General features: G+C 48.1%; 3 protein-coding genes, 1 long non-coding RNA gene and 1 pseudogene across 4 annotated transcripts; all 5 read right to left on the reverse strand.

Moving 5' to 3' along the window:
• Nucleotides 1-4,380: 4,380 nt before the first annotated feature.
• BPIFA1 (BPI fold containing family A member 1) lies at nt 4,381-11,078 on the reverse strand. The gene is made up of 9 exons (XM_032350960.1): nt 10,973-11,078; nt 9,271-9,484; nt 8,960-9,119; nt 7,442-7,549; nt 7,118-7,267; nt 6,147-6,231; nt 5,481-5,544; nt 5,034-5,108; nt 4,381-4,580 (listed from the first exon to the last, which is right to left on the reverse strand). Exons 2-8 carry the CDS (start codon nt 9,470-9,472, stop codon nt 5,068-5,070), a joined length of 810 nt encoding a protein of 269 aa, XP_032206851.1. The 5' UTR covers nt 9,473-9,484; nt 10,973-11,078; the 3' UTR covers nt 4,381-4,580; nt 5,034-5,067.
• A 7,030-nt stretch (nt 11,079-18,108) lies between these two features.
• BPIFA3 (BPI fold containing family A member 3) lies at nt 18,109-28,079 on the reverse strand. Its single transcript, XM_032353746.1, has 7 exons — nt 27,738-28,079; nt 23,361-23,511; nt 21,389-21,496; nt 20,620-20,769; nt 19,296-19,380; nt 18,810-18,873; nt 18,109-18,303 (listed from the first exon to the last, which is right to left on the reverse strand). The coding sequence occupies exons 1-7, from the start codon at nt 27,856-27,858 to the stop codon at nt 18,269-18,271; spliced, it is 714 nt and encodes a 237-aa protein (XP_032209637.1). The 5' UTR covers nt 27,859-28,079; the 3' UTR covers nt 18,109-18,268.
• A 15,398-nt stretch (nt 28,080-43,477) lies between these two features.
• On the reverse strand, nt 43,478-52,400 carry LOC116595886 (annotated as a pseudogene).
• Nucleotides 52,401-68,949: 16,549 nt separating this feature from the next.
• BPIFA2 (BPI fold containing family A member 2) lies at nt 68,950-79,269 on the reverse strand. The gene is made up of 9 exons (XM_032353739.1): nt 79,209-79,269; nt 78,042-78,211; nt 76,201-76,345; nt 75,453-75,560; nt 74,138-74,287; nt 71,571-71,652; nt 70,486-70,549; nt 69,640-69,721; nt 68,950-69,125 (listed from the first exon to the last, which is right to left on the reverse strand). Exons 2-8 carry the CDS (start codon nt 78,196-78,198, stop codon nt 69,681-69,683), a joined length of 747 nt encoding a protein of 248 aa, XP_032209630.1. The 5' UTR covers nt 78,199-78,211; nt 79,209-79,269; the 3' UTR covers nt 68,950-69,125; nt 69,640-69,680.
• Nucleotides 79,270-88,613: 9,344 nt separating this feature from the next.
• LOC116596550 lies at nt 88,614-93,674 on the reverse strand. The gene is made up of 4 exons (XR_004288171.1): nt 93,458-93,674; nt 93,261-93,303; nt 91,374-91,435; nt 88,614-88,939 (listed from the first exon to the last, which is right to left on the reverse strand). It is a non-coding gene; the product is annotated as an uncharacterized LOC116596550 (long non-coding RNA).
• Between the last annotated feature and the right edge of the window lie 16,393 nt (nt 93,675-110,067).

Consider the following 110,067-nt stretch of genomic DNA (forward strand, 5'->3'; position numbering starts at 1 on the left):
ACTTCTTCTCCCCAAGAGCTGTAGGCGAATTTATCTAGAGACGAGACAGAGCCTCAGAACTAGACAGCCTGATTTTGAATCCTGGCTCCATGCTTACCAGCTGTGTGTCCTTGGGCAGGTGACTTCATCTCTGTGTCTCAGGCTTTGCATCTGTGAAGTTTGGCAATAACAACACAGCCCTCTAGGGCTATTGGATTAATGAAATTAATCTACAACGAATGCTTAGAGCTGAGCCTGGCGCAGAGTTGGGACTCAACAACTGTTGAGCTGTTGCTCTTTCCGTCTCTCCTTGCAATGCCTGTGGGGGCCGTGGGATCGTGCTGGGGAGCGGAGTGCGGTGTGGGAGGAGGAGGTAGATGGGGACCAAGTGATGGCTCCACTGATCTCCCTTCTGTGGGTCTGGCTGCCTTACTCCTGCCCTAGCCCCACCTGACCTAGCTGGTGACTTCAGGGATTTTATTCAGCTTCTCTGTGCCTCTGCCAGTGGAAGCCAGTCATGACCGTACCTCCCTCAAAGGGCTGTGTGGAGGGTTAAAGAAGTGACTTCAAGTAAAGCTGCAGTTGCAGAGAATAGGAGCCTGGGCTTCACCCTGAGCCTTCCTGAGTTTCTGACCCACGGAAACCACAGAACATCATGAAATGAGTACTGCTATTTAAGCCACTTAATCTTGGGGTGTAACCAACACAGATATAGTAGCAAGAACATGAACGTGAGAGGACCCCTTCAGACTATATTTTGTGACAGAGAGCAGGGGCAAGGCTGATTGTATTCCATCGTCCATCCCAAGTGAGCTCACATTGCCTCCTAAGTGGTTATCTGATGAGGGCTGAGAAGAACACATTTTCCAGATAAATAACTACATACTGAGCACCAGAGGCTGCATTCCACTGTTCTAGTAAAGCTGCTGTGACCAGGAGGGCACTTGGTCAAGTTACTGATAGCCCACCTCATCTGCCATAAGCCATCGTGTTTGGCAGATTGGAGAGTTGAGGCAGAGGGAGGAAGCTTCCTCTACTTGTCTTTCCTGTGGAATGAAACTAAAAGCCTGGACACAGTGAATGGGGGAGGGGGCCTCTCTGAGGAGTCTGAACAATGGATGGTGGCAGGTGGACAGTGGAAGGAAGTCATCACTGAAAGAATGAGTGATCCACAGGTGTGTCCCCTGGGTTTTTTTTCCTCCCATATCTTTCATCCTAGACTCAAAGGCAGTGTGAAGCATGGAACTATGCTCAGGTGTGAATACAAAAAGCTCCAAGAGAAGTCCTCTCTTTCTGATCCAAGAAGCAGGAACTGGGGCCCCTAAGAGTAAAGACAGTAGCAGAAATCCCGTTTAAAAACATAGCCTGCAGAAGGCAGGTTAGAACTTGAACTTAACTGGCTTAGCCTGAATCTAACTGGGTCATTTGCACGCTAAACAACCCACGCCCCCCACCGCCGCCACATTCTCTGTAGGATTTAAGCAAGATCCAGAGTCTCATAACAACGTTAAAAGTGTCTGGTGCAACAACACGTTGGAGATGGATCCAGTCTGAGTAAGGGGAAGAAGAACAGCTGAAAGAAGTGAGCAGGAACCAGTGGGTCTATAATGAGAAATCTACATCCATGCTGTGAGTCTCAGAATGAGAGGAGAATTACGTGGGAAATAAATTTGAAGGAATAGTGGTTGACAACTTTCAACCAAGTCCCACTTTCCAGATGGCGCTCTGGGGGCTCATCCTCCAGGGAAACAAATATAACTGGTGAAAACTATAAAAAAAACCCAGACTTCCCATTTCAGCACCAACATGTAAAGAGCTTGGAGGTTGTCACTCCCATCCTCATAACAAGAAAAGAGCTTGACAGGGACAATCAGCAACTCTCTTAGGCCTATTCGAGAACTGAGGTCGTAGGGCAAACTGCCATCTGCAGGTCTGGAGAGATAGGTGAACACATAGAATTACAGCCACGCTCAGCTTACCGGAAGCAGGGGCTGCTGGGTAGGAACACCTAAAGTGTAATTATGACAAATTGCCGAAGCGTGAGTGTAGACTGGCTGGAGAGTTAGAAACTCCCAGTCTTAAGATCTATCATTTTGACAAATGTCCTTGGGGAAGAGGCTGTTTCTGCTGGGTGAACTCTGAGTCCAAAGTCAGGACAGCCTGGAGAGTAAGATTTTCCAGGAAACTAACAAGCAGATCAAATCACGACAGTATTCTGGGAATGAGGCTCTGAAGTTGTTCCAGTACTCTTCTGCCTGTCTCCAGAGGCTTCCAGGCTACTGATTTTCACTAAGACTGTGGGCTTTGGGTTTTCAAGTCTTCTGTGGAGAGTGGGAGATGGGACTAAGGTAAACTAAAACACCACAAAGCTCACTGTCCTTACCAAGATTCAGCAGTTTTTACTGAATAAGCACTCCCCAGATTGTTGCAAGCCTTTGGTGAATTTCGAGAGTTCTGGAAAAGCTGTTTCTAACAGTTTTGACGGGGGGGTGGGGTGGGGTGGGGTGTTGTAGTTTTCTCATTGCTTTCCTGTAGGAGAGAATTTTCAGAGGTCTTTCATGTGCTGTTATCACTGACATCCTTCTAGAAAGTTTTTAAAACATGAAAATGTTGTCACTAGTTAAAAGCCATGAATGTGTTCTGATTGACCTGTCTTCCTGTCAGACTATTTTGTATTTAGGTTAGTTAGTTAGAAATTGAAGTTGTTGGCAGAGGGGAAAGACCGCTCTTAGGCTCTAGGAAGAAGTCGAGGGGAGCAGTGGGAAAATAGTTTTCAGAGACGGGCAGCGGATGTGTGTCCCAACAGGAAGGCAGTTTGGTGCAGCGGTCAGAGGGCAGCAGGACCTGGGCTGACGGTATGAGGCATGTGTGCCCTGTCCCTATTCACTTGATTCTTGGACCTCAGCCAAGGGGGGTGCTCAGTATTGACTTAATGCCTGGCCTAAGTCCCAAGAAAGGACTTGAGAGTAAATCATGCCTAGACTCTGTTCAAACCCAGTCATGTCCTAATTGTTAGTTTCCAGTCTGGAAGGCCCTTCTGTGCTTCAGGTCACCGACTAGGTAGACAGACATTCACAATGACCATTCAGCTGCTTATGAAATATAACTATTCATCCTGAGCCCAAAGATATTCCACTTCTGTGAACGTGGAAGATGCTTCCTTCCCTCCCTCTCACCAGAGCACAGGTGCTGGTTTCCTTCAATAAACCTCCCAGTTCTGAATTGTAGGACTGTCTTCCCACAATGCCAGGTTGGCCAGTGACCACAGGAGGTGGGGACAGTGGTCAGTCTGGACATGATGAGAGATGTTTGATGGGGGTTGAGAAACACCAGCCTGAATCTGCTCATTCTCACAAGGTCAGTGGGTACTCCCAGAGCACAAGGGACAAGGTTTTCTGTGATGTCGGGGATGTTTCAGTCCTTGATTTGTGCAAATCATTCACATATATATGTAACTTGTGCAAATCATTCACAAATATATGCCAAGGCCTCAGTGCTCTCATCTGTGGAGTGAAATGGTGGGGCTAGTCTTTTAAGGGCCTCAAACAATGAGAGCATATGATAGTTTTTTATTTGAGGGGACAAGCTCTCCCAGTTTGGGTAGCTCTGTTCCTTATTCTTGTCTCCAATTTTTCATAAATCTCATTTGCATTCAGTCTCAACTTCCTTTCATCCCTTTGTCTCCCCCCAAAATCAGGCATCTTCCTCCAAAAATAGGACTCTCACCCCTGGCACCAATAACCTTATTATATGCTTCTCCAGCGACCCTTCTCTATGTCTACTCTTATGTCTTGGACCCATTTGTCCTTCCTCCTACACTTCCTGTTTGTCATCTTTCTCATCCTCTTGCTGAGAAAACAGAAAAGAAGTCAGTATGGCTGGATGCCAGTGAGCCAAAGAGGAGTATCAGATGACCTCTGTATCCATCAGATTCCTGGATGTCTCCCCTGGGGCTCCCAGGCACTTCTACGCAGCATGGCCACAGCTGAAGTCATCATCTTCCTGCCAGGGTTAGCTCATCCTCCCACATCCCCAGTTGCCTTGAGGCTCCCCAACCTGCGACATGGACAGCAACCCACACCTCACCTGCTCCCTCACCCACGCCCAGGCCCACTCCTGAACATCTCTCAGATCTGCCATTTCACTCCTTGTGTGGTGGACTTCATGTCATCATTTCTGCCTGGAAGGTCACATCTACCCCCAACCCCTTGTCCACCCCTCCTAGGCACCCCAGAGCAGTCCAAAATGCCTGCTCATCTGAATATCTCCTCGTCCAGCTTAAGACCATAAGGTTCTACAGTGTAAGGTCCGAACTCGGTTCGCTGGCCCCAGCCACCCAGGCTAGGGCTCTTTCCAAAATATTAGCCCTTGAATGATGGTGAAGAATGACAGGGCCCCCAGTGCAGAGAAAGAGCAACTTTATTTGGTGAGGAACGTGGGCTGCAACACATGCCTGGTGTGAGGGCGGGAGAGTAGTTTCCTTGGAGAGAAGGCTGCTCTGGTCCCCAAATAGTGGCCGTGTCACTGTCCAGGACGTGGGTCTGCCTCCCGTGAGCCCTCTTAGTAGCTGAGGAGAGTGGATTGAGCAGCAGGAAATGGTTCTGTTGGGAGAAGCCCCGATCCGAATGGAGACTTGAGGTCACTGACTCTTGTTGGTATTGGCCCATCATCAAGCCTGCCCTCCAGAGGAAGGGGAGGGGGCTGAGACCTCAGGCTAGGGGAAGGGGCTTGTTTCAGCCCCAAGGGGACCCCAGGCCTGGGCCAGAGAGCTCCTTGTGCATATGTTTGAGTGTGTGTCTTTGTATCCACATGTCCCGTGTGTGTGTATGTGTGTGTGTGTGTGTATGTGTCCACAGTCATGTGTGTTCTCTTTGTAGCTATGTGGGGTGCTGCCTGGGTCTCCACCTCTGTCAGCATGTCCATAGACTTCTCCATGTGTCTCTCTGTGTCTGTCTGTGTGGCTGTTAATCTCTCTCTTCAGATGTCACTGTCCCAAGCCCTCTGCTGCCTCCTGCCAGGAGGAAAGCACCCAAATCCTGGGGAACAGCACTCACCAGTTCAACAGAGGCTGGGGCCCTTCTGGAAGGCTTAGACCTTGATGACGAATTCCAGCCCATGGATCAGTAAGTCTGGAAGGTGCAGACCAGAGTGGTGATCTCAGGGTGCAGGAGTTGAGGGATGTCCCACACTTCTCCTGAGCTGGGGGCTGGGGAATGGGAACTTGGGTGGTCCAACCAAGCTTAGGTGAAGCTTGGCAGGGGCAGGACCTCCTTCCATCAGCCAGGTCTGCTGCTCTCAGTGTCAGGGCTGATGCTGCGAGGGGGAAGACAAGGCCCAGCCCTCAACATTATCTGGATAATTCAAGGCAAAAAAGAGCCCCGAAATGGGGAGAGCTGAGACTCGAAGGATCTCGTTCTCTCCCACAGTGTGCAGGGACAGAGTTCCTTGGGGGAAATCACTGCTTCTGGAAAGGGAGTGAGGCCTCGGGATAGGGGACTTACCAGCAATGGAATGCACCAAGGTGACATCCAGCTGACTGAGAACCTTGTTGACCAGAGGGCACACCTGAGCCAGAGGCAGAGAGAGGCATTGGGCAAAATGGTACCTGGAGGGTGGCTCTAGGAGCGGCAACCCCAGGATAGATTCTTTGGGGGAGAGTTTCTGTCATTCTTCTGTGGCTGAGAGTGTTTGGTCGGAAGCAGTGTCAAAGATGGACGCTTATACATTCACATGGGTGGAAGAAGTGGAAGGCATGTATGTTCAGTGCCCAATCTTACACAGAGCCAGTGTTCGCTGTGGGATGTGACGCTTGTTTCTAAATAGGGTGGGCTGCTCCAGGAGGGGTGTGTTTCTGGGTGTCGGAGGCACCCAAGCCTAGGCTGGAAGAGCGCCTGTCTACAGCCTTTTGGGAACTTCTGGGGGCTAGGGCCAAGCCATTTCAGCTGTAATGTGGCATGCACGGGGCCTGGCCCAGAGCAGGACCCAATGGAGGCATTTTGAAGGTTGGAAAGAAGAAACATGGGTAGGTGAATCAGTGGACAGATGGACTGAGGGATGGAATATACATATCAAGCTGAGGGGTTCAGAAAGGCTAACTTTAGGGGCTTCTTTCAGCCTGAGAAGCTCTAAGACCCAAGGATCAGGAGCTGCCATGTTTACCCACTCACCTCGCCCTGTACTAGCTCAGGAAGGACTTGGTTCAAGATGCTGCTGATACCGTTGACAAGGCCTTGAATAGGGAGGGGAGCAAATCTGAAAGAGAAAATCCAGGGGGCGGTGCAGAGGCCTGGAGTTGATGTGGAGAGGCCTTCAGAGGGGCCGCTGTGCCCACATTGGTCTCAGTGCTAAGTGACTGAAATAGGGCCTTGTCTACCCACACCCTTGTGCAGGCGAACCGGAAGGGGCCTGTCCAAAGGGAGTGGTGCCCTACACAGCAGTGCCCACCATGGGTATACGTAGCATAAACGCTTAGTTCCAGTATACAGTGGGTATTCAGGGAGACTTTGTAGAATCTATAAATGGATGAATAATGCTTGGTATGTAGTCGTCATGAGGACTTGAGATGATATGCGTGAAACACAATATATGTGTTTAGTAAACGTTAACCATGGTGGGAGGACTCTGATGTCTCGTGCGTGACTTGTTCTGCCCTGTGACAGGCTAACTGAAATAAGGAATCCACGGAGGCTGCAGAGCTATTTTCCCTCATACTGGGACAGAGGACTTTCACAACCATTTATCCTAGCGGATTCACTCAAGAACCGCAGCGTAGCTCCATATTACAGGTATCTGAGAGAGCTGAGACTCTCGCTGGGGAAGCCCTGTCCAAGTTCACACAAGAACTGCTCCACCTTTCCACATGCCCCTCTGGTCACTGGGCTTGATCTCAGATTTTTTTATGGCCTACGAGCGCAAAATTGGTCAGCCAGGCTAAGAAGAGATGAGTGGCTATTTACCCTTCCATCCATCCATCCATCCATCCATCCATCCATCCATCCATCTTCCCTCCCTCCTATTCATCTTCCCACCCTTCCGTCCTCCTACTCATGTATACGCCCATCATTCCATCTTCCCAGCAGCCATCCATCCTCCCGCTGATACTGTTTCCGGGCAGGAGAAGCCAGCCCTCTGGTCTCACCCATTAAGCAAGGAGATTTGCAGGCTCCCGGGGGAGTGAGTACAGTCACCAAGAACCAGGTGAATCTTCCCCTCTTCGTTTTTCACAGCTAGCACTTGTGCAGTGATGTTTAGTTTCACAGCCAGCTTTAACAGTTGTATGGCCAGGGGCCTGCAGAGGAGAGTTTGCTGTGTCTGCATCTGAGCTGAAGGCTCATGTCTGTCAGACTCCTGCGCCGCCGCCCCCCCCCCCCCCGCCCCCTTGCCCCCTCGCCCTTGTGGCTACCCACGGTCACCAGGGTCTCCTCTGGTGAGCCACCCCCCATCCCCTTTGGGGCCCACTCACGTGTTCACATTGAGGGTTAGGCCCAGAGGGATGGTGACATAGAGACGATGACCATCCGGGCTCTGCACAAGGCCTAGTTCCAGCAGCTGGGGATTAGTGATCTTCATACTGTCCGCAGAGCAACATTGGAGGGAGGAATAGTAGTTCCTTCAGCCCCAAACCTAGAAACCACCTTTAACCCAAGCGTACTTACTCATCCCAGAGGAGGAGCTACCCATGAGGTGGGGAGGGGGGTACAGGAAGGGCATCTTGCGGCAACAAACAGCAGTGCTTCCCAGCCTCTGCACCAGGTCAGTTCCTGACACACCATGGCCCTCTCCTCATCTCAAGTCCCTGAGGTATTCCAAGATGGAGGCTGTGTCTGGCTTAAATATGCATGCTGCATGCCAGCTCAGAGTCTTACCCAAAAGGGGCCTCCTCCATACTGGTTGACGTTGGGGAGGGATGAGCGGGTAGGCAGATGCATGGGAAAGAACGGATTAGATGGATGGATGGATGGATGGATAAGTGGATACGTGGATGAGGTATGGGCAAGTGGATTAAGACATTTATGGGTAGGAATCCCTTATTCTGCCATAACTTTCGGAGGCCGGTCAGTCAACAATGGTTACCAAGGAGATTGAGGAGGAGGAGGAAGTGGGAGAGCATGGAGAGAAGACAGAAGCAAGCCTCTTCCATGAGCGGACCTCAGTGTGCCAAGTGATTACATTGCTTCCAGTCCTTTCCACAGTTTTTCTTTGTGGGTACCATGATCTCCATTTTACAGATGGAAAAACCAAACCCAGAGAGACCGAGTGCCCTGTGCCCTGTCACCCCACAGGTACATGGTCCATTTGAAAATCAAACTCAAGGCCATCTGTGTGTCATCAAGTCAGGGGCAAGCACCTGGGTGGGTGGGAGCCTTGGAAATGGCTTTGATCCAGCCTATCAAGGACCCAGGCTTTGCCAACTCCCTGGCATCAAGCTTCCCATTATTGCTACTTGTTTAGGAAGCTCTCAGGTGTCTCATGGGAAGCCCCATATCAGACTGTTCACTGGCCATTACACTGAGAATGTCCTTGAAAAAAGTAGCTTACAGGTCTTTGCTTACATCAGAGACCACCTGTGCTCTCCACAGGTGAGAACAGAATTACCACGGTGCAGTGGAAAGGCCTTGGCTTTGGACTTAAGTAAATTAGAGTTTGGTCCCTGGTTCTGTGTTGCTCTATTGTATGAGCACAGGCACCTTTCTGTGCTTCAGCTTGCCATCTGTAAATTGGAGATTATTAATTACACCTTAAAGGGTTGTCATGAAGATTATAGATGATGCTGGGGACCTAAGATAGGCTTCAGGATTGGGGGCAGTCACTGGTTTAGGAGGATTGGTGTTCCTTGCCAGGCTGTCGAAGGGTCTCACACTGAGTCCTAGCCTCTTGTTCAGACTACCCCCCTCCCTCCTCCAGGGCCACTGTGTGGGGCTCCCAGATCTCCATCGGAGGTTCTCTGGTGAGGTGGGGACCAAGGTCTATGACTACTCACTCAATGATTTTGTTCAGGAGGGGGACCACTGAAGTCACTTTCCCAAGCAGGCCCCCAAGCAGGCCACCAGAAGTGCCTCCTCCAGTCTTCAGGACGTTCAAGAGTGGAAGGTTTTCAAGACTGCCCAACAGACCCTCAGAGAGCAGGCCAGTGCTGAGGGCTAAAAATGGGTGTAGGAGTGGATCCTTTGGGGTCAAATCTGATAATTCTGATAAAACCCCTCTCCCCCAGTCATCCCTGCCTCCTTCCCCACATTGAACAGCTGGACAGACACACACCCCTGAAAGAGGTTGTCACAGATTCTCACTTACCATCTGTTAAGCTTCCAGCAAGATCTGTGGGACTTAGGGCCTGGGCTGCAGTCCCCTCCAAAAGCAGGGTCGGGTCCAGGGGCAAGGGCAGGGCTTCCAGGGGCAAGGGCAGGGCTTCCAGAGGCAAGGGCAGGGTGTCCAGCAGGGCTGTGGTCTGGGCCAGCAGCCCACAGAAGACAATGAGGCCCCCAATTTGAAACATCTCTCTTGGTATCTGTGGACAGAATGGTGGGTCCAGCGTAGCACGGCTCTCAGAGAGGAATTCATCCACCATCTGCCCCTGACCTCCAGACTCCAGGGTGTGAATGGCAATAGCTGACGCTGGTCAGCATTTCCCCTGGGCAGGCATCACGGTGAGCACTCCATGCTCAGTAACTGATTTCGCTGTAACCGCCCCCTAAGATGTGGGCACTCATCACCTGCACTGCACAGATGAGAAAGGGCAGTCTAGGGAGTTTAGGGGACTTCCCCCAAGATTGTAAGCACACAGTAGGGATAGCATCTGAAGCTAGATCTGTCTGACCCAGAGGCCTCTGTTTAAATTAAGTCACCATCACATCTATTCTCCATTCATCTGGACTTGCTTGCAATGGCCTGAATCATTGCCGCTAGTTTTCACTCTTCAGACAAAGCAAATGAAAAGGCTGAGGGATGGAACTGGCTGGCCATTTTCCCCATCAAGTCTTTTGGCCTGGGTCTAACCTGTGATGGTTTGTGGAAGCCCTTTTAAATCACAGAATATTAGAGGTCAGATGGCCATAGCCACCAACTCATCCAGACCAATGCTGGAGAAATCCTGGGGCCATTCAAAGTCCTCATTGCATAAGGAGAGTCAGGGAGCCAGAGAGGGGTAGTGACTTTCCCAAGGTCATACAGCAACTTGATGGCAGAGTTGTTGTTGCAGATAAGTCTCCGACCCTTCCAGACATGCACACTGTCTTTTCTATACCTTTCTCTTGTCCCTCAAACTAACCTGAACAAAATTTGGGGGCAACCTCTGACATCTGGCTGCCTTTTGCACTGTTCCCTCCCAGGTGTCACCAGCCCTCTCCTAGGCCTATTTGGCAGCCAGCAAAGGTGCTGAAAGCTTCTTTGGGCAAAATTCCATCAACTGGCTGGTTCAACCAAAGCCCCACTGTCATTGCTGTGGCTGGCTGGAATCAAAAGGGCTTTTTGGTACAAAGAGCCAGTTGTGGCTGGGAGGTAAACGTAGACTGTGTTCTCTGAATCTCCTTTCGGAAACAGATGTTTTGTGAGTGCAGTGGAAGCTAAGGACCCTCTCCCAGAAAAATGCGTCAAAATGTACAAAATGGGGTGGATTTTAGGAGGTTTGTGGATGATCGTCTGAATCCACAATGGCAACCTCAAGTTAAAACTCCCGCCATAGAGACTGGGGTTTAGGGTAAGAAGAGCATGCTCACGAGAAAACCCTAACATGGGATCTTGGCAGTCTGCACCTGCAGCCACATGCTCCCCATCCCCATGAAATCCCCTTTTCTGCATTTCTACATTTAAACCTTATATCCACAGCAATGGTCTTTCAGGGAGGTAGAGTGAATGACCTTTCCCATTCCCCCAAAAATTCGTCTGAAAAAGACCCTCAATGAGCGATCCATGCTGCCAGCCAGTGCCCACCCTGAAGCAAGGAGCTCAGCAGCCCTATCGCCCGGGGCAGTGGAGCAGGCATGTGGAGAGTTCTTACCCAGGCTTCTCAGAGGTCCTGGTAGGTCTCCTGCACACCTCCACCCTCTCCTGATTGCTTCTGCTGAGGAGCTAGCGTCTTTTATAGTGTGCAGATCAGGAAATGTGCGGTCGGGTGATGAGTTTCCAGAGAATTCAGAATTCTGTGATCTGGTGTCTTTCAGAGCTCTCCAAAGTAAATAATTGCCAATCACATTAGTAGGTGGGACAGTAAGCCACTTGATGGACAAGTTAAACAGAGAAAAACTTGAGATGGGGATGTTACTCAAGACTTCATGGTTTCCTGAGCCGGGCTGAGGCAGGGGGCCTATGCTCCGAGGCGGCCTGGCAGATCATGTTTGGCATACGGGGAAAGGCGGCTCTCAGGAGCCTGGGAATGGGGCCTCAGTCTCGTACTGAAGCTCTTTACTATCCCTGGTCCAGTTCTTTTTCTCCATTTGGAGTCTTCTGGCTCCCAAGATTCAGACTGCCACTGACTTTCCTACATCGGGGGTCTCTTGCAGGACAGTCACTCGCAGGGGGCTGCCCATCCTCGTCAGAACCCTGGGCGGGAGGAAATGCTGAGCAGGACCCGGAGGCACAGCAGGATGAATGCCCAAAGTCGCAGGATGGAGCAGAGTCAGAACTTCTCGTGTCGGACAATCACAGCGAAACAATGTCAACGGCCGACACTTACGGAGCTCTTGCTGAATGCCGGCCCGGCTTTGCTTTCCGCAGATGGCATTCTCAGGAATCCTCCCGGGGGTGTGGGCTGGGAACGAGCACCCCTCTTTTACAAGAGGAGAACTGAGGCTTGTGGTGCAAGTAGGCACATCCAGGTGTGCACAGCAGGCCTAGGGCCAAGGCCAAGCCCTTCACACTGCATGTAAATCACTGTGCCGGGACGTGAAGACACCTTCCATACACTCATTGCCAATTTTGCTTTCCTGCATGTCATGATCCCATGAAATTTCACATTTATGCCCTGGAAAAGTCTGTGCAGGTTGCCAGGCCAGAAGGATGCTATGGCATCCTGGTCTCTACCTTTACCCTTCCTTCTTCCCTTCCCTAAGTGAAGTAATTAATGAGCCATTTGTCCCACTCTGGGGCCTTTGAATCCATTTTGCAGATGAAACCATTGAGACACAGAGAGGTCAAGGTCTTAGCCTGGAGAGAGCAGCTAAACCTAACACCTTATGAGTAAAAGCAGGAAGAGGAGCAGGAGGTGTGTATTTATTGAGCGCCTACTGCATGCCAGGTGCTCTTCCTACCTGAACCTCATCCTTGTCAGGAGGGGCTGCTGTTGTGGCCCCTCAAAGATCAGATGAGACGACTGAGGTTCAGAGAGGTGGACATCTTCCCAGGGATGCACAGGAAGTGAACGGTGGAGTCAGGACTCACTTCTGTGTCTTATGCCCGTGTAATCAGTGAGCCAGGCTGCCCTCCCTTGTACCAGGCCCTCCCTGGAACTGCTTTCCTTCCTGGCAGAGCCTGGCTGGTGTCTCCAACAGGCTTGTACCATGGCTCTGAACTCACTTACCCATTGAAACTCTCTCTAGACTCTTTCCACAGCTTGTGTGTCGTCAGCCATCCTCAGGGGGGTCTGATTTTTTGTTCTCTTGGTACAACTCCAGTGCTACTATCTTTGTGGGGAAACTGAGGGACTGATTAAAGTTCATGCAGCTAATTTCTGGACAGCCGACAGCTACTGGTTTGAAGCCAGGAGGCTGCTCATGTATTATGGAACAGAGGGGATGGGTCAGGGGATGGCCAATCTGAATCGCCCTGATTCAGATCCCGTGACCCGGACAAGTAGCTCTAACCCCTTGAACTTCAGTTTCTTCATCTGCACAAGGGGAGGATGCTATCCACAGTCTGGGCTGTGGCGGGATGAGGTCTGGGGAGCAGGTGTGAATCTTGGTTCATAATCTTGTGTCTATGTTTTTCTTTCTCATGTATCTGTAGCTTAGTTACCATTTCAGATGCCAGTTTGCTGGGTAGCAGAAGCTTCCCCGCTTTTCTCTGGGGTTTTAATTCTGTCCCAAGGGCTTCATTGGTATTAAGGCATCTAAAAGGAGGCTGCCCTTTCACTATTTTGGCTGGAAATGGAGAGACTTCCCCATGCCGTCTGGCCCCCTCTTTATTGCCAAGACAGTGTGCTTCCTTCCTGTCCAAAAGGCTCCCTTAGATTTAACATTTACTTCTTACTCCCTGTTTGACACTCAGAATTGTTCTGCTGTTTCTCAATTCCTTTGGGCCTCAGGCAGGACTGTGCGGGTCCACCCCAGCCCATCTCCCTGGACCTACCTAGACCCTCCAGTTAACATTCTCTCCCTGGGGTCTTAACACCTCTCATGGCTCTGGAAGGGGACATGGGCACAGGTGCCCTCCGTTCATGAATCCAGCACACTGACTTGGGGTTTCTGATGTCCCTTCTCTCCTGCCAAGATTTTCCTGGGGAGTAGCAAGGGCACCGGACACTTTTCAGAACCCACTAGAACTATGTTCTCTTCAGTGTCTCTTGGACTTGCACACTCCCCCAGTCTGACATGGAGAATGTTCTAGTCTTGGAAGCAGGAAATCTTGCTTCAATTTATATATATGCTAATTTATGCTCTGAGTTTTGAAATGAAAAAAACCCAGGCTTAAAAAAATAAAAAGATCTAGGAAAATTGGCTCCCCCCACTTTGATGTGTAGTTCTGTGACTCTTAATAAGCATATAGTTTCACATAGCTGCCGTAATGATCAGGATATAGAAGGGCTCCGTCACGCCCCACAGACCCCCACGCTGCCCTTTTATTGTCACACTCTCCCCCCACCCACTGGCAATCACTGATTTGTTCCCTGTCACTACCTGTTCCTTGAAGACCCAGGCCTTGGAAACCCATAAACCTTCTCCTCACTTCTGCCAGACTGGGCTTTCCTCGGAACTGCCTCTCCCACTGCCCTGAGGAGGGCAAGGGGTGTGGAGAATCCGGAGACGTGAAAGGTCATGCTGCTAACATTTCAGGACAATGTTTTCCACCTTGGTGACGTCGGTGCCTTCCCAAAGTGTTTCTCAGAAACTGTAGGTGGTGCCTTTTGCTTCTTACATTTCGGCGGGGTGCTGGGTCTGGGTTCTGTTGCCTAGGAGCAAGATCAGACTGAGGGGGATCTTCAGGAGGCCTTGGAAACCTCAGTGGTGGGGTGCCTGGGTGGCTCAGTTGGTTAGGTGCCTGCCTTCGGCTCAGGTCATGGTCCCAGGGTCCTGAGATTGAGCCCCACATTGGCTGGGGCAGGGGGGCGGGGGTGTCCCTGCTCAGCAGGAGCCTTCTCCCACTCCCCCCGCTTGTGTTCTTCCTTAAACACACAAATAAATAAATAAAAATCTTTAAAAAAAAAAAAAAAAAGGAAACCCCAGTGGTTCTGTTGAGGGGCAGAGGCAAAAAGGGTTCACGGGGAGCTGGGTGCCCCAACTTTGATGAGAAAATATACTTTCTTTTAAATAATAAAAAACTCATAAAGAATTCAGGTAGAATTTGATGATTCATCAGTTGCCCACAACGTCCAGTGCTCATTCCATCACTTGCCCCCCGTTACTGCCCATCATCTGATTACCCCTTCCCCACCCTCCTCCCCTCCAGCAGCCCCCACTTTGTTTCCTAGAGTTCGGCATCTCTTATCATTTGTCTCCCTCTCTGTTTTCATCTTACTATATTTTTCCTTCCCTTCCCCTGTGTTCATCTGTTTTGTTTCTTACATTCACATATGAGTGAAATCATGTGGTATTTGTCTTTCTCTGACTTACTTAATTCACTTAGCCTAGGACCCTCTAGCTCCATTCATGCCATTGCAATTGGCAAGAGAGAAAAAATATATATGTATTTTTTTAAATAAAGATTTTATTTATTTTTCATAAATAAAAATTTTTCATAAAGAAAAAGAAAAATAAATAATTTTTTCATTAAAAAAAAAGAGAGCACAAGCAGAGGGAGCAGCAGGCAGAGAGAGAAGCCTGCTCCCCACTGAGCAGGGAGCCCAATGCGGGACTCGATTCCAGGACCCCGGGATCACGACCAGAGCTGAAGGCAGATGATTAACCAACTGAGCCACCCAGGCATCCCAAGAAAATGTGTTTTCTTAAGGAGAATTTGCTTAAGTCCCATTTACTACTGAGATGGATTTTCTACCTACATTTGTAGCTAATGATAGTAATAGTTTTTTAAAATGAGACCCTAGAGCCCTGTACCATTTCTCTACCATGCAGAACAACCCTGGGGGGGGGGTGCTGAGGCTCAGAGAGGACAGTGACTGTCCCCGGGTCAGACCAACTAGAAAGAGGTGAAGTCAGACTGTCACCCTGGGCTGTCCAACTTCAGTGCTCCTAACTTTGTGAGTTTGTGGCACGTAATCTTCAGAAAGTTCCTGCTCATGTTCTCTGGAGCCTTCCCACCTCTGAGCCGTCAGACTGCCCTGCGTCCCACTCCTGGCTTGGATGAGGCCTCTGGGCAAGGTGCTTTTCCTTCTTGCAGCCTTGTGCCTCCCCTACAATGTGGGGCTGATGGCACCCACCCCCAGGGCTGTGGAGAGGGCTAAGCAGGGGAAACAAAGGCAGCTTGCAGCCCAGTGCCTGGCGCAGAGTCAGTACTCCTTAACAGAAGGGCACAGAAGTTACAAGGCACAGACAGGTGGGGCCTGGAGCCAGCATTTGGGCACTTGGGGCTGAATTTCTCCTTAAATCCCTCATTATGGGATTATACCCCAGCCCCGGTATCATAATAAAAGCCCATTGTGCCACAAGCTCTGCTGGGAGAAAACATGATGAGTCTATGGCTCTATGACCCTCAAAACAAAAATAGAATCTGAGAAACCCAGGGAGGCCCCTTGAGGAAGGAGGCCCCTGAATCTCCCCTGGAAGGGTCAGGAGGAAGGCAGACAAAAGCTGCCTTCAGCAAGGGGCCAGGCAACCTCGCTGGACAATGGGGCCCAGCCCTCCTGTGTTTGATCTTAGAATCATGACCTGGAAATCCTCCCCCCATCAAACTCAAGGGGAATCCTCTGTATGAGAACTTGGGCGTTTAGGGTTGCAAATCCCCAATGAAGCATTCTGGATTAGGCAGTCTGAATTGAAAGGAGGAGACAGGAGGCTTTCTCACTCCATTCTCATCTCTGAGCTGTTGACGCTTCCTTGTTTGCACTTGTCCAGCCAATGGCCTCAGTCATCATTACCCCCACAGTGTATGTGTGTGGTGGGGGCTGCTAGGAGGAAGAGAGGGAGGTCTGCAGGGTGAATCCATGAGGCCAAGCCTGGGCTCTAGAGTCTGGCTGCCTGAGCACAGTCAGCTTGATTGTTTCCTTGCTGTGTGATCTTGGGCTAGGGGCTTTCTCTCTCTCAGCCTTGGGGTCCTCCTGCATGAATTTGCTGTGAGGATGTGATGAGACACTGAATAGAATCTCTGAGCACCAGGCTTGGCACATGCCAACTTCTTAATATGTGTGTGCTGCTATGATTAATATGTGTGTGTTATTTCCCCTTGATTTCTCAGAATGCTTTGCCTCCCCTTGGGAGGAGGGCGAGAATCAATATTTAAGAACTGAGTAGTCCTTAATCAAATAATTAACAGTGATTTAAATGAGTTTTCATAAGCATTTCCCATGGACCTAGTGTGTGCTAAACATATTGCAAATGTTTTTTCATATGCTCCTATAAACATCACATAGTAAATATATTTTTTAAAGATTTTATTTATTTGTCAGAGAGAGAGCACAAGCAAGGGAAACGGCAGAGGGAGAGGAAGAGGCAGGAAGCCAGATGTGGGGCTCCATCCCAGGACCCTGGGATCATGACCTGAGCTGAAGGCAGACTCTTAACCAACTGAGCCACTCAGGCGTCCCATGATAAATATTTTTTATTTCAGAAATGTGTGTTAAAGTCTAATATATTTAAGAAAAATGCACATAAGTGAATAGCTCAGTGAATTTTCTTTCTTTTCTTTTTTTAAAAGATTTTATTTATTTATTTGACAGAGATCACAAGCAGTCAGAGAGGCAGGCAGGGGGCTCAATGAGTAGAGAGCCTGATGTGGGGCTCAATCCCAGGACCCTGAGACCAGGACCCTCGAGCCAAAGGCAGAGGCTTAACCCACCTGAGCCACCCAGGCGCCTTGCTCAGTAAATTTTCAAAAACTAAACACCATCCTCACACCCAGCATCCAGATCAAGAAACAGAAGCAAGCTTCCAGCCCTTCCCGGTCACTAACACCCTCCTCAAGGCTGCCCATGGCCCTCATCTCTGACAGCATGGGTTCCTTTTGCTGTTTTTGAGCTTCATATAAATGGAAGATGCAGTGTGTGCTCTCCCGTGCCAGGCTTTGTTTCGAGCGTCGTGAAAATGAGCCCTGATGGGCATTCATGGTGTTGGCTCAGGGACTGTGAGGACCACTGCTGCCGTGAGCAGTCTTACCCATGTCTTGTGGTGGCCTCAGTCCTGTGTTTCTGTGCGGTGCCTGCAGGGAGTGGCTGCAGGGCCACAGGCCAGGCCTATGGGTTGCTTTTGTAGCCATGCCACCGGGATTCGGAAAGCAATGGTGCACCTTACCTCCCACCAGCGGGGTCCAGGCTCTTGTTGCTCCACATCCTGGAAGATCTCTATCCCCACTATGTGGGTGAGGGAGACCTGAAGGGAAGTTGCCTTGTCCCCAACACAGCCAGTGAGTCCTCAAACCAGAATCACCCACCTTCACAGGCACTTGCTGCACTCCCACTCTGGGCCAGCCCTGTCCTGGGGGCCAGGGATCAGTGGTCATTCTGAGGCACAGGGTTCATACCCACACAGGACTTCTCATTGGGCTGAACTGAATTTGAACTCAGATCTGTTCAGTGCCAACATTTACGTTTTCCACTGTCATCCTTTCCCTACACTCCATTGAAGCCTGGCAAAGCAGTTGGCACATAGTAGGTACTCAACAAATATGGGCTAAAAGGGAATGGGAACTCTCAACAGGGCCCTCCCTGCATTGATGAGCAAACCTAGAGATGGGCTTCTCACTTCCAGTTACAGGAAAACACAGTATTTTCTCTGGCGTTTCTAGACTGATGAGCAAACCCAGGCATAGTTAGTATTAGTATGGATCCTTCATCAAGTCTGACTTCTGGAACACCGAACTCCGGGCCCAGGAAGGGGCATCTCTGTACCCTTTAGAGTTAGAGTTTATTATGGGACAGGACAGGCCGCCACAGGGCCTGCGGTAAAGGTGTTTGGGGGCAGTGGAAGCCCCACTCTGAGGAAGACTTAAAGTCCCAAGGTGTGGAACCTCCTTCCAGGTCAGTGGGCTGGACTCATAGTTGGTTGAATTTGTGAGCAGCAGCCTGTTCTGTAAGGAGAAGAGGCAGCATCAGTCACTAGGGTGACTGTCCGCCCAGGCTCTGCAGGGAACTCTCATCCACCCATGCCGACCTAGGGCCAGTGCCTGAGCTACTGGTTTAACATTCTTTCCAGATGGTAAGTAGTTATGCGCTTATTCCCTCACTAGACTGTGAGCTCCGTGAAGGGGGGAACAGTGTCTCTCTGCAAATGGAGGGTGGTCTCAGGTTCGGGGTGGGGTGCAGTGATCCCTAAAGGACTGAATGGAGATCTTGGGAGGAGCTGCAGTTTCTGGTAATCTGGAGATTTGGATGACTGGCGGGGCACAGCTGGTAGGCATGCCCTCTGCTGTCCTAGCTCTCCCGGGGGACAGGAACAGTCATCATCATATGGTCCCCTCTAAGTGTGCTCAGAGCACAGGAAGACACCCTTCCGCAGGCCTCACTGGGAGCTGCACTGGGACACCTCCTCCCTTTACCAATCCTGAGTCCTCCCTGGACGGACATGGACACTCACCCATGAGGCTCTTCAACAGTTTCACGTCCAGCTGTCTGAGGATTTCACTGATCAGAGGACACACCTGGGCCACCAACACAGAGAGAAGGGTCAGGCCAGGACTTAGGAAAAGAAAGCTAGAGAGCCTGCGGCTGGAAGCTTAGGCCTCATTGGATTTCCACAGGAAATCATAGCAAGAGCAGCTCCCTTGTATTGAGCACCGGCGGGATGCCATGCACAGCACTTCCGCTGCCCCAGTCCTTGTGACGACTCTATGACAGGAACTGCAGGGATTCCCATGCTACAGATGGGCAAATTGAGGTGCGGGGAGGCTGAGTCCCTTGCCAAGGACACCCAAGCCAGTAGATAACAAACTGAAATTTTTAATGGAAAATTTTCAGGTCCTAAAGCCCAAGATTGGAAACTTTTTTTCTGAATTGCCAGTATGTATGTCCTGACCCGCAGATGCAAAGATACGCCAGGGGACAATATTTTTCTCAGACTTACCTGACTTTCCACCAGGTGCGGGATAACTTTTGCCAAGTTCTCCCTGAAGTTGCGGAGAAAATGTTTCATCTTTGGTGAGATATCTCTAGAAAGAAGGTAGATACACAGAACAGATAAATCTGTGCAGTACCAATGCCAGGTGCTAGGCAGTGAGTACACCTTACACAGTCATCCTCAGACAGCCCTATACTAGAGGCATTGCTGTCAGTAGTTGAAGGGGCAACTCAGAGAGGTGATGTGATTTGCTTAAGGTCACACAGCCAGTAAGTGCGGATTAAATTAGAACCAGGTCAGTAGAGCTCCAGAGTTCAGACCTTCCCCTGCACTGTCCTAGCCTTGAATGCCTGGCATGATTTAGGCATTTAGTGAATGTCTGATGAGTAAGTAAATGGACACCCACTGAAGACCTAGTTGCTTTCAGCATTCTGGAATTGCAGGGAGAAATCATACCCAAATCTTGCCCTCAGGAGTCTCACAGTCTGCTGAGTTGATAGACTTAGTCAGCCAGTATATAAACCTATTATACTCTATTAATTAATATGCCCTACAAATAGTTCTCTTTTTTTTTCTATCTTGTTCACAACTGTATTTCTAGCATCAGGCATGCCATGTCTGGCTCATAGTAGGTTCTCAATCAGTATTTGTTGAATGAATGAGTGATGAAGAAGAGTTCTAGAGAAGAAGGGAAGGGCATTCCAACCAAAAGAATCAGCATGTGCAAAGGCACGGTGGTATGAAAATCCATGGTGTGTTGATGGAGGGTTAGGCCCTTCAGCAACACAAGAGGGCAAAGGGCTATAGGATGGGGCAGCTGAGAGGACAAGTGGGGTCCTGACTGACATCCAGGAGTTTGCTCTTCATTCAGAGGGCTTTGGAGAACTGGTGGAGAGTTTGGAGGAGGAGCTAGGAGACATGACCCCGTTTCTGTGCTAGAAAGTTAATTCTGCCCAGTGGAAGAATGGAGTGAAGGAGGTGAGTTCTGAGTCTGGGAAACCCAGCTTGGCTCCTGCAGTGGTCCACAGAGTGGTCTAGGAGCTGGGGTAGTAGCTGTGGGGATGGAGAGAGAGGAGACAAGCGGGGGCTGCCAGTAGGTCATTGATGGGAGCCAGTGAAGGTGGGCAGCTGGGCGTGAGGAGGACAAAGAGTTTGGCTCCTGGGAGGTTGGCTGGGCCATCGCTGGGATGCTGACTCAGGAAGAGAAGTAGGTCCTGGGGAAAGGGTGAGACCTTTGTTGGGCTCATCCAGGAGGTGGTAGAGCCGCATGGCCACAGCTAAGGCTAGGCAGGAAGGGGCCCAGCCCAGTGGAGGGCAGCTGGGATCTTACTCTGTTAGGACTGTCGTGTGGATGCTGCTCGGCTCTACAGAGCAATTGCCTATCACCAGATGCCTCCGGCCGAACTCGTCTTTCTCCAGCCAGAACTCCACAACCAGGTTCATGCTTGCATGTGTCTTTATAATCTTGTTATTGAAGGACCTGGGGACGAGAGAGAGGAGGAGGAGGGAAAGGGCAGGAAACAGAGAGGAGGTGGTGGAAACAGCCCACACAAAGGGAAGAGTGACTCTTTGAATAAACCAGCCCGGCCTGTTGACTCCCGCAACCAGTGACCAAGGAGAAAATGCTGTTAGGCAGAGTGACTTCTGAAAATCCTTTAGACAGACCAGCTAAGGGGCCTTTCGATATTCAGAAGTAGAGTTTATCTTATTTAAAAAGTCTGTACCGTTTAGCTGTCATCTCCCGTTTTCTTGGGGGCAGCTGATGGTAAAGGATAGTCTGAGCAGATGGGGGGAAGGTGATGATATAATTTAAGCGTTTCTCTCTTTTTAAAAAAATCAATGTAATGAACTCACATAGGCTTAAATGAGCAAATGACCAGGGATTGCCACCCACATTTCAGCTGAAGAAACTGGGGCTCGGAGTTGTGAAGTGACCTGCCCAGGGTCACATAGTGAGTGAATTCAGAAACAGAATTTGAACCAGGTTGGAGTCATAAAGATCTAGGTTCCCCAGGTTGCCAAATTCCACATCCCCCCAACTCCCAGATTCCCACTGAGGAGGAACAGCACCCCACCGACCCTGCTGCTGTATGACTCACAGTCTCAAGTCAATGTCAAATTCAAGTAAGATGTTTGCTGAGAACCACTCCTTATGGAAAGACATCCGGATCCCACTGTAGTCTAGCTGAATGTTGGTGATGTTGGCACTACAGAAGGAAAGAGTAGAGGCCCTTCGAGTGGGAGGGAGCTCAGACATCAGGTTCTCAGGCTGACAAGAAAGGCTGGCATGCTGTTTATGAAAAGGGCCTGGTGTGGGGGGTTGGAGTCAGATCCTTTTAAAGATGCTCGGAGGGCAAGAGCCACCTGCAGGAGCCTAGGGCTGCACGTTGTCCCAGAGGGCCCTTCACAGCTCCACACCACGAACGTGTGCAACCCACAGCCAGCTGCAGACCCACACGGGGGCTGTTCTCAGACCCAGCCACTGCCTCCTAGCACAGGGACCACCACCTGCTCAGGTCCCCCGGCCCAAGCCCTGGGAGTCTTCTTGGCTTTCTCCATCCCTCCCCTTCACATTCAACCCAACAGTGAATCGTGCTGGCTCTGCTTACAAAATATACCCAGAGTCTGGCAACTTCCCACTCCTCCTGTCCCTTTCACCTGGACCAGGCTACCATCGCTTCTCACCTGGCGATGTTCTAGTTTCTCTCTGGGCTCCTTACCATGAACTTGGTCTCTCTACAAACTATTCTCCATGCGGCAGCCAAGAGGCAGCCTTATTACTTAACACTCTCCCTGGGTTTCTCACTGCTCTTGGAATAAAATCCGAACTCCACACTGTGACCCCTAAGACCTGCAGGGTTTGGCCCTACCTGCCTCCACTGCCGCACCTTCTACGACCCTCTGCCTTGCTCACCCGGCCACACAGGACTTCTCATTCTCAGACACACCAGTCTCTTTCCTGCCTCGGCCTTTGCACTTACTGCCCTCCTATGTCCTTCTTGTGGTTTGCTCCCTTCTCTTCATTCTTCCTAGGGATTATCTCTTTAGAAAGGTCTTCCTGATCAGCCCCACTCTTACCCTGCTAAAGCTGTCTTCAGAACATTTCCCTGTACCTGAAATTAGTTATTTACTTTTGTGACTTAAATAACTAGGATATAAGATCCAAAAAGGCAGTGACCATATGTCCTGTTCATAGATGTATTCCAAGGACCCAGCCCAGGTCCTGGTACCCAGCAGGTGTACAATGAATACTTGTAACAACTATTATTAACAGAATGGAAGGAGGGAAGTGTTGTGGCTGCAGACATCCAGGGAAACCCTGCCAGCAAGTACGAGGGCTCATTAGAAGGACAAGACTGAGGGGCGGAATGAGAGAGAAGGGAGCCTTAGGGCACAGCAGGCGGGAACCGGGTTGCTGCAGTGGAGGGGCTAGGAGCCTGGGAGGCTGAGGAGGCCCTGCCCTCCAGAGGAAGGAGTGGAAGTAAGGTCGAGCAGCCGGTCCTGCTCTGTTGGGCTAATTGGAGTGCCCAAGGTCTACATATCTACTGTGTGCGACAGAGAAAGCTCCTAAGGCCCTGATCCAGGGACAGTTATTTCACCCTTTTTACTGATGAGGGCTTAAGGCTGAAGCTCAGAGACCTCAAACACCTTATCTAGAGTCACACAGCTATCAAGCCACAGAGTGGGATTCCAATGTCAGACTCTAGTCCTGGGTCTAGTCCTGGGTTCCTTTGGCACCCCAGACGTTGATCCAGGCTGTGCTCTGGGCACCCATGTTGTAGATAAGGCTTGAGTGCTCAGGCCATTTCCCCAAGATTGGTGGCAGACCCATGATTTAAGTGCAGAAACTTTTATTCCTGGCTTTGCTTTGATCACCCTGTTACGCTTCCTCCCCAAATGACCTCTCATATTGGGCCCCCCACTCAGTCTTGCATCGGGCCCTTCATGCCCTTCTTCCAGTTTTCCTGCTTTCCCCTTTCACAGCCGTGTGCCCCCACGTCCTGAGCTTTGCTCTCTGACCCAGAGCTTTATAGAGAGTCCTAGGGCCAGAGATGGGGTTCAGGGGCTCACCTGCTTTCTTGCTGTTGCTGGAGGTTCATGCCATTTATTAGCCGGCCCACCATCCCTGGTGCCATCTGCCCCGAGGCATTCAGACTGTCTATGAGGCGGAGGTTCTGGATTCGACCCTCTGCGTTGTGCTTCATGAGGCCCTGGGCAATAACTGGAAATGGACAAGGGACCAGTGACATTGCACAGTGTTGTGGACAAGGTAGGGGGTTTGGAGTCAAGAAGCCTAGGTTGTGTGTGGGCTGCTGCATCTGCTTCTTGTTGAGTGATGGGTGCTTGTCACTCCTCAACTCCACCCTCTACATGGAAACCCACATGTCTCATCTGGAAAGTGGTGCTTTGCAGGGCTGAGGCGACAGCCCTGCTGAGGTTCTGGCCAAGAAGAGCGGCTCACAGGAAATGTAATGGTGGGAAGCCTGCCCAGTGCGATCTCTGAATCCGGGCCATAGAACCTAGTGTACAGCATGTATATCACAGTAAATGTAGCTTGGAGAGAACAACTAGGAAGAGAATGAATGTAATTTCTCCCACACTGTGCCCGGAATCAGCAGCAGGACTAAGCAGAGGTCCCAGCAGAGAACGAACTCCGAAAAGGAAAGGATTTTCAAGTACCAGGCGCACTGAAATCCTGCCTGTCTTGATGCTAGGTTGGGGTCCAGTTCTGGCAAACCTCCAAGCATACCACAGGACACATGTATTTCACTGACTTCACCCTCCCTGGAATCAGAACCCACACTGCAGAGCAGCAGAAACCATGGTTCTCCCTCATTATCCCCTGTTTCTGTTGCCTCCAAAGAAGAAAGTGTGTTTGGAGTCCCAGATCTGGGTTGAAATGCTGCCACCTTCCTGGGTCTTGATTTCCTCAACTGTATAATGGGGGCAGTAATAATGCATATCTCACAAAATTCTTTTAAGTTGAGATAAGTTGTCCAAACAGAATTGGATAAATATCATTTATCCAAAAAAAGAATATTATTGAACATCTATTGGGTATCAGGCCTTGTGCATACCAAAGACGCAGAACAGTTTCCTGTCTAGTAAGAGAGATATACATTGACTAAATAGTTTCAAAGATAGAGTGATACTATAGGTATGCCTAGAACTCTTGGTAGTTCTTGGCTAATGATAATAGCAACACTTGGAAAATTGTGAGCCGTGGACTGGTAGTTGCCAGCCCAATATCCATCCATCTGTCCGTCTGTCTAATATCCATCCATCTATCCATCCATCCACCTCCTGTCCATCTTCCATCTGTTCAAATATCCACCCATCTATTCTTCTGTCTATCCATACTCCCATTCATCCATCCTGTCATTCCCATCTGAACCCTGTTTTGGTTCAGGCACTCTGTCCAGTTCTTTGTCCAGGTGAGGCCTTTGATTATCTGAGCCATCATTGCCCAGTGACTCTTTCAGGTTTAAAGTGGGCATGTAACCCAAGTTGGCCTTATCAGACTAAACAGATGATCCTATGTTTCACATCTGAGGGGAAGTTTCTTTCTCTGTCTCCTACTGAAATGGAGCAAGGCCGTCTGTCGCTCTGATGGTCACTGGCCACCATTTTCCTACCCTGCTGGGAACTAGCAGCCTAAGGATGACAGTATGATGATAGCAGAGATTTAAAAAAAAAAAAAAATGAGTAAAACCCAGCTCTGGGTGGCACCTTTGAGTCAGACCCGGAGTTTGTCCTACCTGTGACTTTTGGTTATGTAAAATAACGTTTTTGGTTTTTTTTTCAGCCATATTGAATTGGGTTTTCTGTTCTGTGCAGCTAAGTACCCTAACTGATAGGGGACATGGTTATAGTGATAAATATATTCACAGTTGAAAAAGCATTTGGCCCATGCCTTTCTTCATTTAAATCTCCAGGGTGGCCCCATGAAATAGCATTCTAACTATACCCATTGCAACCATGAGGCTGCCTGGACCCCCAAATACACGTGAATGTATTTCATAACCTAAATGGAATGGATACCTTTGTGGCAAACCATAAAATGCCAAGTTGTGATGAGGGAAATGGGAAATAGTGATAATGTAAAAGATTTAAGAAATAGAAATAGTTAATTGAAGATTCCATTCCCCCAAAGTGTTTGATGTTTATGGTTTTGGGGAAGAGTTTTACCAAACTTTATATAGAGGTAATTGTGAAAAAGATTAAAAAAAAGAAAAAGGTGCCAGATTCATTTTATGAGGCCAGTGTAACTTGCCCAGCTTCCAGATCAGTATTAGGGAAAAAAGGTCCACATTGATTTCATGTATGAAAAATTGGCTAAATTCCTATAAGATTCTTAGCTAACAAATTGAGTAGCCAATAGTACATTATAAAAATACAAATAATACATTATATGTTAAAAAAAAACTCTAAAAATACATTATATTATAAAATATATTTTAGTATGTTACATTATAAGTACATTCTAGTACATTATAAAAATAGTACAGTATAAATATATCATTCTAATAAATTATAAAGTATCAAACTTATTCCAGAAATGCTGGGATGGGTTCAACAGACAAAAATCTATTCATACAATTTATCACATTAATGATTTAGAAGAAAAAATGGAGTAATTTTTAGAGATAGGAAAACATTTGTTAAAAGCCAGTATTTATTTATGATTAAGAAAAATTCATAAAAAAAGAAAAATTCAGAAAACCAGAAATATGGGGATTTCTTTAACATGATAAAAAAGATTTCAAAAACCTCTGGAAAATGTCGTACTTAGTGGAGTATTCTACATCTACAACTCTGTGACAGTTTGGGAAAAATGTTAGCACTGGTTAGACCTGAAGAAGGACCAGCGTCAAGAATAAATTAATGCTGGGGCGCCTGGGTGGCTCAGTGGGTTAAAGCCTCTGCCTTCGGTTCAGGTCATGGTCTCAGGGTCCTGGGATCAAGCCCCGCATTGGGCTCTCTGCTCAGCAGGGAGCCTGCTTCCTCCTCTCTCCCTGCCTGCCTCTCTGACTACTTGGTGCTCCCTGTCTATCAAATAAATAAATAAATCTTAAAAAAAAAAAAAGAATAAATTAACGCTCAAATCAGAGAGGATAAAAACAAATCCCTGGGGAAGCAAAGAGAAACATGGACAAGAGATGAGGACAGGGAATTTGAAGAAGTCAAATGGCTAATGAAACTGGGATGAGGGGCTCGAACTTCCCACGGATCAGAGGAAGTCAAGCTGAGACAATTCCATAGCACTCACGTGCACTTCAGACTGGCAGACAGGAGAAAGACTGTGTTACATATGGAATTGTGTAGCTCCTCCTGCCCCCAAATGAACATATTGAGGTTTTAGCGTCCAGTAGGACTGCATTTGGAGACTTTACCTCCTTGAAGGAGGTAAAGAAGCTTAAGCTCTGGTCTTAGGGTTGGGGCCCTAATCCGATAAGACTGGTGTCCTTCTAAGAAAAGAGAGACAGCAGAGTGCACCCTCCGTGCACATGCGGAAGGAAGGCCCATGTGAGGACACAGCGAGAGGGCAGAGACCCGCAAGCCAGAAGGAAGAGAGAAGAAGAGGGGTTTCATCAGAAGCGAACCCTGTGGGCGCCTTCATTTTGAACTGCCAGCCCCCAGACTTGTGAGAAAAGAAATGTCTGTTGTTTGAGCCCCCCAGCCTGTGGTATCTTGCTGTGGCCACTGGAGTAGACTGAGGCAGATGAATCCTCTCCAGTTCTGGGAAACAGGGCTGGGGAGACGGTGCTTGTTAGTCACTGGAGCCCATATAGAGCAGCACAGCCCTTCTAGAAAGCAGTTTGACAGTCACTCGTTAAATTGAGTTTGTATCCACCCTAGGGCCCAGCCACGCATTCTACTTCTGGGTCTCTCCCAGAGACTTTCTTCTACGGCCCCTAACAGAGACATATGCAGGGATGTTGATCTCAGGGTAGCTTATGTTAGTGGGGAGTTAGAGACGACTCAGCAGTCCATCCCTAGGGAAGTGGCCAAGGAGTGATGAGTCCAGTCTCATGGACTTCTCATTACCAGCATGAAGCAACAGATGTCAACAGCACAGTGTCCAATGAAAACAGTAAAAATCAAGATCTATATGGTGATGCCATCTATGCAAATCAAAACACTGTTATGTTGTATCAGGATGTGATTGTACATAAACACCTGTGTTAAACACACCAAAGAGCCGAGGAAGAGGAGTGGGAATGAGAATAAGCAGTAAAGGGGAATAAGCCCAAGAGGGCCTTGCCACGATTCACAGTAATGATGACAATTCCATGAACTGGCATATGATCAATTCAACCTCAGTATTCTACACTTGAGGTCTAAGAGAAAAAGGGAGAGAGGGAGTGACTGACCCAAGGTCACCCAGCAGGATGATGCCCTCCCCACCCACCCTGGGATAGTGGGCAGAGCACGGGGTGAGCTTACTTCTTGCTAGAGCTGGTCTGTCCATGTGGGCCTCGGCCAGGCCATGCCAAGGCTGCTTGTGCAGTGCTGAGGGCACCGAAAGCAAGCTGAGGAGGACCAGGAGCCTCCAGATTGGACACATCTTGGGTTCTGGGACCTGCAGTTGTCAAGAAGAGTCATATGGTACCCAGGTGGGTGGTTGCGGGGTTGGCTGCCTGAATGAGTGGACTCATGGTTTTCTGTGGGAGAATGACACCAGAGTTAGCCCTGAGCATGCTGTGGGGAGGTGTCGTGATAGGCGCTGGCAGCTGCCTCTGGGCTTTGCTCACATGGTGAGGGCGGCAGGTGGAACCCTGTCGGGGGGCCCAGGGATCTAGAGGGAGGCTGTGTTGCTTGGATACGCCCACTAGAGCCCACTGTTGGGTCATCCAGTGAGAGTCCCCTCCCAGATCCTGCTCAGGCTGGGTATTGGGGATCCTGCAGTAAATGAACGAGGATATCTAATTTCAGTCTTTCCAGGTGGACTAGGACTTTCTTAAGGTCAAGATCATTCGCAATGCCTACCATGTTGCTTGCTTGCCAGGAATTAGTGTTAATGAATGTTTGTTGGGTGACTCAATGACTGAACACATGAATGAGTGAGAACAGTTGATCCCTGAACCGCCTAACAAACTTTAAGTTTCTGTAGGGGAGGGTGTGAGGCGAATTAATCCTCCTGTGTCCAGTACTGCCCATGTTTACTGCATGGTAGTTAGCAGTTAAGTGTTTGTTAAATGATACGAATGAATGAATGAACAGTTGGATGGATGGTTTATGGATAAGGTTTACAGGAGGCGGACAGAGAGCCCTGAAGCCAAAGCATTAGGTTTACTTCACTGCCCTGGAGTTGGGGGTCAGAGAAACTTCAGTTCAAATCCCCGTCCTCACCATCTCGGGAAATAGTGCCACAATCTATCCAGTTGCTCTGGCCCCAGCTCTTGGGGTCCTTCTCGACTCTTCTTCCCACTTTGCCCACCACCCATCTGTCAGGCCACCCTGTCAGCACTTCCAGAACCTGACCACATCCAGCGGCCCCTCCTCAGCCCCCCTCACATCGCCCTGGATTACACTGGGCTGCCCCTACCTGGTTTCGTGGCTTTCTCCCTTGCCCACCTACAATCTGTTTTGCACACCACAGCCTGTACAATCATTTTAAAAAAAGATTTATCTATTTTCATTTGAGGTGGGTAAAGGGGCAGAAGGAGAGGGAAGGAAGAGAATCTCCAGTAGAATCTCCACAGAGTCTGACGCAGGGCTCGAGCTCACGACCCTGAGATCGTGACCTGAGCCAAAACCGAGAATCAGATGCTTAACCAACTGAGCTGCCCCAGTGTCCCCTGCATGATCATTTTAAGACGTTAATCAGACCAGGGCCCGCCTCTACTCAAAATTCTCTCAAGTTTCCCACTGCAGCTACACAGGCTTCGGGGGTCCGGGCCCCACAGTTCGGCTGCTGGGAGCTCTGAGACAGAGGCACTCCTCACTCCCTGTGCTCTCCTCCTGGGGCTGTAGGGAATGTGCAGGGTCCTTTGCAGAGCTCACAAAGCCCTGGGGCCATGCTTGGGCACTTCCCATCCAGTTTTGTAAGAGATCAGAACGAAAGCATTCGTTCAGGGTGATGGCTTGCCGGAACTGACGCCCTCGCAGGGTCACACTCCCCTTGGGGATGTTTGTAGAATATCAGTTACCTCGAAATGTACTTTTCCAGTCTTCCTGGTCTTGTGTAACCAGTTGGGATTTTGTTATTTTTTGTCGAGAAAATTGGAGAAGAGTGGGCACTGTTGGGAGGAACAAACCTGTTGTCCTTGCTCTTTGAAGGTCTGACCTTGGGAGTAGGGCGGGCTCTTAGTCCTGCCCCATCACAGGATGTGACTCTCAGGGCCACCAAATCTACAGAGATGACGGGGTAGAGGCTGTGGACTTTCCAAGCCCAGTGCAGGACAGGGGAGTGGGAGGCTACTGCTCAGTGGTGAGCCCTGCAGTTGCTTGTCCTGGTGGTGCCCCTGTTCCTGTGGGGAGGCTGACAGTCTCCAGCCATCCCAGCTGGGAGCACGTGGTGGTGACGTGTGGCTGTGAAGGGGAGGTAGAGGGGCTCTGTGAGGGCCCAGCGAGGGAAAACCTGAGCAGTGGGGGGGGGGGGGGGGGGGGGGACTGTCAGAGAAACAACCTCCCTGAGGAGGACATTGAAAGGAAAGGTTAGCTGGTGTGGCTTCTCCCCTGAGCCTGTCGCCCCCCCATCCTCCATCCCTGGCAGCTACCTCCAAGGCAGTGGGCTGACATTTATTTGGTGGACCTCGTTCACTGTGCGAAGCCGGCTCTGCAGGTGATCTCACTGCACCTTCCTAACGCATGTGAGGGGACAGGGACCGAGAGGAAAGCAGCAGCCTGTGGAGCTCCCAGCCTGGAGAAGAGGAGCTGCCCCCTCCAGCAGGCTCTCGGGCCCTTCCCGCAGTAGTGAGATGTTGCTTCCTTTGGAAGGTGGAGCTGCTGGGGCCCCCAAACCTCATCTGTTACCATCACCTTTACTGTTTCAAAGAACTTCCTTTCAAACAAACTTCACCTTTTTGCGGGGGGGGGGGGTTTCTGAAAATGTGACAAAAACTTTGGTTTGTTCAGAAAAACAAAATGCACCTTGTTAAAAAATGTTGCTCGCAGTAGTAGGATTTCCATCCTCCTCCTAAGATGTACCCATCGACGCCAGTTAAAGCCCTGGCTCTCCTGGGTAGCTGACTTTCAAGGAGTTTGACTTGGATAAAAATGTATTTATCTGTCAACCATTACTCCCTGTGGGCCTGTGATGGGCCCGGCATTGTGCTTGGCTCTAGGCAGTAACAGACACCCTGCTCCTCCAGCAACTTCTGGTCTGGTGAGAGAATCAGAAGCATTACACGGCAGAAGCAGTACATGAAACAAGTACAGATCATATCAAAGGGAAAAAGTTGGGTAAGACTGAGAATAGGAGGGAGGCCACTTTGGGCAATGGGGAGAGAAGGTCTCTCAAGAAGGTGACATTTGAGCTGAGTCCACGAGGAGATGGAATCTGCACTGAATATGGATGGTGGAGGGTGTGTCTGGTAGACAGGATGGCAGGGGCAAAGACCCTGAGGTGGGAAAAGGCTCAGCAGATTGGAGGAACAAGGGATGATGGGTGTGGCTGGGCTGCACCTATGGGGTCAGATCTTGGAGCCCACATGCCCAGGCTCCTGGTCATAGCTCAGGGGTGGGGGTGTCCAGACAGGGGGTGTCCTGTCCAGGGAGCAGGAGTCTCCCCTGGCCAAACCAAAGGTCAGGCAGGCTTTTGTACATGAGCACCCTCCTATATAGTTGGGCAGAGGTGCCCACCTCCACCAACCCTGCAACCCCACCCCTACCCCACTGAAACTCCCTGGGCGCTAAGGCAGCTCCATGTTCTCAGCCAAAGGGAGAGGTCCTGAAACTCCAGGGGGAAGCAGAATGGATGAAAGCAGAATGGCGCAAGATTCCTGCACCTGATTCAGTGGGGTGGGCTGGTTTCGTTCACTGAGAATCACGCTCCTATGGAATGGAATTCTTTATTCACACAGGCATTCATTTAGTCCATTTTTTGATAGAAATGTATATGTTAATAATCATAGACGTCTAAAGACTGGAACTTTAACCCAAAGGCAAACTTCCTGGAAAAGGGGGTGAGGGGAGTGGGGTGCCTTCTGAATGGACCATCGGGTTGGACAAAGGATGATGAGGTTCTAGCTCTGGTGTGGCCTGAAGCAGGGAAGGGAACGTGGAAAAGTTGGAGTTTCTGGGTACCTTGCAGTGCTTTTAGGAGGACAAGTGGGGCTTGTAGAAATGCAGATTCCTGGGCCACCCCTGAGGACTTAAGTCTGTCTCTGGAGGTGGGAGCTGGAACTGAGCTTCTGGGTGAGTCTGCTGCACAGGGTGCCTGAGAGCCATGTAGCTGAATTAGGAAGATGATGCCAGACCACATTTGTTTAGAGCTGACTGTGCTCAGAGGGCAGTCTCAGTGCTTTACTTGTAATGGATTCTTTAATCCTCCACACAGCCCTTTGAGGGAGATCCTGTTATAATTGGCCTCCCTTTGCAGAGGCACAGAGAAGTTGAATAAAATCCCTGAAGTCACCAGCAGGACAGGTGAGGCTGGGGCAGGAACAAGGCAGCCAGACTCACAGAAGGGAGATCAGCGGAGCCATCACTTGGTCCCCATCTACCTCCTCCTCCCACACCCCACTCTGCTCCCCAGCACTACTATCCCACGGCCCCCACTGGCATTGCAAGGAGAGGCAGGAAGAGCAACAGTGGACTTGTGTTGAGCCCCAACTCTGTGCCAGGCTCTGCTCTAAGCATTCATTGTAGATTAATTTCATTAATCCAATAGCCCTGGAGGGCTGCGTTGTTATTGCTGAACTTCACAGATGCAAATCCTGAGACAGAAAGATGGAGTCACTTGCCCAAGGACACACAGCTGGTAAGCGTGGATCCAGGATTCAAACTCAGGCTATCTGGCTCTGTGGCCTGTGTATCATCTAGATAAATTCACCCACAGCCCTTACCCTTCACCCTGAGCTCTGTGAGCCTGTCTTGTTCAGTGGCCATTTCCTCTCATATTTCAGAGAGGCCACTAAAGACTCATGGGCATGTATGGCAATTAACATAGATTTTCAGTGAGCTGGCGTTGCTTCACCAGGGGAGTGAAGACGGCAGGTCTCACCATAACCATGAACTCTCTGAACCACTAGGGGGCGGGAACTGGCCCCTGACAAGCCCAGGGTCCCTCCAAGCGGAGATGTTCTCAGGAGAAAATGAGGGAGGCAGGCCATTCACAATAACCACCTATTCAGAGCCACACTTGCCTTGAATGTCAGCCAGTGGGGAAGAGGAAATGTGCTTGAGTCCTTCTCCTTAAAGTGCGCATCAGACCTCAGCATCCATCATAAGAAGCTTGAACAGGAGACGTCAACTGAAAACAAAGCAAGCGGGGCACCTGGGTGGCTCAGTCCTTTGGGCGTCTGACTCTTGGTTTCAGATCAGGTCTTGATATAAGGGTCCTAGAATCGAGTGCCTTGTTGGGCTTTGTGCACAGCACGGAGCCTTCTTGAGGGTCTCTCTCCCTCTTCCTCTGCCCCTCACCCTGCTCGTGTGTGTGGTCTCTCTCTCATAAATAAATATTTAAAAAAATAAAAACAAAACAAGGAAGTAATTAAGATTAGGATAAAAATTAATAAGATAAAAACTGAAAAACATTAAGGAAAACCAATGAAGTCAGAAGCCAGTTCTTTTAGAAGATTAATACAGTTGATAAAACTCTAGTCAGGTAGATTCGGAAAAAGAGGGAGAAGACACAATAACCAGTATCAGGAATGAGGGGTGATAGCATTACAGACTTTACAGGTATTATAAGAATAATAAGGAAATATTATGAATGACTTTATGCCAATTAATTTCTACAACTTAGATAAAAGGAACAAATTCCTTAAAAGACACAAACTACCAAAGCTTCTCCAGAAGAAATAGATAACCTGAAAAGCCCTGTATCTATTAAAGATACTGAATTTGTAGATAAAAACCTCAGTGCACAGAAAACTTTAGACTTAGATTGCTTCATCACCAAACACCATATTATACTCATGCTATTCCAGAAAATTGAAGGGGAGAGAATACTTACCAAGTCCTTCAATGAAGCCAGCCTTACCCTAATACAAAACCCAGATTAGGATCAATACTACAAAGCAATGTATCGTGAACCTAGAGACCAAAATCCTCAATAGCATCTAAGTGACTTCAGTACAGATTTAAATGTCTACAAAGGATAATACATCTTGATTAAGTGGGGGTTTATCGCAAGAAATCAAGTTTAGTTTAGCATTTGAAAATCAGTGTAAGACAGCCTATTAAGAAACTTGATATGTGGGCCATGAAGGACATCTCAGATTGCATGGTTTTTTGACGCCCCATGCTTAGATATTCATCTTTACTAGGACTCAGTAGCAAGACAGGAGCTGTTTCTCAAAATTAAAACGGTTATCTGCAGACCAGGATAGGGCTTTTCTCTAGTGCCCTAGAGATCTGTGCTGTGTTTCTCTTATTAGAGCTTGCCAGAGCATCCATAAACATCCTCATTTGCCACAGGTACTCTGAAAGTATAATGGGTTCTACCTAGGTCATAGAAGGACATAGTGGTAGAGAAACTTGCACTGCTTCCTGGAGAGCCTGTCCACATTCTGATTCCTACTCAAACTGATTCCTTAAGAGTTGCTCAGTAAGTGCGTCAGAATAACACTTTTAATTGTGGTACATATTACCTTAAAAATTAAAATGGACCATGAAGCTTTGTGCCTTTTTGTACTTGCAGAGACTTCATCAAAGTGCTGGGGACCTGGGCTTTTATGAGATTGTATCTCACCTTCTTCCTCATACGTATTTTACAAATGCCTTTAAATGCTTGTTAATTCCTGCTCATTGAGTTTAATCAGCATAATGTCAACAATGTATTGGGCATATGTGATGTTCTGTGATGTCAGTATGATCAAGATTTTTATAGATTATGTTATGGTAGAAAGGACCAGTAGTGCTGGGAAAAACTACTGTGTCCTGATAGCATTGCCAAGTAAAAGCAAGCTGATTCTGATGATCCCTAAATTTTGAAATAGGGGGAAAAACATTTTCAGGGGTAATAGTGAATTCCTGGTGTCAGGGATTGGGTTGACTTTAAGGCCAGTGAACAGTCTTGTTACATGGGGATGGGATAAGTATTGTGGGGTTTTTTTCCCCTAGTGTGTCAGCTTAGGTAGGCTACAATCCTGTTATTTCATCAGATGCTAACCTAGGTGTTGATCTGAAGGGAGTTTTCAGATATAATTAAAGTCCATAATGAGATGACTTAATGTAAGGGAGATTATCCTGGATAACCCAGGTAGGACTAATTTAATTACTTGGGAGGACTTAAAAGCAAGGCTGAGGGGAGAGAGGGAAAAAGCGGTAGAGAGAGACAGAGAAACACAGAGAAGAGGAAGGAAGAGGACAGGGGAGGAGGAAAAAGAAAGAGCAGAAAAAAAAGAAATTTCCTGTGGACAGCTTTGGTGCTTAGTTCTCCCTTCCTCATGGCTTGAGCTAGGAGTTTCGGTCTTGCTTAACCCCCATAATCCTGTAAATCAATTTCTTGTAATCCCTCTCTTTGTCTTTCTCTCGTCTGCATTAATCCTGACTGATACAAGTATCAGCATCCTTTTGTCTCTCAAATTTAAAATGATGGCCTTTGTGGGTGGGGATGATGGCCTTTGTCTCTCCAGTTTCCCCCAGTGATGTAGGATTGCTTTGGTTTATTATTGTGTTGTAAGAGAAAGCTCTGGGAGTTTCCACTTGGCTTTTCCTCTCCCGAAAGCTCTCCCTCCATGGATTGGAGAGCCAAATGGGGATTCTGCCAGTTGCTAATTATGTCTCATCCAATTATACATTAAAGAATTGGAAAAATAATCATAGAACGGGTCCATGTAATTATCAGGTCCATTCTAAATCAAACTCGTGCCAAAACTCCATTTATCATTTGACAACAATAAGCCCAGTTTGGTGGACCATAAAACTATTTTGGGTTCCTGGAAAACAGCATAAATTCAGAGCCAGTATCTCATAGTCCCAAAAGTTCTGGGTATTTTTCTATAGTGCACCATGATTCTAATAAATGTCAACAAGCCAGTTTGGGAAAGACTTGAAGGAAGACTTGGCATATAGGCTGTGGCAGTGTTGCAGGATCCCTTGGCTCCCCTTCAATCAAGGGGTTCCTGATCCTGAACTGGCTTTTAACTGGAAATTGGATGAAAAGCTCTGATTTTCCATTTGGCAACCCAAGTCAAGTTTTTGGATTCCAAATCTGGAGATTCTCATGATCAATTAACATTTAATGGGAGGACCATCTATTTCCTTCCTAGGGAAACTGTGATCAGTTAGCAGTTGCCAAATATTCTGATTACCATTTATCCTTGCCTTCCATTACGATAAGCATGCCCTCTCGTTTCTGCCAGTTTTGCTCCACCACTTGCTCTGTTACTGGTGTATCTCATCCTCCCCCGTTAAAATCACGGAGTCCTTCTCAATGGCAGCATTTCCCAGGTAATAAAAAACAGCTTTTCAAGGATGTGGATACTCTCCTACTGTATTTTTCAACTTTTTAGTTGATTTAGTTGAAGAAATTGTTGTTTGGACCCCCTCAGGAAATGTAACGGTTGGGGCACATGTGTTTACAAAAGATAAATCCTCGCCAACAGTCCAATCTCCTCAAGCCTTTGGATTCCTTACTTGTATTGAACTTGGAAAGTTCTCAATCTCATTGAATGAAGGCCATTTTGAGTTTATTTTCTAGTAACCAACACAATAAGCTATCGAAGTCGTTTTCAGCTGTGTGATCTAATATTAAGTCCAGAATCTTTGACGAAGGTTTAAGGACATATTTAGACAGAGCACTTCCATCCGCTAAACAATAACCTTGTTGTTTAACCCTTAATCTGTCCCTGTCCCCTTTCCCCAAGGGGCTTACTTAAAAATAAGTCCCAGAAACCAGTCCCAGGTAACAAAGCCCAAATACAAGGGTGGGTCAGGCCAGGTGGAGATATCTCTCCGATTGGTAGGGGGGCGTATACTGTCTCCCTAGTTACCAAGGAGTGTGGGCCCCGCCCCTTAGGGGCACCTTTTGGGCACCAATTCTGACCAAGGTGATAGGCTAACTCAAATATCTACTAGGGTAAATTGTAATTCAATTGGTCACTTATGTGTAACCTAACATGACTGTGCATCTTTCTCCGTGTGTTACAATTTTATTGGCCACCTGTGCGTGGCCAGGCCCAACCACATGGCCTTTGCCCTTAAAAGCTAGTCTGTGAAGCAGAGAGGTCGCCCTCTCTGTAAGAGGCGTGGCCCCGAACTTTCGGTTTGATTCTTTTTTTTTTTAAAAAAGATTATTTATTTATTTATTTGACAGAGATCACAATTAGGCCGAGAGGCAGGCAAAGAAAGAGGAAGGAAAGCAGGCTCCCAGCTGAGCAGAGAGCCCAATGTGGGGCTCGATCCCAGGACTCTGGGATCATGACCTGAGCGGAAGGCAGAGGCTTTAACTCACTGAGCCACCCAGGCACCCTTGGTTTGATTCTTGATGCTTGGCACAAAATAAAGCTTTGCTTGACCTTCGCTTTGTATCAGTCTCGCTCCTTTAATCACGGACCCATAATTGGGGGACCTAACAGAAGGTACCCATCAATTAAAAAGCAACCCAGTTTATAGTCTATCATCTTTGGTCTAACATATTTAGAATCAGTTGCTGATGTGGAGAATGATGTGGTTTTGGAATATAAGTGAGGTTTGTTGGGGTGAGGTGTGTTGCTTAGGGCTGAGAAAGAATTCTTGAGACATCTTTGGTGCAAAATGGTGGTTTTATTCAAGCATGGGGGCAGGACCGGTGGGCAGAAAGAGCTGCAGCACGGGGTTGTGTGGAATGGTGATTACAGACTCCAGAGTTGGGGAAGTTAAGGGAAAGGGAGGTTTCAAAAGGACTTTCAAATGCTAGAGAGGACCTACAAGATACTAGAGGCCTTGCGGTTGTCAAGTTAAGGTTGTTTTCCCCTCTAGCAAGGTATTAACATTAAGATAGTTGGGAGCTTCCTGGAAGAAAGTCACACTTGTCCCACCCAGGAGTGGGGGAGGGGAGGTTGCAGGGGACAGCTTGTGCTTTGTCTTCAGCTAGCCCTCTGCTTCCTCATCAGAGAACAAAGGCAAAGAAAAAGAATTAAACTTCCTTATAACTTACAGCCCATTTGACAAGTACTTGGGACAGGCAGAGGGACCTTCCTCAAGGAGTTTAGCTGCCCTGATGTTCGTACTTTGCTAGAGGCCAAAGGCAACCTTAACATTAGCCTAACCCCCAGGATCTAATAAATCTTCTTTAACATATAAAAATCCCTTTGGAGACTTCCTTTATCTCTAGCGCCCACCGATATATGTTAGCCATCATCCTCCAAGTGATGTAGGAAAGAGGATGTTAAGGTTCTAAGCCCACGGCCAAGAAAGAATTCTTGAGACACCTTTGGTGCAAAAACATGATTTTATTAAAGCACAGGGACAGCACCCATGGGTAGAAAGAGCTGCAATGGGCTCATGAGCAGTGGCGCATTATATACTTTCAAGTTGGGAGGGGGTTAGGGATAGCCTAAGTCTCTAAGGAATTTTGTAAGCAAGGTTTCCAGGACCTTGGGGGGGGGGGGGGGCTGGCTGTTGTTGGGAAAAGGTCATTTATCACCATCTAATAAAACCTTAGTCATGAGCCCCTTCAGATGTATGTGGATGGGCCGTATGCTTGGGGGATAATTGCTAAAACATATCTTGGGGAGTTTAGAGGTAAAGGAAAGTTTCGAAAGGAATTTTTATGTTTAAGTAGACTTACAGGATCTTGGTGGAGGGTGTGTGTGTGGGGGGGGGGGGTCAGGCTAGGATTGCCTTTTGCCCTTAGCAAAGTATTAACATTGAGGTGTTTGAGTCCCTAGAGGAGTTTCACTCTCTGTTTCAAGGACTTGTCAATGGGCTATAGGTAGTAAGGAAATTATTAATTTTTCTTCTGCCTTTGCTTCCCATATCAAAGCCTATGACCCACTGATATACATCTGAAGGGTCTTGTGACTAGGGTTTTACTAGACAGTAGTAAATGACCTCTTCCTAAAAACAGCTAGTCCCTCAATGTCCTGGAAACTTTGCTTTCAAATTCCCTAGAGACTTAACACTATCCCTAACCCCTCTCAACTTGAAAGTATAATCAGTCACTCCTCACAACCCCAGTGTAGCTTTTACTGCTTGTGGGTCCTGTCCCCACGTTTTAATAAAACCACCTCTTTGCACTGAAGACATCAGTGCAATTCTTTCTTGACTGTTCCTGGACCCCAACCTTTTCATATAATTGCTACACATATTCCCCATGTCTGCTGTTATAAATTAGCACCCCCCCAAATAAAAAGTAATTGAGTATGTAAATTATTTTATCTTTATTCTTGTCCCCTTGGAGCATGCGGAGATATGAACCAAGTTATGGATCTAGTGGCAGCGAAGGGTGGTTGGGATAAGTTTTAAGGGTCTTGGAGGAGAAATGCCAGGAACTGGGAAGTAGGCTTCTGAGAAAGGGGCTCCTGCTGGCTGGTGCAGTATTCTGAAGAACATAATAAATTGATTTTGGAGCATTAAAAAAACAAAACCAAAACCAAAAACCAGTAACTTGTAAACTGAAACCAACTTTCCCTGTTTGGGTGAAAAACCATTGCTGGGTGATGCTTAAAGGAAGAGGAATCAAATGAGAGAGAAGAGTTTTGTTTTCTCCTCCTTCAGCCTTGCAATCTCCCTCTAGTAAAGGATCCTAAAAAGGAGCAAGCCAGTAAAGAAGGTGGGTGGTTTTTAGAGCCCCAGACCCAGCACTGCAAAAGAGAGTACAGAAATAGAGATTTGTATGCTGCTGCCCTTCGGAACAATTTGTTACTTAAACTGTAACCCCTGGAGGATTTTACCAGTTGCCAAGCACATTTAGATATGGCCTTAAGAAATACATATACTGGCAACAGGTCTTTGGGGAGAAGGACGATGTACGACCGTGAAGTTGGGCAGCTGGGGATGCCCGGCTTGCTCAGGGCGGAACGCCGCCCCTTCACAGATCTGGGCAGCTAGGGATACCTGGCTCCGTCAGGGCGGAAGGCCACCTGCTTCAGGGAAGCCGAGCACCTGGGAACGCCCGGTCAGCTCAGGGTGCAAGGAAAACCGCCTGCTTCCGCCTGCTTCCCTTTTCCGTTATCGCTCCTTTCTCTTCCCAGAAGGGCCCGTTGTTAGTTAGATGAGTCCTTTGAATGTGCTTGGCTAACTATAAACTTGATCCTCCTCCTTGCTTGCCTGCAAGACGGGACCAATGTTTGACCTTCATCGGTCCTTCTGTTGGCTATTGTTTCTATCTAATAAAAGTGAGACTGTGGAGTTGCTCATGGCAGCAGTCCTTTTCGACTGTTGTCCGCTGCTCCCAGTCTCTTGCAGCTGACTTATGTGTGCCTCATTCTCCCGTCGCCGACTGGAAGCGGAATTTGTAACCGAGAGATTAAAGCTTAATAACCAACACAATTTATTTAAAAAGAGTAAGTGATGTACTGTATGTATGCAAAGAGCAGTGCCAGGCATGAATCGAGGTAGTGATAAGGAAGAAAAAGAGGGGGAGAAGCAGGTGGGGAGTAGGTTGGAGTTGTCATGCAAAGTTGATTGCTAATGACTTGAGCAACATGAACACTGAATAGGGCTCACTGGTATTGGCCATGAAGGAAGTCACTGATGACCTAAAGTGAGTTATTTTGAGTTGGGGATATAAGCCAGACCATCCAAAATTGAGCACTGGGTAAATAAAGTAAAGGTGAGGAAGTAGAAACAATGGATAGCAATATCTCTCTTGAGAAGTTTGGTGATAGAGGGAAGAAAAATGGGATTACCAGGGCCGAGATAAGTTTTCTTCCATAAATCACAACTCTGTAGTTGCCTGAGGGACCTATCGATGAGACCAAAATTCTAACTTCACAGTAGGAGATTGTGGCCCAAGCAGAATCATCTAGAAGCCATCTCACACAAGACAGAAAGACTTGTTATATAGTTTTTGGGATTCTCCAGGCCATAGTGTTGAGGTATTTCTGAGATAAAGGCTAAATTAACCTAGGAATCCTCCCCCACTCTGCGAATTTTTGTCATCCTGATCAGCCACACTGCCATCTCTGACTATCTTTGCCTCTGCCCCACATGGCACTATGGAGGCAGGACAGCCCACAGTTCAGAGCTGCAAAAAAATAAGTTTATTATGAAGAGATTACAGAGAATCAGCACATGGATTCTGGTGAGGAGTAGCGTCCATATCCAAAGAAGCAGGGGATCCTTGGAGTCCAGGGTGGGTAAAGAAATTCCAGGCAGCAGCTGAATAATCAACATGAACATCTATATAGGTGATGATCTGAAGTGTGGAGGACATTCCAAGGAGGAGAGATCAGCAAGCAGGACTTGATTCTGTGTGATATAATAAAGGTATTAGTCAACCTTATACCCCGTTTAAGGAGGTGTCAACCAGAGCTGAAAGCCTCTTCCTCTCCCTAGCTCTTTTCCTTGGACTGCTGTCCACTATCCATGGTGCTGAACCATAATCCAGTCTGGACATCCATGATTGCCTATCCCTGGATAAAAAATTCTGTTCCCTGTACTGTCTCTCATCAACTGAGATAGATCTTCCTTCTCACCCTGACTTAGTTTATGACACAAGGATTTAAAATACTTCCAGTTGTCCTGCTTGATCAAAAGACATATTTCTTATTTTTAATATTGGCAACAGAGTCAAATTTACAAAATACTTTCTAGGGACGCTTGGGTGGCTCAGTCAGTTAAGTGGCTACCTTTGGCTCAGTTCATGATCCCAGGGTCCTGGGATTGAGTCCCACATCAGGCTCCTTGCTTGGCTGGGAGCCTGCTTCTCTCTCTCCCTCTGCCTGCCACCCTGCCTGCTTGTGCTCTCTGTCAAATAAATAAAAATTTTTTTAAATTAATAAAATCTTAAAAAAAAAACCCAAATACTTTCTAGGCTGAACCAATTATACTTGTAGACTGAATATGGCATGGTTTGGAGCTGCTGTGACAGGTGGCAGCCTAGATGTATTGGTGGATATAAAATGAGATGCTCTAGGGTTTTCAGAGTGCTGCAGCTGGTTAGAACTGCATTGTCCAGTATGGCAGCCACTAGCCATATCTGGATGTTGAGCACTTAAATTGCAGCTGGTCCAAATTGAAATGTTCTGTAAGTATGAAATACACATTAGATATTGAGACTTAGCACAAAAAAAAGAAGATAAAGAAGATATTTCATTAATAATTTTATATTGATTAAATGTTGACATGATAATATTTTGAATATACTTGAAAAATGAAATAAATTGCTAAATACAATCTGTTTCCTTTTCCTTTTAAAAATTTCATCACTAGAAGATTCTAAGTTACGTGTGTATTTTGTGTTATATTTCTATTGGACAACATTAGTTTAGAATCTTATGTAACTAAGCTATCAACCTGAAGATATAGATTCAATTATAGTATTGGCCATTCAATTTCTTAACTTCCCTTTATGGACTGCACCTTCTTCTTGGTGACTCGACCCATCACATGAACCCTTGTTCTCAGAAAGCATGTGTATAGTTCACTACAAACTTATCCTTACCACTCATGCCTCCATCTTCCATGACTCCTACGACCAGTCACTTAGAGCTTCTGCCCCATTGTTCAGAGCATCAGGTCCTTTCCTGCTCTTGTATATTTGCACATCATGTATCCTCTGCTTTTTTTTTTTAAGATTTTATTTATTTATTTGACACAGAGAGAGAGAGAGATCACAAAATCACAGAGATTTTATAATCAATATAAAATAGCTGAAGGCAGAGGCTTAACCCTCTGAACCACCCAGGTGCGCCGTATCCTCTGATTTTAAATTTTTTTCCTATAAAGAAACTCTTAACCATTCTTCAACATTCAGTTTAAATCCTGCATCCTCTTGAAGTCCTTGTGGAAGACCCCAGGCAGTATTGCTGGATCTTGCCTCTCTACCTCCACAAACTCCCAGCCAGAATACTTTACTACATCTGAAATTGCCCATTTATTTGTCTTATCCTTTACTAGGCTGGGGGCTCTTAGGGCTATGTCTAATTCATTTTTGTAATGCTGGCACCTGGGATACAACAGGGAATAAGAAAAAGTCCTTGCTTGCATGAAATAAATATTCCAATACAGGAGACAGAAAAGAAACAGTGTTGTAAAAAGTCAGATAATAATGAATTTTGCGAAGAAAAATAAGGAGGGAAGAGAGTGGCAGTTATGCTTTTTTTTTTTTTTTTAAAGATTTTATTTATTTCTTTGACAGAGAGAGAGAGATCACAAGTAGGCAGAGAGGCAGGCAGAGAGAGAGGGGGAAGCAGTCTCCCTGTTGAGCAGAGAGCCTGGTGCAGGGCTCAATCCTAGGACCCTGAGATCATGATCCGAGCCAAAGGCAGAGGCTTAACCCACTGAGGAACCCAGGTGCCCTGGCTATTTTTGAGAGACCCGAGCAAGTGTGTGTTCAACATAGAATAGTTGCAAATAAATACACGAAGCATGAATAAAACTCTTTTTACAGAAAGATGCCTCCTCTGACTGAGCCCCTTCCACATCCCAGTCACACTGCTCTTCCTTTCTTGCTCCCGAAAGGAAAACTCATTCCTGCTTCGAGGCTTTTGCACATGCTCCTCCTCCTGTCTGTCATGTTCTTCCCCTCAGTCTTGGCACAACTCCTGCCTTATCGTTCATGGCTCAGCTGAAAGATCTCACAGAGCCTTCTGACTGCCTCTACTCTATGCCCCTCCCTTCCCCTGTCACTCTCTCAGACTCTACTTGGTATCCTTTATAGTACCCACGACCCTCTGGAATTTAAATGACTCTGCACTTGTTTCCTAGTTCATTATTAGTACATTCAACTAGGATAGAAATGCCAAGAGAACAGTCTTGTGTTGTTCATGGCCGTATCCCTAGCAGTTAGCACATAGTAGAAGCTTAACTGAAATTTTACGAATGAGTGAATGGCCCATCTATAATGACCCTAAAGGCCAAGTGCCGTCACTAAGGAATGGAAATATGCTCTGATCTCTCACCGGACTGGTGCAACAGTGGCTCCTTTACTTCGAGGGCATTTGGATGGTGGCTTGGAACCTGCCCTGCTGCATCAGCAGACCTAAAAGGCAAAACAGATACTGTGAGACAGTGGAAGTGAAGGAGGATCCGAGAGGTCAAAGGAGTTTTCTCCTGCTCCAGATGGGGGCAGAGCAGGGTCAGGGAATGAACCAAACCCTTGGGGACATGCCGGTGGGGCGGGAGGCTCTACTTAGTCCCCGGCATCTTTGATCACTTCACTGACAGTTCTGGGCCTTGGTTTCCTCAGCTATAAATGGGGGAACAACTGCTCCCTCCCAAGCTAGTAACTTAAGAACTATACACTGAAACGAGACTGTGGAGGAAGTGGGCATTACAGCAGCTGATCCCCATTTGCCTAGCCATGTCTCCAGAATGGTGTCCTAGTATCAGCGGAGTGAGGGTATTGGTCAGGCTGCCCCACTGACATTTACTTTGGGTGAATCTGGGAGCCGCATTTTGAGAGCTTTAGGACTCATTCAGATTAATTGCCTCAAGCTTCCTACTTCATCAGTAGTGAGCTCCGTGTGAGTGGAGGTATGTGAACAGAGGCCAGAAAACTGCTTGCTGGGAGAGATAATTTAAAGGAACTTTAGAAACTCCAGCAGTTAACACTTGGTAGGATGAATGAGTCTTCAGTGAACAGAGGAATAGTCCTTTCAGCCCAGAAATTCTGCTGGTTTTCAGATTCCCATTGGGGGCCTCAGCTGCCTGCTTGGCTTCTGGCAGACCTGGAAACTTTGGGTGCTGGAGGTAGAGTCTACTGGAAGGAGGCAGTCTTTGGGCTAAAACCAGGCCAATTTTCTGCTCATTATGTAACATCCAATCTAGAAGGATAAGTAGAAATCAGGCAGCTTTTTTTCCCCAGAGAAGCTCCCATTTATAGCTCAGCTTCTCTAGGCTTTTGGGGCCAGAATGGAATTGAAACCAGCATGTATTTGGCTAGTGACAGAGGATTTCTTTTTGTTGTTTTTTTTTTTTTTTAAGATTTTATTTATTTATTTGACAGACAGAGATCATAAGTAGGCAGAGAGGCAGGCAGAGAGAGAGGAGGAAGCAGACTCCCTGCCGGGCAGAGAGCCTGATGTGGGGCTCGATCCCAGGACCCTGGGATCATGACCTGAGCTGAAGGCAGAGGCTTTAACCCACTGAGCCACCCAGGCACCCCATGATGGAGGATTTCAATGGTCAGTGCAGGTGGTGTGCTTGACCCTGGGCATGGGACCCCGGACTCCCTCAGTAAGCAGCAGCTGAGTTTATGAGGAGCGAGTTAGCAGGAACCATTCTGCCTTGTTGAGGATGGGATGGTTTGTCTGAGAGAAGTGTTAGGGGAGAGGAGATAAAAGTGAGGGAGAAGTCTAAGCTTTCTCCTGGGGTCTTCCTTGGTCTTCTCACTACCAGCACTTACTAATCAGTTAGTTAGTCACTTATGGATTCAAGTTATAAAGACATGAATTAATGAAGGGACACATCTGAAAGACAAGAAAGTATGCAAGACTCAGGACGAGGGCTCCACCAATGGAGTGTGAATATTCAGGGGGCAGTCAAGGCAAGTTCTCTTTCTAAGACAATCTACCCTAGGGAACAACCAAGCAGGGGGTTGGGGGAACAGACTACCTGGGGTCACATGTCAGCTGAGCTATGTGGCAGCTCTGTGACTTAGGTAAGTCATTGGCCATCTCTGGAACTTTTTCTTAAATGTGAAAAATGGATATCATACTGTTATTTAGAATAAGAGATTGTTTGGAGGATAAGAAAATTCATGAAAGATCTTTAGCACAGTGCCTTTGTGCTTAATGAATATTAGCTGTTCATTTTATGATTACTTATACTTATTTTAGAGATAAGAAATGGAGTCTTGGAGAGTCTTATCAGCTTATCTCATCACCCAGACTCTGATTTTGACTTTAAATATTAAATAATATCTGTAAAGCACTTTACCAGTGCTGGTTGCACAGTGAGAGCTTGATAAACGCCACTTCCGCTCTCCCCAGCTCTCCTTCCTGGAAGATTTCCTTTTTAAAGATTTTATTTAAAATCTTTAAATTTGGGAAGGGGCAGAGGGCGAAGGAGAGGCAGACTCCCCATGAGCAGGGAACCCAATGTGGAGCTGGATCCCAGGACCCATGAGATCATGACCTGAGCCAAAGACAGACGCTTAACTGACTGAGCCACCCGGGCATCCCGATTTCCTTCCAGTTGATTAAGAAGATGTGGTCCACCAAACTCTAGGTCTCAGACTAAAAAACTGAAGTAGTCTGGGTTTGTATACTTACTTTTGCTTCCAAATGATGGATTATCAGGTCTCCCAGGACTCTCTCTACGTTTTCCACAATAATTTTTTTCATTGGGGTGACGCTAAATGAAGAATGAAAGCAGAACAGATTAAATTCTCCCAAACTCTCCTTTATTTACGTCACTTATGTGCTTAGCTGACCCCACATTATTTAAGCCTCCTGTTTCCAGGGCATTCCATGACCCAGCCTTGCCCTTCCACTGCAAACTACCTCTTAGGGCTCCTTAAAATTAATCTTCCAATTGAAATCACCCTGCCTCATCATTGTTCCCCATGACCCCCCTTCTCCTTGCCTATTTTATTCTCTCATCTGGAATCCCTTCTTCAGCTTCTATCATCCTTTTAGGTCCTGATCACTTTCTTTCTGGCACTTTCCTGTTCCCCTTGATGAGGGAACAGAAGGCATGGTTAGGACAAAGCAGAGCTGACACCCCACAATGCACCCCCCCCACACACACACACATGGGATATATGTGACATTCCTCATGCACTCCTGGCTGCCTTAAAGCTAAGGAAAGGAAAAACAAATAGTTGATTTATAGAGATCACAATCCTGTAGGACATGAGTCTCCATTAGTTTACAAATGTCTTAGCAATTTACAGGAACAAACCATTTCTGTCAATAACCTAGCTTCCAGAAGGAAATGTAGATACAATTAAATGTACTTATCATCTGCAGCCCATAGCTAGGTACTTGAAGCAGGCAGAGTGTACTGTTTGTCCAGGAAGATCCCAACTATCTTACTGTTACTGCCTTATTAGAAGGAAAAACAACCTTCACTTGACAACGCAAGTGTTCCAGTATCCTGTGAGTCTTTAACATATGAAAGTACCTCCCTTTTTCCTTACCTCCCCTAATCCCACAGTATCTAATCAGCCACACCAAACAACCTTGGTGCAGCAGCTCTTTCTGCCCACGGGTCCTGTCCCCATGCTTTAATAAACTACCATTTTGCACCAAAGACATCTCAAGAATTCTTTCTTGGTTGTGGGCTCCGGATTCCACCCCACTGAACCTCATCTATATTCCAAAACCACATCACTGTCATTATCTAATACGCCAACAAAACTTTTTTCCTTAGCCCTATGGTCTGCCTTCATGGCAGGAGTATTGTAATGTCATTCTTCTGTTGGGGGAGAGGAGAAGAAGCAGGGAAATAGCAATATAGTATGTCTTCAGATTTTTGACTCAGTCCATGATCCTTATAGGTAAGGGTAAATCTCATTCTCGGGCAAAGTGTTTGCTTTATATATAAATCGGCTAATCTACCACTTTTGGCCTGAGGATTCAGATGTCCCTCAAAGGAAAGACTAGTTTTCTTCAATATCTCAAAGGGCACGGAGCCACATTGACAGAATTTCCCCTGGGGGAAATGGTTGTGAATCAAGGGTTTAGTTATCTGGAACAGGACAGGAGGACATCCCCAGAGGTCTAAGAGCTCAGAAAGGATTTCACACTCAGATCTTTCTTGAGTGAGCAACTGGGAGATGAATCAGAAAGAATTAACAAATGAAAAAGACCCAGTGTATAATAGGTTGGTGATGACTGTTGGGTTCAGTTAATCATGGACATGAGCCTAAATTAAAAAAAAATCTTATAAAAGAAGATTGTAAAAAAGAGATTATAAATTTAGAAGGTAACACTTAGTAAAAGGGCAAACCCCTGAAAACAGTTACTCTGAAGAGAAGGTGTCACAGACCAATAAACAGATGGTGAAATCCTTGTTCTACTGGTAGTCAAGAGAATGGCATCTATGGGATTTTCTGCTGAAAATCCTTACTGAAGAGAGAAGTTGTAAAAATGAGAATAAGTCGTCCAGATTGACTATGGGGTAAAATTTGACCAATGCCAGAGAGAGTTCTATGTCAGTTCTATGGTATTTGATAAGGGATTTGGAATGCCTTAAAACTATGACATACCTTCAAGTTTAAAAGTCATAAAACTGTTTATACTCTTTCAGTAATCTTAGGAATCTATAATTTCCTGCACCAAAATGTTCAGGATTACTTACAGTAGCAAATAATTCAGAAATAACCTAAATGTCAGCCAATAATGGAGTAAGTCTGCTTTGTTTGTCCTTGATACTATTCAGTGAATCTCTTTTCATGTCCGTGAAAATACAATTTTCATATTAAACAGAAATTTAAAATGACATGAAGTTCTTTTTGTGAGAAACGCATCCCCAGATGCACAAAAGGCTCATTGGAGAAGGGATTGTTTTGCTGGTGAAGTCTTTCCGGTGAAGCCTCATTGGGGCTACGTCCCAACCAGTGGGATGCAGAGAGAGAGAGAAACAAGGAGAACTTACAGATTTTCGGACTAGAACCATACAGTGTCAGGTGTAATCCTGCAGTGTCCAAAGGCAAGTCGGTATTTGCTGTCTACACCCTTCTCCAAATAAAGCTGGACTCTCATATCTGTCCGTACATGGAATATGTAGGGATTAAGAGCCAGAAACCTGTGGGAGGGAAGAATGAAGGCTGGTGGGAGAGAGCAACAGAGCTTACTTTCCTCCCATTTGTTTCCAGAATGAGTGTTCTCACATGTTTGCACAGACCCTCGAAATTACCCTGTAAAGATCATTTCCCCATTTCTCAAAAGAGATGATTCAGGTGAATGGGGATGGCTTTCTCCAAGTCGCGCATCCAGCCAGTTGGAGGCCAGGCAGGTCTGTGTTCAGGAGCTATGTCTGGCTCCGGGGACAGTTAGAAAGGAAATGGTGGATTCTAAGTATAGAATCCTATCAAATTTGAGAAACTGTGACTTTGTTGGAAAAGTACTCTTCTTGAGGTCACAAATGCAGTTGCCTCCAGGGCCAGGCTTGAGCTGGAAATGGATAAGGGAGACCATTTGAAATGGATAAGGGAGACCATTGAGAAATGGATAAGGGAGAAGTGGATAAGGGACTGGTTTTACAGAAAGGGGGTGACAGCTGGGATGAATGAAGAAGGCCTGTTCTCTCTGAAGATACACTGTACAGACCAAACAAAACACATCTGTGCACAGTCTCTAGGCAATGGTGCCAAGGGGCATTGGGGTCTAGAGCAGATTCTGTGTCGTTGTCTTAAGTTGTAGTCAGTCAGGGGAGTGGGTTCAGGAAATCCAAATAAATGAGGGTGGGGCTCTCTGTATAAAGCAAAGAGAGGAAACTGGCTTAGCCTGCTCTGTTTTTCCTAGGGAGGCCCCAGCTTGGAGGCATTCAAGTGTTCCCATGCTCTAAACCGACCATAGAGAGTGGCCCAAGCCCAGAGATGGAGGGTGTGTTTGCCCCAACCACACAATGAGATTTCCACTGGACACCCTTTAGTTATGGCTGCTTCCCACACCCACACATCAGTGCGAATGTGGATGGAACTGTACAAAGTGTTCCTTACTTTATTTGTATGGAAAATGCCAACAGTATCCGTAACTCGACCCCTTTGAAGTTAAGGGGGTTCTCAGGGTAGATCTGGAGGAGTCGAAAAGTCTGTGATCTGTACCCTGGGTGAAAAAACAACACAATAGGGAAGGTTATGACTCTAGCCGGAGGTGGACCCCACACTGTGCAAAGGCAGGTCCCCTGCAGAGCAGAAGCTGGACGTATGCAAGGATGGTTACTCATTAATCATGTAACTTATTGCATAACTGTTATGCTCAGGGAATCTGGTCCTGAGCAAAAAGAACCTGTTGCCTTAATGCATCACAGAATGGTCATGTCTAGCAGGCTGGAATAAATGAGTGACTAAATAATGAGTAGAAGACGGAAAGCTATAGACAGCTTGGGCGGAGCATATATGTGTAAAACAATACACGCAGTAAGCGAATGCATACAAAATGTGTCAGGTGATGGGTGCAGTGAAGAAAAGGCCTAGCAGGATCAGGTGAAGAGGATGACACTGGGAGGAGTGATATTTTAGAGCGTCAGGGAAGGCTTCTCACAGCAGGTGACACTGGGGCAGGGTCATGAATGAAGTTAGGGTCATGAGGATAGCCAGGGGAAGAAGAAAGGGCCAGGCAGAAGACAGAGTAAGTGCATAGGCCCTGAAGCTGGAACAGCAATGGGCTCGGTGTGGCAGGTGGGTAGGGGGGAGGGGAGAGGGCCGTCCGGGCTGCGTCGCAGGGGGCCTGTGGGCCTATGGTAAGACCTTTGGGTTTGGTTCTGAGCAACTTGAAGACATTGGGAGGTTTGAGCAAGAGAGTTCCAGTGTCTGGCTGACTTCTTAGAACAAGGCTTCTGAATATGGATGGAACAGAATGGAGTAGGAGGAGGCTTGCAGTGGAAGCAAGGGGACCTGGGACCATTACTCATAGGGAGTTGATGGTGGTTCAGACCAGAGGAGGTGGAGAAAATGGTCAGATGCCTGGCTGACAGGGTGTGTGGAGAGGCTGCCTGGGGGAGTGAGTGAAGAGAGGGGCATTGGATGGTGTCAGGATTTTAGGTCAGAGGGACTGGACGGGTGGAGTTTCATTATCTAAGATCGGCTGGGCTGGGGAGCAGCAGGCTGGGATGGGTGTGGGGGGCGAGTAGGGGGTGGGAATCAGCAGCAGTTCTGAACATTCTAAGAAGAGGGACCTGGGTCTTCTAAGCTCTGGTGGTCAGGTGGCATCAATTTTTGTGATTGCCACATTGTTACAACAGAGGTTGTCCTAACTGGTACTGTTGACTGGGGACTTAGTGAGGGCAGGGAGCTGTGTAAGCACGTTTTATTTCACTTAATATTTATGACAGTCCAATGGGGTCAGATGCTATAGTTCCCCATGTAACAGGGCAGGAGTTGAGTCTCAGAGAGGGGAAGAGACTGGAAGTGAGCAGCCATTCTCTTCCCAGAAAAAATGACTGAAACTGTCTTCAGCATCTCCCTAGCTTCTGTCTCTACCCCCAGTAGGAATTTCTCTCCACCATTGGAGTGGGAAGGGCTGTTAATTGAGGAAAGGCCTTCTGTAGAGTCAAGAAAATGCCAGGAGGGTGCTCATAAACCAACAAACCAGGACAGTCTGGATGTGGGGGGTTCTGATCTGAGACCACTCATATAAAATTAGCATCTCCGTTGGTGAGCAGGCCGCCCAGGATGTGGTTTCCTCTTGCAAGGCTGAAGACATTCTTCAGTGACTCCTGGAAGTCAGTTGTCTGCAGGGCAGAGAGAATGTTCGTACCAGGGAGTCCTTGTGTCAAAGCTGAAAAACATATCCGCCCCCCAAACCCCAACATTAGACATTTAGATGCCAAAGATTCTCAGATGCAGCCTTGACCTCTGAGCATGTCCCATGTGTGGATCTTACTCCTCATTCACCTAGTTTTCCTGGCCTGCTTGGTGTTGGGCCAAGTTCCAGGCACAATCATTCAGCAAATATTTGTAGAGGCCTGCTGTGCGCTAGGGCCATGCCAGGCTGCACCTGTGAGAACAGGCAGCACTCTTTGCCTTCGTGGAGCTGGCATTCTGGTGGGGATGAGAGAAGAGAGATGATAAAGTAGCGAATAAAGGGACGTGTGTGAGTCAAGTGCAGATAAGTGCTATGAAGGGGCTGGTTTCAAAATATTCAAGAACCCGCTGGGCACAGGCACCAACCAATCATAAAAGACATCAACCATTAGCTCTGTAGCCAGGTCCTGTGGCTCCTGGGCTCTGCCAAGTATTGACTCATTAGATTTTTCTTGGTGAGGAGGCTGGAGTCCTGGGGCAGAAGGTGAGATGGTTGGGGTGATGAGGGGCATCACTTGGGGAGTCTCTGAGCAGGGGATACTTGCCAGGGAATTTAGAAAAACATTTCATTATTTAATTTGGCAGACAGAGATCACAAGTAGGCAGAGAGGCAGGCAGAAAGAGCCGGGGGTGGGGGGGTGGGGAAGCAGGCTCCCCACTGAGCAGAGAGCCTGATGTGGGGCTCGATCCCAGGACCTTGAGATCATGACCTGAGCTGAAGGCAGAGGCTTTAACCCATTTCATTATTTTAACCACCACAGCCATACCATGCATCCTGTGAAGCTCTTTCTGTCATGAGGGAAAATAAAAGACAGACTGAGGAATTGATAGTATTGGGTGAGGGCAATAATTCATGCAAGGATGTCAAGGAATGTTTTCTGCAAAGGCAACATTCAAGCAGAGACTTGAAGGAAGGGAGGGAGCCATGTTGATAGTTAGTGGAAGAGTGTTGCAGGCAGAGGGAACAGCAAGTGTTAAGGTCCTGGGGTATGCTCAATGCGTTGAGGAGGCTACTGTGGCAGGAGGGGAGCCAGTGAATGGGGAGTGGTAGGAGAGGGGAGCAGGGGCCAGTCCAGCTGGGGCTGGGCCTTTTGATGGTGGGTTTTAATAAATAGACCAGGGCAAGGAGACAGGAAAGAGGGGAATCTTGGGAGAACAGTATTAAATATAGTAATGTTGTGATGATCAGAGCAGCTAATGATTCATCATGTTAACTCTGTCCCAGACATGATGCTAATTAGAACTTAACCTACAATGGCTCACGGTCTAGACTTTTAGGAGAGGCCTATGGTTCTGACAAGGCCAGGTGTGACCGAAGGCAGGGCAGTCTCACCATTGGTGATCTGGAAAGAAGCTCTGGATAGGGCCTCTTGAGCAGAGGATGAGGCGAGCAACCCACAGAGGAAAATGAAAAAGCCAGAGACCTTTAGCATCTTGGGTCAGGTACCTGTGGGGGAGCAGGCAGAGAGGGTCACCTGTGGGATCATTCTCTGAGAGGGTCTCCCCAGAGCTTGGGTCTATGGTGGCTACAGAACTCATGTAGTCTATTCTATAGATGGGACCAGTAAGTTTCAGAGAGGAGACATGCTTCTCCTCATAGTATAGAGCAAGAAATGAAGAGTCCAAGAAGTGAAGTGGCCATACACAACCTGTATATATGCCCAAGGATGCTGGATGTACAGTTTTTCCTGCCTGGATATAGTCTTCCCCGGTAGAGGTGCTCACTGCCCCCTGTGAGAGGCTGCACGTGTTACAGTTACAAGAATAGTGTCTGAAGCCCTCCACCTCTTACCAGGTGTAGGATTGTGGGATTTAGGGCAAGTTGCTTCACCACATGACATTGGGTGGAGGACATATTATCCTCCTTTTACAGAAGACTTTGGTGGTGATGTGCCCTGGCTTCAGAGACAGAACAGGCCTGGGATGGAATTCCAGCTCTGCCACCTAGTTGCCGGGAAATCTGGGCAATGCAGGGTCTTGGAGGTTCAGTTTCCTCATCTGGAAAATGTGGATGATACATACACATATCTCTCCCTCAGCCTTCTTATGAATACCGAGTGCAGCACTCTACCCGTTGGAAGTGCTCCGCAAATGGTTGCCATTAGGCTGGTGAGCTTTGTGATTATGATGATCCTCATCCGGTGATTCAAAAAACTTACCTTCCTGAGTTGGTGGGAAACATAGGCTCAGTGGCATGGACCTGTACCTCAGGCCAGTGAACTAGGGTTGGTCTGAAGTACGTGGAGACCATGCTCCAGTTTGCAGTGCTTCTGGATTGGAACCCTCTGCTTATACGGCATGCTCTCTGGGCTGGGATAGGTCCTCAGGACCTTGACACTTACCTCATATCCCATCATGAGTTAAAGACATTTATGCACATGGTGGTGGGATTTTCAGAGGCTTTAGCCAAAAGACAGTACAAATGTCCCCTTTTGGGACCTGAGACTAACATGTAAATTTTGGTAGGGCCCAATCTTCTCTTCAGACACATGGCAAATTTAGGGAAGACTCTGAGCCCGGTCCCAGTCACCAATCCCATGTAAATTGACCCATTTGGTTTAATATTTTAATTTTGATGATCTGTTTTCAGACAAGTAGAAAAATTAGGAAAGAAATATACAAAGAAAAAAATAAATAAAAATCAATTCTCAGAGATTAAATTCTGTTGTAAGTCCTTTCAGAAGCTTTTTATACTCACACGTGTGTACACACACACACACACACATACACGTATGCATTCATGTAACATAATGGAAAAAACAAGATTGCCCTGTCATGCTTCTATAGAATCACTTTATCAAATGACAACACATCATGATAGTCTTTCTACTTCCTTATCTGCAGAATGTTCTAATGTATGGATTGACCAATTTTATTTAATCAGTCTCTTCCTTTTGGTCATTTTTGTATTAACATCCCAAACAGCCCTGGGATGTACATACTTGGGTGTTTTTCTTGGCTCACTTGTCATATTATTCCCCATAAAACATTTTCTGGAAATAACCAATCTTGAAGTTATTTTTTTAAGGTTGCAGCATTTCCTGTGTTGCAACTTCTCAACATGAGCCCTAAATGGGTGGTTACAAATTTCAAGCAAGATCTAAGTTCAAATTCATTCATTCATTTATTCATTTGAGAGAGAGAGAGAGAGTAGGGAGAGGGGCAGAGGTAAGGGAGAGGAAGGAGGAAAGATTCTTAAGCAGACTCCCTGCAGAGCCTGTCCTGGGGCTCTATCTCACCACCCTGAGATCATGACTTAACTGAAAACCAAAAGTCCAATGCTTAACCAACTGAACCATTGCAGCACCCCTAAGTTCAAATTCTAGCTGCAGAGTTCTGGTTTTGGTCATGACAGATTTACCAGACCAACCTTCCCATTAAGATCAACTATAAAAGATGAAAATATATCAAACAGTGGTTTAAGGGTATCGATGAGAAACTACACAGGTAGAATTGGAGAGCCTGTGATTCTTAGGAAAGAGTATCTTCTAAGGTGAGCTCCACATTCACCCCAACTTCTAACTAAGGTCGGTCCTATGATGGGGAAATAGAGTCCAAAGAAAGGGATCAGTCTCACTGGGCTAAGAAGTCAGAGTTGTGGCTTTCAGAGTAGTTGGGACTTAAGGAACAGAATCCCACAGAAGGAGGTACCACAGGGAAAGAACTCTGAAATTAGTGTACAGACTTCCCTCAACTCACTGGACTTAAGCTCACCTGTGCAGTGTGAGACTTGTGATATTATGATTCATAATAAGAAATATGTATTTGGTTTTTGCCCCATTTCTGGAACAGAGCTCCTAAAACCCTTGGAATTTCCTAAGTGATGAGAGAAGTGAAGGTATCTTTTATTATGTTAATGAGATAACTTTTGGAAAGCACCTAAGGATGGGGGTTAGTTTTCAGGGGAACCAACCAGGTGATTAGAGGTTTGGACCTTTCAGTCCCACCTCCCAATACCCCCCAGCCTCTGGGGAGAGGAAAGGGACTGAAGATTGAGTTCAGTCACCAGTGGCCAATGGTTGAATGGGTCATGCCGATGTAATGCAGCCCCTATAAAAACCCAAAAGGAAGGGGGTCTAGGTTGGTGGACATGTGGAGATTCAGGGAAGGGATGCACCCAGAGAGCATGTAGAAACTCCACATCTATCCTCATTCCTTGTGCTATGCTTCTCTTTCTCCTGGCTATTCGTGAGTTGTATTCTTTTATAACAAACCAGTCATCTAGGAGGTAACATATTTCTCTGAGTTCCGTGAGCCATTCATGCAAGCTAATTAAATTCAAGTTGGAGGTTATGGGGACCTTTGACTTGTAGCTGGTCAGTCAGAAACACAAGCAAGTCCACCACATGGACTTGATCTTGGCATGTGAAGTGAGGACAATCTCTTGGAACAGAGCCCTTAAGCTGTGGTGCCATCTGATGCCATCTCTGGGTAGAGAGTGTCAGATTTGAGGGGAATTGTAGGACACTCAGCTAGTGTCAGAGAATTGCTTGGTTGTGTGTGGGGAAACACACATTGTATTTGGTGTCAAAAATCATTAGACTCTGAGTTATTGGCAGAAAATAGCAGCTGAGAGTTAAAAAGCTGAGCAGAGATTTCAGCACCTCCCCTGTGTCGTTCTGGGAGAACTGGTTTGAATTCAAGCCTTATTAAGATGGAGGGGCCTTGATAAACATCTTGGACTTTTAGTTAAGATCCAAAAGATGTAGGAGACGCTGTAGGAGAAATGGCACATTCTAGAAATAAAGGCTTCTCCTGAAGAGTAAGAGCAAAATCAAAATAGTTTTACCCTCATAAAACATAAATCTAAGCCTCAGAAGAATCAAAGCAATCCACTTATATTCTAACTTTTGGCTGTCTTCCTTCCCCTTTGGAAAAAGATGGGGCCATTCAGAGCCTGTGATTTTTAACATGTCTAGCATCCAATGAAAAATTACAAGGCACACACACACACACACACACACACACACGCATGACAAATGGACTGAAATCCAAGAAATTAAAATATACAATATAACAGACCCACAGGTGATTCAATTATTCAAATATTGAGCAGACAGTAGGGCAAGCAGCCCAGAGAGGATAAGGAGACCTGAAACTTTCAGCATCTTGGGGCAGTACCTGTGGGGATCCCAGGTAAGAAAAGTCAGTTTCAGGACCACTCTGACACCCTGGGTCTCTGTTAGTTGATTCTGGACGGGCTCTGGAGTGAGGCAGACTTTATAAATGATGAGTGGCCCCCTTGCTGGGGAGATGTGGCACTGGGTGATGGACAGCTGGGAAGCTGATGAGAAACCCTCAATCTTACCACGTCCATCCAAAACCTCCAAAGCAAACATTCCTGCATAGAAGGCCTGGGGGATTAATGGGGTAGGGACTCATTTGTGTCAATCGATGTGTCAGTAACATATTTCAAACTGTATGTCATGAAACTCACCAAATGCGGAGGTGCAGAAAAGGTAGGGAGCATTGAGAGAGTCTGGAGACTGTTCATGACTCTCATCCATGGCCCTGTCCTGCAGGTTTCCTCACCTATGCCATGAGTGAGGTAGACCCAGGGACTGAGAGGGATGAAGCCACCAGTCTGCTCTGAGTGGAGACAGGGGGGAATGCACACTGGCCTCAGTTGAGAGAGCCTTGAGTTTTAGCCTGGCTCTACCTTTCCTTGCTGTTTGACACTGGACAGCTCCCATGTCCTTTCTGGGCCTCAGTTTCTCCATCTATCATAACAGTAGCTGGCATTGACAGACAATTTTAACAGATGCTTGTGGAATCCTCATAGCAGTCTTATGATATAAAGACTATCGCCCTCGCCCCGCAAGGACGACAAGAACCCTGGTTCATATGCATCTTCTCCCTCTTCTATTTCTGCAAGTCTACACACTTATATATGCTTACATGACCAATCAGCGAGCAGGGTACAGGAGGGAGCGAATCAGGCTGTGCACCTAAACGAACAACTTCGCTAGCAACCAATGCTGTTTACTTCCTCTTTGGGCGTTCTGCTTAGTCTCACGAGGCAATCCTAACCTGGCAACTAGCCAGGCGCCATCTTTTAATGGCGGAGGCCGCCCTGGCCAGGGGCCTGCCTCCGACATCTCCCCCTTTTTTCTTTTATGGCAGGGATCGTGCCTGTCTTAGGTTGTCAGTGGTGGGGAATATCCTTACCCGTCATCAGACGGCAGATATCAATGATCTGCGTCCTGTCTTAGGTTGGTATATTTCCCCCACCAATCTTACCCGTCGTTGACTACCGATCCAGCATACTTAGCCATATTTGGGGGGATGTTCCAGCCTCGATGGCTAACAAAGCCTGCACCATGGCTTGCTGTTGCCTATGTTGCTGTCGCCTCCAAATACTAGCAGAATCAAGCCCACTACAAGGATTGTCATCAGACCAATTATGCTATCCCATTGTTTCATAAAGGTTAACACATCTTGCAATGTTTTGATTATCTCTGGGAGGGTTGCAAGCTCAACTCTGGTGTTATTTATCCTTGTTATGCCTAGTAGCAGGTGCTGAGTATAGTTTTGGAATTTTGCGGACTAATTCCCCCGCAAGTATTGGAAGAGCTGTCGGGAGATATTCTGTAAGTCACTCATATTAGTATAGGCTATGGGAGTTACACAAATTGCCGGGAAGGGTGCTATACATCCCAGTCTCAATAGGGCCCCCCATTATGTCCACTTGTTCTTGAACCAAATCCACTCTCTGGTTGACTATCAGGATTCCTGCTTGCAGATGTGCATTGATCTGAGTCTGTGTTTGAAGGACAGCCGCCGTTCCTTCTGCAAGGGTGTTCTCAGCTTCCGCAGTGGGTATAGTTGCAGCAAGCAAGACTGCTGCTGCCGTGGCAGCTGCTGTAGATATAGACAATGCTGTCACAATGGCGGCTGTGATACCAAAATCTCTCTTCTTTCTGGATAGCACCACCGGTAAACTTGTCCTCTGGAATGGAAACTGGGATAGGAACATGGGTAGGGATACGCATAATCACAGCCAGCTTGAAGGCCATGACATTCCAGCACTGGGAAAGATAGCAATTCTTAGTGCAATTCAATGTATCATTCAGCTCGCTAGCATTTGTTATGAGGAAAAGGAACGGTGGCCAGACACATATGGGAGTGGGCTGATGAGTAATATTATTGGGACAAGACACATTAACTGTTGTCTCAAAGGTACTAGAGTCATTTTGTTTATAAGAACAGTTGAGGAATTTGCCACCATTTAACATGGACACTGCTGAGATATCAGTACATGCTCCTAGCAAGTTACAGACCTGCCATGCATCAAAGGGAGAGGAGGGAATATGAGAGAAGAGTTAGTCACTGGTAAAGAATATAGCCATGCTTTAACCACTGCTCACAGCTCTCTGGCTTGAGTCTGCCGCAGGAGGTGTAGCATCCCCCGAGTTATCATCAGCATCTTCAGCATCATGACTGGTGTTCAGAGGCAAGGCTGCACGCACCAGCCGCTCTGGGATCCAAATTGGAGCCTCCTTTTCCTGTGGAAAAACACATACAGACCCCCTACTCCATACTAACACTGGATCTGGTCCATTCCACTTTCCTGTGAGGATGTCCCTCCAAAGTACTAAAGGCTTAGGGGAAGCAGCAACATCACTTGCATGTCTGTCTGCAGCTGATTTACCCGTTTTGTCCAACATTAAAAAATTCAAAATAAAGAGAATGGTGTTGAGCTTATCTTTAGGGGACCTGAAGGTGTCCCCTATTCCCCCTTTTTGTTTATAAAGCGCATTTTTTATTGTAAGATGCGCGTGCTCCACAACACTCTGTCCTTGTGGGTTATAGGGTATTCCATGTATCGAGTCAATGTCAGGTTGTTGTAGGAAGGCTTTAAAGGGTTGTGGGCTATAGGCTGGACCATTATCTGTCTTTAATTGGTGTGGTTTTCCCCATGCCGAGAAAGCCTGTAGGCAATGGGCAATAACATCTCTGGATTCCCCCCCACCCCATGCACTGAGGTGAAAATTATTCCAGAGCAGGTATCTACAGACATGAACATATCTTAACTTTCCAAATTCTGAAACATGTGTGACATCCATATGCCATATATGATTAGGTAACAAACCCTTAGGATTAACCCCCAAGGACAGTGCAGGTAGTAAGATCACGCAATTTCTGCAGGAGCCTACTGTGTCCCGTGCCTGTGCTTTTGTTATGTTAAATTTGAGGCGAAGAGTTAAAGCATCCTGTTTCTTCAAATCCTCCCCTAAGTGGTCCCATTGAGGTATGTTTAGCAAGCCTTCATCTAGGAACCATGGAGCCGCCTTTTCCACTGTATTCAAAAAGGCCTGAGCAGTTTTTGCTTTTAGTGGAGTTCCATTGGCTTTCAGCAGGTCTTCTAAAGACCCTTCCAACCGCACTTTTGATACTTCAGATCCCATTATGAACACACAGACGACAGATGCGGACGTTAAAGACTCACCGCTAAATTCCGGCTCTAAGGCGGCCCCGCTTCTTATTGCGGACTCGATAAATCCCGGCTCTAAGGTCGCCCCGCTTCTTATTGCGGACTCGCTAAATCCCGGCTCTAAGGCCGCCCCGCTTCTTATTGCGGACTTGTACAAGATTCCCACCACTTTGATCGTGGTCCCTTCCCCGCTTACCTGCGGTTTCGATAAGAAAATCCCGGCTCTATAGCCGCCCCGCTTCTTGTTGCGGTCTTGTACAAGTTTCCCACCACCTTTGTCGTGGTTTTACCCCGCTTACCTGCGGACTTCTCCCTTGCAAGGTTTTCTATTTTTACTCCCGCTTTACCGTGGAATTCCCACTTTTGAACGTGGCTAATGTCCCCGCTTACCTGCGGACCTTTACTCCCCACTTTCCTGCGGATTACCTTGCAAGATTCCTTTATTTAGTTCCCGGGTGCCGGCGCCATTTATCGCCCTCGCCCCACAAGGACGAAAAGAACCCTGGTTCAGACGCATCTTCTCCCTCTTCTCTCTCTTTATTTCCGCAAGTCTACACACTTATATACGCTTACATGACCAATCAGCGAGCAGGGTACAGGAGGGAGCGAATCAGGCTGTGCACCTAAACGAACAACTTCGCTAGCAACCAATGCTGTTTACTTCCTCTTTGGGCGTTCCGCTTAGTCTCACGAGGCAATCCTAACCTGGCAACTAGCCAGGCGCCATCTTTTAATGGCGGAGGCCGCCCTGGCCAGGGGCCTGCCTCTGACAAAGACTATTATTAGTCTTTATATCCCTTTAGTCTTTTTATCCCATTTTATAGGTGAGGAAACCAAGCATCAAGAGAAGAAAAAGTTCCCCAAGGTCATAGAGCCAGTCTATAGTAGAGTCAGGATTTGAGCCCAAGCTTGTAACCTTGATACACATGCCAAATTCCTCCTTTTAGAGCAGAGCTGAGGCCTCCTTGTAAGGTGGGAGTCACAGATCTCTGTTGCAACGGGAAAGCTTGTTCCTCAAGGCCCAAAGGACAGATAGGCTCCATCATTTGCTCCCGAAAGTGAGACCCCACTCAAGCTTTAATTCAAAATGTATTTAAACATGTATTTCAGATTATTTGCATGATCTGTGTTTACAAGGGAGCATTTTAAAATACAGAAAGGCATAAAGAAAACAGTATCTATTTAGAGATAACCTCAGCTAGCACTTTGGTTCATTGGTCTCTAGTCTTCATTCTGTGTGCCTGGATATACATACAGAGGTGGAGAATAGTCAACCAGCTAACCTCCTCACAGCAGGCCTTCCTGAAGGAAGAGCTGAACAGGATACTTTCCTGTCTGCCATACTAAGTCACCTAATCATTCTGGCAAAGATCAGACAGTTCCACGGTGTCCAAGCCATGGGGACCTTGGCATGCTGATCTCCCACCAAACATCCCTAAATCCCACCTACTTGTTTTTTCCCTGGTATGCTCTGCCCCTCCTACCACAGGACCTTTGTTCAAGTTGTTCCTATGGCTTGCCTGGAAAGCAGCAAACACTGCCTAAATCTGTGCTAAAAGAATGAATGAAGGAAGGACCCATTCTTTGAGGCCTTGTTCTAATCTCACCCTTACCAAGAAGGTGTTACAGATTTCCCTGGTAGCAATTAGTCTGACTCCAAAGCTGGACATTTGTCCCCCTACTCAACCCCAGGTCTGAGGATATCAGCTTCTGCATCTAATATGTCAGATTTAGGGGCTGTCTCTAAGTTTGTCTGTCTCCCTAGGCCTCATACTACACACTCTGCACACTTCATCTTATTTCATCCTCCCCAAACCCTAGGAGGGGTTGATGCTCTAACACTCACATTACAGGGAAAGAGGCTGTGCTTCCAGCCCCTAGAAGAGCCAAGATCCACACCTAGGAGGTAGACCCCAGAGCCAAGGTCTTAATCACAGTTCAGTTTCATCTGGTATGTTTTCTAGCCATGGACACGTGTTAGAGAGCCTGAAGGCCATTCTCATGCAGGTCATTAGAGAGCAGGGGGTCCCAGCAGATATTTTAGCATGACTACCCGCCGAAACATCACTTCCTGCCTCCTTTTTGTAGAATGTGGGCAAGGAAGCCCAGGAGAGGAGGAAGAAAGGGCAGGCAGAGGTCAGATTCTAGGGGAAACATAATGCCAGGCTTGGAGTCTCCACCCTGAAGGTTTATTTGGTTTTTCGATTTTTTAAAAAAAGATTTTATTTATTTTAGAGAGGGGGGAGGGGCAGAGGGAGAGGGAGAGGGGATCTCAAGCAGACTCCCCGTTGAGTGTGGAGCCCAATATGGGGCTCTGTCTTATCACCCTGAAATCACGACCTGAGCCAAAACCAAGGGTCGGTCGCCTAACTGACTGTGCCACTCAGGTGCCCTTGTTTGCTTTTTTTTAAAAAAGATTTTATTTATTTATTTATTTGACAGGCAGAGATCACAAGTAGGCAGAGAGGCAGGCAGAGAGAGAGGAAGAAGCAGGCTCCCCAATGAGCAGAGAGCCCTATGTGGGGCTTGATCCTAGGACCCTGGGATCATGACCCAAGCTGAAGGCAGAGGCTTTAACCCACTGAGCCACCCAGGTGCCTCTTGTTTGCTTTTTAATAGACTATTTTTCTGAGTAATTTTAGGTTCACAGCAAATTTGAGCAGAAAGTGCAGAGTTCTCATATACTTCCTACCCCTTCCGCACACCCAGCTTCCTGCATTGCCAGCAGTCCCCCCGCCCCCCGAAGTGGGCCTTTGTTATAATGATGAGCCCACACTGACACATCATTATCACCCACCGTCCACAGTTTACATCAGGGTTTGCGCCTGGTGGTGTGTATCCTATGGATCTGGACCAAAGTGCCATACATGCATCTACTATTACAGTATACAGAACAGTTTCATTGCCCTCAAAATACTCTGTGCTCTGACAATTCATCCCTCCCTCCTTCTGAACCCTGACAATACTGATTTTTTTAAAACTGTCTCTATAGTTTTGCCTTTTCCAGAATGTCACATAGTTGAAATCACCCAGTGTGTAGCCTTCTCATAGATGAGGCTGCTTTAACTTAGTAATACGGATGTAAGGCTCCTCCATGTCTTTTCATGAGTTGCTAGCTCATCTTTTTTTTTTTTTATATATAATTTATTATTTTTTAATAAACATATATTTTTTATCCCCAGGGGTACAGGTCTGTGAATCGCCAGGTTTACACACACTAGCTCATCTTTTTAATGTTGCATCACATTCCACTGTCTGGTTGGGCCACAGCTTATTTATCCTACTGAAAGACATCTTGGTTCTTCCAAGTTTTGGCAGTTACGAGTAAAGCTGCTCAAACCTCCATGTGCAGGTCTTTGTGTGGACATACATTTTCAATTCCTTTGGGTAGATACCAAGGAGTGTGATCACTGGATGGTGCAGTGAGACATTCTGGAAGCTTCGATCAGGGTTGTGAAATGCAGGTTCACAGGTGCCATTGTCAGCACACGTGCTCCCCTTGGTCAGTTGAATGGGCAAGCATTTGCAGAACAATAGGGACAAATATGACCTTGCCAGCTGATCTTGGATATGAGCTAAGGCGAATCACTTTGTTCCTTTTTCTGGAACCAAAGGTGAGGTCTTCCCTCTTCCAACAACACTCTCAAGTGGAGGAGGGTGGAATACAGGCTCCTGAGCCATCAGCGCTGGCCCCGGAGCCTAGTCTGGGGACCCAGGATAGCAAAGGCTCAGCATGAGTAAGCTGCAGGAGGGACTGCTCTAGCTGACCTTCTCTCATGGGCACCCCTTCCCTGGGAGCCACACTTTCTCCCTGGCCTCAGCCCAGCTCTCCACCCAACAGCTCTTGTCCTGGGTGGGACCTGGGCCAGCCATGGCCTTTGCTTCCTTTCAATTCACCTGACATATCACTGGCCAGAGGAAGCTTCTGGAAACTGATTACCGAGGCTGTCTCCCTTGTCCAGAAACCTTCCATGGCTTCCTCGTACCTAGCCCAGCAGTTCTTGAAGTGTGGTCTGGGGGCCCCAAAGAAACTTTCAGGGGTTCTGCAAGGTCCCCCAAAATTCTAAATTAATACGAAGATGTTATTTGCCTCTTTGCTCTCATTTATGTCACAAGTGTAGAGAATTTTCTAGACACTCCATGACATGTGATATTACAACCAACTGAAGGCAGAGCAGATGTGAGGATCCAGCTGTCTTCTATTAAGCCAGTCGTTATGGAGAATTTTAAAAAATGTAAAAAGAGCTATTCTTCCCAGTTATGATGTTTTTGGAACATACAGTCTTTTTTCATAAAAATATGTCATTTTGTTAAAATGCAATCCATTTATTATTTTAAAAGAATTCAATGAATCTGTATTTAAAAATATATATATTAGTTCCTTTTGTGGCAAATATCGATGGGTAGAATCCATGTAGACAAAAGCTCTTTGAGGTCTTTGGGTTTTGAAGGCGTGTTAAGGGCAAAGAAATGTAACTCCTGGCTGAGAGGATCACCTCTAAACTGCCTCCAGCTTAGCATTGACACTGCCCTCCATTTGACCTTCACACGTTTATGCTCCAGCAGCATCCAGGTCCTGTGGGTTCCCAGGGGATGCCAGGTTAATTCTCGCCTCCTGGCCTTTGCTCATGTGGTCACTTCTGCCTGCTGGCAATGCCTTTGCCTCCCTTCTCTAATTTCAGCTCAATCAGCACCTGCTGTGGGAGGCCTTCTCTGAGGGCCCCTCACAGCACCCAGCTTCCCCCCGGGAAGGCTGTGTGCCTGAGTCCTGTCCTCTTCCCTCCCCGTGCCCCCGCTCTGGGCAAGGAGTTTTGCATGAGCCCCCTCCATGCTGCTAAGCTGAGGGCAGGGTGGTGGTGGTGTAGTGGTTAGGGGCTGGGAAGGGGGACCCTCTTTGGTCACCCCTGAACAGCCTAGTGCAGGGCCTGGCTTAGCTAGGTGCTCAACAACCTTCCTGCTTTCTGAAAATCCATTTTACTTATTGTACTAACATTAACACAGAAATGAGTCACCCCAACAAATGACATTTGTCAAATTGTCGCATCCTGGTCAGTTCCCCTACCCAGTTTCAGTTTTTTGCATCATTGTCATACCAGCTAAGCAACTCCTAAGATCTGTATTTTCATTCAGCTGTGAAACACAGTATTTCCCCAACTTAAAAAAAAAGTTCAGAAAATAATCTGTTGAAATGATTTATCAACTGATTATCCTAATTTGGGACCTTTGGCTTTTCCAGTGTGATGTTTATTCTACCCCCATTCAAAGAGCAGATATTTAAAATAAAAGTGTCCATCTGCTGGCAAATATATGGTGAAATGTATATACTCTTTCATCATAGTATAAATAGAAAGATCCGGTTTAGTAAATTCTGTGATGTGTTCCTGGGGTCATAAGATATTCCAACGCATAAAGTAAATAATTCTGATCCTGAGATGTTATCCTCAAGAAATCGTGCAAACATTGGAAAGATCCAGCATTTATTTAACTGGATTAAGCCTTCAAAATTGTAGCCTGCACCACAGTTTTGCACTCTAGTTTCTTTCTTTCTTTTTTTTTTAGAGAGAGAAAGAGAGAGGGAGAGAGTGGGGGGGGGCAAAGGGAGAGGAAGAGGGAGAATCTCAAGCAGGCTCCATGCCCAGCGTGGAGCCCCATGTGGGACTTGATCTCATCACCCCAAGATCATGATGGGGCTCAATCTCACGCCCGTGAGTTCATGATCTGGGTCAAAATCAAGAGTCAGCCATTTAACCAGCTGAGCCACCCAGGTGCCCCTGCACTCTAGTTTCTGGATTATTCAGGATCCAGTTAGGTTTTGCCTTTTTCTACCCACGTATTCCCTGATCATAGTTGTTCCCTCACCTCCTCCAAATGTCCTTCTCTTTCCTGAAGCCTCCTTCCTGTGGGTCACCGTCTCCAGGAAGCTCTCATCCCTCTTTGAGGTCTGGGCTGAGTAGGCCAGGAGCCAGAGTTGGTTCCAGGGTGCCGGGCTGCCAGTAGGAGAATGCTGCCTCACTTCTCCACCTTGCCACCTTTCCCCTCCATCGGCCACGTTAGTCACCAGTGGGGCTGTGTGGCCTCGGCCCCCGCCCCCCACCATGTTCTGGCTTCACTCACTTAGGAGCCCCACATTTGGTCCATAGCGTTTATGTCCTCAAGGCCCAGGGATCTGGCCTTGGTCAACAGAAAACAATGACAAGTCTCCCATACTCCCAATCCTGGCTTGCTAGAATTTTCCCGTACACCTACCCACTCAGGTGTCCCAGAGATGGTGTCTGGTTATTGTATAGAGAAAGAAGGGGTTCATTCATTCATTCACTCATTCATTCATTCATTCAACATTTGTTAGTGCTTGTACTGTATCTGTATCTGGTCCTTCTCTGGGCCCTGGAGCTGCTAAGGAGAGGGAGGTACTTGCCCTCAAGGAGCTTGCAGGCTCAAGGGGCAGACTGATGAGTAAGAAAGGTGAAAACCAGACTAGCCAGAGTTGACAATTTCTAAATGCTTTCTCCGTGTTGGACAGTAATGGCAAGGTCGCTTGGGTCGGCCTACATGTTGGGAAGCACAGGGTCTTTTTTGGGAAACAAGGAGGAGTAGCCCTCACTTAGCTGGGTGTTGACTGCTGAGCAAAATTTTAAGGCTGAGCTAGAGAAGAAGGAACTATGTCCTCAGTAGGCTTAACAGCATGGGCAAGGCTTAGCACAGGCTCAAGCTGGCTACTGCCCAAAGAAGCCCTGAATTTTGAGACCTCCTTTGTGTATTTTTTTGTGAGAGGTGGGTTTGTCACAAAATAGTGAGAAGGGAAAACTCACCGTTCTTCCCTGGCTGGAAGGGAAGCCCCAGTCCCAGAGGAGGATGACTTTGGATTAAATCTAGCTTTGCCTCGGACCAGCTGTGTGGCCCTGGGCAAGTCACTTCACACTTCTGAGCCTCAGTTGCTATATCTTCCCCCATACACTGCATCACCCAGAAAAGAACAGAATTCAACGAGACAATGTACATAAAGTTTTAATGCAAGGTTTCTCAACACTATTGACATTTTGGCCTGGATGCTTCTTTATTGTGAGAGGCTGTCCTGTGTATTGACTAGTGACATCTCTGGCCTCTACCCACATCCCTGGCCTCTACCCATGAGATGTCAGTAACATCTCTCGCCCAGTCTGTGACAATTAAAATACCTCCAAACATTGCCAGCGTCCTGTGGGGGCAAAGTCACCTTTAAGAAGGAGGCGTCTAATACAGGGCCTGCTATGGAGTAGGGGCTCCATAAATGTTTCTTTCCCCTTCCAGTCTGGAGGGAGCATTAACTCTTGTCCTGTTGGAGCTGAAAGGGCCACTGTGCAAATAGGGAAATAGGCTCAGAGAAGAGAAGTTAGCAGCCTAATGTCACACAGCATGTTACTAGCAGAATGAGGTAGGGTAGAATAAAAGTAGCCTTGACAAAGAGACCCCAAAACACAATGGTTTAAATAAGCTAGCTCATTGCTTTACTGCCACAGGGGCCGAGATGGGTGGTCAAGGGCTCTTGGAGCAGCTCTGCTGTCTTCAAAGCGGGGCTTCCACCTCTAGATCTCAGATCTCAGGCAGTTTTTCCACTTTTTCTAATTTCTAAGAGAAGGTCAGGAGGGGACGGGAGGGAATGCTCCCTGTCTGTTTTTAAGGAAGCACAGTGCCCAGGGTCGGGATTGAACTCACAATCCTGAGATCATGAGTCACAGGCTTTCTGAGTCACAGGCTCTGTGGACTGAGACAGTGAGGTGCCCCTTTCTTTTAGAGCACAAAGTGGAATTTGCTGCATCACTTCTGCTGATATGCCATTGGCCGGATCTTAGTCACATGGCTACTGCAAGGGAAGCTGGGATATGTAGTTCCTGGCTGGGGGCCATATGCCCAGCTAAAACCTGGGGAGGGAGAGAAAATTGGTCACTGTTGGGGATGCTGGTAGTCTGGCCATAAAGATGGGTGAAAACCCAAGATCTCCCAGGACCATGGTTCTTTCAACCACATCAGGGCTTTCATCAGTCAATCAACAAACACAGGGCAGTTATAACGGCAATTCCAGCATGTAGAGGGGACACTCATCTTGCACTCACTAGCTGTCAGGCCCCAGTTACACACTTCCCAGCCTCACAACAGCTCGGCAAGGGAGGTTTTTTCTGCTAATTCCGTTTGACGGGTAAGAAAACCGAGATTCCCAGAGGCTAAGTAACTTGCCCAAGATTTCAGGGCTAGTAAGTGGCAGGGGCCCTGTGGAGCTCAGATGGGTCTGAAACCCCGGCCCTTGCCTTGTGCCAAGCAGCCCCTCAGCACAACCTGAACTGAGGTCTTCACAGGATTGCTCAGGAGAGCTGGTCTGCGGCCCCTCCAGGTCACCCCAAGGGCTCAAGGGTCCTCTGAGGTGACTTGACCCTGTGAGGCAGCCTTCTTCAGAGGGAAGGCCCTTGTGGAAGGGGTGGCGGGCTCCTCCCTGCAGGGCAAAGGGAGACTGGGGCCTGCGTGTAGGCGGAATAGCCTCAGGAGGTTCTCATCCGTCCTGGGCAGAAGAAAGCAGCACCTGCTGGGGACTGGGGAGGCAGCCGAGTGCCTGGGCGGGGGCATGTAAGCTCTCTGAGCAACGGTTCTCATAGTCATGTGTTCAAATCCTGACTCTGCCACTTGCTCACTGTGTGACCTTGATGAGTCACTTTGCCTCTGTGAGCCTTAGTTTCCTCATCTGTTAAATGGGGACAAGAATAGTGTCTCCTGGCATTCTTAGGAATTGGTGAGGTCACATGTGCCAGCAAAGTCAGCTGTCCATGATGGTGGTGGTATTAGCATCCCAGAGTGATGATCAAGGCCAGGCACAGCCTGGGGTGAGCTGAGTTCTAGGGTGTGGGTGGAGGGGTCTTGCCAGAGAGAGGAGCTGGTCTCCATGGGATGGCTGAGCACCCTCTAGGTGGTTGGCTTTGCCAAGCAAGCAGGGACCTGTGCAGTCTGGCTGGTAGGTGCACAGGCTCTCAGGGCTGGAGGTAGGAGGCAGGTGAGCCATGGCGTTGAGAGACCATGGGTGTTCTCAGGTGCTGCTTGAATTGATCTCCGTTGCGGGGGAAATCCTAGCCCTTCGGAGGGCATGGAGGGGCAGGCTGAGATCTGACTCAGGCCTCTGATCCTGTGTCACTTGTCCCTGTACTCCTGAGCCCACAGACCCAGTATGCCCCATCCTCCATAAGGCCTCTTAGAAGTCTCTGGAGGGGAAGGGAGAAAGACCCTGGGTGGGCTTACCCCAAATGAGACTGTCCCATTCTCACTGCCTGCCTGGCCCAGGGTAGGCCCTCACTAAATGCTTGGCTGAGCTTGTGAATGGATGAAACAAGTCTGCCATTGCCACCAACTGGCTATGTGACCCTGGGTCAGTCTCTTGCCCTCCCCTCTCTGTGCATCAGTGTCCCCATTTATAAAACAAGCTGAATAGTCCCAGAGGTCCCTTCCAGCTCCCACCCAGGTCTCTACCCCTCTAGTTGCCCTCTCCCCCTTAATCCCAAAGGAGGGATAAAATGGGCCACACAGGAGGGTGCAGAAATGGTCTTTTATTGCAGGGGGTGGAGGGTGGTGAGCACAGAGGCTGCTGTCCTGACTGCAAGGAATCATCTCTGGGAGGGTCCCTTCTGGCTGTGCTCAGGCTAGCGGTGGCAGCACCTTCCCAGATGGAGATGCTACCAGGGACACCATCAAGCCACGGGGCACCGATCTGGAACGAGACCACAGCGATCAGACACTGCCAGACAAACTCCTTCCTACAATCCCCTGCAGAGTCGAAGGCCTTGAAGAGGGGGCTGGCATCTGTGGTTGGGGTTTGTCTCTGGCACGTAGCCCTAACCTCTCCTCCCCTTATTGTCCTCTCCTCTCACCTTAGGAATAATGCAGATGTGGAAAGACTGATCATAGGCCAAGACTGGAGCTAGGGTTCAAGGCTTAGTGTAGGATTAGGATCATGGATCAGTCTGAGATCAAGGTCAGGGCTCAGTCTATGACTTGAGGTCATTGCTCAGTAAATCACTGAGGTCAAATCTCAGTCTGTGAGCAGGATCTAGGCTCAGTCTGGATATGTGAATAAGGCTCAGGATGCAGGGTATGACCAGGATCAGGGCTCAGGCTGGGGCCAGGGTCACAGATCAGCCTATGACTAAGATTAGGGTTCAGCCTACTGTTAAAAAAAGAAGAGGAGCCTCATCCTCTATATGAGGCACAGAGCCACCCCTTACCTTCAGGTGGGCATCACCAGCAGTCCTCCCCATCTCCCTCTTCAGACATCGTTTTGTGGGTTGTTTTCCTTTTGTAACTTATCTGAAGGAATAAAATAAATAGCAGGCCTCAGTTTCCAATAGAAACCAGACCCCAAAGGCTGCCACTCTCCAGGGGGTCAGTCTGACAGCCATGGGACCTCAGGCACGTCAGTCCACCACTCTGACCCTCAGTTTGTTCACCTGCAAAATAGGTATAATGACAGTAACCACCCCACAGGTTTGTTGGATCCAGTGGAATGGGGTATGCAAAGCACAGAGTGATTGCCCAAATAACTGGTTTGTGGCTGTTTCCATAGAAGGGCCTCCTCCGGGACCCTGACACCTTCACTTACCCCATTTCTGTTGCTCTAGTGTTCCCAGCAACCCCAGCCTTGCCTAGAAACTCAAAGGCCAAAGACAGCTCCCGCATGGCTGGAGGCGAACCCATAGCTTTTCATAAAGAGCGAAAGGGAAGGGCAGGTGTTTACTAGTATTGCTTACTGGATATTAGACTCTATGTTTTTTCTTTTCATCCACTCATCACCCTCCAGTGTTTCTAATCTTGGGTTCACCCAGCAGAAAACCAAGGCTCAGAGAGGTAGAGCCACTTGAATAAGGCCCCACGGTTGCTAAATAGCAGAGTCGGGATTTGAACCCAGATCTGGCCCATGTCCTGCCACACTCTCCCAGCTCTCTCAGACGCTGGGTCCTCCTGTTTCTACAGGGGTCCCTGACCACACCTGCTCTGGGGTGGGCACAGGGTGCACACCTGCCCTTGGAAGGCTACAGAGAGAAAGCACCCCCGGTCCCCAGGCTGTAACTTACCAATGACGTCCTGAACAAGAGACGCATCCACGGTGGAAAGTAAGGCATGGATCAGTGGGCACACCTGAGGGGGAGGGAGGGAGAGAGAGAGAGAGAGGGAGGAGAACAGATCATTATCAGCTGGGGCCACACTGCCCCCCACCCACCAAGATCTCAGAACCTTTGACCCTTAGGATTCTAGAACAGTAGAAACCTAAAAGTCCCAAACGGGAGAACCATAGGATGCTAGAATTCTAAATCCTTAGAACGTTGGAATCCTAGAACCCTGAGAATCTAGAGTGTTAAACATCCCAGAACCCTACACTCTTAGAAACCTTGAACTTGGGAACCCTGGAATTTTAAGAAATCAGATTGGGTCCTGGGCACCATAGAGCAGAGAGTTTCTCACTCTGTACAGTTCCCTGAAGATTTCATTAAAGTGCACGTTCTGATTCAGCAGGGCTGGGGGCTGAGAGCCTGCGTTTCTAACCAGCTCCCACATGAGGGCCCCCCGGGCTGCTGGGCAGAGGACCGTATTTTGAGTCCTGAGGCTCCAGTCCAATGAGTGATGGAGCCACCTGGAGGGTTTTTCTTTCCTAAACCCAGGTTCCCAGCTGCCTTCCAGAAGGACTGATTCAGACTCTCTGGAACTTTGGGCACGCAGTAAAAATGGTTTTGTGTGATGCATAGATGAAAATACCAATTTTATAGGTCTGTTATATTTTAAATTAATTATCTGAATGATATGCATTTCTAATTATGGTAGATAGTTTTCTTTTTAAAATACATATTTAAATAAGCTTGAGTAAAATTGCGTTGTCTAAAGGAGGACCACGCTAGCTAAAAAGGCATATTGGGAGTAGGTAGGTATGGCAAATGACCCAAACTTGGGATCCAGTGATTTCAGCTAATGTCGGGCCTCCGCTTGTCATTTCTCCCTCTCCCCAGGCTGAGTAGAGGGGCACAGGTTCCAGCTGACAGCCCAATGAGGAGTTTGCCCCCAAGAAGAAAAGGCACCCAGAGAGTACAGTAGCTCCTGTGAATGGCACACCTGACCCCCCCGCCCCCCACGCATGGCTCTGGGCCCCAGGGTGTGGAGGACTCACATCCTTCTCTACCAGGTGGGACACGGTCTTTGTCAGGAAGCTGCTCAGGGTGTTCACGGCCTTCTCAATCATAGCATTTTGGCTGGAAAAGAGTAGCAACTGATAAAACCGAGGGCAGAGTGGCCACACAGTGGGGGTGGGCGTGGGGGAGGGGGAGATGGCTGAGCACCTGGAAATCAGGTAAACCCAGGAGTGCTGCAATGCCTTTCTAACCATAGCCTGAGCCTCTATTCAGGGGTTCCCCACTTCTGACCAGAGGCTCACCTCAACCTGTGAGAGTCTCATCACAGGCTTAAGATCCCACTCTGATCACCACCTGCATGCCAGGTGTTGACTACACTGAGGACGTGGGGATGAGCAAAGCACAAATAGCTCCTCAGCTGGTACCTAGACACCAAACAGGTCTTGCTAAGGCTGGTTACTGCCCACCTTCAGCATTCAGCTTGACCGACACCTCCTTAGGGAAGCCCTCCCTGACTGCTTGCCTAAGGGAGGCCTTTGGGTCAGACAGTCCTGTTACATGTACTGACTGCTCTGCTTAGAGCTCATTGTGATCTGACATTTTCCTTGAGGGCTCTTTACTGATGGACTGGACACTCGTCTGTCTGCTTTTCCCTCAGGACAATAAACTCCGGGAAAGCTGGGTCCTTGTCTGTTGTCACCAATAAATTCTCCAGAGCTCAGAGCCTATCGGGAACATAGCAGATGCTCAAACATTTTTGGCTGAAAGAAGGACTGAAGTAAACATAGAAGTAAATATAGAATGATGGGAGGTCTGGGTGGCTCAGTGGGGTAAGTGTCTGCCTTTGGCTCCGGTCATGATCCTGGGGTCCTGGGATGGAGTCCCCCTCTGGGCTGCCGGCTCAGCGGGGAGTCTGTTTCTCCCTGTCCCTCTGCTCCTCCCACCCCCACTCATTCTCTCTCTCTCTCTCTCTCAAATAAATAAATAAACAAATAAAATCTTTGGAAAAAAGTAGAATGACAGCTTGTGACAATTACTATGGAGGCCAAGAGTAGATGATTTTGAGGGAGAAGAGGAAGAACCCTTTTTAGAACCTGAAGTTTGAGAAGTACGTGGAAGTGAGGGGAAAGGTGTTCTAGAAGGCCAGAAGAGCATGTGCACAGGTCTGGAGGTGGGCAGGAACCTGTCTGAGGCTAGCAAAGGCCAGTGTGTCTGCAGTGGAGTGAGCGAGGACGAGAGGGCAGTGGTAGGAGGGCTGAGCCTGGTTGGCTGTGGGAGTGCTTGGGCTGAGCAGTCTTGGGCCACAGAGTGGAAGACCATTTCACAGATGCGGACACTGAGACCCAGAGCGGTAGGATGAAGTCCCCGGGGCTGCAGACAAGGCAGTATCCAGCAGGGCTCAGGGTTTCCATTGACATCCCAGCCTTCCCCAGTAACATCAGACAGGAGAGCCTTTCTTTGGTACATGGGGTTGAGATCCCTTGATCAGATCCCTTGAGGGGGTACGGTGGAGTGACCTCTGCTCATGGCCCTCCGGGCTGAGAGCTGAGAACCCAGCCTTGTTTTTGCCAAAGCCAACCTGCCCCCGGTTTTGACTTCTAGACCATTCTCCAACAGCTGCCGCCAGGGTCACCCTGCCTCCCCACCACCCTCTTCCTCCACCAAACCTGCCCTTGCATGCACACAGTTTAATAAGTAGATATGGAGGGGTGCCTGGGTGGCTCAGTCAGTTAAGCCTCTGCCTTCGACTCAGTTCATGATCTCAGGGTCCTGGGATAAAGCCCCGCATCTGGCTTTCTGCTCAGCAGGGAGCCTGCTTCCCCCCCAACCCCACTCTCTGCCTGCTCCTCAGCCTACTTGTGATCTCTCTCTCTGTCAAATAAATAAATGAAATCTTAAAAAGAAGTAGATAATGGATTAACAGGGATCCGTAATTTCAATGGAGAGGATTCGGTTTGTTAAGATCTCTGATTTCGGGAATTTTCCAAATGAATGGAGGACTCTGGGAACAATCTGAATTAGAGCCCCTGGTAAAGATTTACTTCTCCTCCCTCTCCCACACAGAGGCAGGAAGGAAAATACAATTTACTATTACTGTTATGGTTGTTGAGGGATATAACATAATGATAAAGGGGTCAAGTTTTCAAGAAGCAGTAACAACCCGCAATGTGCTGCGGGGAACAACAGAGCCTCCGAAAGCAGGAAGTGGGTTTGACAGAGCTGCCAAGGGATCGGTGGCCAACACTCCTGTCTCGGGAATGGCGAAAACAAGAAGACACGGTCAGCATGGATGGCACTATCCCTGAGGGCCGAGCGTGCACCAGGCTCTGGGCTCAACACTTTAGTTTCCCAGATGGTCCGGTCAGCAGCCAGGGAGGAGATGTTATTGTCACCTTCGGATTACAGATGGAAAAACTGAGGCCCGGAGGGGCTAAGCTGTTCACAAAGTTGTAAGTCTATAGCTGATACCTGAACCAAGGTCTGACTCCAGAGCCTGTGTTCTTTTGCCCCGTTGTGCCACCTTATGGGGAATGGGGATAGGGCGGAAGCTAGGGGTCCTCCACTCCTCCGAGTGCCCCACTCCTCTGAGATGGACGGGCCTCACCTGTCCAGCACGGTGAGCGAGATGCTGTCGGGGTCACTGCTGCATTTCCCTATGATCAGTCGGGGGGTGCCGGTCTGGGGATCGATTGCAACTTTGACAGCAGTCAGGAGGTCCAGCGAGGCCTTCAGGTTGACCTTACCAATGACAGGCCTGCAGGAGATAAGATTCCCAGTGAACAGAGGTCTCCAAGGTGCCCTAGGGTTCCTCCACCTGTGTTGATATTTAACCCTCCAGCTTGTCTGTGGGTAATGTCAGCATCATCTGGATTCTTATTGGACATTGACATTAAGGGCTTCTTTGCCCTTCTACATGGATTTGGTCCGTATAACAGTTTTATTTAACACCACCCTAATAATGAAAATAATAATAACAGTTAACATTTACGGAGGGCAAATGATATGGTAGGCATTTCTAAAAAGCATTTTTTCGGGACACCTGGGTGGCTCAGTGGGCTAAGCATCTGACTCTCAATTTTGGCTCAGGTCATGATCTCAGGGTCATGAGATTGAGCCCCATGTGGGGCTCGCCACTCAGCGGGGAGTCTGCTTGAGATTCTCTCTCCCTCTCCTTCTGATCCTCCCCGTCCCCTCTCTCTGTCTCTCTAAAATAAATAAAAAATCTGTGAAAGAAAAAAAATTTTTTTCCTGGATTAATCCATGTCATCATTACAGCAATACCATGAGGTAAAAGTACTGTTATTATCTTTATTTTCAAAATGGGGAAACATTGGTATAGAGAGGTTAAGTAACCATCCCGAGATCTCATAGCTAATGAAGGATGGAATCCCTGGGTCCTCAATTTCTCTCCTTCCACTCATTTTCCTATCTCTCTCTTTTAAAGTAATCAAAATGCTTTTAGATTATCTTCTTCACCCATGCCCTTCATTATATACACTGTACACTATACACTGTACACACTGTATATACACTGTACACTACTATAGATGTTGAGCTATAATGGTCACTGTTACTTAAAGAGAATCTCGAGAGACGAAATAATGCTGGCGGAAATTTTGCCAAAGAGTTATAAGTACTCATGTCTTCTCAGTTTTTCAGATTTTACAATTAGAGAAATGTGATGATTTCAGAAATATTTAATGGAGGATTCTTTTCAAAGAGGCTTGGTTACGGCCAGAGTTCATTAGAACATTTCAAAGCTTCAGATTTTAGAGCAGGGAAAGGCCCCTTCATGTACAGATCAGGAGACTGAGACCCAAGGTCACACGGTAGCATGGGAAAGAGCCCGATTCCAGTGTGGAGATCATTGGCCATGCTGCACAGCCTCTCCCAAATCCCAGATTCTAATGCATACTCACAGGGCCAGGGTGACATTAGCGACGATGGGGACCCTTATGTTAATGCCTTCGCCATCAGGAGTCAGTTCCACTTTGATTTTCAGGATGCGGGAGTTAATGATGTTCAACCTGTGTGAAAGCCACAATTTCTCTTTGGCATTCCTCGGGCCAACCATGGTCCGAATGCTTCTCTATGCCAGCATCAGGCTGAGCATTTGGGCCTCACCACTTTGGCCTTCGCAATCGCCCTATTCAGAGGTTTGACCCTCTCCATGTTATGGCATGGCATACGGATGCTCAGACAGATGTAATTGTCCACAGAGATTCAGGGAGGAATAAGTGCCAGAATCAGAATTCAAACCCAGAACTGCTTGACTCCCAAACTCCACGCATGAAGCCAGCAATGTGGTACGAACTTGTCTTCTCTCTCCTGAAGGGGATTGGTACTTTCATCCTCAGCTATATTTGAAGAACATCTTACTCCTTGGAAAGGGGACCTCAGGCACCACCAAAGAGGTGGAGGTAAGGATTGAGAGGATCTTCACCCTGATCCTGAAATTACATAACACGGAAGCCTGAACCCATGAGATGCCCAGACTGGCCCTGCAGCCCTGCCTCAAATTTGATGAACCTGGCCTCAGACCACCTTGACTCTGAGGGGACAACAAGGTTCATCAATCTTTCTGTCTTTGACCTTAAACTCACCTCCCCAAAGATGCGTGTTCCTTTTTCTTGGAGCAAAGATCTCCACCTTGAAGCATCAACTCACCCCATAGTCTCATCCTTAGCTGGTGTGATCTTAGAAAGAGCATCATTCACCAAGTTCTTCACTTCCTGCACCTTCTCCTGGGCCAGATGCCAAGCCTTGGATTCCTGAAGCTTCTTGAAGTCAGCGGTCAGTTTCTGAACGACAGCTAAAAAAACAATGCCATTTAGTGTCGTGCATCACTTATGGAGCAGTGACTATGTACCAGACACTAAGTAAGACTGTCTATGTTATTTCATTTACTCTTCATAATAACACAGATGAGGCCGATACGGTTATTAGCTGCATTTTCAGATGAGAAAATAAAGGATCAAAAGGTTAAGAAATGTGCCTAAATTCATGCGGCTGGGGAAGCCTTTGTTACTTCCATGCCGCCTTCATACTAATATATATTCATCATTAATAAACAAAGTGATCAATTAACCAGGCAATTCAAATTGCTTGTATACCAGCTTCTATTTGTGACTTGAGACAGGGGAGAATGTCTCTTGCTCTAACTGAGATGTTCATGCAAATCTGAAAAACTAGGTCAAACTAAATGAGAGAATAAGAAATAGAGAATCTAGAATCCAGGAAAAAGTATGGTCCACCTCATAAAAGTGGAAAATGGGAGTCCCAGAATGACAGCTTTGCAGCAAGCCCAGAGAGCAACAATTCATACAGGAGTAAGAAAACAAAGTGTCTTAATGGAAGGGCTCTAGAGAAAAGAGGGATTAGATAGACATGGCAGATGTAGAATAGTGCATATGCAAAGAATTAAGGATATGTGTGTAGCAAATAATTCAAGTGAAAAACAAGGCAATTACTAACTCAAGGAAAAACAAAGGCTGTACAAGAGAAGAAATGTTAACTGTGGTTCTCCAACTTGGCTCTGCAGTGGATGGTATCTACCTAGTTATAATGGTATAACAAATGGAGTTCATTTCAATAAAACTCTTTTTGGTCCTGTAACTCATTAGGTGACCTTGATCCAGACACTTCTGTTTCTGAACTCAGTTTTCCCAACAGTGAAATTGGAGAGTGGTCCCTTCTGTATCTTTGAAGCTCTAAGCCCTAACAAGACCTAAGCCCTGACAGCGTTTGAAAGGTAGACATAGCATTTACTTCCTCCTATAATGTTTATCAGTGTGCTAATGTTGAAAATGAAAAGAAAGCCAAATTCTTTTAAGAAATAAGAATTAAAAAGAGACATGATTAAATGTAAAGCTAGGTGGCTTTAAAGCTACCTAGGCTGAGTTATGGCTAATTTCCTTAATTTCCAATGAATTAATATATGTCAGTAAGAAAACTGAACAGCCTAGCAGAAGAATATGCTATAAATATGAACAAAATATTTATGCTAAAATGTGTAAATAGTGAATAAAATATTAAAAAATGAGTGAATTCTTTCATAATTGGAGAAATGCAAAGTGAAATGAGCTATAATCTTTTATCTATGATATTAGCAAAACTGTTAAGTTGTCCATACCAATGCTGTCAAGGGAGTAGAGAAAAAGGCACTCTTCCAAGACTTTTGGAGAGAATATTAATGTAGAGGATTATTTGTCAACACCTCCTACAATTTAAACTGTGCATACCTTCCGAACTTTTGAAACTCCACTTTAGGAACTTATCCTATGGATATATTAGGAAAAACTTGCCGTGATATAATATATAAGAGGATATTCATTTGAGATTCCCTGTTCTCAGAAAAATAAGGGAATGAACCAAGAACTGAACAGCCCGCTTTCTTGGTAAACCACCCGTAAATAGCATTCCCTGGTGGTAGCCTCTGGTAATGCAGGGATAGCATTTAGGAGGCACGCTCCTAAGTGCCTCTGACCATCACTTGTGTCCTGACTCACAATCAAGTGTATTGTCAACGGTCTGGAGTCCTTTCTCAACAGCAGGTTTCAGCTTGTTCACGGTATTACTCAGATCATCACCAAGATTTTCAAGAAGGGATGCTGAGGTCCCAGCGATCAGGCCACATACGAGAACAAGTTTCCAAAGCTGAAGCATCTTGACTTGACACCTGAACAGTCATAGGAGGGACAGGAGTGAGAATTACCCAGATAAGCACCCTTGATAAGCACCTATTATTTTTAACTTCACATTCCTGTAAGATAGATGTGGTTTGCTTCTGTTTTATAGATGGGCAGTCAGTTCAGAAACCTAGAGCAATTTGTCCAGAGGTACACAGCCAGTGAGTGGAGGAGCTGAAATTTGAAAAGTCACACTTAGCCCTAAGTCTGTGCTCTTTACACAAAAGTCCTTTGTACATAGGGCACCTGGGTGGCTCAGTGGGTTAATCCTCTGCCTTCAGCTCAGGTCATGATCCCAGGGTCCTGGGATGGAGCCCCACATCGGGCTCTCTGCTCAGCAGGGAGCCTGCTTCCCTCTCTCTCTGCCTGCCTCTCTGCCTACTTGTGATCTCTCTCTGTCAAATAAATAAATTAAATTAAATTTTTTAAAAAAGTCCTTTGTACATGCTGGCTCCTCTGCCTGGAACATCTTTCCTCATCTTTGCAATTTTACCTAAGTCATTTCCTACTGACTCTCCAGCTTCAGTAAGACACCACGCCCTCTGCGAAGCCCACTCTAGGCCCCTTCCCTTCCCAGAGTCGAGATTAGGGGGTCCCACCACATCATCCTGCCATTTTTGTTCTCTGATCAGAGTTCTGGTGCCATTTAGTGATGACTTGTTTGCCTTTCCCACAAGGCTGTGACCTCCTGAGGGGAGAGATCACAACCCACTTTACTATTCACTCTCCAGCCCCCAGTAAAAAACCTGGACTTAGTTTGGAATGAGAAATATATATTTACTGAATAAAAGTATGAACAAATAAAGGGACACCATGTCATGACCCTGCATTGCTCATTGGTTTGATGCTTCTAATAAAATTTATCTCTTAATATGCTATATCCAAAATATTAGCTAATCTAAGTGGCCCCATACTTCTGCCTCTTGCCCCCAAAACATTCTGAAGATCACCATGTGGGGTGCCATCGGGGGAAAGCCCACCACTCACAGGTTTGGAGGAGGATGGTTGTAAATCCTTGTATGGTCCCGCTGGGATTCTGCTGAGTGTTGGTGGCCTTTATAGGATGGTGACAGGATGGGAGGCTGCCCACAAAAGCTAGCACCGGTTCCAGGGCCATCCAGAGAGATTCCAAAGTAAATAAACCCAGTCCAGGATGAGCAGAGAGATTTTCAACCGAAAGGTCACCAGGGATGCTTGAACGGAAGTGGATGGACATGTAGAGACCTTTATGCCAAGGCTAAGACAAAATTCACGGAGCCTCCAGCAGCCAGCCAAGACAGCGGCCATTGTGAATGGGGGCTGAGGTAAAGACTGAGAGTGGATGAACAGGAGAACATTCTGGTGAGAGGCCCCATAGTGATCATGCGGCTAATTCTGTCCTCACTTGGCAACTGAGGTATAGAGAGGGGAAGCAACCAGTCTGAGGTCACCCAGTAGGACAGGTTCAGAGGTGGGGCTGTAACTGTGGCCCACGGAGAGTCAGGGTCAGGGACCAGGGAGGTCATTCTGCCTAATGCTCCTGCGGTATCCGAGTACCCTCGCACCAGGCTCAATGGAGCCAGCCTCGGTGTGAATGTTTTTGACGGCGGAGGGCTTCAGGGAAGCCTGCCTGTGGTTCCATTTAGTTGGTAGAGAGTTCCTCCTGAGAGTAAACAAAATTTGCCCCCTCCCCCATTACAGCCACATATGTGGGCAAGAGTGAGGCCCAGAAAAGTTAAGAGCCTTGCCTGAGACTGCACAGCCAGTGTCAGAAGACACGTCCCAACAGCCTTATCTCCGGTCTCCCTCTGCCCACTTGCTCCCATTTCCTCCTCTGTCAACACAGCAGCCAGAGAGGCGTCGCTCAGCCCACCCCCAGGGTCCCCACCGTGGCCCACAGAGCGTGTGTTGTCTGCTGTCTACCTTTCAAAACTCACCTTCTGCCTCTCCCAGCCCCTACTGGCCTTCCTTCTGTTCCAGAAAGATGCCCCCCTCTTTCCTGCCTTGGACCCTTGCATAGGCTGTGCTCTCGGCCCAGAGCTCTCCTCCCCAGCTGTCCCCAGCCCTAGACTCTGCCTCCTCAGAACCTCCCCGAGGGTCTAGCTGAGATAGCCAGATGCTCCCTCCCCTCAGCAACTTGCTACTCTTTTCACAACAAATCACCACAATTGGATTTTTTGTTTGAACTGGTTCCCTGTCCCCAGCAAGTAGCTAACCGCCCTGTGCTCTGGGCCCTTCCTGTCGCATGGGTCCCTGGGACCCTGATCGGTCCTTGGAAAGCTCCAAGCCTCTCCCTGGCGGACCCTGTAGAGCAGCTACCACCTGGGTAGGTGGTGAGGTCCCCATCACCAGAGATGCTCAGAAATTGGACTAGGTAACTGCTGGGGTCCTATGTGGCTTCACATGGCTAGAGCCATGAGTCTAGATCTCCTTGGCCTAGTGCTTAAACGGTGATCTACATGTTTATGATTCCTCCCCTCAGGTTTCCTTTCTGCCTGTGCCCAACCACCTTGCAGGAATGTGGTTTGCTCAGGGCTCAGGCTTCTCGCCTCTTTCCTTTCCACTCCCCAACTCCCCCCCACCCCCACCCCCAGCCTTGCCCCACTGTAGCCTCTGGAAGCCACCATGGCTACTGCCCCTCCCGCTGGCACTCACAGCTGAGCTCTAAGGTGATGTTGATGAGAAGCTTCTGTCCCCTGGGGTGGGCCTGGGGTGGCACAGAGGCAGGTCAGTGAGTAGTGGACCCTGTCCTCGCCTGAGCAGCTCAAGGGTTCTGCTGCCTAAGGAGCCATATTCTCCCGGTCATTAATTCCTTTGCTGCTTCCTTGGACTGCTTCACATGATGACAGGACCTTGCCCCTCCAGGGCCCCCTTCTGCTGAAGCATCTAGGGGACCCCCAAGTCTGGTGTAACTCTACCAAAGTGGGGAGAAACCAGGCCTCCTTCTTCCTGAGGCTGGCTCTCCAGATGGTACTCCCGACAGTGGTGTGGGATTCCGGAACAAGCACATATACACACGTGTTCACACATATACATGTGTATGTATGTGCCCGTGCAAGACCAAGACGGCACAAGCTAGACTTCTATGAAGAACACGGATATGTTTCCCTGCCTGCAAAGAGAACTTCTTACAGAAGCCCAGAGATCATGTTACCGCTGCTTCAGATGCAAGAGCTCACATCCTACAAAGGGGGATTTGGGTCTCCATAGATCACCTGGGTCTGTTTTGCTCTTTAACGATTTTAGATACAATGATCTGGCAAAGCCCACTGGAGAGTGAAGCCAATACTAAGGAAATGAGAAAATGTCGTTTGAGCACCTAGATCCAACTGTGCCTGAAGTCATTTATATCCCAGGACTTTTCAGTTCGAATAAAATTCTTCTTCCCTCTTTCTTTGCCTAGGCCCATGTGAATGGGTCTCCTGCCACTCGTTCCCACAGCAGTTCCGACTCAGGCATTCATAGTGGCACGTTGGCCTCCTCCCTTCTGATGGTTGCTCGAGGGTCACACACTACACTGGAAGCATTGCAGGGCCTGAAGCCAGAGCAAGATTAGAGCGCATCAGTTTAACCTCCTTGCCAGGAAGTCTGGAGAGCCTGTGGCCCAGAAAAGAAGTACACGTCCAAGGCCACACAGTCACCTTGGACCCTGCTTCTCTTCCTTTTTTATTGTATCTCTTTTAGTTTTGTTGGAATATTTTACTTTGGGCAATAGCTGTACAAAAAATATTGAACAAAATGACTTAGGAAGCATATGTACCATAGAGGCACTGGAGTTCCTGTCCCTCCCCAGCTAGTTTGGACAAGGGGCTCTGGGAGCCCCAGGGGCAGTCTGTGTCCCACCTACCCTGGGTGGGGCGTGGTTGATTAGAAATGGAAGCCATCGCACTGGATGGCCCAGAGGTGCGCTGTGCCTTGAGTTCTATGTGCAGTGACCCCAGCCCAACCTCCGGAGCCCCAGCTCAGCCTAGACATGACCGTTGCAATGCTATAGCTCAAGTGCATAGCACTCTACAGTGTGGCCTGACCATCCTGCTGAAGCCGAGACCCTAAGAGCAGATCTTTGAGAAGAACAACTGCCATTTACTCGGCTCCTGCTCTGACCCGGGCGCTTCTGCTTCATCTGGGTTCAGCCCCTCGGCAACCCCGTGGGGCATGTTACTGCCCTGTTTTTCAGGTGAGGAACGTGGGGCTTGGAAAGGAAGGACCATGCGGTGGACAGGACCGGGCAGGGCTAGGAGACAGTAACCCCAAGCCCCAAGGAGGCCCTGAGAGCCCCTTTACCCATGGAGGAGACCGAGGTCCAGGGAAAGGGGATGGCTCGGCCAGGCCTTTCGCAAACAGGAACTGGGTGTTTGGGTCCCCGGGGACGGTCCTTTCACCCCTGTCGCACTGAGGCCAGCTGTTTGAGCTCGAATATCCTGTTTATCCCTTGGCCTCTGCTGTTTGAGTTGGTTGTAACGCCTGCTGCATTGGGCCTGTGTCAACCCGGAACAGACCACAGGCAACCCCAGTGTGCCACTTGGCGTGACGCTGGGGGGCCCTGGCAGAGGGCTCCTCTGTTCCCGGCGGGCCTGTCCTTCACATGAAGTTGGCCTGGATAAGGGTGGGAGAGGACTGGTGGCTGGGGAGCTAGCTCTGTTCACATAGACCCAGGCTCCACCATGAGAGCACAGAGCAGGGAGAGTCTGAGCACGGAGAGGGTTCTGAGCCTCGCCGGCAGAACCCTCCAGTAGGCACTTGCTGGGAGGCCTTGGACCAGTCATTGCCCCCCACCTCCTCCCGGCCCTGTTGTCCGGCACCGAGTTCTGCAAAGCTCTGTCTTCTCTTCCTCCAGCCATGGGGCATGGAGCTGAGGGCAGTGCCGAAATCTCTGAGGAGAGTTTTTCCCGCCCTGGAGGAACATGGCTCAGTCCTCAGGCCTAGCATTGGCCCATGGAAATCAAAAGGGTACTGAGGGGGGCCTGAGGGTGATGCTCAGAGCCTGGCTCCGGGCTTGGGTAGGCCTGGGTTCCAATCCTCTCCCTCACCTGTTGCTGGCTGAACAGCCTGGATGAAGGGCGTCATTTCCTGAGCCTCAGGTTTCTGAGGACAACCCACATGAAAGGGTTAGCATGCCGCAGGCCCTTGACACATGACGATTATAGGTACTGCTGGTTTCTGGTCACTCTGCTGCTCCCAACCTCAGTTTCCCCACCTGCACAGAGCCGTACCACCCTGGCATCATGGAGAAGATGAACTGAGACGGCGCACCCAGGATGCTCACTGCTCACTGAATGTGCTTCTGACCCTCATGCGCAGGGAAGTCCTGATGAGCCCCTGGATGACTGTGTGGCAGCAGACAGGTGCCTTCACCTTTCTGAGCCTCTGGTTTTTTTTTTTGTTTTTTTTTTTTTTTAAGATTTTATTTACTTACTTGACAGAGAGAGACAGAGAGAAAGGGAACACAAGCAGGAGTGGGAGAGGGAGAAACAGGCTTCCGGCCGAGCAGGGAGCCCATTGCAGGGCTAGATCTTGGGACCTTGGGATCATGACCTGAGCCAAAGGCAGACACTTAACGACTGAGCCACCCATGTGCCCCTGAGCCTCTGTTTTTTTTTTGTTGTTGTTGTTTATTTTTATTTATTATTATTATTATTATTATTTTTTTTTTTTTACCACAGAATGAGAATTAGAATGGTCTCCACCTCAGAAGAGCCGCTGGTGGGGACTAAATGCGGAGATGGGGGTGGAGAGCCCAGCTGGGCTCCTGCTGGAGAAGGTGCCCCATGGATCCCTGTCACTGTTGTCATCATCATTACTGCAATAAACAGGGACATTGAGACACAACAGGCCTGGGTTCAAATCCTCGCTCTGCCGTTCTCTAGTCCTGTGGCCTTACCCTCTCAGAGACTCAGCTTACTCATCTGTAAAGTGGACACCATGAGTGTCAGCCCGGTCTAAAGAGCAGACAGTTATCATATATACATTCTGTGGGTGCTTTCTAATGGGAGAATCTTCCGAGGAAGCTCTAGGGGGTGGGGATTCTGTTTTGCTCCCTGCCACGTCCTCAGTGCCATAACGACCCCTTGTTGAAGAAATGCTCGTTGAGTTCCTGTTAGGATTTCTACACACAGGTCAGGGACTTTGTCCCCAGGTGGCTCCCCAAGGAGAAAAACCATGGTGCTCTGTTTCCAGTACTTTCCACATGTATCCACCTATCCCTAGATGTTATGGTACAACCCACCTCTCCTTTCTCTTCTCTGGCCCCCACTTGCTCCTGGTGACCCTGGGTCTGGGAGGTTGCCTGGAGTGTGGGCTTGGCTGGCCAGGCCGACTTCTCCCCTCAGATGTGGCCTCGGGCATCCCTGGCCACTCTGAGCCCATTTCTCTGCTCTGGGCATAGGTGCAGGGCTCAGTGCTGCTCCCATCTGCTACGACACACCATGACAGGACGTCAGTGCGGGGCTGGCACGATGCTGGGGCACCGTGTCACCGCAGAAACCTTCTAAGCCCCCCAGGCCATGAGTGCGAGGGGGCACGGGAAGGGTCTTTGGTAGTGGTTGGGGAGATCGCTCCTCTCAGAGGTCATCTGAGGTCCAGGCCCAGGCGTCCGAGTCATTCCGGAAAGAGAAGAGGTGCCATCCGGCCCCCCTCTCTCCAGGGTACGGGTTCTCCTTGCATAGCAGGTATTTGCCTCCTGGGGACAAGGGCCCCAGCCTTGAGGGTCGTGGGATGAATTTCTCATTGAGAATCTCCAGCGAGGCATTACGGATTAGCTGTCGCAGTGGGACAAGCTAGCTCAGTGTGACTACTAATCCCCACTGTGGCAGCTTCCTGGTCCCACTGACCCAGCTCTTAACCTCTGAGCTGGTATCTTTTTCCAAACATGGCTCAATTTCCTGGCAAGAAAGGTCCTAGAAGGTCATCCAGCCCACTGAGACCAAGAGTTGGGGGCAGTGTGGCTGGGCTGAGGCTCTGTCCCCCTACCCCCCACCCGCCCCCCTTTCCCCAGGTGACGAGGGATCACTCTCACCCACTGAGTGATATTCCTTTATTTTACTATAAAAAGGCTAAAAGGATTGTCCCTTTTTCCTCTGAAATCAGTCAGGTACAGATAATTCATCCAATTTATAAGAGGCCCCAGTTTCCCACACTTGAACTGCCCACCCAGGAACTCTTGGCAAAGAAGAAAGATCCGAGTAACAAATGTTTTCCAACACGCTGTCATTTTCATGACTGCTACACATAACAGTGAATCAAGTCACAATGCTGTCTGAAGACCTTTAGTTGTACATGCCGCAGTTTTGACATTGCTGTTTTTCTGATTTTAGATACAATGTGTTTTGCTTTTTCACCTCTCATTTTCCTCATTCCTCTTCTGTACCCATTTGTTCAATCATTTAACAAATATAAATTGTTGTGAGCTGGGACTACTATTCCATCTGATCACCATTTATGGGGCACCTGCCGAGTGCCACGCCCTATGTTAGATCCCGAGGCGAACTTGTCCCAATGATGGCCACCCCCCAGGGTGGTGGCTAAGCCACAGCCATCAGCTTAGGAGTGTAGGAGAGTATGGACTCAGGCTTGCTCACTCTCCCAAACCACCAGAGGCCGGTGCTACTTCGTTCCCATTTCATAGACAAGGAAACCGAGGCACAGGGAGGCAAAGTGAATTGCTCAGGGTCACAGATGATGTAGCGAGTGCTGGGGATCTGAGCCCAGAGTTTCTCGCACTACACATTCGTTTATATCCTGATAACCGGCACCCCTTTGGGGTGACACTGACCCAAGGTCAGTGTCAGAGGAAGCTCTCCATAAAAGTGCATTAGTGGAAGGAATGTGTGCTCCCTCTTTCTCCTCTGTTGGATTGGAATTCCTTTGTGTCAGGTCTCACCGCTCTGCCATCTTTGTGTCTGACATCCTTGTGTCCAGGTCCTGGCTCGTGGGGTGTCCCTCTAAGCACTATATTGAGTTAAAGTGCAAAAGACAAGTTAATTGACAGGCTGGCCAACTGGCTGAATAGATAAATGTAGGGGATGAGATCCCAGAGTCCAGTGAGAAGATTCTAGAATCCTGTCCCTCCCTTCCTGCCTTTTCCCATTCACCCTCCCATCCCTTCGGCCATCCACCTACCCACCATCCATTCATCGATCATGTATTTATGGAGCTTCCATTCTGACCCTGCCCCGTGCCGTGCTCTGGGCCCCAGAGAGCACTCATATGTGCATCTAGCCTCAGTACACCTGAGGCACAGGTACGCACTGTGGGGGTAATACACTTGAAAATGTTCTGCCCTTTGAAAACCCTACAAATGGTCAGAATTTTCCTCTAGAGGCCTCACTCTGTCTTGGACACACAGCCCCGTCCTGATGAAGGGGCTTCATAAACACTGAATTGGATTGAACTGAGCACTTTGGGACTTGAAAGAGGAAGTAATAAGACATTATGATATAGGTGGCGTTGGATAAGACGGAAGATTAGATGTTGGCATTGTTTCCAAATCTGGGGTCGCTTTGAGTATGTTTGTCTTGCTGGGACTTTTAGTAATTAACCAGACCTCAGTTCAAGTCCTAAACCTCCTACTTTCTACTGTACGACCTTAAGCATTTAAGCAAGTTACATCGCCTCTCTGAGTCTCCAATCCTCCTTTGCAATATAGAGATGGGGAAGGCCAATTTGCTGAGAGTGGTGTGAGAATTAGGTGAGGTTTAAGCTCCCAGACCTGGCACATAGTAAGTGCTCAGCAAAGATAGCTCCACAGTGCCCCCCAGCAGAGGAGGTCAGAGGGTGGGCAAGGGGCAAGGTCTCTATTCCGACCCTGCTTCGTACCAGCTGTGTGATTTTACAGGGCAATTCAGTTCTCTGAAGCCCCTCTCTAAAATCAGGTGCTGATCCCAGGGAGGAGGGCCTGGGGGGACATGAAGTGAAAGAAGAAGGCGGAGTTCAGGAGCAGTCGGCGGTGGCTGGTCCGGTAAACGGGGAGGATGAAGTCTGGAGAAACCAGACGAGCTGCCTATCTTTCCTCCTGGGACTGTGGTCTCTTGAGATCGCCACGTCCCCCCATTCTCAGGCTCTCTGTCTGTTCTGGAGCAACCCTAGGGCCTCCTCTCTGGCCTCCTGGACCTATTTGCCTCGCCTCCTCCCAGTGCCCTGAGCCAGGCCTGAGGATGTCACACCGCTACACGTCTCCCCATCCTTCAGGGGGCCTCTTCCATGAAGCCCTCACTGGCTCACTCCACTGGCCCTGCTCACTCTCTGCCCTTAGGTTTTGATTGGGCTCTTCCTTGGGCGCAAGCGCGCGCACACACACACACACACACACACACACACACACACACACACACGATGGTCAACTCGGGAAGGCCAAATTCTGTCTGGGATGTGCTTCACTGCCCACTGTAGCTGGCTGACACAGAGGCAACTGCCATGTGTTTGTTAATTGCTTCCATCAGAGTTCTTCGGGTTGCTTGTAATGGGAAACACAACCGAAATGGACTTAAGTGTGACAGGGAGTCCTTGCCCCCATAACCTGAAGGTCCGTGGGTTTCAGGCACGGCTGAATCCCAGTGCTCAAAGGAAATCTTCAGGACTGTGCTTCTCTTCATAATGTGGCTCTGTTTTCTTTTTCATTGGCTTCGTTCTCGGACTAACTATACCCAAGAGGTGGCAGAAACAGCCCCTGGCAGCTCTGGGCCCCTATCCTGTCTTAACAACCCTAGCAGAAAGAGGGTATTTCTTCTCTAATATTTCTTCAGAAGTGTAGGCTGACCCCCACTGGCCCAGCTGGGGCTGCACGCTGAGCTCTGAAGAGATCACAGTGCCTGGGGTGAAGGAATAGACAGGCCAGCATGGATATACGTACCCACGAGAGAAGGTGAGTGCTATGGGCAGAGGGACAGGAGGACAGTCAGGGGAGCAGAGCCAAAGGAAGAGCTGGTTTCAAGGAGGAGGAAGTAAGTGTCTGTACTGGGGCCACGTAAGATGAGGCCAACAAGGGTCCCAAGGTTTGCTCCACATGGAAATTGTTGAGGACCTGGTGTGGGGGCTGGGTTGTGGGGTGACTGATGGAAAGTAGGTGGGCAGAGCGCTGGATGTGCCCAAGACAAGCCTGCAGCCCAAAGGGTGGCCCAGGGACCCATAGCAGCGGTCTCTGCAGGGAGCGTGTTGGGAAGGCAGAACCTCATGTCTCTGCCCACTCTAACCACACCAGGACCTGCATTCCAACAGAGCCCCAGGTGGTTCTTGTGCGAGTTCAAGATTGAGAAGCTCAGCTCCGGGGACCTTGGCTGAGAAGGGGAAGAGAGACGGAGGTAGGGAACTGGAGGGAATGTGGTGCCAAAGGAAAGGACCTTGACTCTTCCTAAGGAGGGAGAGACTGAAGTGTGTTTAGTTGTACGCTCTTAACAATGAAAAAAAATTAACTTTCTGGTCGCAAAGTGAAACTTCATTAATGTTTCTCAGGACATTGTTCCATATTTGCATAAATCAGATTCACATCAAACGTGACCTGACTGTGTTTGTTGTCTGAAAGAACCAACAGCCCTCCCACTCCAGATTCTTTGGCAACGGGCCACCTCCCAGGGCTGTTCATCGCCGGACAAGGACACCAGGTGTGGGGGGCACCGCAGAGACTTTGGGGAGAACACCAAAGGCCACTCTGCTTCCCTCCGTCTCCCTTCGTTGTCTCCCCATCTGGTTCCACGCAGTTCTGCTCCAGGCCCACAGGACCTCTCGTGTTGTTCACAAAGGTGGTGCTGGAAAAGGAGGTTGGGGGAATGGAGGCTGTTATGTGTGTCACTGGGCCAGAATGGCCTTGTGAGCCACCGCTGGGTGTCCTCAGGCCATGGGTTCATGGGACATGAGGAAGGATAGAGAGGCTGGAGCTCAGGGGTGTCTTTGTGCAGGGTGGACTTGGGCTCCTTCCCTCACCGTGCGTTCCCTCTGCCCCAGCTGTGGCACCTCCAGGATGGGGTCTCTTGGCTGCCATACTGTGAGTCACAGAGCCAGGGCACTGCAAAAGGGCTTGGCTTCCTACATTCTCCTGTTTCTTGTAGTACCAGTGGGAAAACTGAGGCCAGAGCAGCGTGGGGGACATAATGGACAGTTGTGGGCCAGGACAAGAACCTGGGGTGTCTCTTCCCTGAGCCTTTAGTCACCGGCACCTCCTACTGCTCTCTGCCAGGAGACCTGAGTTGGAATTTCACTCCGTCTATGTGAAAATGGGACAGGCAGCTAGCCTCTCTGAGCCTCAGTTTCCTTATCTGCAAACCAGAGATATTAACAGCCACCTCCTAAGGTGGCTGTGAGGACCACATGAACAGCACAGGGCCAGACACAGAACAAAAACAAGCAGCTCAAGGGGCACCTCAGTGGCTCAGTGGGTTAAGCATCTGACTCTTGATCTCAGCTCAGGTTTTGATCTCAGGGTCATGAGTTCAAGCCCTACACTGGGTTCCACACTGGGTGTGGAGCCTACCAAAAAACCAAACAAGTAGTTAAAGTCTATTAACTACCATAATGTTACTGCTAATATTAGCCCCATTTCTCAAATGGGGAGACCAAAGCACAGGCAGGTTAACTATCCTAGTAGGCTGAAGAACTGGGATTTGAGCCCATGAATTCTGACTCCTAGCCTCCATATTTAGTCATATCACTTCTCTGAAATGAAGCTGATAATATTGACCTTAAGAGATGGCTTTGAAAATGAAGCAGGAATGGGGCTTCTGGATGCCTTCAGCTCAGGTCATGATCCCAGGGTCCTGGGACCGAGTCCCGTATCCAGCTCACTACTTAGTGGGAAACCTGCTTCGCCCTCTCCCTCTGCCAGCAGCTCCCCCTGCTTGTGCTCTCTTTCTCTCTGTTTCTGACAAACAAGTAAATAAAATCTTAAAAAAAGGAAAGAAAATCAAGCAAGATCATGAAAGCCAAGTGCCCAGCACAGTGCCTGACATTAAAAAGGCGGCTTTACCCAAGTGGCTTCAGTCTGGGTATAGGAAACACGGATTAGCAGGGGCATAGCTCCACCTCGTGGTATAGTCTGGGAACTGCACACCTTCGCGCAGAGGTCCTGCCTGTCTGCTCTGGTCACTCTTTCTGCAGGGCGCAGAGGAATGCCCGGAGGGATGAGCAGAGAGGGCGGCTGAAATTCGCGCATTTTCCACCCCTGTCATTGTAGGGACTCGTCCGTAGGGAGCAGGGATGACGCGGAGGGTCTGACTATGGGTTCTCACATCCTTGAAGTTCCTATCCAGATCTTTGCCCAGTTGCTCCCTCTGCCTCCTCATTTGTACACTGTTCCCTGGAGGAGGCAGTTCGCGGTGCAGGCTCTGCACGTAAGCTTTCTTCATGCATTTCTCAGGATTACTCTCTAAGCTAGGGGCTATTCTCACTCCCATTTTGCAGAAGAGGAAGCGGAGGTTCAGAGAGTTAGTGGGAGGACAGGATTTGAACTCGAGTCCACCTGACTCCAAAGCCTGTGCTCTTCACTGTTGCACCAAAGACCTGCGACAGGGACCACCCCCTCCCTGAAATATGCAACCATGTCCCGAGAGAGGCTCCTGCACGCAAAGGGTTCCCAGCTCATTGCCACCCACCCATCGGGAAGATCCTGGGATTTCCAGGGCCTCTGCTGACTGGATTCTGTCCTGGGATTTTAAATGTGTATCTTATTCCTCAGTTGTATTTTTTTTCCCAGGCAGATCCTGAAGTGTATCTTAAACACTGAAAAAGCAGCTTTAGAGCAGATTTCTTCTATGGGACGGGAAGGCAGAGGACAGACAAGCAGGAGCTGAGGGTGCAGGTCAGAGGGTCCCAGGCAACCTCACTGGGGTAGCGCCATTGCCTCTGAGCCCTGGAATGCAGAACATGGCCTCAGCTCCTGTGGCCAGCGGGAATGCTCAAACCCTCCGCCATGCAGCACACGTACCCCCGGATGGGGGCACGATGCTCACTGCCTGGCCTTCCCCCATTACCACCCCATTCCTTTGGTTCAGGTCTTAGAGGCTCTTCTGCCTTAAGCGGCCCCAGGCTGAAACACCTTTCTGGAGATGTATGACATCTTACCAGCCCTGAGCATATCCGAAGCCAAGCTCTAACAAAGGGACTGTCTGCAGTGAATGAAAATGACAGTCCCTCAAGATGGGGGTCAGAGAGTTCCACAGGGACCCTCCAGGGTTTAAACCTCCTTACCATACTCCCGGCAGGGGTGCCACGCTGATCCTACAGATAGGGTGACCACTGGGTCTCTGCAACTGGCAACAAAGAAAGACCACCGTGAGACAGGCCGATAGTGGCTACGGATTTTCCAGAGACGCCTCTGGCCTCTGGTCTTGTCCTCTCCCGTGTCCCCAACACTCATTGTTGATGGAAAGGCCTTTAGAGATGGTGCATATTTTACAGGTGGGACAGGAGAGGCCCAGAGAGAGGATGCAACTGGTAGAGGTCTACTGGAAAGCTGGGAGTGGCATTGTGCCTCAGACTCCGGGGTCAGAGTGCCCGGGCCACAGCTTTTTCTGGCCATCTTCCCTGGCTTTTACCACATTCATGGAGAACTGCCAGGGAAGCAGCTAGAGGGCTCTCCGATGAGTCAGGCCATCCCTGGCTCCCCTGGGGAGACTCTAGGCCGTTCCTCCTGCTTGAGGGAGGGGTGTCTCGTCTCCTCCCCTGAGAGACCTAGAGGGGGCAGAGGTGGCCTGAGGCAAGCTGTGATGATAGTTCTGAAGTCTGGCCAGGACAGTTCTCCTTTGTCCAGAGCTCCCTCCCCCGCACACATAGAGTTTAGGGGATTTGGGAAATAGACTGGGAACATAGTGACATGATTTTAAAAAAAGAAGAAGAATGGGGGTGCCTGGGTGGCTCAGAGGATTAAGCCTCTGCCTTCAGCTCAGGTCATGATCTCAGGGTCCTGGGATTGAGTTCTGAATCGGGCTCTCTGCTCAGCGGGGAGTCTGCTTCCTCTTCTCTCTCTGCCTGCCTCTCTGCCTACTTGTGGTCTCTGTCTGTCAAATAAATAAATAAAATCTTTTTTAAAAAATAAAGAAAGGAAGAAGAATTCTACCAAGACTCAGTCATCAGTTGGCTTTATTGGGAAGCTTCTCACACTAGAGTTGTGGAATGTCCCAGGAATCTCACTACAATTCTCTTCACCATGACATGGGATGGCCTGGAAGCTTAACCGTAATACTAAGAACAGCTTCACTTCAGCACCAAGAGAAGGAGCTAGCCCAGAAACCCAACGGTAATACCTTCACTATGGAATGAGATATCCCAGTAACAGACCACAACAGTGAAGTATTTTAGGGACACCATTACAATAGTCTTCGCTTTTGGGTAGGATATCCCAAGAATCTTACAAAACTGATCATCAAGAGTAGAAAATTTCAGCAATTTTATTGAATGGTTAATTATTCTAGAGTGAGTGAATCTCTTGTCCAAACTCTTCACTGTGGACTAGGTTAGTTCAGGAGTTCCACCTTAATGCTGGTGACGATGGAGTGGGCTATGCCTAGAACTCGGGTCTGACACTGATCACTATGGAATGGGCTACTTCAGAAAAATCTACAACAAGAATCACAAAGGTGGGACGTCTGGGTGGCTCAGTTGGTTAAGCGGCTGCCTTCGGCTCAGGTCATGATCCCAGCATCCTGGGATCGAGTCCCACTTGGGGCTCCTTGCTTGGTGGGGAGCCTGCTTCTTCCTCTGCCTCTGCCTGCCATTCTGTCTGCCCGTGCTCGCTCTCTCTCTCTTTCTCTGACAAATAAATAAATAAAATCTTTGAAAAAAAAAAAAAAGAATCACAATGGAATAGGAGACTCTAGAATTCCAGTGTCACACTAATCACTATGGAGAGGGCTAGCTCAGGAGCCCCATCGTAACACTGGTCACTGTGACGTTGCTACCCAAAAACCCAGCTTCAGTGCTCACTATGGATCAAAATATAGATTGTGTGTCAGGTGGGCTGTCCACGGCCGCAGGACTTTACACTGGTTTTCAGAACCTTGAGAAAGGATTGCTCAACCTTGAAGACGGCATTGAGGTTGGGGGACAACGGGGATGGATATAAGAAGAAAAACTTACTTTCAATCAGCCAGTTAATGAAAGAGGCCGGGAAGTGTTTGTCCTGGGGAAAATCAGAAAGCCTCCATTAACTGAGCATCATCTGTGTTCCAGGGCCCGAGCCTCTTATTTGATCTTCACAATAAACTTGCAAACATGGGGGTTATAGACGGGGAAGAGGAGACTTGGAGATGTGAACAGCTTTGCCCAGGTCTTACAGTGAGCTGGTGGCAGAGCTGTTCCTAAAATCTGGAACCCCCGTCTCTGACTCTGGATGGCTGAGTGCCAGAAGGCATGCGGGCTGTTGGTTCCAAAATCCCTGAAGGTCCTACTTTGTGGAACAAAACACCCTTTTCATAATCAGAACTTCCCATGAATTGAGGCGCTGGTAGGATGATGTTCATGCAAGAGAGGCCACCATGGACCACTCCTCCAGCATGGACCTCTCCTCCAACGTAGTCTAACATGGACCTCTCCTCCAGCATGGAACCCCACATATTGTGATGTCAAATAACCAACTTGACTGTTTTTTTTTATATTATTTAAGTCAAGGGAAAAGGGGAATAAACCACTAAGTTTTGAGTCCCTACTCTTTGCTGGACAAGTAACCAGACATCTTCTTATCTAATCATTTTACTGTATTTCACTCATGTCAAAATACCATTGACTAAGATACACATTATTTAATGTGCCACTGAGAATTTTTTTTAATTGCCAACTACACTATGACATAGCATTGAATATAAGACACATACCAGTTTCAGATGTTACAGTGTTACAGTGTGGGGGAAATGTGTGTCTTGGAACTGATGATCAATAATCACTTCATAGGGGTCTGAGAGATGAGAAAGTTGAGGCATGGGGAGGCAAGGGGACCTGTCCAAGGTCACACAGTCAAGCAGCAGCCAAGCCTGCCTGCCTCCAAAACCATGACACGTACACTTCTCTTAACAGGGCAGCTGTGGCACATTTGCCTGACCAAAGGGACCCCGTGAGTGAGGAGGCCACTAACCGAGCTAGTCTCTGTTGCGAAGGTATGGCTAATCTCAGAAGACTCCTGAGGAGAGAACCTGCTGCTCATACCTGAAAGTCCAGGCGGTAATGAGGCTCCGACGATGTGGGTACTTGGGTGAAAGCAGAGTAAAGGCTCCTAAATAACCCGAGTGAGTGGACATCTGAAGGAGAGGGAGGGACAGAGGTGACAGTGGCAGGGAGGACAAGAGGAGATCTGAGAGTCAAGTTGACTGAAATACAGACTCATAAAACTCCTTCCTTTGTCCCTGCCATACACAGACTTACCCACAAGCGGGGGATAATTCCCAAACTTCTGGAAAATACATTGTAGCCCCAGGGCCCTACAGTCTTCTGGCATAAGAGAACATTCTCAGCTTGGAACGTAGTAATCTGTCCATCCATCTGTCCGTCCATCCATCCCTCTGTCCGTCCATCCATCCATCTGTCCGTCCATCCATCCACCCATCCATCCATCCCTCCGTCTGTCCATCCATCCACCGACCCATCTCCTTCTTGCCTGCCTCACCACCATCCTTCTACTGTCTTCCCATCTATCCACCCACCCGACCACCTGGCGTTCCCTCCCTTTCTCCCCTTCCCTTCCTTTCATCCATCTCTGTTGTTTCCTTTTTTCTTCCATCACTCTCTCAATGAATCCCCCTATCTCTCCACACATCCATCCATCATCCGTCTTCCACACAACCTAGTAACAGACCCTCCTTTCTTTCCATCCATCCTGTCACTCATCCATCCATGCGCGTTCCCTTTCATGCGCTCATCCTTTTATTCAACCATCTATTACTTCCTTCTCTACTTTCATTATTTTATCCATTCTTCTGCCCTTTCCTTTTCATCCATCCATCCTCCTTCATCTTTCCTGCTTCTCCTAGATCCGTCTCATTTTTCTGTCTTCCCTCTGTTCCTTCCTGCACCTAAATTCCCTTTCCTCCATTCTCCCTCTTCCTTGCATTCTTTTTTCATCCTATTCTGTCTGTACCTCCTGGTAATTATCCACTCCTTCATTCTTCTCTCCACCCATTCCTCCATGCATATTTTCACTTTTCTATTTTACCATTCATTCATACTTCCGTCCTTCGTTCCATTCATCCATTCTCCCTCCCTTTCGTCTCTAGTTCATTTTCTGACAGAGTATATGTGGAGAGCCTACTCTGCCCAGCTATGAGACAAATACAAGAAAGACTACAAGAGAGCTCCTCCCCCTCAAGGAGCTTCCATTCTAGTGCAGGAAACCCAACAATTACTACACCGTATGATAAGCCTGATGGGTAGGTGTGCAAATATCATGGCAGTCCTGAGCCAGAGTCATTCTACCTGGAGACATCTGGAAAGGCTTTGGGGAGGGGCCGCAGGAGGGGCACAGAGGAGAATGAGGCTAGAGCAGTTGCAGGAAAGACCTTGACTGCCAGCTTTAGGGGCTTTGCATTTGATTATCCTGGTAATGGGAAGCTACCGAAGATTCTGATCAGAGGTGCGATGCAGAAAAGTCTCTCTGGAAGCCCTGAAGGGGAGAAGACAGGAGTGGGCGGGGCCGCTCCTGCAATGTCTCAGCAAGAGAGTGATGCTCAGGCCCGTAACACTTACTTTTCAGGACGTTCAACTGTTGATTGATGACATAGAACCAGAATCGGACCACTGGGCACAGCTGAAATGCAGATGAGCAGAGGCCTCTGTGACAGGGGACTTGGGCCACCCTCCCAGCCTGGCCCAGCCCAGCCTCTGACTGGCCACATAGAGAGTGGAGTGATTTTGTCAGTCTTTTGTAAACACAACACCGATCTCCCTCTTCCACAGGTGAAACCCACTTGGCACACATAGTTCTTCCATAAGTGTCTTTTTCTCTCCCCTTCCCCCAGCACTGGGGACCTAGACAAAGGACAGGGCAGCAAAGTTCTGCAAGGCGGGAGGGTCCAGGGATCAAACTTCCTGCACGGGCCACCTCTCTCTACCTTGGCTGTTCCTCTGTACCCTCAGCTGATCTCCAGGGTCTGCCGGGTCCACCCTGTCAAACTCACCATGTTGGGTAAGGAGTTCCGCAGGGCCCGCTTCAGCATGACTTTCGTCACTGATGAGAGCAGGCTGGGAAGGCCAACGGGGACATTGAAAAGAACAGCAATTACAGCTAATAGTTAACAAAATGTTTTTTCCCCTCCAGAGGCGAGTCTAAGCCCTTTGGCATCTGCTAACTCAAATGACCATAATAGTTAAAAACACAGATTCTTTGCCTCCCAGGGCACTACTTCCTGGCTGTGTGACCTTGTTCAGTTTACATAACATCTCTGTGCCTCTCATGTGTAATATATAAAATAGAGTTGTGGTGAAGAGTCGATAAGTGAAAGAAACATATGGGCTGGAGGATAACCTGTCATCAATAGGGCCTCTAGTGCCTCTTAAACAGGTGATAGCTTTTACCCTCTTTGTGACTTGATTAAAGGTGCATAGAAGGCATTTCTTCTTAGAAACAAGCTTCTAAAATAATGGTTGCTAAGTGGTAGGTCGCAGGCCAAAAGAGGCCCATGGGCGTGTTTCCTTTTGCAAGGACAGTCTTTTTTAAAATTTTAGAGTGAGTTTTCAGAATTTAAAAATTAAGTAACTTTACATAAAAATCCATATGTCCAGTTTCTACTTAAGATACAGAAATCACACCCAACTGGGTCCATCTTCCCAGACGGCCAGTGAGCTAGAGCCAAAGAGGGACTGCCCTCTTCAGATGAGGCATATAATGTTTGGTTTGCACAGCCCACTATTCTCTATAGTGGCCATAAAATTGAAATTGAACTTGCATGTTGTATTTCTCTTAACTGGAGCCCACTTACTCATTTCTGCTAATTTCCTACCCCTAATGGGCATATAAGTTTATGATCTTTATTCTAAGGCATTGAATTCAGAGTCCGGGAGCTAGAAAGGATCACAGACAGCAGGTGGTTGGGTTCTCAGGCTAGGCTGACTGTCTTTTTAAACCCCGAGTTATAGTGCCCATCTGTGATTTACAGTGTCTTTCTCAACCATGAAGTAATGACCCTAGAGATCATCCATTGGGGGTGATTGAGCTCCCAGCCCAGCCTCTGGACAGACACCTTTTTAGGGACTGGTCTGTCTGAAATATAGTGGTACAGAATCTGATTAACTCTTAGCCCATTGCTCTTAAACTAAGTGAGCATGCATTTTTAGACCTCATCTAGTGAACCTAGCTTAGGTTTTTAGGAGAAGACCACAAAAGTGTTTTTGAGTCATCAGTTTATTTTTTACCCTTCAGTCCATCCCTCCATCCATATACCCCTCCATCCTGTATCCATATACCTCATCCATCCGTCCGTCCATCCGTCCGTCCATCCATCCATGCATCCTTCCAGCCACCCATCCTCTCACTCATCCATCCGTCTGCCCAGCCAACCATCTACTCATTCTTCTCTGTCTTTTGCTCCAGTGTATCTCCAGGAACAACACTGCAGTGACTGGCTGAATATTTGTTGAGTAAATAAATGAACAAATGAATAATAAATATAAGGCAGCTTCTGCTCTCACACAGCTCCTGTAGGGATATGCACTCAGTTACAATATAATGTGAGAAGTGATATGACAGAGATCCTGCCCAGGATCTCTCTGTCCAGGATCCTGCGCAGACAAGGGACCATGCAACACTCAGGGCCACTTTCAGGGAAGACATGTGCTTCCAGTGAGAGGCGAACCTCTCTTGTTTAGAAATCTAGGTTCCCTGGTGGGTGACATGAGAGGAGAGATGCTCTGGTGGTGTGGCTTGCTGCACCCTGGCTGTGGTCCCCAGGGAGCCTGGTAGTTGCCACTATGCACAGCATCGCCCCCCACTACTCCCGCACAGCACTCAGCTCTCCCGGCACCTACCGTGTTCGCGTGTGGATCCCGGTGAAGACGGGCTGGCAGTTCTGTAGAGCGAGTGAGACTTGGCCGGATGTGGTCTGGGACAGTGCTAAGGGAGCCTTGATGGTCACATCCAGTGTGGAGCCGCTTAGGAAGCTGAGCAGCCTGGACACCCAGCAGAGGGCAGTGTGAGCTGAGTTGCTGGGGAAGCTGCAGATGGGGCCTGAATTGGGGGTGGCCTGGGACGTCATAGTCAAGACACTCTCTGGGTCCTAGGACTGTCTTAGGGGCAAGTCACTGGGCTTGTTTCCTCCAGGCGATGCAGGAAACCCTCCCCTTCCAGAGCAAATGTTTGGGGCTGTTCTAAAGATGTCCCTCAAGCTTGGAAATAACCACTGGCATTTGTGGGCTTGAAAGGTGACCTACACACATTTATATTTTTAAATGATATCTGCTCTTGGGCACCCAGGTGGCTCAATCAGTTAAATGTTTGCTTTTGGCTCAGGTCATGATCCCAGGGTCCTGGGATCAAGTCCCACATCCGGCTTCCTTCTCACTGAGGGGTTGACTTCTTCCTCCCCCTCTCCCCTTCCCCTGCTCGTTCTCTCTCTCATTCTCAAATAAAGTAAAAATAAATAATCATGTCTGCTCTTCAGTATATATTTTTAACTTAATTTGTTTTTGAATATAAATTTGAAAGTCAGTTAAAGAAATGCTTGCTTTTGTTTCCTGTTCTGTAAAATGGGCCTAATAGCAGTACTTTCCTCCTAAGGTTATGGTGAATAATATATTTTACATATATTTCATAAATAATTCATATATTATATAAATGTAATTCATAAACCTCAGAATGGTGCCTGGAATACATTAAGCACTCAATAATGTTAGTTATGTCTTATCACCACAGTCATCTCTTTGGAGGACAATTTGGCAGTACTCACCAAAAGCTATAAATTAACGCTTACGAGAATTTCTAAGTAAATAATCAGAGATCCGAAAAAAGATCAATTGATTTATTTATTTTTAAAGATTTTATTTGAGAGACAGAGAGTGAGCAAGTAAGAGAAAGAGAGAGTGAGCACGAGCAGGGGGAAGGGCAGAGGGAGTGGGAGAAGCAGACTTTCTGCTGAGCAGGGAGCCCAGTGTGGGACTTGGTCTCAGGACTCCAAGATCAGGACCTGAGTCGAAGGCAGATGTTTAACCAACTGAGCCACCCAGGTGCCCAATGATCAAAGATTTATAAGGCAAGATAGTAGTCACAGAATTATATATCAGAATGAAAATTGGGGGGTGGTGTCTGGGTGGCTCAATCAGTTAGACATCTGACTCTTGATTTTTGGCTCAGGTCGTGATCTTGGGGTCATGAGATTGAACCCCATGTTGGACTCTGTACTCATCAGGGAGTCTGCTTGGAATGTTCTCCCTCCCTCTACCCCTAACTCACTCTCTTCTTCTCTTTCTCTGAAATAAATAAATAAATAAATAAATAAATAAATAAATAAATCTTTTTTTAAAAAAGAACAAAAATTGGGAACACCTTAAGTGTCTAACATCTATACGATGGGATATTTATTGCCATTCAAAATGGTGCTGAACGAAGTCGGAAAAGGAGCAAACTGAAATGTTAATGGCCATTGTCTTTGGGCTGTGAATTTAGGTTTATACTTCATTTTTTTCTCCACGTTTATTACAACAAACCAAGCAAAAATGGCAGAAAAAGAATAGATTTACTCTCACACCTATCTTCCTCTTAACAACCATCCCTAAGTAGCTTGTATGTTTAGAAGGATCCTGTCAAGAGCCTCACGTGGGTAATTTAAGTAGCCAAAGCACATTTTCCCAGTTGTTTAAAAATTGCCCCTTCGCCTGGTGGCTCAGTGGGTTAAAGCCTCTGCCTTTGGCTCAGGTCATGATCCTGGGGTCCTGGGATCGAGCCCCGCATCGGGCTCTCTGCTCAGTGCAGAGCCTACTTTTCTCTCTCTCTCTCTCTCTCTCTCTCTCTCTCTCTCTCTCTGCCTGCCTCTCTGCCTACTTGTGTTCTCTGTCTGTCAAATAAATAAATAAAATGTTTAAAAAAAAAATGCCCCTAATCCAGGGATTCCCTTCTATGCCTCCTTCTCTAGCTAGGAATGGTTACTTAACCTTGGGAAAGTGATAGTCAGTCTCGTCTGAAGCTGCAGTTGGAGGTCAGAGAAAGGATGGACCTTCCATGATACCTGGACGATGTCAAAGTCAGTGATTGTGAGCCTGCAGAATGGGAAGCAGGAGGGAAAGTGAGCCAACAGGAATTCCCAGTCTTCTCAACTCAACACCCAAACTGCAACGTGGCCTTTCCTCCATCCTGGGTCCTCCCTTTCTTAACCTGGGTTTCCATTCTGAATCCTACCCCTCCAAGGAAAGCATTAGTCATCAACTGAGATATTTCTCACTTCATTGACATGCTAAAGGAAAATGAAGACCTCAGATTCAAAGCATCCCTGAGAACTATGGTTTTAGCTTATATACAAAGATGCTCTTTTAAACTCTGGGAGTATTAAGTGATACCTAAGATATCAGCTGGGAAAGGCTTCCTCTGTAACCTTTTCCAGAGCCATTTGTAATTCAGTTGGGGCATGGACAAGCCTACATAAATCCAAGAGATGAAGTCATATGGCAGAGTGTTGGGTGGTGGGTTGACAGTTTGGACGAGGAAGCAGTGTCTGATGCTGCCTTCTCAATATCTACTTTCCAAGCAGGTGACTGAAACTCTGATGCTTATAGTGCAGGGTGGTATCTTTCAGACACCCGCAACCTTCACTAAGTAATGTTTTGGAGAATTATTTTATTGCTAAAGGACTCAAACTCACCAGCTGTTGAGTTTCCCCAAAGGAATCGTGCTCTTCAGAACATCGTTGATGCCAGCAAGACTCCCATGGCCACAGAGGCCCCCAAGAGAACCCTTGCAGAGCAGGCCTTCCAGAGCCAAGGACCCAGCTGCCTCCAGGAGGTGATCTTTGCCGGCAGGTAAGGTCCTGCTGCCCAGGAGGATCTTAAGTAGCATTTCCCTCTCCCCCACCAGATTCTGACTGTTGAGAATGATGACTCCCAGCAGCCCTTCCTGAGCCAGGAGATCTTTGTTGACATTTGTTTGGCCAAGAGGGTTTCCAGTTTCCATTTCAGTACCTTTTCCTTGACTGTGATGAACCAGGGGAGGCTGCCCACTGCCATTGGTTGGACTCCTGTGTTGGGGAGCCCTGCCATTCACTGGAGTTCCCATGTGGCCAGTGTTTCCAGATTGCACCTCTATAGTGGGACCAGAGGGGCCAGGGATGCCATATCCAAACTGATCATAACCTAAGGATGACCCAGCCTCAGACTTACCATAATCATTATGTGTCTTAGCTCCAAAATAGCCATAGCCAAAAGATACTCCAGCCCCAAATTGATTGTAACCTCCAGATGGCCCAGCTCCAGGCTGACCATGACCACTAGGTGACTTAACTCCAAACCGACCATAGCCGAAAGATACTCCAGCCCCAAACTGACCAGAATCTAGAGATGATGCAGCACCAGAATGAGTATAACGATCAGATATCCTTTCTCCAAGCTGAACATTTCCTCCCGGTGACCTGGGCCCAGATTGAATATAACCATCAGATGGTCCAGCCTTGAGCTGACCATTCATTGACCAAGCCCCAGACTGACCCACACCAGATGACCCGACTCTAGGCTGATCCAGTCCATTCATCGATCTAGTCTCAGACTGACTAAAATGACTAAATGACCCATACCCAGGTTGGCCATATCCTCCATGTGATCTTGCCTCAAACTGACTGTCGCCAGCAGATGTTCCGTGCCCAAGATGACCATTCATTGACCTTTCCCCAGATTGACTATTCTCTCCAGATGACTCTGTCCTAATTTGATTGTACCTGTTAAATGACCTATCCTCACTCTGACCACTCATTAACCCCACCCCAGCCTGACCAAAATGACCAATTTTCCCTGATCCAAGATGATCATTCCTTAACTCTCTTATAGTTTGACTGTAACGACCAGATAACCCAGCCCCAGACAGACTATTTATTGCCCCTGCCTCAGATAGATCATAACCACTAGATGACCCATCCCCTGTTGGACTACTCATTGACCCTGTTCCAGGTTGACCCAAACCACCAGATGATTCAGGTACAGACTGACCATACTGTCCAAATGATGCTGTCCCAAACTGACCATGACCACCAGATGACCCAACCTCAGTTTGACTATATCCTTCTGATGACCCAGCCCTTAGCTGATCATAGCCAATAGATGATCTATCCCTACTTTGACTATAACCACCAGATGACCTATCCCCAATATGACCACTAGCTGACTGATCCCCAGTCTGACTACTCATTAACCCCATGCCAGACTGACCAAAACCACCAGTTTTCCCTGACTCGGGCTGACCATTCACTGGCCTTTCCCCAGATTGACCAAAACCACCAGATGACCCAGGCCCAGGCTGACCATTTAGTGCCCCTGCCCCAGATAGACCATAACCATTAGATGACCTATCTTCAGTTGGACCACTCCTTGGCTCTGTTCCAGATCGATCCAAAACCCCAGGTGACCCAGATTCAGGCTGACCATTTATTGACTCTGCCCCATGTTGACCATACCTTTCAGATGACCCATTCCCTGGCTGACTAGAGCCATCAGAGAGCCTATCCTCACTTTGACTATAATCATCAGATGGCCTATCCCCAGTTTGACTATAATCACTAGATGATCTATCATCAGACTGACCGCTCATTAGCCCCATCCCAGACTGACCAAAACCACCAGTTTTCCCTGACCCAAGCTGAGCATTTATTGGCTCTTCCCTAGATTGACCAAAACCACCAGGTGACCCAGGCCCAGACTGACCATAACTTCCAGGCACAGATGCCCTAGACATGACAGCACTTCCTAGAGAAGCACCTGTGGGAAGACCACTGCCTGAGACATTCAGACTTCTCACACCTGGAATGTCAAGGTGGACTGGTGACATATGGTCAGAGTAGCCAGGGCTCTTCACAACCTCTTGACCAAACTGTCCGGGGGGAGTCACTCCTTTGTGATCTAAAGATCCTTGGCTAATCACATCACTTTTGTCAGCAGAACCTTGACCCCTCATATCACTTTGACCAGGGTAACCCACGGTGACCTGATTGGCCACATAGGTTCTCATGGGTGGAATAAGACTGGGCCCTGCCATTCTTACTGGAGGTGCGGTCACCAGGTTGGTTTTCAGGGGCAGGGCTGGGAGCACACTGGATTTCTTAGGCTGGACACTGTACTCAGTGACATCTTCAGTATCAGGGTCCTTCAGAGAAATGTACTCGTCATTCTTAGGGGAGTTCTGTTCATAGAAGTGGGCATTTCCTCTGTTACTTGAAGAACTGCTGGTGGTCCGAACCAGCTGGTTGCTCCCACTGAGAAGGCCTGTGCCAAGCACACCACCATTGCCAAGCACCTGGCCAGTCTTGAGAAGGCCTGTGCCCAACAGACCGCCGCTGCCCAGGAGACCTCCACTCCTACTACCTGCTGGGACAAAGGCACATAGGTGAGTTCTAGGCTGTGTCCTCCCACTAGAGCCACAGGAATGAGGAGCTCAGCTCCACACCAGCTCTGTGACCATGGCCAGGAACCAGGATAAGGATTACCCTTAGAGATTTAGAACTGCGACTCAATCTCTTACTAGATTTTTTTTCAGCATTTGACCCATGGGGCAATGACAAGTCATACAGAAGGTAGTCACATTGGGGCCATCTACGGTGGAGCAGAGAGAATGATGATACAGTTATGCTCTGAGAAATAAGCACTGTGGCTTCATGGGAGGTAGTGGGTAACCACTTAGTTGTTGACAGCTTCCCATTAGTGCCCTCGGAGGCCCAGGGAATTCTGAACTTCAAAATCACTGGGATAGCACCTCTCCTCTTTTTATATATTGATTTTTTTTACTCAGCTGCTTTGTAGGGAAAGTTTCTGTTCCTTGCAACCAAACAATCTCTAAGACAGAAATTAATGTCAGGAGAGGGGTTCCAGACAAGAAAACTTCAGAAAAAAATATGGTTCAAACTTTGGACTTAAGGTATATGAGTGGTTTCCAAAGTCTTTTATCAAAAGATTGCAAACTTTAAGTCTGCAATATGTGGTTCCAAAGAAGCTGGCTAAGTACTCACCTGCCATTTCATTGGACTTAGGTCATCAGAGACTAAGGCTGGAAATATTTGCCTGGGAATTCAGTGTAAGTGGGGAAGACCACAATCAGAGGGCAGAGAGGCAACAAGTTGTTTGTATTAAACATACGATCTAAACACCAAGTGGGATCTGAAAAGTACTTCTGGGAACTTCTGGGAAAGGCAAAGTGCCTCCTATTTCCCCTGCATATCTAAGCACTAATAATGAATTAGCCTTGGTGACAGGTGTCAGCTTGTCCAGCAGAAAGGAGTTCGTTTCTGTAATCTTTTTGGAGCTTCTAGGAAGGATGGAACAACTCACCTGTTTGGGATCTGGATCCTCCGAGCTGAGCATGGCTCATGCTAAGCAGGTACCAGGAGAGGAGGAGAGCCCACAAAAACAACCCCATGTTGACTCCAAGTACCTGCGGACACAAGAGTCGGTCAGCAGGGAAACGCTGTTCTGGGGCCCAGGAGCCCTGGCGTCTTATCCGATCTTCACCATCACTTTTCTATGTGGCTTAATCTAAGCTACTCTATTTCTTGGAGGCTCAGTTTCTTTATCTGTAAAACTGGCCTATCTTTACTTGCCCCATCTCTTGATAGGAAAACACAAGAGCACAGAAGCATTTCAGAAACGTGCGGCAGGTTCCCCTGTGCCTAGAGTCCTCATGATGGCTAGCACTTAGTAAGCGTGTTATGTACCTGACATTGTGCTTTGACAGCACTTTGTCTGCATTACCCCATTCCATCTTCCTAAGAACCCTATGAAACAAGTGCTTTTATCCTGCCTGTTTTATGGGTAGAGAAAGGAGGACAGCTGGAAAGTGGCAGTTAGAACTCAGAGCCAGGCAGGCTGGCCTCGGAGTGCACACTGTGGTATGGTGCTTCCGTTGGTAGACATGCTTGAAGTGGGAGTCACCATTTACTGAGGGCTTATGCTGTGCCAGTCCCCTGCCAAGGGCTCTCCATTTACCATTTCACTTCGTCCAAATTTCTTAACAACCCTGAGAGGCACGCACTATTAACTCCAAGTTACAGACTAAGAAATGGAAGTAAGTGATTTTGCCCAAGGTCACTCGGTGGTAATGACAGAGCTAGAACTATGAGAGATGGTTATTGTTTGAATTCACTCTAATATTTGGGCTAGTAGATGGGGATGTTATGCTAGACTGCCTTTTCCAGAGATGATCACGACTGTGTATTTATCCCACATGTTCTTTATACAGTATCATTGATATTTCCCCCATGGAGGCGGGGAGGTCTGTATTCCTTCTCTTCGAGTTGGGGGGAAGCTGGTGATTGCTCCAAAGAATGTAGCATGACCGTAGTGATGTTATGTGACTTCTGAAGCTAGGTCATTAAAAGAACACAGCTTCTAGACTGGACTTCAGTCACTGTGTTGGGAGGCAGTCCAGGCCACACACTGCTCACAGGTAGGCACTCCAGCTGTCAGCCCCAGGTAAGGACCCGGCTAACTGCCAGCATCATCCACCAGACATGTAAATGAGCAAGTCTTCAGGTGACTACAAGCCCAGCCAATACCTAATTCCAACCTTATGAGATGCCAGGCTGGAGCTGTCCAGCTGAACTGCTCCTGAATTCCTGATAGAGACCACTGAGTGTTGGGGGCAGTTTGCTGTGCAGCAATGTATAACCAGATCAGATGCAAAGGAAATGGTAACAAGAGCTAAGCCCAAGACATCCCTGATCGCAGTCATTACAGCAACCTACTGCCCCTTGGGTGTCACCTCCTAAAGGATGGCTTTGATCTGCTATCTCCAGATCTCAGTGCAGGACCTATGTGTATGCAGTAGGCATTAATAGTGGGAATGTTCTTCTCTACCAGTTTCCTTCAGCTCAGTCCCATCATGGGGGGGGGCAGTGAGACCATGGCAGGAGGGGTGGTGAGCTGTGCTATCCTCCTCAGCTCCAGAGAAAAGCAGCAAGGACTCCCCTTGGGCAAGGATGGGAGTGGATCAGAGTAGGGGCTTGTAGGTGGTTATGGGAGACAAATAGATCTGCCTCCCGATTCCAGCTCCACTTTCTCATTGCTGGATGCCTTTGACTGAGGTCACTTTGCCTCTTTGAGCTTTCGCCTCCCCAGCTGTAAAATGGGGCTTAGAGCAGGTCCTTCATTAGAGGGAGGTTGGAGGACAGAGTGAGATAAGGTGCACAAAGCCCCCGCATGGCACTGGGCCCATGAGAAATCCTCAGTGGATGGCAATGACCATAGAAAAGTCATTTCCTAATAATCCAGTGGAGCTGGTGGCCTCTTGAGAATCACTTGGAATTTATTTTTCGTACTGTGGAAACTGGAAAGGAATATTCTCTCCCCCTAACTCTAGGCCTGGGCTTTTTCTGTGCATGTTAGGAGTGGGGAGGAGACAGTGTGAGCAAAGTGGGGAGGGAAGAAGGCAGGAAAGGGTCTTTTTTTTTTTTTTTTAAGATTTTATTTATTTATTTGACAAAGAGAGACAGAGTGAGATAGGGAACACAAGCAGGGGGAGTGGGAGAGGGAGAAGCAGGCTCCCTGCTGAGCAGAGAGCCTGATGCGGGGCTGGATCCCAGGACCCTGGGATCATGACCTGAGCCGAAGGCAGACGCTTAATGACTGAGCCACCAGGTGCCCCGGGAAGGGTCATTAACAGCCTTTCTTGTAGATGAGGATCGACAGTAGTTGCCTTCCAGAGGTCTAGACCAGGAGGTAAAGAATTCAAATGCCTCCAGGAGCCAGGTGAGTGCACAAATGCAGGAAGGAGGCTGCCACACACTGGAGGGCAAGTACCTTTTAAAATTTGCAGCTCTTACAAGACACCAGCCAACTAGTGCCACATGGGAAATGTGGACCCCTTTTGGCTAGAACCTAGAATTTTCAAGAAAAGCAAGGATTGGATTTTTTTTTTTTTTTTTTAATTCTTAGGCAAGTGCCTATAAAAGGTCAGGTCCTTTTTGACGAGGTCCTGGTTTTGTTCACTGCTGTATTCCCAGCTTCCGCAGTAGGGCCTGGCTCATCAGAGACACACCAAACAATTTGTCAAGAGGGTGAATTGAAGCTCTCAATGTTAAGATGTTGGTAACTAAGTCATATTTTTAAAATTATGCAAATATACTTTGTGGAATGAACACACACCATGTGCACGCGCGTGCGCGCACACACACACGCACACACGCGCGCACCCCTGTGGATCCGTCCCTGAGAATGATTGTTTGAGAACTCAAGCCCAAAAGTACGGCTAACTGAGCTGAACGGAGGGAAAACAGACCCAAGGAGCTTGGGACTGGAGGTCACCGGGGTAGGGCAGACGTCACTCGCCCTGGGGACATGGTGGTAGATACAGAATGTTGAGATTGGGGCTGTCACCCGAGGGATGCTCATGAAGGCCTGAACACGAGTGAGAAATGCTGGAAAGAATGGTCTGTGACATTCCTCCAGGCCTCAGGTTGACCAGGAGGCTGAGAGTTCGAGTCACCAGCAGGACCTTCCAGGGCCACTCTACAGCCTGGGCGAGGGGCAGTGGGCCCAGCCAACACTGACAGGGAGGACTAGTTTGGGGCCCGAGTGCACCCGAGGGAGGGGAGGGCAGGAGAAAGGAGGAGCCAGGGTTCCTGAATTAGATTTCGTTTGCTTGAGAAGAACAGGGATGTGAGAGAGAGCTAACAGACAGAGCAAGACGAGTGAGTGGGCCCCACAGGCCTTCTTCGAAGAGAAGAAGCCAGTGTGATTCCACTTACACGGAGCTCATAAACAGCCAAGACAAGATTCACACATAGTGACAGAGATCAGAGGAGGAGTCCCCTCTGGGGACAGGTCTGACCAGGATGGAGCCTAAGGGAGCCTTTTGGGTAACAGAAATGCTGGGTCTCCGGATGGGGGAGCTGATCACATGGGTGTCCAAGCCCAGTCATCAAGCTGTAGGCTTTACTGCGTGTGACCTAAGCCTCAACTTAAAACCTGGGACAGAAAGAAAGACATAGGACAGTGGGCAGATGGGAGGAGAGTGCTTTGCCCCTCCAGGGCTGAGAAGCTTGTCCTATTATGCCTTCACAGTTTTTACTGCCACGTTTCAGTTTTCTCCCATGACTGTCTCTGAAATCAAGAGGCATCCTACAATCAATGGGCTTAATTCACAGCGTGTCTCCTTTCTTGGTACATACAAAGGGGTGGTGTCCCGCAGTCCGTGGGGCTCTGGTATTCCCCTCTGAACGCTCTGCAGATGGCAGAGGTGGGAATTATGTCCCATACATTGGACAGAGACATGGAACAACCACAGCTATGATTTTTGTAAACACCCAGCGAACAGGCCTCACCCCGTCCTCGGAGCCCTGCAGGAACTGTCCTGCGACGCCAGCCTGTGCCCCTTTCTCACCTGGGCCCGTGGAGAGGCAGCCAAAACAGTCCCCAACATGGAGCTCTGTTCTCTTTGGGCTAAACATAGTCCTCCAGAACAATGACAATGACAGCAACTGCCATGTGCCAGCAGCTTCCAGATGCCAGGCCCTGCACTCAGCACTCATCTCGCATCATTTCTGTGTCCCCCGCTCCTGGATGAGGAGTGTTCGGAATCCTTAATATTTACCATCAATGAGTAAAGTCAACACAGCCTGTCCATAATCCAACAGGCTTTTGGTCTTTGGACAAGTAGGCTTTGGATTCCCTGTAGGTGTGGTGTTGGCTATCTGACAGTCATCATATACCAAAGGTGGAGGGCTCCCATTTGGCGGATCTGGAAACTGAGGCCTCAGGGTCACCTTGTAGGTCAGTGTCAGAACTAGAACCAGAACCCAGGGCTCCAGCTCCTTCTCACCACCACCTGGCTGCTCTCCAGGCCTCTGAGAACAGGGAAATGTGGGGACCTTACCTGGGTATGGCTCCTGTCACCTTCGGGTCTCTGCCACCTGCTTCTGGAGTGAGAGCCTGGGTTGGAGAGGAGCTTAAGTAGCAGGCGGGTGAAGGGAGCTGGCGGATGCCCTGGGGGCCTGAGAAGGGCTCTGGCTGATACCAGAACAGGGGTGGGGGAGCAGGGGGTTGGGAAGTTGTTGGAGAGCAGGGCAAAGGCTCTCAGCCCAGGTGGCCTGAGGAGGATGAGGCCATGAGGCACTCTGGGCCAGCCGCCTGGGCAGGGAGTTGTCACTTCCTGAAACCACCCTGAATCCTGGCATGTGTATCTGAGTGTGTACATATCTGCGTGTGTGCGTGTTTGGAGGGGCTCTCTGCATGCGTCCACGACCTGTATCTGCAACGTTCTGGGAAGAGGCCACAACTGACCGCCTGATGCCCTGAGGCATCCTAAGCCCTCCAGAAGTTAGCTCCTATTTTAAGGCAACTTCCTGTGGAGTCTTAGTTTGCTGGAGGAGAATCCCTGCCTTGAGGCAGACTGTTAGCCCACCTGGGGGTATCACAAATCTCAGAATTCACAAGGAAACTCACATTTCTGAGAAGACACTTGAATTGGGAATGCTAAACTTTCCTTATGAAATCTCCCTATTTCTGAGATACTTGGTTTCTAAAAAAATTCTTTTTTTTTTTTTTTTTGGTAAAGATTTTTTATTTATTCTAGAGAGAGGGCACACATGGGCGGGGGGAGCTGAGGGACAGAGACAAGCAGACTGTAAGGGCCTATTTAGCCAGAGCGGCCCCACCCCGGTTGAACCGCCATTTTGTTGTTTATGTAGTAAAACTTAAATTGACCCTGCCCCCGCCCCCCTGGGGGAACGTACTTAAAAGCAAGTCCGGGAAACCAATCCCAGGTCACAAAGCCCAAAGACAAGGG

This window comes from Mustela erminea, chromosome 7, assembly GCF_009829155.1.
Source record: "Mustela erminea isolate mMusErm1 chromosome 7, mMusErm1.Pri, whole genome shotgun sequence".
In the NCBI taxonomy this organism is placed as follows: domain Eukaryota; kingdom Metazoa; phylum Chordata; class Mammalia; order Carnivora; family Mustelidae; genus Mustela; species Mustela erminea.

Coding starts and splice junctions, on each gene's coding strand:
- BPIFA1 (XM_032350960.1), bottom strand. CDS start 9,472: ATGTTTCAAATTGGGGGCCTCATTGTCTTCTGTGGGCTGCTGGCCCAG. Junction 6,232..7,117: donor CAAATCTCCTTGCTTAATGG/GTGAGACCAGAG, acceptor TTTCTCTTTCAG/ATTTGCTCCCCTCCCTATTC. Junction 5,545..6,146: donor CTGAGCTAGTACAGGGCGAG/GTGAGTGGGTAA, acceptor CCTCTGGCTCAG/GTGTGCCCTCTGGTCAACAA.
- BPIFA3 (XM_032353746.1), bottom strand. CDS start 27,858: ATGTGTCCAATCTGGAGGCTCCTGGTCCTCCTCAGCTTGCTTTCGGTG. Junction 21,497..23,360: donor CAGCAACAGCAAGAAAGCAG/GTGAGCCCCTGA, acceptor TTCCTTCTGTAG/TGCCAACATCACCAACATTC. Junction 18,874..19,295: donor CGCACCTGGTGGAAAGTCAG/GTAAGTCTGAGA, acceptor TTGGTGGCCCAG/GTGTGTCCTCTGATCAGTGA.
- BPIFA2 (XM_032353739.1), bottom strand. CDS start 78,198: ATGCTTCAGCTTTGGAAACTTGTTCTCGTATGTGGCCTGATCGCTGGG. Junction 75,561..76,200: donor GCTAAGGATGAGACTATGGG/GTGAGTTGATGC, acceptor GCTTTCACACAG/GTTGAACATCATTAACTCCC. Junction 74,288..75,452: donor GCTAATGTCACCCTGGCCCT/GTGAGTATGCAT, acceptor TATCTCCTGCAG/GCCTGTCATTGGTAAGGTCA.